We start from the raw sequence: 144,179 nt of genomic DNA, 5'->3' as shown, positions 1-144,179 counted from the left end.
CTCCCTACCCCTCCCCCAGGACTAACAAACAGTAACTAACACAGCCTCCCCCCCTCCCCAGGACTAACAAACTCTACCCCTACTACAGCCTCCCCCTCCCCAGGACTAACAAACACTAACTAACACAGCCTCCCCCTCCCCAGGACTAACAAACAATGTCTTGGCCCCCTCCCCCAGGACCTGACACCAACTAACACAGCCTCCCCCCTCCCCCAGGACTAACAAGCACTAACTTCTTTACAGCCTCCCCCTCCCACTGGGACTAACAAACTCTACCTAACACTTAGCCTCCTCTGGGACTAACAAACCTGACCTCCTCCCCAGGACCAACAAACACTACCTAACACAGCCTCCCCCCTCACCAGGACCAACAAACACTACCCTAACACAGCCTCCCCCCCCCCTCCCCAGGACCAACAAACACTACCCTAACACAGCCTCCCCCTCCCCAGGACCAACAAACACTACCCTAACACAGCCTCCCCCCCTCCCCCAGGACCAACAAACACTACCTAACACAGCCTCCCCCTACCCCTCCCCCAGGACCAACAAACACTACCTAACACAGCCTCCCCCCCCTCATTCCCCAAGACCAACAAACAAACACAAACATCACTAAACACGGATCATCTTACCTGAGATTAAATAAGCATCGCTAACCCGGGCCAACAACTAATCTAATTTACAACAGAAAAAAAAAACACACAGGTTAGCCTTCCCTCCTTCACTTCCTTCCTCTATTCCTTCCCACCCTCCTTCTATCTCTCTACTTCCCCCCCCTCCCCTGTCCTCCTTCCTCTGCTTTCCACACTCTCCCTTCCTCCACTCTCCTTCCTTCATTCCATCCCTCCCTCCGCTCTCCTTCCTACACTCCCCCCCCTCCACTCTCTGCCTCCCACCTCCCTGTGTGAAAAACTTAGCCGGGCGGCGGTGTTTTAATCCCAGGAAACTCTACACCTCCCCCGGGGATGAGTATCTTCCAGAATAAACACATTATGAAAGACGAAGGAAGAAAAAAAATTGCGGAGGAATCGATCGCTGCCATCCTGGAAGTAGAAATGTGATGACGTCAGCCATTACACATGTTTCGGATGTTGTGGGGAGGAGAGGAGGGGGTGGGGGAGAGGAGGGGTGTGGGGATGGAGAGGGGTGGGGGATGAGGAGGTGTGGGGATGAGGAGGGGTGTGGGGAGGGGAGGGGGGGATGAGGAGGGGTGGGGATGAGGAGGGGTGGGGGAGAGGGAGGGGTGGGGGTAGAGGAGGGTGTGAGGAGGGATGAGGAGGGTTGGGGATGAGGAGGGTGGGGAGAGGAGGGGTGGGGGGAGAGGGAGGGTGGGTAGAGGAGGGTGGGGGAGAGAAGGTGGGGAGAGGGAAGAGGGGGGAGAGGAGGGTGGGGGAGAGGAGGGTGGGGAGAGGGAGGGGTGGGGGAGAGGAGGGGTGGGGGAGAGAGGTGGAGGGAGATAGTGGATGGAGTGTGTGGAGGAATGGGGGAGGGGAGGAGAGGGGGGTGTGGAGAGGGTTGTGGGGGAGGAGGGGTGGGGAGAGGTGTGGGGGAGATGTGGGGGGGGAGGGTGAGGGAAGGATTGAGACAAGGAGGTAAGGAAGGACTTGTATTTTTCATTCAATAGACCTTTTTTATAGCCCACGTATATCTACCCATGTTACCATACTCGCCCATCTATCTGTCTATCTATTTATCTATCTATTCATACCAATGGCCACTCACTTATCCATCTCTATGTACATATATATGGGACATACGAGACCAAACCACCAACACACACACACATACACACACACACACACACACACACACACACACACACACACACACACACACACACACACACACACACACACACACACACACACACACACACACACACACACACACACACACACTCGAAGAGAAAAAAAAATACAGAGAATTTTGGTGTGTTTTGCAAGTGAAGTGGCGAATATTCGCGGGAGCAAATGAGCGATCACATAACTCATTTTTAAACTTGTCCAATCCCACCGCCGCCACCACCTCCCCCTCCTGCGCCGCCGCCGCCACCGAGACTGTCTTCTTCCCCTGCCTCCCTCTCCCCACACACACACACACCCTCCCCCCCACACACACCTCCCCCCCCACACACACATCTCCCTTCACACACCCTCACACATCTCCCATACCCCCCCACACACACCCCCCACACACACCTCCACCACACACACCTCCCCACACACACACACATCTCCCCACCCACACCTCCCCCCACACACCCACACCCCCACACACCTCCTCACACACCCACACATCTCCACACACACCTCCCCCCACACACACCTCCACACCCCCCCCCACACACACCTCCCCCCCACACACACACACCCCCCACACACACCCCCCACACACACCCCCACACACCCCCACCACACACACCCCACACACACACACCTCCCCACACACACCCACACCTCACACACACACACACCCTCCCCACACACACCTCCCCACACACTCCTCACACACACACCCTCCACACACCCCCACACACACACCCTCACACACACACACACACACCCACCCTCACACACACACCCTCCCCCACACACACCACCCCACACACCTCCCCCACACACACCTCCCCCCACACACACACCTCCCCCACACACACACCTCCCCCACACACCACACACACACACACCCCACACACACACACCTCCCCCACACACACCTCCCCCACACACCTCCCCCACACACACCTCCCTCACACACACCTCACCACACACACACACACACACACCTCCCCCACACACACACACCCCCCCCCACACACACCTCCCCACACACACACACCTCCCCCACACACACCTCACACACACCTCACACACACACTCCCCACACACACACCACCCCCCCCACACATCTCCCCACACACACCCCACACACACACCTCCCACACACACACCCCCCCCCACACACACCTCCCCCCACACACACCTCCCCACACACACACCCCCCCACACACACCTCCCCCACACACACCCCCCCACACACCTCCCCACACACACCTCACACACACCTCCCCCACACACACACACACACACCTCCCACACACACACCTCACACACACCTCCCCCACACACACCCCCCCCCACACACACACCCACACACACCCCACACACACACACACACACACACACACACACCTCCCCCACACACACACCTCACACACACACACACACCTCACACACACACACACACCTCCCCACACACACCTCCCCTCACACACACACACCTCACACACCTCACACACACCTCCCCCCACACACCTCACACACCTCACACACACCTCCACACACACACACCTCCCCCACACACACACACCTCCCCAGACACACCTCACACCTCACACACACCTCCTCCACACACCTCACCTCACACACACACACACCTCCACACACACCTCTCACACACACCACCTCACACACACCTCACACACACCTCCACACACCTTCCCACACACCTCCCCACACACACCTTCCTCCACTCCTCCTCACATGCCCCCACCCCACGCCCAGGCAGTAATGATGGTGGGGAACGGAGGGAGAGAATGAGGAGAAGGAGGGGAGTTGATGAGGAGAGGAAGAAAAGGAGGGAGGGAGGCAGGTAAGAAGGGAAAGTGATGTGAGGAGAGAGGAGAGATGAGGAGTGCTGGAGAGATAAGGGAGAGGGAGGAGAGAGATGAGAGGTGATGTGTGTACATGTGTGTGGGAGAGAGGTGTGGGTGTGGGGGAGAATGAGATGTGTGGGGAGGGGAGGAGGATGTTATGAGATGTGTGGGGAGATTATGTGTGGGGGAGATTGTGAGATGTGTGGGGAGATTATTAGGTGTGTGGGGGAGGTTATGAGAGGAGTGTGTGGGGAGATTATGAGGTGTGGGGGAGATTATGAGATGTGTGTGGGTGTGGGGAGGTTATGAGATGTGGTGTGGGGGAGGTGTGAGATGTGATTATGTGTGGGAGTTATGTGTTTGGTGGGTGATATGGGAGATTATGAGATGTGTGATTAGGAGTATGAGATGTGTGTGAGGTGGGGAGGTTATGAGATGTGTGGGGGAGATTATAAAATGTAGTGGGGAGGGGTCGTGTGGGGCGCTACTCCACCCTACACACACCCCACAGGAGAAGCATGGGGAGAGGGGTGGGGGGGGGCCACGTTGTGTGGTTCCCCCCCCCCACAACAGGGCCTTGGGGAGAGAGGGTGTCTACCATTATTAACGGGCTGGACAAATTAAGCTGATCAAGCCGAGAGAGAGAGCGAGAGCTGTGCTTATTTAACTCTCTCTCTCTCTCTCTCTCTTTCATTTCTTATTTTTCTTTCTCCTTCATTTTATCGCCTTTATTTCATCTACCTTTCACTATCCTCATCTAATGCACTTACAATCACTTTCACAACAAACCAAGAAGAAGAAGAACAACAACAACAACAACAACAATCACAACAAAAATAACAGCAAGAGTAAAAAAATAGAAGAAGAAGAAGAGAAAAAATGAAGTAGAAGAGGAAGTAGAAGAATACAAAAACGAAGATCATGCTTGTAAGGAGACGACAATAAGCGCCCTCCGAGTAGAAATGTCACCACTGTTTATCTAAGACAACTCCACATTCCTCTTCCTCCTCCTCCTGGTTGAAGGCACGTCCAGCGTATGTCTAGCGCAGGGCGAAAAACTTGACCAACTACTGATGAGTCACGAGAGAGAGAGAGAGAGAGAGAGAGAGAGAGAGAGAGAGACGCTAAAAACAAAAACAAATCAACAGTAATAATAATAAATAATAAAACTATTAATAATAAAATACCAATACTAATAATAACCATAACAACAACTCTACAACAGTATGACTCACGCACACAACTGGGATAAACATAACAGAACAATACAAGCATCACTATATAACGTAGCCGTAACCTCCTCAGCCGCCCCAGAGCCGAACTCTCGACGACTCTGAGCCGCCCTACATACCCAACACACTATTATTTTTTTAGGTAAGCCCGAGACATGACAGTGCCTAATTACCTTTTTTTACCTGTCTTAACGAGTTACATTCACGCTATGACCAACTTACAACATACTGTAACAAAATGGATATTCTATGTATTCGCCAGACGTCAAGTACTTCATGATGTTTACACAGACCACCCGTTCAGGGAGCTCGTCCACCCGGGAACCTTAAAAATAGAATTAGACTCCGAAACAGCGACCTAATTCTGAGACGTTCATATCCAGGTTCTTATCCAGGTATGAACTCTCTTGTGCTGTAAGGGTGTTATAAAGGTGGACGTGTCTTGTCCTATGCACACTCCACTGTAACGGACTTTTGGTGTGTTTACAGATGATGAATGAGAGAGAGAGAGAGAGAGAGAGGGAGAGAGAGAGAGAGAGTTGTGCTTCGTCAGTCACATTGACTTAAGCACCGATTCATTCACCACACACACTGTTGTCCCCACTGTCCTTCACATTACTCCCGACCTTCCACAACAATTTACTTCTATTCTTTCAATTTTCATTTCTGGTTCGCAATAATGATATATTTGCCTATCGACTTGTGTCTAAATTTATTCATGTCTCAAAATGTGTGTGTGGTGCGCATGCGTGAGTGTGTGCGTGTCAGGCAAATATATTACTTAATTCCACCCACATCAAAACTTACGTGCCCACATTTCTTCTCGACGTCATTTTTTGTCGCGTCCCTCTCCGTGCGAAGCACTTCTTGCCCGTTTCCGCCTAAGTACAACTCACAAGGCGGTGGTTGCCTGGCCAGAGCCGCTCTATCGGCCATCATTATTTTGTAAACATAAAGTTATCCGGCTGACCCCAATAATCTTTTTCGGCTTATCACTTACCCTTATGCACTGTAACGGACTCTACTTAACCCCACTCCCCCTTACTTCCTCCTCATCCCTTATCTCCCACGTCATCACCTCCTTCAGCTTGTGGGGAGGAAGGGGGTGTTGATCATCCTATCTTTCTGGGTTAATCTGTCCTCAGTTTAGAGGCTGGAGCGTAATGCTTGCCTTCACGACGTCTTGTTATTGTTTTGCAAGGGATGTTAACACCCTCTCGCCCGGCCCAGTTTACCACAGCGATGGTTTGTCTGGCCAATTGTGAGCAGTTTGTTTACGTGGGTCGAATAACACATCACGTGGCTGTGTCAACTCAAGGCCCTCGTAATATACACACACTCGATATACAAAACACACAGCGGACAACGACCTGCCACATTCCTCATTGGATCCCTACTGACTCCTACACGAGTACATACTGTACCTATGAGCATCCTTAATGGTGGTACATAAAACGAGAGAGAGAGAGAGAGAGAGAGAGAGAGAGAGATGTCTACATATAAATTTAATGACAAGAAGCGACATAAACAAAAAATCCTCTTAAGACATATTTAAGACTTCATCAAAAGTAAACGAAATTATTAACCAGTCTGCGGGTATTAAATTATTGAACATTTTTGGGTGTATAATCCGTGAGCCTGTTATGATACTCCCAACTTATTTTTATTCTTGTTTTACCTTTTGTGAACACACCAGGGGAACAAACCTCATCACAGGGGCGGAGGGGGCGGGGAGGGGGTGTTTGAGTGAGGTATTTTTTTTAGCCACTTTTATCCTTATCTTCTACAGTCTTCTGCGTAATGTCAACAAAGATCCCGATTCAAGTCCAAAGAATACACAACGATGTTTACTAAAATATGGTAAGATCTTAATAATGGTTCAGGCAGCTTACCTTATACTGTAGTCTTCAGTTGTTCGATGCACTCAGTAAATATTGTCAATTGTCTCCTTCATATTTCAGCAATGATGGTGATGGTTGCGCAAATGTGTACGTATAATAGTTTCGTTCCTAATGTAAAATTTTTAATAATTTCTATGTGAGATTTTGTCACTACACAGCACACACATGCACACACACAAGCGGTCTTCCATTCTTTCCTACTTTCTCTCATCCTGGGTGAATGCACCATCAAGGCTGTAAGACCAAGCATGCAAAAATAATATTAAACTGTAAGTGAAGATCTATCAAACAATGTAAGTGCAAAACGGCCCAAAACCACCTTCATAAACTGTGAACAACACGCCATCAAGCGATATTTATACACTGTGAACGAAGAAAATTCAAACTCTGTGTAGGAGAAAAACACAATGGTCTATAGCAAGTAGTGTGTACTAAACAATAACCGTAAACCGCAAGCACGACCCATCAAACAACGGGGAGGAAAAATAACCCTCTGTATAGATGAGTGGTAGCGCGTTCACCTCACAGGGTAGCAGTCACGGGTTCGATTTCCGGCGGGAGTGGAGGACTGGGTTCATTCCTTGTACACTCTAGGATAAATGAGTAGCTATCGGGTGTGATGCCGATAGTGGAACAACTCTTAAGTGGACTAGTATCCTGCCTAGGTGGTGGAGTAACCCACTAGCTGCCGAATGCTGTAGGAGGCAGGGGATCACTATACCTGCCAGACCACACCAGTACCATAGTAGGAAAATGTCTACAGGAATAAAAATAAAATAAAAATAATGATAATAAATAAATACGAACCATATTACATTCAAGAGGAGTGACTTCATCTCAGAATGAGTAACAGCAGCGAATGGAGGAGACGATAATGTCACAAGGGAATGGATATGAATGACTAGTTTTCATCAAGCATTACGCACACACACATACACACAAGGCCAAACGTTTACTTTTACTTTCAAAACTTCTGTGCAACACATTAACAAGACTTTCTTCTCAATTTACATAAGGTTTCAACACTTATGACATCGACAAAAAATAGTACAAAACCCCTACTACCAGAGTGAAGGAGCATTGTTGTGGTCATCAGTGGTAATGGTGGTAATCAGGCCGTCAACACTGTGTATGCTTAGTAAGAGGTCGTGAGGCAGTGTGGCCGTGGTAAAACCATACACTACCACCACTACCACACCATACGAGTACACTACCACCACACCATACACGACTACCACTACCACACCATACGAGTACACCACCATCACACCATACACGACTACCACCACTACCACACTATACACTACCACCGCTACCACACCATACACTACCACCACTACCACTACTACTACCAGCACACCACACACTACTATCACACCATACAGTACATTACCCCAACACCACACACATCACCATACACTACCACAAGCTATATAAAATCATAATCCGAGATCGATTCCCAGTAAATGGCTCGGGATTCGGGGATTCGGTTTCGGATACGGGATGCGAGGTCCAGTTTCGAGGTTCAGACCTCCCACACCGTCACTCTCCTCCCTGTCTATCTTTATTTATGACTTATACTGATGGCACCATATTGCCACAGCCACGACTCATGTTTACCAGAATTCTCCCCCATTTTTTGTTTTCTTCTGAGACTCACGATACAGACACATGCAGGACGTAGCTATGTATCACGTCCGAACACTTTAAAAGCTCATGATATGTGATGTATCCGTGACCACATATGACCGCTGAAGGAGAGAGAGAGCCCCTCCTCTACCAAATGCTTAGGATGTAGAGCCAACACGCCCCCCGCCGTCCATGTAGCGGTACTGGGTATTAAGTGTGGTAATGGCTTCATGGCCGACACTCATTATGACAAAAGTTCACGGTCATGTGTCTTTATTAAAACTCTCCTTTCATTTTTTTTTATGGACTGTTGCATACCCATATGACTCTTAACCCCCCCACCCTCACGTCTTATGCCCAGGGTACTTCCTTGTACTTCTTGGGTATCGGTTCAGTGTCTTTAAGTCCCTCATCCACTTTTTTTTTAATGGACAGCTGTATACCCAAGTGGACTTTTAATCCCCGTCTTATGCCCAGGGTAACCTCCTTATCCCTCCCTCCTTGGGTACTCGGGATTTCGTCAATCATAACTCAAGTTTCAATCCAGTTGCGATAGTTTGAAACACGACCACTGGCAGTTCCATGGAGTCTACTCCCCCCTCTCTAAGTCTCGTCTCCCTCTCGTGGGTAGTCTATTCATCTCCCTGTCTCCCTCTCGTGGCTAGTCTACCCCTATCTCCCTCTCGTGGCTAGTCTATCCCTCTCCCTATCTCCCTCTCGTGGCTAGTCTACGCCTATCTCCGCCTATCTCCGTCTCGTGGCTAGTCTATACCCTCTCCCTATCTCCCTCTCGTGGCAAGTCTCTCCTATCTCCCTTAGATGTAAACACTCATCATCCTTTACACTCATCCCCAAAGAAACCAACGGCGCCATATACTAAGTCTGACACCGGACATACGAACAGACACGCTATTGAGACTTAGTATACGTGTGTGTGTGTGTGTGTGTCTGTGTGTTTATATCTATGACTGACTAAATTACTAAATAAACACCCGTATGAGAGAGAGAGAGAGAGAGAGAGAGAGAGAGAGAGAGAGAGAAGAGCAGGAAGTCAGTGGAGTGGGCCCACAAAAAGTTCTCTCAACATCCGAATTAAAACTTCCCTCCATCCATCCATCCATTTTCCTTTTCTTACCCTCGCATTCCCCCCCTTCCTCCTCTCGTCTCCTCCATTTCCTCTTCCTCACCTCCTCAAGTTCCGTCTCTTAATTAATGATAATTTTTTTTTATTTTTTTTTTTCAACTTTATTTCCATTATGCTTATTATTCTTTCCCATGTACATTTTCCTCTTCTTTCATGTTTATTCATTCCCTTCCATCTCCTTCCCATCAACACCCACTCCTCCCCTCTCCTTCCCATCACCAGACTCCCGCCTGTCCTCCCCATCATCACCCACCCCTTCCCTCTCCTCCCCTCCCCCAGCATCACACCCTCTAAGCCTATCTTTTGTCACCCCATTTTGGTTGTATCACCCTACGTCTCCCCATACCACCTTTATCTCCCCCATCACTTCCTCACTCCCATCTTTCTACTTAACACCCCCCCCATCTCTCACCTCTCTCGCTCCACCACATCTTCCTATTTTACCCCATTTCTTCATCTCTATATTCCTTCTCCATCAATATGTCCCCATCTCTCTCTTTCCCCATTTTTATTTTATTTCTATCTATCTCTTTCCCTCCCTCTTCCCCACTTTCATTTCCTCTCATATTTTTCTCCTTCACTTCATTTTACTCTCTCGCTCTCTCTCTCTCTTCTCCAATCTTTATCTCTCCCAATCTTTCTCTCTCCCTCTCCTCCAACTATATCTCCATCATCTTCGTCTCTCGCTGCACGCTTGTGGTGGGACGGTGAGGTTGGCACATTATACGGGGTGTTATCCGGGGCTGAGAGTCTTATCCGAGGGTTGAGAGTATTATCCGGGGGTTGAGAGTATTATCCGGGGCTGAGAGTATTATCCGGGGCTGAGAGTATTATCCGGGGATTGAGAGTATTATCCGGGGGTTGAGAGTATTATCCGGGGGCTGAGAGTATTATCCGGGGGTTGAGAGTATTATCCGGGGGCTGAGAGTATTATCTGGATGACAGCTGCTGTGACTGGTCCAATGGTCCACGTTGCTTGTCTGCTTCATTAAGACCAGCCAGATGTTAAAGGAATGTATGAAAGAACTCCGTATGCCTTTACCGAGCTTGTTTAATAAAGTCATTTAAATCAGGAGATTTACAAGAATCTTGGTTAATAACTATTGTAATACTGATTGTCCAAAAAGGAGTTTGATCATTATCCTCAAACTACCGCCCAATCAGTTTAACATCAACTGTGGGAAAATTATTGGAAGCAATAGTTACAAATTCAAATCGAAATCATTTTGAGAAAGACAAGTTGATTAACGACCCCCAGCCTGGCTTTACCAGAGGGCGTTCGTGTCTGACAAATTTATCATCATTCTTTTCAAGGGTTTTCGAATCTGTTGACGATGGACACGACTATGATGCAGTTTAACTTGAATTTAACAAAGTTTTTGACAGAATATCTCACTATAGTTTAATACAGAAAGTAGAGGCACGTGGTACTGGAGGGAAATTTTAAATTGGACTTGAGTATGATTACAGGACAGGAAACAGAGTCAACATTAATGGTACAAAATCTGATTTGAGGTAACGTCACTTGTGGAGTACCCCAAGGCTCAGGGAACGGAAACAGGGAGCCAGCTATCAGCTGAACAAGTAGTTATTGAGAAATCCGATTGTGAGAAAGATTTAGAGGTAATGATAAGTAGGGACAGCAATGCTTGTATGGATGAAATAAGACAAACGAAGTACTGTATTAGGGCTCATAACTTGGAGCGTTAGAAACAGGAGCAGTGATATTATCTTACTGTACAATTATATCTCATGTAAGTGAAACCTCACTTGGATTATGCGGTCCAGTTGTGATTACCGTACAATACTGTAGAATGGATATTGACACCCGAGAAACCTTTCAGAAAGGATGACAAAATTAATCCAGTATACTGTAGAGACATTAAAAAGCTGAATTTGCAATCTCTTGGGAGACGTAGAAGGAGGGGCGATATGATCGAAGAGTATAAATGGAAGATGTCGTTAAATAATGGTGATATAAGTAAGGTATTTATCTATCAAATCACTGGAAAGAAATGTAGAGGAGAGGAACAAGTTACCAAACACCATCATTAACTCGAACTCGTTGGGAAGTTTCAAATAAAGGTTGAACAGATATTGTGAGTGATGACGGCTGGGTGTAAACAGCGCTGTCTGCCCATTATGGATCAATAGGCCTCCTGTAGTTTCCTTCACTCTTATTCACTCATCTATACACTACTGAGAAAAGTTACAAATTTTAAGAATTGTTCAAGTTCAGCGTTGAATAATATACGCCGGGTGTGTCTTGGCCGTCATAACAGCAGGGAAGATCTGGCTGCTTATGTTGTAATGAACAATATTTTCAGTTTACTGTGAGACGTTGAACCTTGCTAGTGCAGTAAACAAGTTGATGGAGGTGATTAAGTTACTGGTTATTCTCAGAGATATTCAAACTGGTTAGGAACGTTTAAATGTTAAGCAGATGCCTACAGTGCGCCTGGGAGGTGACCGACCCACCGACCGGTTAGTGGTGATGATGATAAGAAAATAAGGAAGAGTATTTCGAACCTGTCTGTGGTGGTTAGTGGTGGTGGTGGTAGTGGCGATTGTGGTGGTGATGGTGGTTGCTGATGGTGGTTGGTGGCGATTGGAGGTGGTGGTGGCGAGTGACTGAGATAAGCATACGGTCACGCTTAAGGTGTACACAAGCCTGCTGGTGACACACACACACACGCACACAAGCGCTCTGGTCGACAATAAAAACATAAGGAAAAAGAGTCCGATAAAAGCCACGTTGGCAGATAGTTATAATATGACTATAGCAGAGGGGAAGGAGAGGGGCAATGGGGAAGGAGAGGGGCAATGGGAAAGGAGAGGGGCAGGAAAGAGGGGGGAGAGTAGGGAAAGGAACAGGGGACGGAGAGAGGACAGTGGGAAAGAGGAGAAGTAAAGGGGATGGAATGGGAAGGGAAGAGAAGATGGAGAGCGGGGGAAGAGGATGCAGAGGAAGGAAACAGGAGGAGGACGATGCAGAAGAAGGAAGCAAGAAGATGCAGAGGAAGGAAGCAGCAGCGAGGTTGCAGAGGAGGGAAGCAGAAAGAGGAGGAAGAGGAGGAGAAGACAGCTTCCTCCCTGATGATAAGACACAGCCAAGTCAATCTCGAGAAAATTGATACAAGTACTAAAAATGAGCACCAATTTATTTCCCATTAACCTAAATGACCTCTGCTCTCTGCCTCGCCCCCCCCCCCACCACCACCACCCACGGTTATATGGTGGTGAGGGTGAGGGGCGATGGTAATGGTGGAGGTGGTGGTTTGTGTGGGTGGTGGAGGGGTGATGGCAGTGGTGAGGGATGCCAAAAGGTAGGTGTTGGTGGCAGTGGTGAGGGGTGAGGTAGTTGAGACAGTTGTGAGATATGTGGGAGTGACAGTGGCAGTTAGTGGGTGATTAATGATAGTAGTGTGTGTGTGTGTGTGTGTGTGTGTGTGTGTGTGTGTGTGTGGGGTGGTGATTGGTGGTGGTGAGAGACAGGTGGTGGAAAGATAGGTACAGTAGCAGCAGGGTTGGTGATAGTAGTGGTGATGGTGAGACTGGTTGATCAAGGATGATGGGTGGTAAGTAGTGGTGGCGGGGTTGTAATTGTAGTAGTTGTAGTGGTGATGGTGGCAAGGGTAGTATTGGCGGTGGCAAGGGTAGTATTGACGGTGGCAGGGGTGGTGGTATAAGTGGTGGTGGTGGTGGTAGGAGTGGTAGGGGTAGTAGTGGTGGTGGTGGTGGTAAGGGTATTAGTATTGGTGGTGGCAAGGGTTCTAGTAGGAGTGGCAGTGGTACTAGTAGTAGTGGCCGGGGTGGCAGTGGCAAGGGTGGTAGTGGCAGATGTAGTAGTAACAGGGGTGGTAGTAGTAGTAGTAACGGGTAGTAGTAGTAGTGGCAGGGGTGGTAATGGTAGTGGTGGTAATGGCAGGGGTAGTAGTAACAGGGGTAGTAGCAGTTGTGGCAGGGGTGTGGTAGGGGTGGTACTGGCAGGGGTGAACTATAAGGTGTCACAATGAGATAAATTTTATGACCGTGCGGGGGTGGTGTTGTTGACTGGGGAGGTGGTGTCCGGTGTCCCGCTGGACCCAGTGCTTGGTCCTGTCCCCTTCCGCATCCTGATCAACGACAGACACAGCAGCAGGGACCTGCCTGAGGCCGAGGGAGGAGTCATACGCTGATGACACACGTGTACGCAGGGCCATCCACGGCGAACAGTACCTCAACATCCTACAGGAGGACCTGGAGGCCGTCTATAGCTGAACCAAGAGAGTGAACATGACGTTTAACAGAGACGGGGAAGACCACAGGCCATCGACCTGAGGGTGAAAGATCCGGGACCCCATGGATCTGGGGGTGAAACTAAAGAGCGATCTTATCAACATACACATCGAGGTCAACTTGGAAACAATGGGTAATGCGAACCTTTCTCTCCAGGTCACACGGGTAATGCGAACCTTTCTCTCACCTGGTGCAGCCTCACCTGACTACTGTTCCCCCACGAGATCGTCCAGCAGAACTCTACTGCAGAGACAGTGTACTGGGGGATCTGGGAGAAGGCCCAGGTCCGGTTAAACGCTGCAACACAGAATTCACCCAAAGAGAGAGGGACTCGGTGTTGTGAAGTTTGTCTGCTGTAAGTGCAGCCTTGTCACGCACAGTGCTGAGTGGTCAACATACTCATAGGGCATCAGCAACAGCGACAAGGTGGGGGACCGCTAAGAGACAAATGGCCACGGTCCCTGGTGTTGCTCTCAAACTCCAAAATGCAATATACAGGGCGAACAGATCTTGTTCACTTCCAATCGGCGTAACAACACCCACCGAGGACACCTCCCACAATATTAGTAGCAGCAGGTGAAGGAAGGGGGTTAAGCGACCACCCCCGTGACGTCATGGTCCTCAGCCGGCGTGGCCAACACTGTTCTTGACAGATTACGACGGATTAGGACAGATTACCGTCGGCTATTATCCCCGGCGCGAGACCCGTCAACCCCGCCCGACGGATCACTCCAAATTGCGATTTTGTAGCGGCGACACCAAACCTGGCTTACGTCAAGGAAACTCTAGCCAAAGTCTCCTAAAGCCACGTTATATTTTCCCAATAACGGAGATGAGAGAACACATTTAGCCTAAGTTCAGTCTCGGTGCAACTTGGAGACCATTTTGATAACCATCCTCGTAACAACTTCAGCAAGCCAGCAATATGCTTTTCCCACAAGTCAGAAGGAATATTTAACTTTAGAATTTCTTAGAATCACGACCATGATGCTCCCCATAAGGGGGTAAACACAGCGTTGCTAATGGTGGGAGGGACAGGTGTGTTGTGGGTAAAGTATTTTGGTTATTCATGAGTGTCAATCACGACGCTGGCGGCACTGCCTTCTTGTCCAGCAGCGAAAACGAAAACTCCACGCGTTTGGTCGCTCATTGGTCGCTGGCCTGTTGTTCCTCGCTGTAGAAAGTACAGTATGGTAAGTTGTGAGTTAAGTGAGGGTGGAGATTAGTGCTAGAGAGAAGTGGTGGAGGGTAGAGGTAGGAGAGTAATATAGTTGAAGATCAACACACGCGTCACAGCCAAAAAGTTCCACAAGAAAGTTCCACCGTGTATGAAACAATCCACGCCGTACAAAATATTGAGATACACAGTATATTAACGTAGAGATGAAACGGTTACGCAGCTTAAACATAAAATCAGTGCTAGTTCCCAAAGACGTAAGTTACATAATGATTATAACATCCCCTATAATAATTACATGATGGCAATATCCAGTATAATGGAACAATAGCAGGCTGCAGGAGACACCATAAAACAAAGGCGGTATTACGCCGTATACGTGATGACTGACCGACGTGGCTTCCTTCCACTCCAGGGTACTGAAGTGGGATAACACACCTAGCACGAACACCAGAAGTCCAGTTCAATTCAGTATCTAAAGTCATTTTTTATCAGCATTAGCATGAATACTCGTATATATTAACAGCCACATTCACTACTCATAATAAGTTCAGACTTCAGGCAGTGAATGAAAAGTTCAATACTCGTCCGTAACCAAACACTAAGGAGTTTTGAAAGGCATACTGGCCTTGAATATCTACACATAAATAATCTTAAGGATCCCCAGTTGGTATTGCCGGGGCCAGCAACACATCACAGAGGGTGGAGTATTATAACAGGTGCCGTGCTTGTCTGACCTCGTATGCCCGCCTTCAGCATCACGCAGCGCATGTCAACAAACCAATGACAACCTATAGCCCAGTGCGGCGCTCTCGTAAATAACACGTTGGTTCTTGATTTCCACACTTCTCGCCTACTTTTACTTGCACTGGTTATTGATTTTCACACATTTAGTTTGACTTATGCATTTGTGGAACCATGTACTGTATATTACAAGTTCATAAGAAGAAGTTCAAAGTAAGTATGATGACTTAACCCTATTTCATCGTACACAAGGGGCAAAATCATCGTACTCCAGGGAATAATTCATTGTACTGAAGGGGTTAATTCACTGTACTCAAGGGATTAGGTCATCGTACTCTTGTGATTACCTTAATGCAAAAACAAAAATAATTCATTGCCCTCAATGGGTTAAAATATTTTACTCAATGGGAAGAAGAAAATTGAAGAAAGAAGAAAGAAAGAAAGAAGAAAAAGAAGAAGAAGAAAGAAACAAAAGAAGAAGAAGAAGCAAAAGACGAAGAAGATGAAGAAGAAAAAGCAAAAGACGAAGAGGATGAAGAAGAAAGAAGCAAAAGACGAACAAGAAGAAGTGACAAGAAGGGAGAAACAGAAGAGAAACAGAAGAAAAAGAAACACTTTCACCTTGACTCCCGGAGAATAGCCTAAAGATCACACTGATACACAAAAAGAGGAATTGTCGCCCCACAACAAGGTCAACCACTTGGGTCATCCTGAAGGAGAGCTACAACGAAAGGTCAGAGGTCACGGTGTGGCTATAAAGGAAATCAAGTCATACCCTACATTCCCTCCCTTGTACATAGTTAGTAGTCAGGATGATGGAGTAGAAAGTGTACAAAGACTCGACTATATACAGCTAAAAGCGAAGTTAAATTGACAACATATAATTAATTTCAGAGATACTTAATTAAAATTTTCGACTTCAAGGCGAGAATCGGACAAATGCTTCTGCTTGCTGTAATCCCAGTGTAATTTCGACGCCATATTGGTCATCCTCTCGGTGACGTAGATTAAAATTAATCCAACCGAAAGTGTCTTGACTCCTTCAGTTATATATGCCTGACACTGTCCATGTATACATACGAAATTATCTCCACATGTCCTGAAGTATACCAAACATTACTCATGTATACATACGAAACTATATCTCATTAAAACAAAATAAAAACTCCACCAACAGATATCAAACAGAACAGCACTTAGCCCAAATAAACACGGACGGGAGAGACAGCCACTGACGGACTGACAAACACAAATAAATGCCTGTCACACTCCCCTGTCATACTCCTACTCCTCTGTCACACTCCCCTGTCATACTCCTACTCCTCTCCGTCCAGTTTCTCTGACTAGTGACACTCAAGGTGTTTATACAGTATCCAACCATCGTGGTGAAAAACAGCTCAGTCTGCCATCTTGTGTTTCAATCTGAGGCTGTTGCTGGGGTTTTAAGAGTTTATTCTCTCTCTCTCTCTCTCTCTCTCTCTCTCTCTCTCTCTCTCTCCTCTATGAGTGTGTGTGTGTGTGTGTGTGTGTGTGTGTGTGTGTGTGTGTGTGTGTGTGTGTGTGTGTGTGTGTGTGTGTGTGTGTGTGTGTGTGTGTGTGTGCTGGCCAGACATCATGATAGTTACACTAACACTCTAAAAGTCAACTTACCAAGCAAACAATGCAGGCAAGGGTGTACACACACACACACACACACACACACACACACGGGACTTGACAGGGTAAATAAACACCCCAGACACGCATATGTTTCACCGAACATTAAGCCACTTTCCAAACATACACAAGCACACACACTCCCACAAATATACACAAACACGTACAGACATACACATGCTTAAACAAACCCAAATATACAAGAACCACCCACGCACACATACATACATAATAGCATTCCAAAAAACACCACAAACAAACACACGCACAAACACAATAATACACACAATACAAAAAACTGAAACATAAACAAACACACTCATAAATACAAGAAACACGTACAAGCATACACAAACACTTAAAACAAAAACACACAAACACACACACACACATAGACAAACTGACACACAAAGTCAGCGTGCACGTGCGTACATAAACGAGTCAAACTCTTCAAGTGCACACAGAGACACCGATCATGTCCACAGAGACGGCGACGAGGAGGGAGATGGAGTGAAGGAGGCAGATGATGCAGACGGGAAGAGAGAGAGAGAGAGAGAGAGAGAGAGTATTTCATGTGTAAGTAGTGTATTGATCCACCATTTGTCCAGCATTGATAGAGAGACAGCTTTTGATCCCCCCCTAGCACCCCCCCCCCCTTATTAGTCAGTGCCCTTTCCTTTCTCCCATTTCCCCTCTCACTCCACATCCCTATCCCCTCCCCTCTCCCCCAACATCTCTCTCTCCTTTCCCTCTCACCTCACAATCGTATCCTCCCTCCCTTCATCCCCACCTGCCCCCCACTCTCCTATCCTCCCTCTTGTAGTCGGGTTTCTCGGGTCAGGTCAGGTCAGATCAGACAGGGTTTTTCCCCTTCTTAGTTGTATGTATATCTATCTATCTATCTAATGCATTTCTTGTTACCCCTTAAGATACGATAAGGAATACATTGTCGCCTCGTATTACAAAGAGTTAGTGTGTGTGTGTGTGTGTGTGTGTCTGTGTGTGTGTGTCTTAAGAAAAATGTAAGGAAAGCAAAGAGAGACTATGAAATCAAAATAGCAAGTGAATCCAAGGCGAATCCCAAGGGATTTTTCCAGGTACATAGAACAAAAGTCAAGGACAAGTTGGGCCTTTAAAGTCAGGGAGGGGAGAAGTGATAAATGGCAGTGGAGAAATAAGCAAAGCATTGAACAACTACTTCTTATCAGTTTTCACAGAAGAAATTCGCGAGGAAATTCCAGAGGTGGAACTGATATTTAGAGGAAAGGAAGAAGAGAAATTAAAGAATATCACTATCAGAAAAGAGGATGTTCTTAAGAGGATAAATAAACTAAAGAAGACAAAATCCCCAGGGCCGGACGAAATTTTCCCTCGAGTCTTGAAAGAGTGTAGGGAACAGATTAGAGGACCCCTCGTGAATTTATTTACAAAATCATTAGACACCGGAGTTGTGCCAGACTTGTGGAACAGGCAAATGTAGTACCCATATTCAAAAAGGGAGACAGAGCATCAGCGTCAAATTACCGGCCGATTAGTTTGACGTCAGTAGTGGGAAAATTTCTTGAATCATTTATAGCAGATAGCATCCGATCGCATCTAGAGAAAAGCAAATTAATCTACGACTCTCAACATGGGTTTACAAAGGGAAAATCTTGTCTAACAAATCTGCTGACGTTTTTTAGGAAAGTCTTCGAGAAGTAGATAATGACGAAAATTACGATGTTATTTACTTAGACTTTGGCAAAGCATTTAACATGGTATCGAGGGGAAAGTTGTAAATTGGATAAAATCGTGGCTCACCGATAGAACGCAGAGGGTCAGCGTAGATGGCGTTAAATCTGAGTGGGGCTGTGTAACCAATGGGGTTCCCAGGGGTCAGTACTAGGCCCACTCTTGTTCATAATCTACATAAACGATCTAGATACTGGGATCAGCAGTGACATAAGCAAGTTTGTGGATGACACCAAAATAGGGCGGCAGATTAATTCAGGGCAGGATGCAAATGCATTACAGGAGGATCTAAATAAACTGCAGGGGTGGTCTGAAAAATGGCAAATGAAATTCAACACCAGCAAGTGCAGCGTACTTAATATTGGAAGAACAAATACTGATAATGTATACAGCCTTAACAACATCAACCTAGAGAAGTCGACTTGTGAAAGAGACCTAGGGGTACTTGTAAGCCCGGACCTACGGCCTAGAAAACAGTGCGTTAATGTTCGAAATAAGGCAAACAGAGTATTGGGTTTTATATCTAGAAGTGTAAGTAATAAGAGTGCAGAGGTCTTATTGCAACTATATCTTGCGCTAGTCAGGCCGCACTTCGATTATGTGGTTCAGTTCTGGTGCCCTTATTATAGAATGGATATCAATTCACTAGAGTCGGTGCAGCGAAAAATGACGAAAATGATTCCGGGACTTAGAAACCTTCCATATCAGGATAGGTTAAAGAAACTTAACTTGCATTACCTAGAAAGACGAAGAGTGCAGGGAGATATGATAGAAGAATTTAAGTGGGTGAAAGGAATCAAAAAGGGGATATAGATAAAGTTCTTATAATATCCGAGCAGGATAGGACTCGGAGCAACGGATTTAAGTTGGATAAGTTTAGGTTTAGGAGGGAGATAGGAAGGAACTGGTTCACAAATAGGGTGGTGGACGAGTGGAACAAGCTTAGCAACTTTGTAGTAAGTGCTGGAACTCTGGAAAGTTTCAAAAGGCGGCTAGATAGATTCATGGATGATAGAGAGTGGTAGTAACTCTCGACAGGAGCTGCCATGCATAGGCCAACCGGCCTATTGCAAACTCCCTCTTTTCTTATGTTCTTATGTGTGTGTGTGTGTGTGTGTGTACTTGGGTTCATACAAAGGAGTGTTAGTTACAAGACTAGGGAGGCCATCCTAAAACTATATCTTGCGCTTGTGAAACCTCACTTGGATTACGAAGTTCAGTTCTGGTCACTGTACTACAGAATGGATATAGAATCCCGAGAAAGAATTCAGAGGAGAATGACAAGACTAATCCCGGGCATTAGGAACCTTGAGTACAGAGACAGGTTAAAGCATCTGCACTCCCTCGAGAAACGTAGAGTGAGGGGCGATATGATAGAGGTGTATAAATGGAAGTCAGTGCTAAACAAACGTGATATAACAAAGGTACTCAAACTATCCAACCAGGAGCGAACTCGTAACAATGGTTTTAAATTAGAAAAATTTAGATTTAGGCTAGAAATAGGTAAACTCTGGTTTAAAAATAGAGTAGTGGATGAGTGGAACAAGTTACCAAACATCATCATTAACTCGAATGCACTGAATAGCTTCAAACATAGGTCGGATGGATATATGAGCGATAGGGGTTGGGTGCAAATGGGACTGCCCAGCAAGGGCCAATAGACCAGCTGTAGTTTCCTCCATTCTTATATTCTTATGTTTGTATATCGTATAGTGTTGTGTTGGTCTGTCGCCCAGGATACCCCTATGACGTTAAGGTCCCTCCTGTTGCCTCTAAAACACTGGGGCTCCGGCCAGTCTAACCTCTCGAGTAGGTCCTGTCACTTTCATATGGATTCCACCAGTCATCCTTCAGTAACAGCCGGGGGGGGGGGAGTGGTTATGGCTCCCACACGTGCCAGCGATGATTTTTTTTTATTTTGCCGCTTACAGCTGCTACTTTATTGTGCACCCAACACTCATCCTGTGAGCGGTAGCGCAAAAGGATTACAGAGTAGAGTTCACAACGGGTCATAATAATTAACCCCCGTTGTCAGGATATTATGGCACTGAATGTTACACAGTATTTCAATTACATTATTTGTTTAGTTCTATACATAAAGGGTAACTTATTCACAAATGCGTGAGTACAGGTGTGTGAAGCAGTATGTCTGGCCTTACACGATGGAGGGGTTGGTGGTGTGGGGAAAGGAGGATGGGATGGTTGGCTGGTGGTGTTGGGAGGGGAGGATGGGATGGTTGGTTGATGGTGTGGGGAGAGTAGGATGGAATGGTTGGTTGATGGTGTGGGGAGAGGAGGATGGGATTGTTGGTTGAGGGTGTGGGGAGAGGAGGATGGGATGGTTGGTTGAGGGTGTGGGGAGAGTAGGATGGGATGGTTGGTTGGTGAGGGAGGGGGGGGATGGGGCGATGAAAGACTGGGGGCGCGGGGATGCTTGGTGTTGAGAGAAGGGGAGAAGGATAGGGAGATAATGAAGGGGTGGAGTACTGGAAGGGAGGAAGAAGAAGGGAGGGAGAGAATAATAATGCTGATGATGAGGAATGAATGAGGAGAAAAAAAGGACAACTGCAACAGAAGAGGGAGGGTAGGAAAGAATGTGGGTAAGGCGAGGGGAGGACTTTATGGATTGAAGAGAGGTCGGAGGACGAGGAGGGAGAGAAGAGGGGGAGGTAATGACAGGCAGAGGGTGCAGGTTGTGTATGACTTACAAGTGGGGAGGGCAAAGTGGGTAGCCGAGAGAGAGAGAGGTCCTCCGGCTTCCATTACCACCCGATCTCACCCCCTGCGTCCTCCTCCCCCTCCTCTTCTCCTTCTTTCTCCCCTTCATCATACCCCTGCTTCTTCCTCCTCATCCCCTCCATCCTACCCTCACTTCTTCCTCTTCCTTCACCTCCTCTCCTTCTTTCTCCTCCTTCATCCTACCCCTGCTTTTTCCTCCTCCTCCCCTTCATCCTACCCTGCTTCCTCCTCTCCTTCTTTCTCCTCCTTCATCCTACCCCTGCTTCCTCCTCCTCCTTCTCTCTTTCATCCTACCTATCTCCCTCCTCCTAGTTGACGTGTATGTTTGTGAGGTGTATAAGGGGGGGAGGGTGATCCTAGCAATAACATATTCCAGTGATAACTTTCTTGATAACAGCTGTCCCTCGAGTACCACACGTACCAACAGGGGTCGCACACACACACACACACACACACACACACACATATATCACAGTACTGCCTGAACCTAGTGTGTCAAGGTTAAACGACAGCAATGGTCATTATTCACTTAAAACCATGATGGTGAGTGTGTGTGTGTGTGTGTGTGTTAAGTATGGAGACATTGAGGAGTGGGTTGTTGAATATAATCTTTCAGTTCCAAAATGTGTCATGGTGTTGTAGAGGATAGCAGGTCAGGTTGTGAGGATAGCAGGTAAGGTTGTGAGGCTAACAGGTTAGGTTTTGAGGATAGCAGGTCAGGTTGTGATGATAACAGGTCAGGTTGTGAGGATAACAGGTCAGGTTGTGTGGATAACAGGTCAGGTTGTGAGCATAAAAGGTCAGGTTGTGAGGATAACAGGTCAGGTTGTGAGGATAAAAGGTCAGGTTGTGATGATAACAGGTCAAGTTGTGATGATAACAGGTCAGGTTGTGATAACAGGTGAGGTTGTGAGGATAACAGGTCAGGTTGTGAGGATAACAGGTCAGGTTGTGAGGATAACAGGTCAGGTTGTGAGGATAACAGGTCAGGTTGTGAGGATAACAGGTCAGGTTGTGAGGATAACAGGTCAGGTTGTGATGATAACAGGTCAGGTTGTGAGGATAACAGATCAGGTTGTAGTGGTGTGGAGGGTACCGTGTGGTCGTCACAGTGTCCCTCCGCTTGTGTACTGTAAACACTAACACTGACAGGGGTAAAGGCAGTGTATTCCCATTGACCACTTCTCTGTTTTAGCCCCATGTTGATTCTATTTTCTAATTGAAATTGTCACTTTTAAATCAGTCATAAATTGATCGTCAATCCTACCACGTTTTCCTTGGTGGGAGTTTGCCGGTAAATCCAGGTGGAGAAGGGGGAGCGGGAGGGGTAGGAGGAGGAACCGACAAGTGACTGCCTGTTCACCCATGGAGCGCCTGAAAGTACCCTACCTACTCACAGGAGAGTCAGCAGATACCAAGTTTAAGTGTGTGTGTGTGTGTTTGTTTGTTAATGAGTGTGTGAAAGGGTGGGGAGATATAGAAGGTGGGGAGAAAGGAGGAGGGGAGACGGGAGAGGAAGAATGGGGAGGATATATATGCGAAAATAGGGAGACGAACGTTAATGAGAGAGAGAGAGAGAGAGAGAGAGAAATTTAGTGCTTTGCGGGAGTTAGATCCGCTGGTGGTTTGGGCAAGAGTCAGGTCCGCTGGTGGTGTGGGCAAGAGTCAGGTTCGTTGGTGGTGTGGGCAAGAATCAGGTCCGTTGTGGGGAAGTATAACGCTGATGAGTAGAGTGAGCCAAGTCACTTTGTGCCGCCCCCTCCCTGCTTGCCTGCCTACATTAGTGGCCTCACTCAAGTGTCCCACCTCTCTCTCTCCCTCTCTCTCTCAATTTATCTATTTACCCGTTCATCTATCAATTTATCCATCCATTTATTTATCCATTCCCTTATTTATCCATCCATCCCTCTATCTATCAATATATTTACCTCAAGCCTGCCTACAATAGCGGCAAAACTCGACAACTCTTCCTCACTGTTTTCCCAAATAAAAACAGCAAAAGATCCACTGAAAATCATAGCAGGGAAACGTGACTAAATCGAAAAGATACAATAAAAAATAAATAAATAAAAAACACAATAAAATTAAATAAATCGAAAATATACAATAAAATATGAAGAAAAAATTAATACCTTCTAAATTTCTTAAAACCTCCGAGTACACAAGATGTTGCGACCATTTAAAAATCCTCGCGAGCAAACCCTCCCCCCCCACCACCCCCAAAAAATAAGAACCGACAAAATCCGATCAAATCCGACAAAACCAAATATATGTAAGGATATTATGAACTGAATCCAAAGCAAAAACATTTAAACCGTTTTAAAGGTCTGTGAGATCCCCTGAAGACCCCCCCCCCATAACAGAATCCATTACATCTCTCTCTCTCTCAAACATCTTACGTTCCCAAATAAGCCGGGAAAAGAAGAGCCAAGAAACACCGACGTGAACCGAGGTAACCCCAGAAACCCCCCGAACCAATCCGAAGAGTCCCGAGGCAACCCGAACGGCTCCCAGACGACTCAAATAGGCCGAAGGCAACCCGAACGGCGGCAATCGGAGGACCCAAAAGCAACCCGAGAAGATCCGAACACCGACGCCGCCTATCCGTCTCCTTACCTTACTCTGGTACCCCGCTGCTAACTTGCCCGAGTGAGGGAAGTTGTGCTCACCTGCAGGAAGAAGAGAAAAGACACATTAGCCTCCCACCTGCTCCAGTTACATCACCTGCATGTTTAATGTGGTGACGAATACCTGTGTGTGTGTGTGTTTGTGTGTGTGTGTGGATTCAGCGTGTATATACCAAGACACAAGACACTACAGTTATACAAACAATGGCAAACAGTAAGTCGATTTAACCAAGTACAGCCCAAGAAAGGCATTAAAAGTTCAAAGTGCCTTAATGAAAGACGTATCCCCACCATACAGCTGATTGGACTCCTAGCAGCGCATAGGTGAGAGAGAAACAAAAACTTCCACGTAGGGAAAAAATATATATAACCCTAGTTAGTCTGCAAGTCATGTAGGGCAGATATAGAGTTTTAGTTTAACAAATTTATTGGCAGAGCTTGTAGTACAGATATAGAGCTCACTGACGCAGATACATGAAAGAGAATGTCGAGTTATTTATCTTCTCTCTATTTCTCTCTCTCTCTCTCTCTCTCTCTCTCTCTCTCTCTCTCTCTCTCTCTCTCGCTCTCTCTTTCTCTCTCCTCCTCCTCCTTGACTAACTTAAGAGCCACAAATAGTTCTTCTCGAGGGAGACCTTCTTGTGTGGAGTTGTGGAGAGTCTAGGAGAATTTCTTTCTTTCTTTCTTTCTTTCTTTCTCTCTCTCTCTCTTATTTTGTATTTCTTTCTTTCTTTCATTTTATCTGTCTCTCTCTGTCACACACACACACACACACACTCACACACGACCATGGCATTAGTCTCTTACGTCTTCAATGCAGGGAGGTAAAAACTGGAGAGGTGAGGAAGATCTAACCTAACTCGTCATCATCCCCTCCCTCCTTCTCTCTCTCCCTGCCTCCTCTGCTCTCTCTCTCTCTCTCTCTCTCTCTCTCTCTCTCTCTCTCTCTCTCTCTCTCTCTCTCTTTCTCTCTCTCTTCCTCTCTCCCTTCTTTCTGTTCTCTTCCTTCCTTCCCTCTCTCTCCCTGTTTTCTTCCTTCCTTCTCCCTCCCTCCTTCTCTCGCCTTGCCTTCCTCTCTCCCCCTTCCTGGTCTCTTACTTTCCTCCCTCCCTCTCCCTCCCTGTTCTCTTCCTTTACTCCCTCTCCCTTCCCTTACCATCCGCTTCCTCGCCCTCCATCTCCTTTCCCCCTCCCTTCCCTTTCCTCTCATCTTATATCTCCTTCGTGAAAAGAAATTGAAAAAGGAGAAAAGGGGAATGGAAAGAAGACAAGGAAAGAAGGAAAGGCATGGAAAAGAAAGGGTTAGGTTAGGTTAGGTTAGGTTGGGTCGTAGGAAAGTAGAGATGAGAGATAAAGGGTAGAGAATGGGAAGGGGAAATGGGTAAGGCACGCAAAGGAAGGGGAAGAAGGGGGAGGGGAAGAAGAAGGGAAGAGGGAGGAGAAGGAAGGAGGAAGGATGGAGGAAGGAAGGGAAGAAAGAGGAAGAGGAAGGGGGAGAAGAAGGGGGAAGGAGGGAAGGTGGGGGGGTCAGGACGTCATTCATTAACGTGAAGGACTTGTAGGTCACACACGCACACACACACACACACACGCACGCACGCACACACACACACACACACACACACACACACACACACACACTTAACTTAGGCATGTAACATATTAGCTGCGTTTCCTTAATGTTAATTCAGAGTGGCACTGTGACACTGGAGATGGCACCGAGGTAATGGAGATGGCATTGAGGCACAGAATATGACACTGACTAAAATGGGTGAGTCAAGGACGATGGCACTGAAATGAGAAAGATGGCACTAACACAAGATTGCACTGGTACAAGATGGCACTAACACAAGATTGCACTGGCACAAGATGGCACTGGCACAAGATGGCACTGGCTCAAGATGGCACTGGCTCAAGATGGCACTGGTACAAGTTTAAGTGTTTCTTTCTCTAACCTAAATCTCTCACACCTTGAGGACCCAACAACAACAGAGAGACAGGATGAGGTTCTCCCCCACAAGAGACACATTATCGACTTTCTTGTTTCCTCTGGTCGCCTGGGATGCTACTCTTGGGTGGGTGGAGGAGACTGGTGCGGAGTTGTATGGGTGGATAGATTGATGAATGGGTGGGAGAGGGTGTGTAGTAGATGGGTTGTGATGGGTGGGTGGGTGATGTTGGTTGAGGGTAAACGGGTGGTATGGGTTCGGGGGAAGTGTTATTTTTTTATATAATTTTGCACCTTACAACGGCTAGTTTATGTGCACCCCATACTGATCCTGTGAGCGGTAGCCCAAAAGGGTTAACAGACTAGAGTTCACAAAGGGTGTGTATAACTAACCCCAGTGGTCAGGATATTATGACACTGAATGGTACACAGTATTTCAAAAATATTCTTTGTTTGGTTCTATACATGGGGACTGATGCAGCTACTAAGTGCAAGTCAATGGAAGCGGATGGTGTGGGTGGGTGGTGGTGTGGGTGTGAAGTGGTGTGGGTGGGTGGATGGATGGTGTGGTGGGTGGTGTGGGTAGGTGGTGTGGGTGGGTGGATGGTGGGGGTGGGTGGGTAAGTAGGTTGTATGTGTGGTATGGGTAGGAAGATGGGTATAGTGTAGGTGGATGGTATGGATGACTAAGTGTTTGTGGGTGGGTAGGTGGGTGGTGTAGGTGGGTAGATAAGTGTTGTGGGTGGGAAGGTTGGGTTGCATGGGTGTGGAGGTGGGTGGTTAGGGTGGGAAAAGGAGGGTTTAGGGGGTGTAGGTGAGGAAGGGAGGGTGTTTTAGGGAAGGGAGGGTGTACAGGTAGGTGAGGAAGGGATGGTGTTTTTAGGAAAGGGAGGGTGTATAATGACTTGCTTGAACGATCATCAAGAGATTCCTTTGTAGGATTCTTCCTGTTCTACTCAACCTCTGACCCCCCTCTGCTTTCCCCCTTTTCGTCCTGCCCCTTTCCTTTCCTTCCCCCGTTTTCTTCTTTATATCTTTCTCCTTCCTACTATCCCTACTCCTTTTCCAAGCCCCTCTCACCGCTTCCTTAATTTCGTTCTCCTTCCTTTTCCACGTCTCTCTCACCGTTTCCTCCACCTCCCTCTCATCTTCCTCCTTAAAGTCCCTCTCTCACCCCACCCCCCTTCTCCCTCACTCGATCTCTCACTCTCCCTTCACCAGTAGCCTCCCTCTCAGATCATAAAAAGAATCTTAAACTTTTTCTCGTAAATCCAAGAGGATAAATCTGATTACGATTACGTCTTGGTGTACAGTGACGTCACTTTAACTGCCGAGTTTGTGCCGCTAAGTGAGTCTGTTTGATGCCTCCCTACAACACTAGCTAAGGGGTGAGGGGAATACCTTAAGTTTACGAGGAGGTGAGACTCAAACCGCTTCATCCTCCAATAGTCAGTCAGTCATCCGCTAATTGGTTGAATAGGTCAGCCTTAATAGACCAAAGTCTGACCATTAGAATAGAGGCGTAGTCCTAATGGGGTCTTTTTTAGGTCGTCCTTAACTCCGATGGGGCCTTGAACTTCAAATGGATTAATGGTTAATGGTTGGGGCAAGTCAAGGCTGGAGGTCAGGACCGGGACAACTATGAAGTGCAATCTGTCACTGGTCTTCTGCGCAGTCATCTCCCATAATGTAATTTACGCTGCTACAATTAGTGAATTTCGAGATGAAATTTTAACAGAAGTAATCAAATTTTCCCTGAATTACCAACCTACACTAATTCCAACGGACGGCAAATAAACTTAATGAAAAATTTCCAGAAACTTTGTCGAAAAAAAGTCCCTCGACGCCATCCACCAATCAGGGAGCGTGTAGACATCATCCACCAATCAGCGGAGGTGTAGACACCATCAACCAATCAGTGAATGTGTAGAAATCATCACCCAACCAGCAAACGTGTTAGGCACTGCCAATAACATACAATTATGGCATATTCAGATTCATCAATTAAATTCTCCCTCAGCCCTCCGCCCCCCCCCCCCTTTCCGGCAATAATTAATTACGAGAATTCAGTTAAAAATATAAAATATACGACCTCGCTGAATCGTCACTGGCAGTAATCCAAGACTTGTCGAGCTTTAGCACGACCCGCCGGCCACACCGGCCACACCAAGAGGGTGGGAAAATACATGTTAGAGAGGAAACTGATATAACCTAGCCCTTTTCTGTTTAAGGCGCTACCAGGGCCGGATTATGCTTAATAGGGGCCTGAGGCACAGATCAACTTGAGGCCCCCTACCCTCAAGGTATATATAAATAACAGGAATAAAATATACCCAAATTTATCGATGATTTCATCAATATTAAGCTTCTGCAAAATAACAAATTTAATGTTCATAGGAGACAAAAATTGAGACGTTGCTAGGACATCGTTGAACGAAGTTCATGTTTTATGCGCTTCAACGTCGAGAATGTTTGGATTTGGGGCCCCTTAGAGTTGGGGGGCCTGAGGCCAGTGCCTCAAGTGCCTCATGGTTAATTCGGCACTGCGCTAATCAATTGTCTATTTATCATTAATCAGTCTAATTTGGGTTGACGCTACCCTACATAACGTCAGTCGGTAATGTAAGGTTTATTAGGTTTACTTTGTATAATCTACTTGGTGTTGTGGCGAACCATTTTAAAAATCATAACAGTACTTAAGGCGTTTATTGTAAGGCGTTTTAAGATGCAAGGAATAGCTAACACGTTAGCTTTCTCGGACTGTCATTAAAAAATACGACAGTACTGCGTTTTGGGAATAACTGTTGTACAACACAGTCTTCAGAAAACAATAAAATTAGGAGAATGTTATTTGGACACAATACAGAAAGAAATAAAGTAGAAAATATATAGAAAATTATAGAAAGAAAGACAATAAAGGAAAAAAGTCAATCAGTCAACAATAAATAAGAGGAACACAAAAAATCGGGCCAGTTGTAAAGGTAATTTCTCCTCGAATTAATCTTCTCTCGCGGCTAGGTGTTCACACACTTGTGCAAGAAATACGACGAATTTCAGGTTGGTTTAAGTTTTCATTTTTGCACTTACAGAACTGTAATCAACTTGTTCACCCTTATTTAAAGTATGTTATGAGTAATGATATTAAAGTTTCAATCATATTTGATTAATTATCAACATTGTTACACCAAAGGAAAGAGCCAAAACAGGTTTCAACTAGGCGAAATCCTTTTCAATTCTTTCCCGCCATATACTTTGTTTCAGGTCCTTTCCAACATACTACAGTATATGTATAGAATTACTTATATTATTGTATCACAGTTTTTTTATTGCCCTACATGCCCCCAACTCTTCAATATTAATCAAAATATTCCCCATAAGCGGCCATGATCGGCATATTTTCAGTGGGAGAAATCGCTTATTGGTTGTTAGCTATTTGGGCTACTTGAGCGATGCACGAGGCTGACGCCTGATCGAGGCGTTAGCTTTTCCCTCTGAAAGTGTCATGCTCACAAATCAAAAGCATCGTCTGCACATACAGAATAGCTAAAGCGTTAGTTATTCTGTGCATCAAAAACGCCTTACAATAATCCACTTAAGTCTACAGCAAATATGGGGCGTCAACTTTTCAATGCTGAAATCTATAAAAACAAACAAACAGAATTTCCGTAATATATGGACGCTTGAGTGACCACATATAATGAAATACAATAACAGTTACGATATACTCACAAAAAAATAGTTTCACTTTAATACAATCGACTATCAAGATCAGGTTTCACAAATGTTATGTTACCGTCTCGCTCAACAATAATGCCTCTGTCGTACACTTTCCAAGGTATATTTTAGATTTCTACAATACTTGCATATAGCCTAACCTAACCTAACCTAGCCTAGCCTAACCTAATCTAAAATTATTAACCAACGATTTTTTCCAGAACGAAGTCAGGCATTTTAAATAACGATACAATACAGTACTTCAGGGTGGCGTAGTGAGGAGTTCTGTAATTGTCAACCCAGTTCTGTATTACTCCCGAAAGCAAGATTACAGACACTACTCTAAAAATAGAATACAGACAAGAGAACCGAGACCTTAACTAAGTAATAAGCGTAACAGTGACCGGCGTCATAATAAGTGTTATGATATAACCCGGGTTTAATGGCAGCTCTGAGCTTACATTTAACTAGATAATTCCTAACACATTCCTCCACCGTGTTTACCACTTGCAGTGATTACACAAGAAGAAGCTGAGGATGATCTTAAGAGTTCATTGAGGTTTATGAGGGTAAAAATGGGAAAACTTTCAAATTTTACAGCAGTTATGTGGCGGTTATGTGGCAATCGAGTGAATTACATTAAATGGTCTATTATCATCACCAGAAAAACTAAAATTAAAAAAAATAACATTAACTTGTAAAATCCTTCTGAAAATAAAACAGATCAAATATACATAGACACAAGTATTTGGTAATCGTTGCGAAGGATATTTTAAAAACTGAACTTAAAATGCAACACCGTGGAAGAGGTTAGTGTTACCGAATAGACGTCTTCACATTTCCCCCACTCCGTCTGCCGCAATAAATATATATATTTTTTTTGACATTTGGGAGATTATAACGTGATGGAGTTGACATTTTAGCAAGTATGATGCACATTCCCTATTATCGGGGGAGAGAGAAAGGTCATAGTTGTATATTTCAGAGTTACATATGAGAACTAAGATTATATATTCGGAGACTCTATGTATTGTTGCTATGTATTGTTGTATAGGTTACCAGGTCGCTTAAAATTCCTGGCCCACGTCTTATATAACACATGATATACCGTATGTAAAGTATATAAACTGTGTATAAAGTATTGGAGATAAATTAATGGCAGAAAGATGGAAAAAACGCCAGATAAATCCCGCATAAAAAACATGAACTAAGAGGTATTTACTCTAAACGGTTCTTCAATAACATAGAGATATTGGTCAATAAATTACAATCACTAACATAAGGACATGTAGCTTGACACGTCCAATGCACAGTTTAAATTTCCAGTATGGAGGTCAAAGGTTAAAGTACACGTAGGTCATAAGAGGTTCAAAATACACGTAGGTCAGAGGTCAAAGTATCTTATAAACATATGAGTGATTTGAGAGCCGAAAAAAAAATGTGATGCCGTTTGAGTTCTTGGATATGAGAAGGGGGGGGGGGGGACATGGTAGGATATATCATTTAAAACCTTTTCAAGCGATGGAGAGACAAGGTGCGTGTCCTTTAGAAACCCCGGGTATGGGTGAGGAGTTCAATCCCATATTTTTTTCCTGATTTTGGACAAGGGAACATGTCTTTAAGATCTCCCGTGTCCTTCTGGTATGGGGGTATTAAGCTATGTCCCGTGTCCTTCAATATAAGGCTGTACAAGTGACACTTCATGTTCTTCAGGATACACACGAGTAACGATGCCTCAGTGTCCTTCAGGATATGGGAGTTGAGCGTTAACACATGTCCTTCAGGATACGGGAGTATAGCGTTACTGTACATACACATGTCCTTGAGAGCAGAGGATGACTGAGAGAGGACAGGAAAACCCCTGATCTTTGAGACAAAAAACTAGATTAATGCACGTAACTGGAGTGGAGTCATGCGCCAGTCAGCCTCTTTGGTTACGGCCATTGTGCGTGGCGGCGGATTAACGGGGCTCGTGGTGTGAGTGAGTGAGAGGACCAAGGAGAAGACAACCTGCCTCACACACACAGTGAAAACACACACACACACACACACACACACACACAAACTTAAAATGGGACGTTAAGTGGTGCCCCAGCCAAAACATACACTTAAAACACAAGTAATTTGGGAAACAAATACACCAAGAACAATAGTTGTTAGAACACAATACGACTGTCAAGCATAGAGAAGTGTGGTAATCATTACGTCACTTAATAAAACAAATACCGTAACTGGATGATTATACGAAAGACAAGTTGCAGTAAAAAAAATAAAAACAGTCAAAGATACACAAGCCAGAATAAATATGTCTGAGTAACTGACAATGTAAAGTGGAACCACACGGGACACAAGGCAGTGGTTACATGATATATATGTATATATTTGTTTACCTCTGAGTGGCGGCCATCATGCCCCGTGGTTTGTTGCTGTCCCAGAATAGTGCTGCTGGCAATTCTTCTTCATTACGATACGTCACGCGTGGCGATGGTGGGTGGGTGGGTGGGTGAGTTTGGTAAATGACTGAGTGGATTTGGGTTTGGTGGGTGGGTGGCTTAAGTAGGTGGTTGGGTTTAGTAGGTAGGCAGATGGGTTTGGTAGATGGGTGGGCGAGTGTGAGGGTATGTTCGGCAGACAGGTAGGTATGTAGGTGGGTGGGTGGGTTGGGCATATAGGTACAGACGAGTGGGTGGGTGGGTGGATGGGTGTAAAGTTACCTGGCTACATACTCCACCCAGGGAAGACACACACACACTTTGGTCAGAGAGGACAAGTGGGCAGGAACAAGCGACTATTTCTCCCTGCCTCTCCACCAGGTAACTTGAGTCCCGGTATCTTACTTCACATCAGGTAAGGCGTCAAGTGGTGGTCATACTAGACTTCAATAGTTAGCCTTGTTTTTACCTACCACAGTGTGCATAAAAAAAAAGTAAGTTACGCTAATCTAACCTAACCTAACCTAACCATAACCAATACTCGACTTTAACCACAACCAACCTAGCACCGATGATACATGGATATAATAAGGAATGAGAGCGTCGATACAAAATGCCCCGTGGAGTATAAAATGAGTTAACGAGGCGGAAGTCAACAAACAGTGTCAGTTGTCGGCCAATTAAGCTGGTTCAGAGGGCCGGATCATTTCTGTTTTCGTTGTTCTATGTCCCGAGTTACAGGGCTGAGTGAGCTTCTAGGGGCTATTATTTTGTTTAGTTTTTCTTTGTTTTTTGTTTTAATGTTTCATGTCTAAATACGAGATTATATGATCCTTTTCTACTGTATTTCATAGGTAAGTCCAAATAAATTACGAGATTACAGGTAGTCTTATGAAATTACGATAGTTCACAGGTAAGTCCAACTAAATTATGATAGTTTACAGGTAGTCTTATGAAATTACGATAGTTCACAGGTAAGTCCATCTAAATTACGATAGTTTACAGGTAGTCTTATGAAATTACGATAGTTCACAGGTAAGTCCAACTAAAATACGATAGTTCACAGGTAAGTCCAACTAAAATACGATAGTTCACAGGTAAGTCCAACTAAATTATGATAGTTTACAGGTATTCTTATGAAATCACGAAATTCAGACTTAAAATACGAAACTATATCATCAATATCTTGGAAAACAGTGCACAGGTTGTCTGATGTTTCTGAAGAAGTTTAGAGTCGAAAAACATTATACATAACAGATGATTCCTATACCCACATACTCGCGGATTATAAAAACAACAACAACATTGACGAAAACAACAACAATAACGAAAGCAACAAACAACAATAATGACGAAAGCAACAAACAACAATAATGACGAAAGCAACAAACAACAATAATGACGAAAGCAACAACAACAACAACAACAATGATGAAAGCAACAACAACAATATTGGCGAAAGCAACAACAACGATGAAAACAACAATAATGACGAAAGCAACAAACAACAATAATGACGAAAGCAACAACAACAACAACAACAATGATGAAAGCAACAACAACAATAATGACGAAAGCAACAACAATGACGAAAACAACAATAATGACGAAAGCAACAACAACAAAAACAGCAGCAATTACGTAAGCAACAACACCAACAACAACATTACCACCAACAGCCGTCTAGCTTCAAGTTGCATTTCGGTTCAAGGTCTTTTAGTACTAAATTTACCTCTCTCGGGTTCATAATTAATTAACAAAAAAAAAGAGCTGTCCTTCGCATCCCGGAGCATCTTGAGTATTGTTACCCCACATACTGCCAACAAGACGACTGGCCGCGTTTTTATTTGTGTTGACGTCACTTTACACCCGGGCGCAATACTCTGATGGCGAGCTCGGTTTCCCTTCACTGTCGCCGGGAGCAAACCATTGGTAAGTGGAGCATTAGGGGGTGTGGGGAGGGGTGACGGAGGAGGGGGATAAGGGGGGAGGGGGAGTTACTGGGTCCTGTTCAAGCTGAGTCTTGTTTAGAGAGTTTTCGTTCATTTACATATGTCTTTCTCTCTCTCTTCTTTATTTTTCTTCTTTAGTTCTTTCTCCATTCTGCTGCCATCACTACTACAAATCATCATAGGACCACCACCACCACTACTACTACTAGCACCATTACTATCACTAACATCATTACCAACAGACTACCACTACCACCACGACTGACCACCACTGACCACCATCACCACTACCACCACTGACCACCACCACCACTACTACTAACACCATTACTATCACTAACATCATTACCAACAGACTACCACTACCACCACTACTGACCACCACTGACCACCATCACCAATGCCACCACCACTGACCACCACCACCACGGTACACCATCTGCCACTGTCTCTAACACTGACAAGTAATCTCATCCTGGACCTGTCTCTCACCTCGCCCCCTCACCCAAACTATATATCTCCATCTCTCCATCCCATCTCTCCATCGTTCCCATCATCTCCCACATCTCCACCTCATCTCATCATCTCCATCTCTCCCCACCCTCTCCATCTCTCCATCCCATCTCCCATCATCTCCATCTCTCCATCCCATCTCCCACATCTCTACCTCATCTCCTACCATCTCCATCCCTCCACCATCTCCATCTCTGGGACTCTCCATCACCATAAAAACAGGGTGTGGGTGTCACCGGCAATATATGTCCCATGGGGTAGGGAGAGGGAGGAGTGGGGAGGGAAGAGGGAGTGGGGAGGGAGAGGGAGTGGGGAGGGAGAGGGGAGGTAGGAAGGTACCGCATATTAATTATTGTAAATGTCAAATATCAATCAGCTTAAGTGAACGTCGATATATTAATCCCGGAGACGTCCACACGCCGGGGATTTGTGCGTACATGGACATAAGGCTGGATGGCGTACATGAATGTGGGAGGAGAAATTAGGTGTGTGTGTGTGTGTGTGTGTGTGTGTGTGTGTGTGTGTGTGTGTGTGTGTGTGTGTATGTGTGTAGTGTGTGTGTGTGTGTGTGTGTGTGTGTGTGTGTGTGTGTGTGTATGTGTAGTGTGTGTGTGTGTGTGTGTGTGTGTGTGTGTGTGTGTTTGTGTGTGTGTGTGTGTGTGTGTGTAATAATAATAATAATAATAATAATAATAATAATAATAATAATAATAATAATAATAATAATAATAATAATTAACGGTTTATTGAAAGAGCATGGCAGCCAGAAGGCTGAAAATTTACAATTACATAATTGGGGAATGGGTCTCTTGATTTACAAATGATATACAGGTAACATAACTGATACAAATATGATATATAATAATTACGTGTTGATAATTTTTACAGTGGTTGGGACTGGGCTGTTCTTATAGCAATCAGTTAGTGCTTGTATGGGCTGGATGCGGTTAGGAATGATGACAAAACTAAATTAGACAGGGAGTTAAAACCTAAACTCGGTAAAGGGAGGACTCAGAACACGAGTAACTTAAATGTCTACTACGCGAACAGTAGAAGTATGAGAAACAAAATGGATGATATTAGGGCCTTGGTATGTACCGAAAAAATCGATATAATAGCATTCACTGAAACAGGGATCAACCTAGACTCACGTGAGTTACCGGTCGAATACCAAATTGCGGGATACAAATTGTTCCATACCGATAGGCAGACCAGGAAAGGAGGCAGAGTAGCAATCTATGTCAGGGATAATCTGAAGTGGGAAATAAATAAGGAAATAAAAACTGAGCAGAATACAGAAACAATTTGGATAGAATTAATTGACGGTAGGGAAAAATTAATCATAGGAGTAATATATAGACCTCCCAACCTTGATAGGGTTAATGAGCGACTTATCTGGGATGAAATGCGCAGGGCTTCCATACACAACAAAGTCTGTATAGTAGGCGATTTTAACCTTGGCCAAATAGATTGGACTGACCTTACGGGTAACTCAGTATCAGAGGATTTCCTCGAAACGATCCAGGACTGTTTCCTAAGTCAACATATAACCGAACCCACCCGGGGTAATAATATACTCGATTTAGTTCTGTCGAACAGAGAAAACCTCATTAGCAATGTCGAGGCAGGGAATTAACTTGCAAACAGCGATCACAAAGAAATTCGATTCCAGTTAGATTTTCAGGTCAGACGTAAGGAAAATTCCATAAAAGTCCCATATTTCAGAAGGGCAAACTTTGATAGTTTAAAGACGCAGCTGAGCGAGGGGGTGTCGCGCTTGGGCATGAACCTGGCAGATGACACAGACCTGATAACGAGATCTGAGATTGTCGAGTTCCACGACAATTTAAATAATGAGTTACTTAATGCACAAAGGCAGAACATACCAAACAAAAAACTCAGATCAGACAACAACGACCCTAAATGGATAAATAATTATTTAAAGAACATTATTGGCCAAAGGAAGGCTATAGGTAGAAGGATAATCCATGGCGAAATTTACCTCCGGGAGTATTATAAGAAAAGCAAAGAGGAATAATGAACTGAAGATAGCAAGGGAGGCGAAGACAAACCCCAAAGGATTCTACCAAATGTATCAAACTAAAACACGAGATAAGATTGGACCAATACGTTCAGATACAGGCGAGCTAACTGATAACGACGGAGAAATGAGCAATAATCTGAATAAATATTTTTCAAAGGTTTTCACCACCGAAAATTTAAACATGATACCCGAGGCACCGACTCTATTCAGAGATAGTGAAGAAAACAAATTAAGCGAGATAGTAGTGACTAGTAAAGATGTTAATAAGCAAATAGACAAACTGAAGCCGAATAATTCACCTGGTCCCGATGAGATATTTGCCAGAGTATTAAAGGAATGTAAGGAAGAGTTTAGTATGCCCTTAGCAAAGTTGTTTAACATGTCATTAAAAACAGGTGTAGTACCAGAATCCTGGAGGATAGCGAATGTGATACCGATTTTCAAGAAGGGAGATAGATCATTATCCTCTAACTACCGCCCAATCAGTCTAACATCAATAGTAGGCAAATTACTAGAATCAATCATTTCAAACTCTATTCGAAACCACCTGGAGAAGCACAAGTTGATCAATGATTCCCAACATGGCTTCACAAGCGGGCGTTCATGTCTAACTAATCTATTAACATTCTTTTCATCAGTTTTCGAATCTGTGGACGAGGGGCACAATTATGATGTGGTATATCTCGACTTTAGCAAAGCCTTCGACAGAGTTCCCCACGAAAGACTAATTAGAAAGGTAGAAGCGCATGGCATCAAAGGTAATATCCTTAAATGGATTAGGGCGTGGTTACGGGACAGGAAACAGCAAGTGAGCATAAACGGCACAAAATCGCATTGGAGCAACGTCACTAGTGGAGTTCCCCAAGGCTCAGTCCTTGGACCATTATTATTTATTATATACATAAACGACATAGATATCGGCATAGACAGCAACATAAGTAAATTTGCTGATGACACTAAAATAGGACGTGTAATTAAATCTGACGAGGACTCTGCAAAACTACAGGAAGATCTAAACAAATTTTTTGAATGGTAGGAAAAATGGCAGATGAAATTCAATGTGGACAAATGTAAAGTACTCAATATAGGAGCTGTAAACAGGAAAACCAGTTATCAGATGAACAACGCTGCCAATGTGGAATCCGACTGTGAGAGAGATTTAGGAGTAATGATAAGTAGGAATCTTAAGCCAAGTAAACAATGTGTTTTTGCTCGTAACAAGGCTAATAAAGTACTTGGGTTCATACAAAGGAGTGTTAGTTACAAGAGTAGCGAGGTCATCTTAAAATTATATCTAGCGCTTGTGAGACCTCACCTGGATTACGCAGTTCAGTTCTGGTCACAGTATTACAGAATGTATATGGAATCCTTGGAAAGAATGCAGAGGAGAATGACAAGACTAATCCCGGGCATTAGGAACCTTGAGTACAGAGACAGGTTAAAGCATCTTAATTTGCACTCCCTCGAGAGACGTAGAGTGAGGGGCGACATGATAGAGGTATATAAATGGAAGTCAGGGTTAAACAAAGGGGACATTACAAAGGTACTCAAATTATCCAACCAGGAGAGAACTCGTAACAATGGTTTTAAATTGGACAAATTTAGATTTCGGCGTAAAATAGGTAAACACTGGTGGATGAATGGAACAAGTTACCAAATATCATCATTAACTCGAATACGCTGGATAGCTTCAAATACAGGTTGGATGCTTATATGAGCAATAGGGGTTGGGTATAAACGGGACTGCCCAGTATGAGTCAATAGGCCCGCTGCAGTTTCCTCCATTCTTATGTTCTTATGTTCTTATGTGTGGCCACGTGGCCAGGACAATAGCTTAGGGCAATGCAGGTGTGCTCCATCCTTCAGGTTAGGTCAAGTGAAGCCGTGAGGTCAAGTCAGGTTAGGTCAGGTTGTGCTTTTCCTGGGAATACACTATAGGAACACTGTTTGGTATTCAATAGTTCACTGATCACTTTAATGTTTTGCTGAATAGATCCCGGTGTAGTAAGGCTGGGAGGGCGTTGGGATATAGCAGGGGAAGGTGGGGGCAAACAGATTTGGCCTGGCTGCTCAAATTGGGAGCGCCTTCAGGGCACGTCTTGTCTCGCTGGTGGTTGACAAGTGTGTGTGTGTGGTACAGGTGAGGTAAGATATACAGTAGAGGACCGGTTATGACGCCTCCCTGGGTACCAAAAGACTCGGTATTCAGAGTGTGGTACAAGCAATGGCCCTAACTAGCCGTCCAGCCAATAAGGGACACACTTTCACTTTTCATGAATGTGTTTGTGGTCTGTTTGTCTGTTTGTGTGTGTGTGCTTGTGTGTGTGCTTTGTTATTTTTGTAGTGTGTGTGTGTTAGCGTTTGTGTGTATACATGTGTGTATTGATGTACGTGGAGGTCTCTGGTCTGTATGAAAGTATCTGCGTGTGTGTGGGGGTTTTAATCCACGTAGAGAAGGTTTTAATACTACTACTACCACTACCACCACTACTACCACCACCACCACCACTACCACCACCACCACCACCACCACTACTACCACCACCACTACCACTACCACCACCACTACTACTAAATATACAACAAATAATAACAACACCCTCCGCCATGTTGGTCCTAGACAGACAGGTTTAAGCTTCGTCCGGTCGCTCGTTTTTTTGGGGGGTGGCGGCGGGGGGAGGGGGTATTATTAATCCAAGGTCCTGTACATAGCCCTTGTATTAATCTTACCTGAGACGAGAGAAGCTTGACTGACACACTGACAGCTTGTAGCATACCTCGTCCCTCACCCCTCCCCTCCCTCACCCCCTTCCTTTCCTCCCTCACCCTCCTCGTCCCTCACCTCCACTCCCCCCTCTCCTTTTATGATGAAATAGGTACTTGATAATAAATGGGATGAGTTGGGGGGGGGATGAGAGGCTGGGAAATAGGGAGTTAGGAAGGGGGAAAGAAATGGGAGGCTGGGAAATAGGAAGGTGCGTAGGGAGACGAAATAGGTTTGTCCGGTGTGTCTGTTTGTCAGTCAGGCGTGTCTGAATTTACCGGTAATGTAACTCTGGATTTAACCTCGTCAAACTTAGTATATGGGGTGATGGTCCTCTCCCCAGGGTGGTTTTAAGGGGGTGGGGGTGATGGTCCTCTCCCCAGGGTGATTCTAAGGGGGTGGGGGTGACAAAAAGAAAAGTTTCAGTAGGAGAGGCTAAAACATGGAGCTAAAAATAGGTTACGTTGACCACCTTCAGGTTAGGTTAGGGTAGGGTAGGGTAGGGTAGGTTAGGTTTGATTAGGTTAGGTTAGTGTTAATGTTAAGAGGGATGGAAGGACCTCGAGAACTGCCAGTCATCCTGCCCTACACCGCCACACAACACTGAGGTCGGGGATGGTGTCGATAACAAGGGGATAACAAACAAAGGTGACCAACAATACCTTGGCCATATGACGGACATGAACTGTAGTATATATAAGAAAAACCTCATTAATGTCTTGTTAATTTCTTATTTACGTGAGAGTCTTACGTGTGAATGAGCATAACGGTCACCTACTGTCCTAAGTATAACCAGTTCGTGTCCAGGGCACCCCCAGTCAACTCAGCTGTGAATGGGTACCTAACTTTCCAGATGGGGGAAGTGAAGGCGGTCGAGTGCAGTACCGGACAAACTAAAGGCTGGAATCTTAGTGTGCTGTGTCCCCATTATCCAATTTTACCTCTCACAGTAATTGGAAGTAAATTAAAACACTTAAGACATATTTTCTACGCTACATCACATCAATACAGATTATGTCAAGACAACGGCGACTGAGAACGAGTCATTAACAGCATCTGATAAAACTCCCTCAACCGCTAAAAACACACTCAGTTAAATCAGTAAATGTAAGGACTCTACTGGTTAACAAAAGCCCCCCCCCCCAAAAAAAAAAATTCCCAGTATCCACAAATTGGTCAGAAACAGCCAAAAGCGGACACACTTTGCACCTGACCTTTGAACTTAGCAAACTAACTATATCATTACTCCTAACAAGCGTAACCACTACTCTACTCGTGACGTCAATAGTAGTAATATCATCTTATATTTACTACAGTTGTTATTATTTACTTATATACTTTAAAATACGGGGTGTATTAAGTAGTATTTACAGCATTACTATATATACGAAATAATAACTTACAAAAATATAACTCGCCTAATTTATGATCATCTATGCTCTGTCTGTCTGTCTGTCTCTCTCTCTCTCTCTCTCTCTCTCTCTCTCTCTCTCTCTCTCTCTCTCTGATATATATTAATCGTCTCTAATAATCTAATAATCTTCCCTACACCAATAACACAATCATATAAACCTCTCCTCACCTACCCCCCCTCCCCGCTTATTACAATCTCCTGTGACCTATGACCTATATCCTGTGACCTATGGCCTATCTCCTGTGACCTATGACCTCTTCCTGTGACCTATGGCCTATCTCCTGTGACCTATGACCTATCTCCTGTGACCTATGACCTATCTCCTGTGACTTATGACCTATCTCCTGTGAACTATGGCCTATTTCCTGTGACCTATGGCCTATCTCCTGTGATCTATGACCTTTCTCCTGTGACCCATGACCTGTGTCCTGTGACCTATGACCTCTTCCTATGACCTATAACTTGTCACCTTTTCTCCTATGAGCCTAAATAATTTTATGCAATCACCTGAAGATTAGACACCCCAACTTACTTCACCTGATGATTATACACCATAATGCTAACGCTAACCTAACCTAACCTAAACCCAACTAACCTAACCTAACCTAACCTAAACTGAACTAACCTAAACTAAACTAACCTAACCGAAACTAACCTAAACTAAACTAACCTAACCTAACCTACCTTTAACTAGGTAGCGTTAGAGTTTTTCTTAATCATCTGATGGAATAAACTAGGGTGTCTAATCTTCAGGTGTTCCATTTCTCCCACTATTAATATATATATAACTTTTATAAGACAATGTAAAGGTCACTCCAGTCTCCTCAGCCGGATATTTCCTCATTTCCTTATTATATATTTTTCCATCGTGGTGTAACCCGACAGTCCGTTTTCTATGTTTAGGTTACAGAAGAGACATAGTTGAGGAGTAGGGTCTTGGTTGATGAGGAGACGTGGTTGAGAGGAGGGACGTGGTTGAGAGGGGGGGCGTGGTTGAAGGGGAGGGCGTGGTTGAAGGTGGTTGAAGGGGGCGTGGTTGAGAGGGTGGTTGAAGGGGCGTGGTTGAAGGGGGACGTGGTTGAGAGGGGGAGAGGGGACGTGGTTGAGAGGGGGACGTGGTTGAGGGAGGAGGGGACGTGGTTGAGAGGGCGTGGTTGAGGGGGACGTGGTTGAGAGGGAGGGCGTGGTTGAGAGGGGACGTGGTTGAGGGGACGTGGTTGAGAGGGGCGTGGTTGAAGGGGGGCGTGGTTGAAGGGGGTGGTTGAAGGGGGCGTGGTTGAGGGGAGACGTGGTTGAGGGGAGACGTGGTTGAGGAGACGTGGTTTAAGGGGGCGTGGTTGAGGGGGAGACGTGGTTTAAGGGGGCGTGGTTGAGGGGGCAGAAGACTGTGGGACATGGTTGAGATGGTTCAGGTATTTAAAAAACTGAACCCTGACCTTTGACAACGACGGTTGAGAAGAGAAGAGGAAGAAGAAGAAGAAGAAGAAAAAGAAGAACCCACACAGATAATTCTACACATATTATGAGGTGACTTCTAGGGAGGGTCAAAGTCGACGGAACACTGACCTCTGAACCTACATGTGTACCATAAAGTGTGTGTGTGTGTGTATGTAGGTAAATGTGTGTGTGTGTGTGTGTATGTATGTAGAGGTATATGTATGTATGTGTGTAGCTATATATATGTATGTATATGAATATGCGTAGGCATATGTATGTATATGTGTAGGTATATGTATGTATGTGTGTAGGTACATGTATGTATATGAATATGCGTCGGTATATGTATATTTGTATGTATGTATGTGTAGGTATGTGTATTCAGGTTAGGTTAGGTGGGTGTATATATGGCCAGGCCGGAGGATAATTTATCACAGATGGGGGTGGGAGGCAGGGGGGCAGGTGGTGAGGGTGGGGGGCAGGGGGCTGGGGGTGAGGGCAGGGGGTGAGGGGCGGCGGGGGGGATCTTTTTTTTAGGTTGGATTACTTTTAATAAAACACGAGGGCTTGGTGTCACCATAGAGGGTGAATGGTGGTGGAAGGACACAAGGGGGCTGGTCACATTCTCCACTCTCTTTCTACTCCTCTCACTCGTTCCACTCGTTCACTCTACGCTTATTCTATTTTCACTCGTTCACTCTCTTATTCACCCATTCTACTTCTCTAATTCGTTTACTTCTACTTTCATTCTACTCCTCTCACTCGCTCATTCTACTCCTCTCACTCGCTCATTCTACTCCTCTCACTCGCTCATTCTACTCCTCTCACTCGCTCATTCTACTCCTGTCACTCGCTCATTCTACTCCTGTCACTCGCTCATTCTACTCCTCCCGCTCGCTCATTCTACTCCTGTCACTCGCTCATTCTACTCCTCTCACTCGCTCATTCTACTCCTGTCACTCGTTCACTCTACTCTCACTTTACTCCCCCACTCTCTCTCTTTCTCGTTTTTTTCTTCCCTTACCAATATTTTCTTTATCTCTGTCTCTCACCATCCTTCTCCCTTCCTTCACTATCCATCCTCTTTATCCCCCACCATCGTCCCTCCCTATCCCTCCCTCCCTCCCTCCCTCCTTTTCCATCTCCCTGTGACTATCGTTCCCTAGTTGACATTCAGTAGCTCAATTTAATGTGGGAATATCGACCTTTCATGTGACCAAGAGAATGACCAGCCGAAGATTTCACGACTCTCTCTCTCTCTCTCTCTCTCTCTCTCTCTCTCTCTTCCCTCTCTCCCTCCTCTCTCTTCCTTCCTTCTCTCTGTTATTTCTCTCCCTCCCTCTCTTCCTTCATTCTCTCTTTCCATCTCCCTTCCTTCTCTCCCCCCTTCCACCCATTCCTTTTCTCTCCCCTTTCCCTCTACCCCTCAGTGTTTACATCTGAGGATTGTAAAAACACCCTCTAGTGGAATGATGTTACCAAGACTGGTCAGCCTTTGCTAATTAACAGGTGTGTGGTCTCAGTGTGTACAGGTGAGGTAGTATAATTTGGAGACGTTTCCCTCCCTCCTTCCCTCCTCCTATCCCTACTCTATCTCTGTCTCTCCCTTCCTCCCTCCTCCTATCCCTACCCTATCTCTATCTTTCCCTTTCCCCTCCTCCTATCCCTACCCTATCTCTATCTCTCCCTTCCTCCCTCTATCCTTCCCTCCTCCTATCCCTACCCTATCTCTATCTTTCCCTCCCTCCTATTCCCCCCCCTCCTCCTATCCCTACCCTATCTCTATCTTTCCCTCCATCCTATTCCCTTCCTCCCTCCCCATCACACACATATGGTGACACTGCTTTTGGGTCCCTCTGAATTCTATTGTGTTCTTTCTCTCGTTTGTTCGTTTTCCCTTCGTCCATGTTTTTATTATTTAATTTTCTTCCCTCCCGTTTTCATTCCTTCCTTCACAAATTTATTCACTTCCTACCTTTTTTTCCTGTCTTTAATTTCCTTCCTTCCTTCATGTATTCATTCCTCTCCTCCTTCCCTCTTTTCCTCCAGTTTCTCAACAATTATTTATGCTATCTTTTCAAGAGGCGTTTCATTCTCCTTTGAGTCAATTTCATGGTTACAGGAAGCTATTCAATTTTCTTTCCCTTCATCATCTCTTCCTTCTATTGCCGCCTTCTTCTCCGAGTCTTCCTTTACTCCTCACTGTCACACCCTTCCTCATCATCAACCACTCATCATACACCTCCTTCGTCTCTTTGAATAAACTTCGTCTATATTCTTCCTCCCTTCCCATCACCAACTTCTCCATTTCACTCTCCCCCATCACCTTCATGGCCGGGACCTTTCCTCTCCCCCTCCCCCGCCCCTCAGGAGCCTTGGGCCCCGTAACCACAAACCTGTGCCAAGTGGCAGGTCGTTCTGACGAGCAAATAATCTAATTTTGGGTCATCATTAACCAGCCGTCACTCCAGGGTACCGGGGCTGCGTCAGGCGCCTGCTGGGTGACAGAGCACGGCGGCCTCCACTCCAGGGCTAACTCGCCTAAACCTGAAAATATCTCCTCACTGAAAGAGTGGACTGTCATCCCTAACAGTCCTCGAATTGGTGTTTAAGAGCCAATATAAATGGATTGCCTCGAAGGGAAATCGGCTTGGGGAGGGGGGAGAGGGAGGCGACAGGGAGGAGGGAGAAGAGGGAGAGGGGGAGGGAGATTGGGGAGGGGGTGGTTTTAATGCTTGGTTTACATATCGTTTGCGGCCGGGTCGGTAAACCGCACACGCGCACGCACTAACACACACACACACACACTGATCAATTGTTTCTCCACCGGACTCAGTATTAGGAACAGATGAAGGGTTTGATACGTCACGGGCCCTGAGCACGACCTGGTGGGCCGTGTGGACAATCTCTCAGCTCCCCCAACGCTCTAAGTCCTCCTCCTACAGACAGTTCCTCGTTATCTTCTACACTCACATCCCTCCTTCAGGCAGTTTTTCTTACCATTTAACGCTCCAGCTCCTCTTTCAGGTAGCTCTCCAGCACTCCAACACCCTGCCACCTCCTTCAAGATGTCCCTATAATGTCCAGGAGTCCTCTACCATTCTCCAGCTACCTACATCATTCATCCTCCTCCTAGACCTACCGGCGACCATCACTCCTCGTCCTCCCCCTCAGGTAGTTAGTCTGGCCTCCTCCCACAAACCCTCCTTCGCTCACCTTCACTATGTCCAAATTGTCACCTCCCCAACCTGTCCTCCTGCGCCTCCAGGTAAACATATAGCAAGACACGGCACATACTGAAGGTCCCGTGTTTGTGTGTGTGTGTGTGTGCGTGTGTGTGTGTGTGTGTGTGTGTGTGTGTGTGTGTGTGTGTGTGTGTGTGTGTGTGTGTGTGTGTGTGTGTGTGTGTGTATGTGTGTACAGAATAAATAACAAAAACACCAAGACGAAGAAAACATAGCCATCAGAGGTTGACCGTCCTGTACCAAGTATAAAACTGTCAAGATGCTGTGACACACGTTATATATAATACAGGTATATGTAAACGTTTAAGGTTTAACACACAACCAGCAGACACTTCAACTATGTATGAGTGGTGAGAGATGTATTAGTAACAGTGGGAGTGAGTTACATAGGGCGAGGCGGACACTGAACACCTTGCTCCCAGCCTAGCGTGGTCGGTACTACACTCGATCACCTTATTTCTGCCAAATGGGTAGTTAAGTTGGGTCGACTGAGGGTGCCCCGGCCGTGAACCAGCTCCTCTTTGGACAGGACGCGAGCACAGTATTGACTCAGCCCCCGCAGCCCATATTATTGATAGTAAAAGGTAAATATATGTCCGTGTCGAGGGAGGGGGGATGGTTAGTCGACTGATTGGGGTATGGGGAGTGAGGGGGTTTGGGTAGAGCGGGAAGGGGGGTGGCTATTGAAGGGGAGGAGGTGTGGGTTGTGGGGAGCAGGTGTGGGCTGTGGGGAGGAGTGTGGGCTGTGAGAGAGGAGGAAGAGTATGTCCTAACCACCTACACCTGACCGCTCCAGCGTAGAAACGAGTGGTGCAGCGAGCGTGGGGAGGAGCAGCAGGCGCGGGGAGGAGCAGCAGGCGCGGGGAGGAGCAGCAGGCGCGGGAAGGAACAGCAGGCGCGGGATCCTACAAATTCGTCACAAAATGTACTTATTGGTTCGTCGTTGTCAGCTGGGAGTCGCGACTGAGACGTCATGATGTAAATGACATGCTAATGTGGCAGTGTTCTGTGGGGAAGTGAGAGAGGGGACGATTGGAGGGTGAGGGAGTTGTGGAGGGGGAAGTGATGGGGAGAGGGAAGGATAGAGGAAGGGTGGGGATAAGGGAGGGAGGGCGATAAGATGGGGTGGAGGAGGGGAAAGGCGGGGGAGGAGGGCTGAAGGGGAAAGGGGGGCGTGAGGATGTTTTGCGAGGACTGGGCGGGAGTGGGTGTGGGGGGGTGGGAGAGGGTGTAGTCGAATCTGGGGACGAGTGGGTGTAGGTGTAGTCATATGGGAGGGAGGAAGAGGGAAGGAGAGGGGGGGAGAAAGGATAACGAAGGAGGAGGAGGAAGAGAGAGGAAAAGGGAGACGGGGCGAGAGGAAGAGAGAGGAGGAGTGTGAGAAAAGGAGAGGATGGAGAAGGGAAGAAAGGATGACGAAGGAGGAGGAAGGAAAGAGAGGCAGAGGGAGGGGAAGGAAGAGAAGGAGAGGATGGAGAGGGGGAGAAAGGATAACGAAGAAGGAGGAGGGAAAGAGAGGAAGTGGGAGGAGGAGGGAGAGGGAGGAGAAGCGTTGATGTAGGAAGGGACAGTCAGAAAATAGTAGAGATGTCAGTGCAGTGAATGATAAACAGATGGAGTGTAAGGGGGTATAAGGGCGGGAGGGTATAAGGGAGGATATAAGGAAGGGAAGGTAAGGGATGAAATAAAGGAGGCAGTGAAAGGGAGGGAATTAGGGAGGGTATAAGGGAGAGAGGACATAAGGAACGGAGGGTAAGGGAGGGTATAAGGGAGGGAGGGTATAAGGAAGGGAGGGTAAGGGAAGAAATTAAAGAGGCAGTGTAAGGGAGGGTATAAGGGAAATAAGAGGGACCAGATAGGGGGGTAGAGCGTATCAAGGAGTGTAAAGGAGTGTCATGGTATAAGGAATATGAAGGGGATCAGGGGGATAAGGAGTATAAGGGGGAGTAAAATGGAATACCAGGGGATAAGGAGTATAAGGGAATATGAGGGGAAGTATCAGGGAGTAAAAAAAAATTATGTATAAGGCGGAGTATCAGGGGAGTATAAGGCGGAATATCAGGACTCAACACGCTTCATGGCGCCGGCGACGCTCAGCAGAGATGGATCAATCACAGAGAAGACAAAAAATATATAAATGAATTCGAAGAGGAGACGGAGGAGGAGGTGAGAGGGAAGATGAGGAAGAGGTGGGGAGAAGGAAGAGGAGGAAGAGGTGGGGAGAAGGAAGAGGAGGTGGTGATGGGGAGGACGACAAGGTGTGGTCGGGAGGAAGTAAGGAGGAGGAGGTGTGGTTAGGAGGAAGTGGGGAGGAGGAAGAGGAGGTGTGGGTGGGGAGGGTCTGGTGTAATAGTCCCCAAGGGTTCCATCCTGGGAGAGGGCAGAGAAGAGGAAGAGTGGAGGAAGAGTGAGAGAAGAAGGAAGAAAAGAGGGAGAGACAGGAAAGAAAGAGGAAGACAGAAGAATTAAAGATAAGAGAGAGAGAGAGAGAGAGAGAGAGAGAGAGAGAGAGAGAGAGAGAGAGAGAGAGAGAGAGAGAGAGAGAGAGAGAGAGAGAGGTATCAATCCATTAGATAATATTAGCCTTAATATCCTGTCAGCCCTAAGTCGTGGGAGGAAATTTGAAGTGAGACACCCTGGAGTTTAGTGTGTGTGTGTGTGTGTGTGTGTGTGTGTGTGTGTGTGTGTGTGTGTGTGTGGTAGAGACGACATAGGAGAAGACACTTAAGTGAAACATCTGGACAAGGACAAGAGGACATCATTATATAGGATGACATAAGGCAAAGTGAATCTAGTTTACTTACGAGTCATTGTTGAACTGAGTGTGTTATATAAGTGTGTTACTGTAGTGTGTTTTGTGAGTTGAGTTTATACTGAACGGAGGAGGAGGAGGAGGAGGCGGTGGTCCTGGGGGTGTTTCTGAGGGTTATTGGTAGTCCTCTTAAGTTGAGTAGGAGGTCAAGGTGTTGGAGGAAGAGAAGGAGGTGTAACTACTGTAAATAACTGGTGTGTGTGTGTGTGTGTGTGTGTGTGTGTGTGTGTGTGTGTGTGTCGTTGTTTCTATCTTTTATAGTAAACTCTATCTTCCCTTTGATTCAATCTCTCCTCCCCATTCCTTCCTCACCACTATTCCACCTCCCCCTCCTGTTCCCCTACTCCCCGGTAGTATTAGTAGAGGACGAGACACCACGAAGGGTTAGTGACGGTGCTAGTCAGTAATCCTCCCTAGTGTAGAGTGACCACTGAAACACACTCTCCCCTGGTCCTCCCTCTCCCCTGGTCCTCCCTCTCCCTTGATCCTCCCTCTCCCCTGGTCCTCCCTCTCCCCTGGTCCTCCCTCTCCCTTGATCCTCCCTCTCCCCTGATCCTCCCTCTCCCTTGATCCTCCCTCTCCTCTCTTCCTCCCGTCCCCTCTCTTCCTCCCGTCCCCTCTCTTCCTCCCCCACCTCCTCCCGTTACACAAAACAATTATATTCTGATTTTTTTTTCTTCGATAAGTCGTCTGTTGTAGAAACGTCGCCTCCTTAGAACCAGGTCCTAAACTCTCTCTCTCACTTCACATATCTGAATAAAAATACAACAACAACAACAACAACTGCATCCTTACTGCATAGCCTTGTCTTCCCCCGAGAATACTGATACCACACGTTCACAGTGGGAAAGGGGGAGAGGGTTGGGAGGGTGGGAAGGGAAGAGGGTGGGGAGGGATGTTGGGATGGGAGGGAGTGGATCAGGGGGGGCGGATGGAAAAGAAGGAGGATGGTGAAGGAGGGGAAAGAGGGTGGGAAGGAGGATGGAAAAGAGAGAAGAGGGGGTAGGAAAGAAGGGAGAGGTGATGGGAAAGAAGGGAGAGGGGATGGGAAAGAAGGGAGAGTGGACAGGTGAATTTGTGGGCAGACGAGAGGCCTGCATGTAATCCCTCTTCCCTCTGTTCTTTAATTTCCGTCTTTATATTTCTTTCTCCTCGTTTACTTATTTATCTTTACGTTTATACATGTCTCCCTGCTGCACACTTCCCTACATTTTCTTCTTCTGCCTTCTCCTTCCTCCACCTTTCTTCTGTCTCCTCCTTCCTCCACCTTTCTTTTGTCTCCTCCTTCCTCCACCTTTCATCTGCCTTCTCCTCCCTCCACCTCTCATCCACACACTATCATCCACATGCTGTCATCCACATGCTGTCATCCACATGCTGTCATCCACATGCTGTCATCCACATGCTGTCATCCAAACGCTGCCTGAAGGGAGGTAAAGGAAAGAAAAAGTACCAGAATAAGTGAAAATAGAAAAGAAGACTGGAAGAGGAGGCAGGAGGGAGGGAGGGCGAAGGAGAGAGGAGGAAGAGAGGGGAAAGGAGAGAGACGGAAGAGAGGGCGAAGGAGAGAGGAAGGAGGGAGGGTGAAGGAGAGAGGAGGAAGAGAGGGCGAAGGAGAGGGAGGGAGGGTGAAGGAGAGAGGAGGAAGAGGGGGTGGAGGAGAGAAGAGGAAGAGGGGGCGGAGGAGAGTGGAGGAAGGGGGCGAAGGAGAGAGGAGGAAGAGGGGGGAAGGAGAGGGAGGGAGGGTGAAGGAGAGAAGAGGAAGAGGGGCGAAGGAGAGAGGAGGAAGAGGGGCCGGAGGAGAGAGGAGAAAGAGGGGGCGAAGGAGACAGGAGGAAGAGGGGGGCGAAGGAGAGAGGAGGAAGAGGGGCCGGAGAGAGAGGAGGAAGAGGGGGCGAAGGAGGATGTGAAAGGGGAAAGTACAGAGAAGATATTTAGAGGAAGTGGAAGGAAGGTATAGTAAAGGAGAGAGGAGGAAGAGAGGGAGAACGAAGGAAGGAGAATAGGGAGGTTAAGCAGAGATACAATGAATTAAGAGGAAGGAAGGGTGAAGAAAGGAAGAAGGAAAGGTGTAGAAGGGAGATAAGATGAGGTAGGATTAAGGAAGGGAGGAGGATGAGGAAGAGGAGTTGGGGAGGGTGAAGGAGAGGACAAGGAGGAGGAAGAATGAAAATCTGGATGAAGTAGAAGGGAGGAGGAAGAAGGGTAGAGGAGGAGAAAGGGCGAAGGAGGAGAGAACACAAAGGAGTAGGAGGAGAGGAAAGAAAAAAGGAGGAGGAGAAGGAGGAAGGGGCAAGGAAGGAAAATAAACGCCGTCGTGGCAAAGGCGTCTTAGGTCTGGACTTGGATTACCAGACACACAATAAGCGCCAAACTTCTATTCTTGGAAACTTTCTCGGTGCCCCTTAGTGAGGATTCTTCTGTTAGTTGGCACCCCTTAGTGAGGATTCTTCTGTTAGCTGGCACCCCTTAGTGAGGATTCTTCTGTTAGCTGGCACCCCTTAGTGAGGATTCTTCTGTTAGCTGGCACCCCTTAGTGAGGATTCTTCTGTTAGCTGGCACCCCTTAGGGAGGATTGTTCTGTTAGCTGGTGCCTCTTAATGAGCATTCTTACCTCTGCAGGTGCCCCTTAGTGAGGATTCTTTTGTTAGCTGGCGCCCCTTAGTGAGCATTCTTACCTCTGCGGGCGCCCCTTAGTGAGCATTCTTACCTCTGCGGGTGCCCTTTAGTGGGCATTATTCTATCAACAGGCGCCCCTTAGTAAGCATACACATACAGAGGCGGTCAGTGGTCTTTAATTCCTGTGTTGTCTTATTCCAATGGTTCTAAAATCTCTCCTCCTCGTTGTGATAAACCTTTAAAGCATACACTTGGACACTATATTATTGAATGTGACACTGCCAAAGACTTCAGGCCACCTGACTTATTGTATCTTGAACTTTGTAATTACTTCATTGAATCGGAGGTGCTTGAGGACATTCTTGCTGTTTATCCCAAATTTGCTAGCCCACACTAATTAGTCTTCAATTAGAATATGACGTCCAATGTATGTGAATCACTGACCTATATATACTGCTAATAAATATGATGCATTTTTTGTGTACGAACCTCTGTCCTGCATGGCAGTGAACAGTGACATTACCCACATGAATCTGACCTCTATACATATATAGCTGTTAATGAATATGATTTATTTCTTTGTGTATGAACCTCTGTCCTGCATGGCAGTGAACAGTGACATTACCCACATGAATCTGACCTCTATACATATATAGCTGTTAATGAATATGATGTATTTCTTTGTGTATGAACCTCTGTCCTGCATGGCAGTGAACAGTGACATTACCCACATGAATCTGACCTCTATACATATATAGCTGTTAATGAATATGATGTATTTCTTTGTGTATAAACCTCTGTCCTGCGTGGCAGTGAGAAGTGATACCACCCTCAGTGTCAAGACCTGACTGAATTACTCAGAATAGGCAAACTGTACTACAAGCTTTGTCAATAAATTTGTTAAACTAAAAAATACTCCTCCTCCTCCTCCTCCTCCTCACCTCCCACCTCTTCTTCCACCTCCTCCTCCCCCTCCTCCCCCTCCTCCCCTCTCTTCTTTCTGCTCCTCTTTCTCTATCTCGTTCCAATGGGCCTCGTCTTAAATCCGACACATATTCAGACACGAGAACACAACTGGAAATAATTTTCAGGGTCACAAAAAAACCCCGGCTGGAACCCAATCCTTACGATGGTCGGGTTCGGTTGGGAGCCTATCAGGGTGGGTTAGGATAAGTTGGGGTCTATTGGGAGTTTGGGACTGGGGTTTATTTAGACGAGCCCAATCCTAACGTTGGTTGGGTACTGTTGGTGCCTACTAGGGTTAGGTGAAGTTGGGGTCTGGTGCACCTGGGCCACATACATACACACACAAACCTGTTGCAGGCATCACACACACACACACACAAACACACACAAACCTGTTGCAGGCGTCACACACACACACACACACAAAAACACACACAAACCTGTTGCACACACACACACACACACACACACACACACACACACACACACACACACACACACACACACACACACACACACCAGCAAGGGCGAAGAACGCATGCCACTCACCCTTGAGTTCTTCTCAGAAGAATGAGTGGCTTCAACCACGTAGTAACAGGTCGACGACTTTACGTGTCAACACCACATCTCTTCTCTTGTTTCTCTCTTCTGCCTAATTCATTCATTCTCGTACTGTACCCAGAACCAGAGAAAATAATGTTGATGTTAAAGCAAGACCCGAGGACGGCACACAAGCAGCTGGTCGACTCTTAAGGCCGCCAGCTCCGACTTGTAAGAGGAACAAGACGGGGTTGGATTTTCTAAGACCCGCACGTTAATACCTACTGTACATACAGTATGATTATTAAGTCTCACGCTAATTTTGACGCCATTTGGGAAGCTCTCTCTATTGTGAGCCACTTTCATGCGCTCTCCCATCAAGAATTATGATGAAATATTTATAAGTACCAGCTTCCAGAATCTGTGGCTTGTCCTCTTAGCCGGCAGCAAGAAAATCAAATCGTGCGGCCACCAGTCATGTTACTTGGGGGGAAAAACAACAACTTGTCCTTTTGGGTGGCAGCAAGACAAGTGAATCGTCCCGCCGCCGCCAGCAATATCTCCCCCAAAGAAACAACTAAGTCCTCTTGGTCGGCAACGGGACAAGTGAATCGCACGGCCGCCACCCACGCCTCTCAAGAGCAAAACAAAACCACTCAGTTGGCTTCTGATGACGCCAACACAAGAACAGCATTCAGAAACACACACACACACACACACACACACACACACACACACACACACACACACACGACCCCTGACGCCTGGCTGGTTTTTACTCTCGTGATTATCGCGTATAAACAATGTTGGGTGTCAAGACGGCCAGGATGACGTCACAGACCACTAAGATGGTTAAAATCACGTAACAGCAGACCACCAATATGTCGGTGTCTATCCCCTTCTGGAAATGGGTCTTTGGTCATTTCTAAAACACCAATCACAGTATCAAGGTCTTCTACACCAGACCCATTAGAGACGCAGCTGTGCCTATACTGTACCGAGGCTCAACAACCACAACAAAAACAACAACAACAACCATACAACAGCAACAACAACAACCATACACCAACTACAACAACAAAACAACAACAACTATAGAATTCAATATCAGCGTTGAGCCCCACGAATAAAATAATATAATATAAGTGACGTTTGCATCCCTAAAATTTAAAGCTACGTCAAAAATACTCAGAACTGATCCTAAGAGGTGAAGAATCTGCATTTCAGGTCCTTTTAAGTTATGTAAGAAACTGTATTTCAGGTCCTTTTAAGTTATGTAAGAATCTGTATTTCAGGTCCTTTTAAGTTATGAAAGAAACTGTATTTCAGGTCCTTTTAAGTTATGTAAGAATCTGTATTTCAGGTCCTTTTAAGTTATGTAAGAATCTGTATTTCAGGTCCTTTTAAGTTATGAAAGAAACTGTATTTCAGGTCCTTTTAAGTTATGTAAGAATCTGTATTTCAGGTCCTTTTAAGTTATGAAAGAAACTGTATTTCAGGTCCTTTTAAGTTATGTAAGAATCTGTATTTCAGGTCCTTTTAAGTTATGTAAGAATCTGTATTTCAGGTCCTTTTAAGTTCTGTAAATATGACCCCTGAACGATTGTCCATTTACTCTTGGTCCCTAAGCCGGCTTTAAGGTCACATGGCCAATTTAAGATCCCTAAAAATATTAGACTAAAGTGATCAATAAAACTATTTATATCCTTAAATATATACTGTACAGTATATATCTCGCCTAGGTTTCTACTACTCGACCCTAAAACTATTCAAATTGGGTTTTCAGTCTCTTCAAAATCGAACGGTTATATAACCTAGAAATATCATAAAAACTAAATTATCAAATAAAACTTTAAAAAAAAATAGCAACAAAGCTTAAGTCCACAATACATATTACTGAAATTGGAAAATCAAATTAGCTTCCTTAAAAATCAGGCTAAAGTGACCTCCCTAAAATCAGAACACATGCTTAAAAATCAGGTAAAATCGGCCAGGGAAGACTTTAGACGTAAGAGAGAGAGAGAGAGAGAGAGAGAGAGAGAGAGAGAGAGAGAAATAAATTAGCCCCACCGGGAATACTGAAACCAATTGCCTTGAAGCGTTGGCAACAAGGCGGCGTCTTCATCTACCATTTCGCACTTCTCTCCTCTTTCTCACCTCTCCTCTCCCTCCATCTCTCTCCTCTTCCTCCATCTCCCTCTTCCTCCATCTCTCCCCACTTTCACCATCTCTCCCTTCCTCACCTCTCCCTCCATCTCTCTCCTCTTCCTCCATCTCCCTCTTCCTCCATCTCTCCCTTCTTCCCCCATCTCTCTCCCCCCTCTTCCCCATCTCTCCCCACTTTCACCATCTCTCCCTTCCTCACCTCTCCCTACATCTCTCTCCTCTTCCTTCAAGGCCAAGGGCAAGACACCCCAGGAGAAACAGGATACGAAGGAAAGCAGCAGAGACGAACGAGGAGGAGGAGGAGGAGGAGGAGGAATTGGATGAACGAGACAGCATGTTTGTTGCTGTGGGAGAGATGGGAGGGGGGGGTGAAAGAGGAGGAGTCAGAGGGGTGAAAGAAGTCACACACACACACATACACACACACACACACACACACACACACACACACACACACACACACACACACACACACACAACCCCCCTCCCACACACGGGCCAGTTTATACCCAGCTCAGGAACGAAAGACACATCAACACATCGGCCAGATCAAAACATTAACACAATACGACCCTGAACTACGTATATCCTATCCTCCTCAATATTGGCAATAAAACAAATTTTATTCTCGCATTGCAAACAAAGCTCATCATAGCCGCCCACTGTAAACAAAAGCGATTAAATTCCTCCCGCCCAATAGCGTTATGAAGTGACCTCCAGCTTGATCTTATCCGGCAAAATACTACTCAGAAGGTTAATAAATTCCCTGTGAGCAACGTCAACAAACACCTCAGAGTGTATTGTAAGAGAAAGTGGTAAAATAATACTCATTCAGAAAGTGTTACCAACTTTTCCTTGATCTTATCCAGCAAAAATATTTACTAAAAAAACAAGCTTCCTCATCCCAATGTAAATAAACGTATCAAGAATCCACTGTAAAAAAAAAAAAAAAATATTCGTAAATTAATCTTCATTCTAAAAATATTAATATTAACCCGGAGTTAGATTTTATCCGGCAAAAATATTTACATAAATATATTTCCTCATGCCATTGTAAACAAGTTCTTGGTTCACATATCCCAAGTGTAACAAGAGAGAGAGAGAGAGAGAGAGAGAGAGAGAGGCATAATTGCTACCTCGCTACCCTTCTCGTTGTATAAAAGCCAGTTCAGAGAATGGTAGGCTGTATTTAGTGAGAAAATCCTGTTTTTAATATTTGCATGACTAAGTGGATACAGTTTTGGGGTTCAGAGATGTTACTAAACTGTTTCTGGAGTCATTGTCCTCGTGTGTGTGTGTGTGTGTGTGTGTGTGTGTGTGTGAGAGAGAGAGAGAGAGAGAGAGAGAGAGAGAGAGACCTAAAGCTAGTCAGTCTCCATTTCTATATAAACAAGTGATAGCCATCTCGGCCTCACCACACTCACATCCGCAACATATTACTGTGAAGGAGAAAAAAATGGAGGTCAAACAAACAAACAGTGATAAACACACACACACACACACACACACACACACACACACACACACACGTGGCCCCAGCATCTGTGGGACCGACTCTTGGTTATTAAGTAATTACGCCTATAAGGACATTAATGTTAACTGTGTTGTAGGAGGAGTGAGTGCGTGTGGTCTTTGCTTGTATAACTCCTTTTTTGGGTGAAGAGCATCACGTATCTTAGTCGTGTGGAGAGTAACTTGAAAACCAAAGGCACCTAACCTAACCTAACCTAAACTAACCTAACCAAACCTAACCTGACCTGACCTAACCTAGACTAACCTTACCTAATTTGACTTAACTTGTCCAACCCTGTCCTAAGCCGATGTGAAATGACCTGACCTAACTTAACTTATCCTTATCTGAGCTAACTTGACCTATCTTACACTCTCAACATGGGTTTACAGAGGGAAAATCTTGTCTTACAAATCTGCTGACTTTTTTTAGGAAAGTCTTCGAGGTAGTACATAATGATGAAAATTACGATGTTATTTACTTAGACTTTAGCAGAGACTTCTGAGAAAAGTTAAGGCTCATGGTATCGAGGGGAAAGTCTAAAATTGGATAAAATCATGGCTCACCGATAGAACGCAGAGGGTCAGCGTAGTTGGTGTTAAATCTGAGTGGGGTTGTGTAACAAGTGGGGTTCCCCAGGGGTCAGTACTAGGCCCACTCTTGTTCATAATCTACATAAACGATCTAGATACTGGGATCAGCAGTGACATAAGCAAGTTTGCGGATGACCCCAAAATAGGGCGGCAGATTAATTCAGGGCAGGATGCAAATGCACTACAGGAGGATCTAAATAAACTGTAGGGGTGGTCTGAAAAATGGCAAATGAAATTCAACACCAGCAAGTGCAGCGTACTTAATGTTGGAAGAACAAATACTGTCAATGTATACAGCCTTAAAACATCAACCTAAAGAAGTCGACTTGTGAAAGAGACTTGGGGGTACTTGTAAGCCCGGACCTACGGCCTAGGAAACAGTGCGTTAATGTTCGAAATAAGGCAAACAGAGTATTGGGTTTTATATCTAGGGGTGTAAGTAATAAGAGTGCAGAGGTCTTACTGCAACTATACCTTGCGCTAGTCAGGCCGCACCTAGATTATGCGGTTCAGTTCTGGTGCCCTTATTATAGAATGGATATCAATTCACTGGAGTCGGTGCAGCGAAGAATGACGAATATGATTGAGGGACTTAGAAACCTTCCATATCAGGATAGGTTAAAGAAACTAAACTTGCATTCCCTAGAAAGACGAAGAGTGCGAGAAGATATGATAGAAGTATTTAAGTGGGTGAAAGGAATCAACAAAGGGGATATAGATAAAGTTCTCATAACACCGAGCAGGATAGGACTCGGAGCAACGGATTTAAGTTGGATAAGTTTAGGTTTAGTAGGGAGATAGGAAGGAACTGGTTCACAAATAGGGTGGTGGACGAGTGGAACAAGCTTAGCAACTTTCTAGTAAGTGCTGGAACGCTGGAAAGTTTCAAAAGGAGGCTGGATAGATTCGTGGATGATAGAGAGTGGTAGTAACTCTCGACAGGAGCTGCCATGCACAGGCCAACCGGCCTATTGCAGGTTCCTTATTTTCTTATGTTCTTATGTAACCTAACGTATATCTGTCCTGCCCTGAGCTGACCTAACCTAACCTAATCATAAGTTAATGCACCTGAGCGTTACACTGGACAACACAATACTTCCACTGACGCTTCTAGCTAAAGAAATGAAACTGGGAAGCAATCAACACTCTTACTAACATCACCAAATTCCCACAGGAATAATTCAATGATTTTAGGAGAGAGAAACAAGTGAATGAGACATTACAACGAAACAAGTGAACGAGACATTACAAGGAAACGAGTGAACGAGACATTACAACGAAACGAGTGAACGAGACATTACAACGAAACGAGTGAACGAGACATTACAGCGATACAGGCAAATGATATTCGGATACAGCAATAAAGCACAAGATTCTTACACCTGCCGCCGCCCCCCCAGACACCTGTGATGGGGTAGGGAAGGAGGGAGTTGGGAGGGACGGGGAAGGTGGGCGGGGAAAGGGGACGGGGAATGGGAGGGGGAACGGGGAAAGGAAGGAAGGGAAGGGGAGGGGGAGGGAGAAGCACCTGGGCGTCAATTAGTTCACTCACCTCTGAAAGCAATGAAACAGGTGGGAGGAGCGCTGAGAAAGGTCACCTATACTATAGTCTTGAAGGATCAAACCCACACCTGAATATGGGACATTACGGACACCCTTTATAAAACATAGGAACGGAACAGGACATAATGGACACCCTGTATAAGACATAGGGACGGAACAGAACATTATGGACACCCCGTATAAAACATAGGGACGGAACAGGACATAATACTGTCAATGTATACAGCCTTAACAACATCAACCTAGAGAAAACGACTTGTGAAAGAGACTTGGGGGTACTTGTAAGCCCGGACCTACGGCCTAGAAAACAGTGCGTTAATGTTCGAAATAAGGCAAAAAGAGTATTGGGTTTTATATCTAGAAGTGTAAGTAATAAGAGTGCAGAGGTCTTATTGCAACTATATCTTGCGATAGTCAGGCCGCACCTCGATTATGCGGTTCAGTTCTGGTGCCCTTATTATAGAATGGATATCAATTCACTGGAGTCGGTGCAGCGAAGAATGACGAATATGATTCCGGGACTTAGAAACCTTCCATATCAGGATAGGTTAAAGAAACTAAACTTGTATTCCCTAGAAAGGCGAAGAGTGCGGGGAGATATGATAGAAGTATTTAAGTGGGTGAAAGGAATCAATAAAGGAGATATAGATAAAGTTCGTATAATATCCGAGCAGGATAGGACTCGGAGCAACGGATTTAAGTTGGATAAGTTTAGGTTTAGGAGGGAGATAGGAAGGAACTGGTTCACAAATAGGGTGGTGGACGAGTGGAACAAGCTTAGCAACTTTGTAGTAAGTGCTGGAACGCTGGAAAGTTTCAAAAAGAGGCTGGATAGATTCATGGATGATAGAGAGTGGTAGTAACTCTCGAAAGGAGCTGCCATGCACTGGCCAACCGGCCTATTGCAGACTCCTTATTTTCTTAAGTTCTAATGTTCTTATAATGGACACCCTGTATAAAACATAGGGACGGAACAGGACATTATGGACCCCCTGTATAAAATATAGGAACGGAACAGGACATTATGGACACCCTGTATAAGACATACGAACGGAACAGGACATAATGGACACCCTGTATAAAACATAGGAACGGAACAGGACATTGTGGACACCCTGTATAAGACATAGGGACGGAACAGGACAATGTGGACACCCTGTACCTCCCTCAAACATTAACGGACCTGAGACCTATAAGTTAGCATGCATGGAAGGTGTGGGAGCAAGACAGTTCCAGTTAGTGTGTGTGTGTGTGTGTGTGTGTGTGTGTGTATCCTACCTGTCTCACCCCCCTCCCCTCACCTGACTGACCTTTAGAATCATTATAATTGACTCAGTTCACAAAAGACTTAAAACCGATGACAAGATAATGTTCAGGTAGAGTCTCATACAATAATGACGCCATTATGGACACTTAACAACAACACAACAAACATTCCTCGGCCTCTCGTCTAAACACTATGAAACAAAATGAAACAGTAACTCAGAATCAATATCAAATACAACAGTGTCCAAGAACTGGTCACTCGCTCCATTAAACCACACTTGAAAAAAACCTCCCTCATGTGCCAAAAACATGATCAGTCAGGTCAGAATTAGCAGGTACTGGGCTGACTAACCAAGGGTGATTATTATTACCACCTGTTCAGTAATATTTCAGGTATTTCACTTTCACTGCTAAATCTGACACAACATACAGTGAAACTTCCTTCTAGCGGAGAGAGAGAGAGAGAGAGAGAGAGAGAGAGAGAGAGAGAGAGAGAGAGAGAGAGATTGCCTCCGCTCACCAGGACACTCTTACGTAAATAGGAAACTATCAGTGTGTGTGTGTGTGTCCAATATCCAAGGTGGGGACAAATAAATGGTCAGGTTCACACAGGGTAGTCTTCGGGGTCACCTTCTCTCCCCTCCCTGTCTTCCCTCCTCTAACCCACCCCTTCCTCCCTCTTCTAACCCACCCCTTCCTCCCCTCTCTTCCCTCCTCTAACCTACCCCTTCTTCCCCCTCTCTTCCCTCCTCTAACCCACCCCCTCCTCCCCATCTTCCCTCCTCTAACCCACCCCTTCCTCCCCCCTCCTCTAACCCCTCCCCTCCTCCAGCCTCACCAGGTGAATCAGAAAAAAACAAAAAGTGAATTACTGCGTCTTGAGCAATACTGTACGTGTCGGGTCTCTCACCGCCTAGCCTGGGGTCTTTACCGGGAACAAACCGGAGATGCCGGGGACGAGATGTGTCTAGGATGGTCCCAGGAGAGGTGAGGCATCAGTACACGAAGTCTGGTATAATTAATAGTTACTGGGGGATATTTCAGGGCATACCAGACATAGACCCACGTACACACTCTTAGTGTTGATGAGGAGGAGGGCAACAAAAACTCAAAAATTAATATTCACAACAGTAAACAATGTATACCGGACTGCTACTACTACTAATACTACTACCACTACTACTGATACTAATAATAATAAGAAGAATAAAGTATAAGTGACCACTTCAGCTCCGCCATTTTAATTTTGTACATTTGCCGACTGGAACTTACTTTACCTTTTATCGAGTGTAAATCCGGCGAGGAGGGGGAGAGGGGTTGGGAAGGAGGGTGAGGGTAGGAGGAGATGGGTGGGGGAGAGGGAAAAGGAGGAGAGGGGGGAATAGGACGCGGAAAGACAGAGGCAGAGGAGGTTGGGGAGGGGGGAGAGGGGGTTGGGGAGAAGGGGGGAAGAACAGAGAAAAAATGGACTTGGACTCTCTTTACGAAGCATAACCACACCCACCTAAACTATCCCTAAGTTGAGTTTGGTTTGGTTAGGTTAAGTTTGGTTTAGAGGTCTCGTATGATGTACTCAACGACTGAGACACTAGTATGCATTCTACTCTTGTAAACAAACACCGCAGTGGTGATCCCGTTAGAGACAAACAGAACCATGACCGAACTCTTGTTTATAAACACTGATTAACTTCACCCCCCCTCCACCCACCCACCACACACACACACACACACACACACACACATACACACTCATTCATTACTAGTTATTTCTTATACAACAGTCCAGATCCGGACCTTGAAGTGTGACCATGAGTGTGGATATATGTTGAAATCCAAGAGACAAACAACAACAGACAGAGAGACAGACACGCAACGATTACCAGAGTGTGTCCGAACAAGGGTCTACCCTAATCCATCCCAATGGCGCCGACTACCATGCTTCCTTCTGCCTCCCAGGAGCTCTTAGGCGAGACCCTGAGGCGGGAGGGTATATACCTACTGTCACGTCCTATCACCCGAGACACACACACACACTGGCCTTCATATATTCCTTACATAACACAATGATCCTTCCGTATAGTAGAGCGACCTCCTTTTCAGCACCCAACTAACTGTCTGCCACCCGTCACAAAACAACATTCCGTCCACCTATCTCTTTCACTCGTCCTGTACATCTCTCTTACAATTCTTCCATTATGATCTTGGTTATTGTTTTTGTTACTCTTGGATATCTTAACTTTATAATCTGGTATCTATTCATATATATATATATATATATATATATATATATATATATATATATATATATATATATATATATATATATATATATATATATATATATATATATATATATATATATATCATTTTCTTAATTTGATAGAAGAGACAACTGTGTATAATAATAATAATAATAATAATTAACGGTTTATTGAAAGAGCTTGGCAGCCAGAAGGCTGAAAATTTACAGTTACATATTTGGGGAATGGGTTACGAATTGTGTGTGTGTGTGTGTGTGTGTGTGTGTGTGTGTGTGTGTGTGTGTGTGTGTGCTCGTGTGTGTGTGTGTGTGTGTGTGTGTGTGTGTGTGTGTGTCTAAACAGGTGTAGTACCAGAATCCTGGAGGATAGCGAATGTAATACCGATTTTCAAGAAGGGGGATAGATCACTATCCTCTAACTACCGCCCAATCAGTCTAACATCAATAGTAGGCAAATTACTGGAAGCAATCATTTCAAACTCTATTCGAAATCACCTGGAGAAGCACGGATTGATCAATGATTCCCAGCATGGCTTCACAAGCGGACGTTCTTGCCTAACTAATCTATTAACATTCTTTTCATCAGTTTTCGAATCGGTGGACGAGGGGCACAATTATGATGTGGTATATCTCGACTTTAGCAAAGCCTTCGACAGAGTCCCCCACGAAAGACTAATTAGAAAGGTAGAAGCTCATGGCATCAAAGGTAACATCCTTAAATGGATTAGGGCGTGGTTACAGGACAGGAAACAGCAAGTGAGCATTAACGGCACTAAGTCCCATTGGAGCAACGTCACAAGTGGAATTCCCCAAGGTTCAGTACTTGGACCATTATTATTTATTATATACATAAACGACATAGATATCGGCATAGACAGCAACATAAGTAAATTTGCTGATGACACTAAAATAGGACGTGTTATTAAATCTGACGAGGTTCAGCAAAACTACAGGAAGATCTAAACAAATTTTTCGAATGGTCTGAAAAATGGCAGATGAAATTCAACGTGGACAAATGTAAAGTACTCAGTATAGGAGATGTAAACAGGGAAACCAGATACCAGATGAACAACGATGCCATAGAGAAATCCGACTGCGAGAGAGATTTAGGAGTAATGATAAGTAGGAACCTTAAGCCAAGTAAACAATGTGTTTTTGCTCGTAACAAGGCTAATAAAGTATTTGGGTTCATACAAAGGAGTGTTAGTTACAAGACTAGCGAGGTCATCCTAAAACTGTATCTTGCTCTTGTGAGACCACACCTGGATTACGCAGTTCAGTTCTGGTCACCGTATTACAGAATGGATATAGAATCCTTGGAAAGAATTCAGAGGAGAATGACAAGACTAATCCCGGGCATTAGGAACCTTGAGTATAGAGACAGGTTAAAGCATCTTAATTTGCACTCCCTCGAGAGACGTAGAGCGAGGGTCGACCTGATAGAGGTGTATAAGTGGATGTCAGGGCTAAACAAAGGGGACATTACAAAGGTACTCAAACTATCCAACCAGGAGCGAACTCGTAACAATGGTTTTAAATTGGACAAATTTAGATTTAGGCGTGAAATAGGTAAACACTGGTTTGGAAACAGAGTAGTGGACGAATGGAACAAGTTACCAAATATCATCATTAACTCGAATACGCTGAATAGCTTCAAACATAGGTTGGATGCTTATATGAGCTATAGGGGTTGGGTGTAAACGGGACTGCCCAGTATGGGCCAATAGGCCCGCTGCAGTTTCCTCCATTCTTATGTTTTTATGTTCTTATGTAAAGTATTCTCTCACACTTCTCACAAGGACGACAGGAGTGAGGGTGATGAGAATCTACAATGAAGGGGAGAGGAGAAGTTGGGGAGGATGGGTAGGGAAGGAGATGGGGAGGCAGGAAGGTTGACCTGGTGTGGTGGGTAACGCTAAGGAGGAGGAAGGAAGGAAGGAAGACGGAGGTGATGGGGTGACGAGGGGTACAGGTAGAGCTGCCTTATCTCTCACAGTCACCATCAGATCACCGCTGAGTCTTCAACTGATAAAACCACTCATCACCATCTCTCTCTCTCTCTCTCTCTCTCTCTCTCTCTCTCTCTCTCTCTCATCCATCTTTATCTCTTAAATCCTCTTCCTCAATTATCAACACTTTAAAAAAAAAAGTTCTCCCAGTTTCTCTTCTTCTCTAATAACAAACACTGATATCTGTGAACAACTCCTCTTAACTGGGAGCGTTCAGGCGGCCAACAAGAGAAGCTTTATTCGTCTCAATGGTAAATGGTCATTAATCTCTCTTAACAAGTACCTCTAACTCTTCATAAATTAGGGAAGAAATACCTCCCCCACCCCCAAGGTCTTGAATACTTGCCCCTCCCTCGCCTGTGTGGTCTTCCTGTGGTCTTGTAGTAGTGTACTCTCTTTGTTGAGGAGGTCGGGCTGGTGGCTCTCTCTCTCTCTCTCTCTCTCATGCTTATCAACCACATATGTCTGCCTCTTTCATCTTCTTCTTCTTATCAGTCACAGGTGTTTCTCAACTCCACCCCAGGTAACACTTAAACACGGTAGTGATTATCCTGTATATGCTGTTAAACATTATTATTATCATCATCATTATCATTATCATTATTATTATTATTATTATTATTATTATTATTATTAATATTATTATTATATTATTATTATTATTATTATTATTATTATTATTATTATTATTATTATTATTATTATTATTATTACCCAACCATTAATTACCGAGCAGGATATTATTGTCGGTCCTGCCTGTCTGTCTGTCTGTCTGTCTGTCTGCCTGTCTGAAATAACTCGAACCATTTATAGGTGAAAAACTCCTTCCATACCTTCACCTGAGTCACCTGAAATTTAGTGCCCCCCATGGTGTCACCTTCCAGTCACCTCTAACTCTCTCAGGGGAACTTACCTGTCCCAGAAAAACACATACCAACACTTGCATCACCAGACACAAAACCCACCCAATACATTTATTTCGTCTTGTGCACTCCTACGATACCTGTTACCATGGCATTATATAACTGTTAGCTATCATTTTATATACCCGTTATCATTACTTTACATATCTGCTATCATCATCTATTATTATCTTTTATATACCTGTTATCATTATACCCGTTATCGCTTTATATTACCTGTTATCATTACTGTATACCTGTTATCACCCAGTTATGTTTCCTACGGTTATCCTGAAGCAAGAAGGTGTGGGGAGCCTAGTTGCCTAATTTTCCTTCGTGTTGTAATGATCTGTTATCATTAGTGACTTTCATATCTTAATAACAGTTGTAGTTTGCGATTTCCTTTATATATCTTTCGGGTTTGTGGACAGTTGTTGCGGGTTTATGCTATTTAACTCCCATGCTTTCGTACATATATCCTTTTTTTCCCCTATGCGCGGAACTGCTAATGCCCATAACAATAATACTTCTGAAAGGTGACGACATCTTTCACGGATGACAACACGACGAGGCAAACGTTTACTCCACACAAGGCCACTTAACAAATTTCTACTTCACTCTCAAGATGTAATTAAATAAGATAAAAAATGTAAATATATAAACAAATAAATCTACCCTGTAATGAGTGCTATGTCGGATAAAATTAATAGATTTGAATAAAAACCACAAGACACAACGAACACAAACAACTCACCCACACGATCGCCGTCAACCCTCGACCTTATTTCCCCAACCAATCACATACCTGTAAAAGAGAGAATATATACATTAACAAACACAAACAAACAATAAATATACTAAAAACAAATAAATAAATATAATAAACATAAAATAAAAGCCAAATTTAAACATAATCTAGAATCACTGCCAATTGTAAAACTAATTTGCTCACGTTTTCCTCCACATAAATATTTGGTAAAGTTACGGAGAATTTTTTTATTATGTTTTTATGTGCACAACCTTCGTATATTTTAAGCCTTTTTGATTTTCTGTCTCGGGCTTAAACACGAAAAGAAAGAAAGAAAGAAAGAAAGAAAGTTACGAACGCACCTAAAAACTGAGTTAAACTATTTGGGAGGAGGAGGGGGAAGAGGAGGGGGGCTGTTAAATTACTCACTCACGATCCATACTCCCACACACACTGCTACTGTACTGCTGTCGATGCTGTATTGGGCTCTTCTTCCATTTACTCTTCTTCTTCTTCTCTTTCCTTAAGTATTCTGTTAACTGCGCTGGTCTTGGTAGTCCTGTCGTTGCTACTTACTGCTTCTACTGCTACTTACTACCGTTACTATTATTACTGTTGCTACTTACTAATGCTATGATTACTATTGAACCTACTACTTCCTACCAATATACTATTACTGCTACTTACTACTGTTGCTACTTACTCTACCTATCTACCACTATTATCTACCACAACTACGGCTGCTGCTGCCACTACTACTACTACTACTACCACTACTACTGTTACTACGACCACTATAAGTGGGCAACATGGAACTTCAACGTATTTTGTTGAGAGAGAGAGAGAGAGAGAGAGAGAGAGAGAGAGAGAGAGAGAGAGAGAGAGAGAGAGAACAGCATCTACCTAGTGTTCTCAATTACACAAGTGGTCAACCCTCAATCATCCACCCCGTGTATCCTGCCTAACCCATCCTTATGACGTCAGTGGGGTGTACTCTTTTTTTTAATTCACAGCTTAATGACGTCATAACCCGTATTTCTTTCTAAATGACGTACTAACCCATATTTTCTTCCCCCTTGAGGCCACAACCCGTATTGTCTTCCCCAATAACGTACTAACCCATATATTCTTCAACAATGACGTTATCGTCCGTGTTATCTCGCTTGCTATTACTCAACCAGTACTCCTGAGTTTACTCAAGCCGTTGTTAATTGAATCGTCGGTGTAACATAACCCGGGCCCCAGTGACGGTCTTAAATCTCGTAAATTCTCGGAGATTCACACGTTACATCACACCTCTAACTGGATGGTCTGTTTTCGACTAAATATCTTAAGTTAAGGTAGATTTTAATATAAGATCTTTTGAGAATCATGTCTCAAGGGTAGCAATTCTAAAAATAAACAAATAAATAAATAAATAAGTAAATACATAAATAAGAAAATAAATACATCAATCAATCAATAAATAAAATCGTGCTGTAAGTTTTTCCCGCCTAAAGAGTGATATGAGAATTCAACTTAAGTGAGTGACGTAAAATTTAAGGTGGATTCTCACATGTCTGTACGCTTGGTTTTTTAATGTAATATATGATAGCGTATGTAACTGGTTAATTTATGAAAAAATGGCGTCGAAATTATACCAAGACTATTGAAACTAGATGTGTCCTTATCCCAGTTACGGTTAAAAATATATGTAATCCTACGAACCTTTGGTAATCTTGAGTCAGACGAAGTGAAATCATGAGACCAGGTCGGTGGTGGTAATGTTTAGGTCTGGCCAGGAAGGTGATTAGCATTAATGGCTGATACTGAGGTGATAATACTGACAGACGGAGATAATTATGATCACCTACAAGTACCTGCCAATCGAGTCATGTCATTAGTTTTACCGTTAATGAGTTTGTGTAGGTAAGAACTACTCTCGTTTGTTAACAGGTTAAGTTCAGATATTTTTTCAGGTGTGGTTCGTATTAATCCAGAAATCTTTACAAACATGACTTAGCCGAGGTGTGGTACGTTCTGTATGTATCAGTAACTAAAGATGTTTCCTTGACCTATTCCATTCAAATAAGGCGTCTCTGAAACCGAATTTTTTACATCTCCAGGTGAACCCAGGCGTGAATTTCCCGCCAAAAGTAGCAGCTGTGGTTCAACTCGTGCGGGAAATGACAATCATGGCCAGCACGTCACTAATACGCGCTTCCCCTGACCCGCCACCTGCCAGCCTTGCCACACCACACCTACCAGCCCTGCCACACCACACCTACCAGCCCTGCCACACTCAAGATATTTCCTGGAACTATAGGAAGGTGTCAGAAGAAGTCACGGATAACTTAGGCGCTAGATATTTGTGACAGAATCTTCCTCAATCTTACCTAAAAAGTGTAAGTGGTCCCTCAGGCCATGCAATACTAAGCCTTGGTACGAGAGGAGGCAGTATGGCCCGGCACTGCACTCATCACCTTCACTTCTCCAACTAAAGGGACGTACCATGAGGGTGTCAAGGGCGTGAAGCTAAATATACAGACTACAGTATAATGTGATCCCCTAAACTGTGCTAACAATGAATTACGATTAAAAGAAATGAAAGGTGATGGGATTTTATAATGTGTATCAGTGTGGCGGTGGTATTTTGTTCAGTCGCAATCTACCGGGTGAGATTTTATACAATGGGATACTGCTGAGGCATTTTATCTGATTGGGATTTAATCAGTAGAAAATTGCATAAGGGGATTTTGTCTAATAGGATTTTATCTTAAGTAATTTCAACAAGTGGAAGACAAACTACAAATTCACCAACACACTAACACACAGACTATAACCCTCGCCAACTGCACGCCGCTCAAACAGAAAGATCATTCACTAATTAACTAATGACCGACCACAAGAGAACACTGTATTTCCTCGCTCATAAATCTCATTAAGAAGTTGTACTCACGAGGCAACATTCCGCACCAAGAGACTGTGAATGCATCCATCGCCCAGCCATGATATAACACAAGGGGTATAACCTCGAGCCGCCCCCCCCCCCTCATCTTTCTGTTTGTTTACCGTGGCGCCTCACTCAGAAGGACCTACGTGACCCCCTCCCTTGTCTTGCTATCGTACTCTGACCCTTGACAGTTGTTGTACTTCAGGGCGATATTTTCGTACCTTCCCAGATTGATTTCTTTATCTTCACTCGTTTAAAAGACAAGTTGAGTAAACGTATCAGGGATAGAGAGGGAGATGAAGGAGGATTAAAAATGAGAGATATAAAAAAGTGAGAAGAAACGGGAAAGGTGATCGAGGAGAGGGTAAAAAAAGGGACTGAAGAAGGATTGGCTATATATACATCCATCACGTCTCTTACTAAAACCACAATATCCTGTACAAGAACAAAACTTAAATCAACACCACACAGGACACACTAGATCACGTCTCTTTACATTCCCGTTACACGAGCGCAAAATCAAGGTATCTATGACGTGTTGGTAACGAATTTCTTCCTCCATCACAAAAATCTTCCACCTTTACAGAACCAAACTTTTCACCCGAGTGTATCAAGGAGCCAGCAAGCAGTAAATCACCGACCAGCCATAGGATCCGGGAACTGGGGGTCGGGTAGAAGTGGTGGGAGGAGAGGGATGGCGGGAGGGAGGGAGGAAAGGAGGGAGAGATACGGAGGGAGGAAAGGGGGGAGAGAGACAGAGGGTGGGGGGAGACAGAGGGGGGTGTCACTCTTCCCCCCTCCCCTCCACACACACAAGAAATATAAGGGTGGCAATAATACCTCGTGATGAAGGCGTCCCTGGGGAACCATTCACGCCAGGGAGGTGTTCGCTCTGACCCTCAAACCCCCTGTCATCCACACCTCGGCTACCCGGTTGGCTTTCGGGAGCATCTTAATCTACGTCAGGAAGGTGGTGAAGGCGGAGATTTTAACAGGATGTGAAATGGGGGGTCGTGGGAGACCTTTGAGGGCGTATCTACAGGTGGAGGGACGAGTCTCTGGTTGTTGAATACGGGTGTCTGGGAGCTGGGTGCTGGGGGAAGGTTCTTAGGGGGACTTCCACAAACGTCTACAGCTTTTGGGGAAATTTCTGTAGGTTTAGGTGTGGGTGTGTGTGTGTGTGTGTGTGTGTGCAAGTTTAGGGTTGGATGTGAGTGACGGGTAGTGGTGAGTGTGACGGGTAGTGGCACGTACTAGAGACACACACACACACACACACACACACACACACACACACACACACACACACACACACAGGATAAAAGGTAGGACTAGTAGCAAGATAATGCATCACCACCAACTTGGCTTAAGGAGATCCCCAATTACTCGACCTCTCACAGCGGCGTCACGTTCACTTAGGAGACGCCACCTTCATCTAGGAGACGCCACGTTCACCTAGGAGATGCCACGTTCACCTAGGAGATGCCACGTTCATCTAGGAGACGCAACGTTCACATTGGAGACGCCACGTTCACCTCACATCAACGAAAGAAGTGTAACGGAGAGGAGAAGAATTATTACTTTAATCATTATATTACAACTGCTCTTATTACTTTAAAATTCATTCATAATTAATAAAGAGCAACGAAATTAATAAACAAAAATATGACGTTATGATTTCTTACACAAAATAAATACAATAAAGAGCTCCTTCCCAGACTGGGTGAGATATAAATATAATCCCAATAAGGTAATATAATGCACGGAGAGAGAGTGTTGAGGGAAAACGTGTTATTGTTTACCTTGACAATACCACAACACAGCCCGCGAGTGACGCCAGCCCGCCAGCCAGCCTCATATAATAACTGTCAAGAGCCTGTGGGGTGAGGACGTGTCTAGGTGTGAGTGTCTTGGTCCCAATTTCCCAAGATGTGTCCCGCGACCCAAGATGTATCCCGCGACCCAAAATGTGTCCAGCGACCCAAGATGTGTCCCGCGACCCTCTTAAAACTTCCCGGTGTGACGCTGTTATTCCAGAGATTTCAGATCAGTTGTAAATATATTTTCTACATACAATATTTGGGCAACATGGATATAAAATTACGATAGCCTTAGCCTGGAGTCTGCTGGCCTGTATGATATGTTGTCCATTTTAACAAGTAGTGACGGTCACCTGAGCATGATTATCAGTGACGCTTATAAGGTTAATTTTATTTATGAATTATTATGATCTCTTTTACTAGTCCTGGTAAAAGTATTCCCTTAATATATTAAATGGAACACATAACAGCGTATACTTGTATTACCATGAACAAATTATATAAATTATATACATTAAAAGAAGCCAATCAATTAAATGCTAAGGTTATTATAGGTTAAATTACCTAAATAAGCCCATGTCACTAGATCATTGGTATCCATTTGTTAGCCATAATTAATGCATCTGATTGATTAAACTCTTATTCACAGGTAACATTCTAGCCCCCTGCTCCCTCCTGCTGGGGATGAGTCAGTACACAAGGTCGTCCATGTACTCTTGACTTTCAGTAGTTAGGAGTACCTGTGTGATCATAAACACCCACTTAACCCACTTAAGTTTGGTCACATAACGATGCTAAACCACTACATAGATGCGACAAAATACAGGTAGTACATCGTTTCCAAATTCACCTAGTCACTAATTACAGTACAGGTCACTGAACTATTATTGTTATTTAGGTTTATGAAATTATTTATACAACTAGAATGATTTTCTGGTACTTGTTTACACGTCGATATTTTTCTTACTTGTTGAGTCGTTAAGGCGAGGTTTGCCGTCTCTAACATCACAAACAACACTAATTTCTCTCACGTGTGTTCATCATCCGGAGCCCCAGCACGACCCACGTGCTCTCAAGGCCGCCGACCCATACACACACACCGCATAAAATATCAACACGACCGTAAACTATTGGAATTAAATAGCTTTCTTTTCAAGTCGCCTGTGTTCTCTTATATTTTAGTCAACCATAAGTTAACTGGATGTAATTCGTACCTTTTCGTGTAATATTAAATAAACTACACGAAAAAAATCTAATAATGATAAATAAGTCATTAACAGTACAAATAAGCTACCATGACCTATTGTAAATTATCAGACTTGTGTGGTGTAGTGTGACAGTTTCATCGCTACTGACGGTGGACGTGACGATACATACGGTATAATAAATCTAGGGAGCCATGATGCCCTGCTCCAGAAATCTGATCCTGTTTATATGTTGTTCTAGCACTGAGTAACCTAATTCTTGAAGGTATGACGTCGCCTAGTGTATTGCGTAAAGGCTGGACTTGACGAAGATTTAGAGTTTCAAAATAGCAGAAAGTTTGTCAAAATAGTAAAGTTTATGTCAAGAGAAATTGTATATGGTAGCGGTACAAATGCAACACACGAGATAATATAATAATAAAGTCTTAAGAATTACTCGACATTAGGAGGCGCCTGGCAGTATACAGGAGGGCCATGAATCAACAACATTCACCATCATGCACAATAAACTTAACGTAAATTACAATATATATATCAAATATTACCAAGTCATTTACCCCCATTTTTTCTATATTAAAGGGAAATAAAAGTAAAAATAAATTGTTAGTTATACATTTCCGCCGTAAACGCTATAGAGTAAAATAGTGTTTTTTTTCTATCTCCCTGCAAGAGATTCAATACAGAGTTCCATGCTTGACAACTTCTAGATATTAACCGCCTGCTAAAGGGTTAACATGAACTGTTATAATTCTAAGATTATTTTGAAATATATGAATATACGTCAACAGTACAACCTTGACGTAGACCGCCTCTTATGACGACAAGCACGGACCAGCCACACCCAACGTAATCAAACTAACCGGAACAACTCGTACGTAGGTCAGATGAAATTTCTACGCAGCACACTGCGGCTCACTGCGCATACCAACTATTACCAAATCGGCCTCGTGTGTACGAAGGCCGCTTGCTTTAAACACAAGCTATGACAAACTCTGCTCTAGAAAAAAAAATAAAGTGAGAGCTGGACCAAGTGTTTATACTTCCTCACTATAACTTGCAGTTTCTGATAAAACCTTTATGGTGCTGTCACCAGACTCACCGCGTGGTGTTCCGACTGAACCAAACCTCACGGAATAATCAACAATTTCACTTTTTACAACTTAGTGAAGGTTAATTGAAAGATAATAAGGGTATCCAAAGACGAGTGAAAATTATTTTAATATTAAGTCCAGGTACTGCGAGGCAAACAGCTGTGGATTCTTAATTAACCGTGTTGTCTTATTACAGAACATAATTATCTTAAACACAGTTCACCAATTGGATAAACAGATTACAAAAAAAGTATTATTAATGCCGAAAACATATCAGCCTCTATTACTCCCTACGGTTCCTTTATATAGGACACCCTGCACAGTACCAAGACGACACTCTGCACAGTACCAAGACGACACTCTGCACAGTACCAAGACGCGTGTTGATGTTTCTGAGTAGGACAGTGACGTTGTCCCGCCTACCTGTCTGGCTGGTCAAGGTCAGGTGTACACTATGTGAGGCATAACGAGTAACGACCTACTGACCGAGGTGCTACAGATGACTCTACTGTTTACATAACCTTGACTTATTTTATCTCTCAGTCGATTTGTTTATTCGTGTGAGTAGTAGAAATTAGGAAAAATATATCGGTGATCCAACCCTGATTCGTCAATACTTGCTTCTGAATATTTGTCCCACTACATCACATAATATTATTCACCTTATGATAACCTGAGTAATAATAACATCAGGAAATTTATTATGATAGAAGGTGTGAGATACGGAGGGATTCAGTGTGTGTATGTGTGTGTGGTCAACAGGGCCGACACGCCTGGTCTCCCACACACTACCTCTACAGTACTTGGCTCAAGCAAACATTAAGATATACGTCCCTGGCACATAGTAAATATTACGGCAACGTCATCAATAGTAAATGATGACAAAATAAAAAAAATAACAATAAGTTGTTACTACTTCTACTACTACTACTACTACTACTACTAATAATAATAATAAAACACACCAGCCACTATCATTTGCCTGGTCGTGTGGCAGTGAGTGTGACTGTAGCTGGCACGAGCCGCTGACCCAAGCCTTGATACAGCACCTGTCACTTGTTAAATCATTCCTCTAATTTAGGAGTTTAATATTAATAAGCGTTCTTTTTCAGTAAGAATGTATAATGTATGCGAACAGGTCATGCTAACCCAAATATGAACGTTTATCAATAGTTGTAGATGTTGAATAACTTGGTAATTACAACATCTAAATCAACACAAAATAAAACTTCGAAAAATAACTCATTAAATGCATGGATAACTAAACGAATAAGATGCATAAAGGAATCCAGAATAAATTAATTTTACCGAAGTCAAAGTAAGGTGAAGGTATGAAAGGTATTCGATCTTGCACGTCTTAGTCGACAGGATGTTGGATAACCCACTATCAGCCATTATAGAGTGATTCACCTTCATTCTGGCGATGATAAAGATTTAAGTATCCATGAAGCTCCCCCACGATAACTAATACACGGGATAGCAATCACACCACTTCAACATTTGCTAAGATGTGATAATTCTCTCTCTCTCTCAAAACAAATATCACCTTTAAATTCTAAATCATTATGGTGCGCGTCCGTTGTATTATGCAAGTCATAAACTCCACCAATTACATTGCACTTCATTCACGGTAAATTAGCGAATAAGAATCGTGACTGTTTACCTTGCTGCACCAATGAACGGGTCCGCCTCGGTGTTGCCAACTCGTCAGTGATAGAATTCCTGTAAATAACTGCAAAGACACGCTCCTGACATTTATCATCAGTGTACTATATGACAGAGCCATTGTAAATGTCACAAAAACACAGCGGTACGCATTCTAAGGGGGAAGAGACTATATTTACCAGATACGCAATGTTTTTTTTTTTCACCCAAGACCACGTTCAGTTTTGTCGCAGTTTCCCGTCTGATCTGTTTTGTCGACTTAATTGTAAGACACTGCCTTCAGTACCACGGTGCATATACCACACATATATATTACTCTTAATATGAGATGCCTATATATCCTGGCCCACAGAGGTAAGTCTATCCTGGTCTACAGAGAGGTACAGTTACAGCAAGAGGTCACCTACCAACACAATCTATTGACTTACATAATGCTGACCAGTTTCTCCAGGTTAAGCCCGGTGGTATGGAACTGGACTCTCTCTCTCTCTCTCTCTCTCTCTCTCTCTCTCTCTCTCTTTCTCTCAGACTGAGTGCAACTGAACCTAATAATATTCTCCCCAGCACGTCCTCACGTCTCCCTGTCACGGTGGCTGACGGCACGGTACCAGCAGGAGGGAGGAGACACAGCAGGGGAGAAGAGGTAGGGCGGGAGAGAGGGGGGAGAGGAGGCAGGATAAGGGAGAGGAGAATGGGCAAGGGAGAGGAGGCAGGGCAAGGGAGAGGAGGCAGGGCGAGGGAGAGGAGGCAGGGCAAGGGAGAGGAGGCAGGGCAAGGGAGAGGAGACTGGGCAGGGGTGGAGGCAGTGCAGGGGAGTGGAGGCAAGGCAGGGGGAGAGGAGACAGGGCAGGGTTGAAAATGCAGGAGAGGGGAAAGGGGGGGGAGGAGAGAGAGAATGGGGAGTGAGGGGAGATAAGAGTGAAAGGTTGGGGGACGCAGAGGATAAGGTGTGTGACAGTACACAAGGGGAGGTTATGTCTTTCGGTTCCACAGCTAATGAGAGAGAGAGAGAGTCAAGATATCAACCAAAAGTCACTCATCCAATTCAAGAACAAAGTTCGACTCAAGAAAATTAAACTGAAACTGTCCCAGTAAGTGAAATACTTTATAAACCACCTAAAAAATAAGAAAATGAATAATATAAATGAAAATGCCAAAAATCCAACTGTAAACCGCGCGCCCGTGTGTGTGTGTATGTGCGTGTGTGTGTATGTGCGTGTGTGTGTGTTGTGTGTGTGTGTGTGTGTGTTGTGAGATAACCGAGATCTGTGTTCGGAGCTTCATAACCTTCCCATGGCAACTGAAGCACCCTCCTGAATCTGAACTAACAACAACGAACCTCCCACACATACATGCATACACAAAGAAGGAAAATACAAGCACCTCCATTATGTAGGCGAGGTACAGTATATATACATTCCGAATTATACGAGTCAGTCGAAACCCAAATGGAAACTAAGATGAAAACAACAAGATAATTTACGTCACTGAAAACACAATAACATTCTTAATTATATGTTGGTGAGAATGATTTAAGAGTTCACAATGATGGCAAAGAAACGGATGGGAATGAGTGTAGGAGGAGCTAACAGTGTATGTGGTGGTGTGGGTACAGTGTATGTGGTGGTGTGGGTACAGTGGGTGGTGGTGTGGGTACAGTGGGTAGTGGTGTGGGTACAGTGTGAGGTGGTGGTGGTACAGTGGGTAGTGGTGTGGGTACAGTGGGTGGTGGTGGGGGTACAGTTTGAGTGGTGGTGTGGGTACAGTGTGTGGTGGTGTGGCTACAGTGTGAGTGGTGGTATGGGTACAGTGGGTAGTGGGGTGGGGACAGTGGGTGGTGGTGGGGGTACAGTGGGTAGTGGTGTGGGTGCAGTGTGGTGGTGGGTGGACAGTGTGTGTGGTGTGGCTACAGTGTGGTGGTGGTGTGGGTACAGTGGGTGGTGGTGTGGGTACACAGTGGTATGGGTACAGTGGGTGGTGGTGGGCAGTGTAGTGGTGGTGTGGGGTACAGTGGGTGGTGTGTGGGTACAGTGGGTAGTGGTGTGGGTACAGTGTGAGTGGTGGGTGTGGGTACAGTGGGTGGTGGTGTGGGTACAGTGGGTAGTGGTGTGGGTACAGTGTGAGTGGTGGTGGGGGGTACAGTGTGTGGTGGTGTGGGCTACAGTGTGAGTGGTGGTATGGGTACAGTGGGTAGTGGGGTGGGGACAGTGGGTGGTGGTGGGGGTACAGTGTGTGGTGGTGTGGCTACAGTGTGAGTGGTGGTATGGGTACAGTGGGTAGTGGGGTGGGGACAGTGGGTGGTGGTGGGGGTACAGTTTGAGTGGTGGTGTGGGTACAGTGTGTGGTGGTGTGGCTACAGTGGGTGGTGGTGGTGGTACAGTGTGGTGGTGGTGGGGTACAGTGTGTGGTGGTGTGGCTGGTGTGGTGGTGGTGTGGGTACAGTGGGTGGTGGTGTGGGTGTGGGTGGTGGGGGTGCAGTGTGGTGGTGGTGTGGGTGCAGTGGGTGGTGGTGTGGGTACAGTGGGTGGTGGTATGGGTACAGTGGGTGGTGGTGGGGGTACAGTGTGAGTGGTGGTGTGGGTACAGTGGGTGGTGGTGTGGGTACAGTGGGTGGTGGTGGGGTACAGTGTGGTGGTGGTGTGGGTACAGTGTGGTGGTGGTGTGGGTACAGTGGGTGGTGGTATGGGTACAGTGGGTGGTGGTGGGGGACAGTGTGGTGGTGGTGTGGGTGCAGTGTGTGGTGGTGTGGGTACAGTGGGTGGTGGTGTGGGTACAGTGGGTGGTGGTGGGGTGCAGTGTATGTGGTGGTGTGGGTACAGTGTGGTGGTGGTGTGGGTACAGTGGGTGGTGGTGTGGGGTACAGTGGAGTGGTGTGGGTACAGTGTGGTGGTGGTGGTGGTACAGTGGGTAGTGGTGTGGGTACAGTGGGTGGTGGTGGGGTACAGTTTGGAGTGTGGTGGTGTGGGTACAGTGTGTGGGTGGTGTGGCTACAGGTGTGGTGGTGGTATGGGTACAGTGGGTAGTGGGGTGGGGACAGTGGGTGGTGGTGGGGGTACAGTTTGGTGGTGGTGTGGGTACAGTGTGTGGTGGTGTGGCTACAGTGTGGTGGTGGTGAGGCTACAGTGTGAGTGGTGGTGTGGGTACAGTGTGTGGTGGTGTGGCTACAGTGTGGTGGTGGTGAGGCTACAGTGTGGTGGTGGTGAGGCTACAGTGTGAGTGGTGGTGTGGGTACAGTGTGTGGTGGTGTGGGTACAGTGTGAGGTGGTGGTGAGGCTACAGTGTGAGTGGTGGTGTGGGTACAGTGTGTGTGGTGGTGTGGCTAGTGTGAGTGGTGGTGAGGCTACAGTGTAGTGGTGGTGTGGGTACAGTGTGTGGTGGTGTGGCTACAGTGGGTGGTGGTGGTGGTACAGCCAGCGCTGACGCTGCTGCAGGTCCAAGATTTCCTACTGGTCAGTGAGGATGAACACTCCCATCAACAGGCTCGCCTTCTCCATCACTTGAGTCACGACGACCCTTCTGTGAGACATTACAAATCAGTGCACCTTGGACGATGACGTGAAGTTGCGTGTCCTTTTGTTAGTGGAATGAGACGCTGTGTGGCCCACTGCCTTTTAAACCATCCAGGTACCGCCTCTCCACAGGTCAAGGCTCCTTCCCCGCGAGATTAAGGCCTAGTTATGGTCCAGGCGGTCACCTGCTTCAGCTGCCCCAGCCCACACAACACAGCGTCACCATCACCAACAGCTGCGTGACTAAACCCTTCCTTCTCTGGCTCCACGGACCAGTCCATCGCGACATCCATTTCATCCTCTTGGACACAATCCTCGTCAACAGAGAGACAGACGTGGTCCCAGCGCTTCCTGGTGGGTATCGAACGCCTGGCGCTGGGCTTGTGGTGGATCCACACGGCCTCCCACCTCGGTGAGCAGGTGCCACTCTGGGCGGCCGCTGCAATCTGCTCAGGTATCGTTGGCCTCTATATAGTTGGGGATGCGGACAAAATCCCCACCGAACAAAAAACCCCGAGGACAAAAACCCCGCGGACAAAAAACCCGCGGACAAAAACCCTACCGAACAAAACTTTAAATATATTTTGTTTTATTATTTACTATGAGGGAATTTTGTCCGTATCCCACCCTGCCCTACCCGACCCCACCCCCCCCCTCCTCCTGTTGTCTGCGTGACGAGTCGTTTCTAAGCAGACACACACACATTCCCTAACTCCCACGAGATCTGTGTAGTCTCCTCCCCAAAGATCGGCGGCCCAAGGGTCGTTAATGACGCCCTTGCCTGTTATCTCTGCCTCTTTATGTTACAATGACCAGACACACACACACATTAAGGTCATGTTTCTTGTTCCTACGTGAGGATTATTAACAATGTTGACGTGTAGCTGAATCCCACTTTCCTCCTCCTCCTCGGAAATACAGATACTTTAATTACCTCTGAGGCGTTGGTGAATCTTTTAATACTTGACTGATCAGGAAAATTTTATCTGTTGATCTGTTCCTCGTCCCCCAATCCTGTATACCAGCCTCGGGGGGCGTCTGTGTGCACGTGCTGGGTCCCTCTACTTTCGGCACACAGTTATGTAAATGACTGGTGGTTATTTTGGTGTCAAGTGGCTTCCTCTCCATTGGGTGCCATGACGACTGAAGAAAGTGTGTGTGTGTGTGTGTGTGTGTGTGTGTGTGTGTGTGTGTGTGTGTGTGTGTGTGTGTGTGTGTGTGTGTGATGAACTACAGCCATGAACAATAAACCATACACTAGCTCTACACATATTCACTTCCACTAGATTACAATACATATCCTAAAAAAAACATTAAAATAAAATATAAAATCTATATGCATTCATCAAAAGGCTCAGTCATGTATAAATCTGTCCTCGTCATACAATACCCGGCAGTAATTTTTATACGTAAATAAATAGATTATGTTCACTTATATCTCCTCTCCTCTCATCTTCCCTCCTCCTCTCCTCTCCTTTCCTTTCCTTCTCTCTACCATACCCTTTCCTCTCACCTTCCTTCCATTCTCTTTCCTCTCCTCTCTCTTCCATTATCTTTCCTCTCTTCCCCTCCCTCCCTCCCTCTCCTCTCCTCTTCTCTCCCTACCGTTTCCTCTACCTCCTCCCCCTCCCTCTCCTCTCCTCCCTTACCCTCCCCTTCACCCCTCGCTCTCACTCATAGGTTATAATCAGTCATGAGTGATCCACAATCATTCTACCATATGTGTCACAGTGAGTCACGTGTCATAGTAAGTCATGTATCACTCACCACAACAACAACTACAACTACTACTAATACTACCACCATCATCACCATTACTCTTGCTACTACCATCACAATTACCCCAATAGCCTACACCAACCCTGCAACAACACTGGTCTCTCTCTCTCTCTCTCTCTCTCTCTCTCTCTCTCCGTTTTCAGTCCCTACAGTGTATAACAATCTGACTTAATGAGAGGAGCTATCTTCCGTATTCTCCCTCACTTTCCCCTCACTCTCTCTCCTCTCCCCTCTCTTACTCTGACTCTCTCACTCTTAGTCTCACTCTCTCTCCCCTCACTCTCACTTACTCTCTCTCCCTTCACTCTCCTCACTCCCATGCCAACTCACACGACATAGGCAGCGTCGTGTACAATGACCCCCTCAGGCGAGAGACATGGTTCCTGGCACCCTTGGGAGAGGGAGGTGAGAGAGGAGGTGAAGAGGTTGGTTGAGATGGTTGGGTGAGAGAGAGGGGAGGCATGGTGAGGACAAGGAGGTAATTGATTTGAGAGAATTACTAAGAAGGAAGAGAGGAAAGGAAGATAGAAGGAGGAGGAAAGGAGGGAAGGTAGAAGGGGAGGAGAGGAGGTAGAGAGGAAAAGGAATGAAATTGAATAGAAAAAAATAGAGAGAGATGATGATGATGATGATGAAGTTGGAGAAGACCACAAACCAATAAATAAGAGTGGGAGGAGCAGAAGGATAATTAATGAGTGATTCCAAGGCATGTGTGTGGGTCTCTCTCTCTCTATCTCTCTCTCTCTCTCTCTCGTCCGCTGGCCGACACTTAACTACCGTCGCCCGTAACTACCATCATCCGGCCAGTTTGATGACCAGCGCCTGAGACCGTACGTAGGATCCCAAGAGTCAAAGGAGAGAGAGAGGAAGAAGTAATTAAGTAACTTGTACTAATCACCTGTAATTAGCTGATTCACAAAGCCTAATGCAATCAACAAACTCAAACACTCATTATTCGATTCACCTTTTTTTATGGTATCAGGTGAAACATTAAACCATTACACAGGTGAGCTATCAAGGTTAATTAAGGCTTAAATGAGATATAAAATCAATACTAACAGGTGATACATCAAGTGTTTATACAAGCAGGTGAGCCATTAAGGAGCTAATATACTCACCTGGTACATAAAATCGAAATAAAATTAGTTAATCCATAAAATTCTAATATTTTCACGTAATTAGTTTATACGTTTCAATATTACGTAATCAACTAATAAGGCTAAACATCATTATAATTAGGCGATTCGTTTAAACATCAAATAATTAGGCGCTTCGTTTAAACATCAAATAATTAGGCGCTTCGTTTAAACATCACATAATCAGCTGATATTTGTCAACATCACAGGGCCAATCAGCTGACTCAACAAAACATCTCCCCATATATCACTATAATTACGTGATCTATAAAGACACGAGGTCACTTGATAATAAAAACAGGTCAAAATATATGAAACCAAACGAAGAAAAATTAAAAACAAACAAACAACGACTAAAATAATATACAAGAAATCATACAAAGACAAAGAAAAATACGCGAAAATTATAAAAAACAAAATAAATTACAAAAAATACGAGAAAAAACTAATAAACAAACCATGAAAAGCGAAAACCAAAAAGACAAAAAACTAAACAGCGAAAAAAAAAACTGCAATCGAAGGCCAATGAAATCACGTAACTTTGTAAAAACATCGAAAAATACACAAAAGCACAATAAACAATTACATCCAAGGATCTTTAAGTTAGGTGAGGTGAGGTTAGGTTAGGGTTGGGTAGGTTAGGTTAGGTTAGGTGAGGTTAGGTGAGGTTAGGTGAGGTTAGGTGAGGTTAGGTGAGGTTAGGTTGATTAGGTTAGGTGAGGTGAGGTTGGAGGTGAGGTTAGGTGAGGTGAGGTTAGGTGAGGAGGTGAGGTTAGGTGAGGTTAGGTGAGGTTAGGTTAGGTTAGGTTAGGTGAGGTTAGGTTAGGTTACGTAATTGGCTAATATCTGAGTGAATCATCATCTCAAGAGTCTGACGTGTGTGTTAAGAATATGACACACTAACAATAACTCTTCCACTTCTTCCCGTGATTAACACAGGAAGGGCGAGGAATACTTGACACACACACACACACGTACACACACACACCAGTCTAAGTGTGTGTGTGTGTGTGTGTGTGTGTGTGTGTGTGTGTGTGTGTGTACTTCCATTGTATACATTTATTTTACATGTGTACTCTGTGTTATGTAGTTATGTATAATGTATATTATATAATACGTATAATGTATGCTGCGTACAGTATATAATGACATGGCCGAATTTCACATAAGTTTAAAATACATCAATTTATTTCTCGCCCGACCCTCTGCAGTATATAAACACTTCCGAATACTCAAGCTCGCTGATACATATACAACTATCACCCTAACTATCACCAGTAGGCAGTTATCAATCACCCCTTATCTTACTGAAGGAGAGTACAGCGATGCATAGTGTGAACTTTGACCTCGAGCTGTGATCTTGACTTGAGGAGGAGGCGATAAAGACGTAGAAGGTGTTGATCGTGAAGAGAGAGACTTATACCATAATACATCTAACGTTTCAATGTCTAGAATTACGGTAAGGTTAGCCATCACCACTTGTGTCTACGGTGTCAGGTGAGGTTAGAAGTTAAGTGTTAGGTTAGGTTAGGTTAAGTAAGAGGGTGTTAGGTAAGACGCCTCCCTCCAGCAACGTGAGCCAACAGCCAAGACACGATCAAGTGATTCTGATAAAGTCAGGTGGATGAGACAAGTTAATGTGGGAAGTCAGACGAGTGAGGGATGGTGTGGGTGTTGGCCGGGCCGGTACACCCCCACCACCGCCGCCGCCGCCGTTGTAAGTCTGAGATACAGTTGACTTTTAATAACACTAATTTCATTACTCGGACAAGATGGGAATATCCCTCTTATGTCGCCTAGATGTAAAGTTCATAATTGTGCCCACAGCGTCTATCTTTTGCTCGATCCGGGAGGAGAATAACCCTTCGTCCTCTAGTGTATAAAGGTAATTATGGGGAGGAGAACGAGGGGTCGCAGCGGGGTGATAGCGGCGACAAAAGAGAAGCATTGCAGCCAAAATTCTCCTACTCTCTCCCGCTCCCCCGTCCTAACTGGGTAATGTAAAACGTCCCTAATTCCTTTTTAAGTAATGTCTCGTGATGCCACGCCGGAAGTTGCCACAGCGAATCGTAAACAAAGCGAAACACGTGACAGGTGCACGGAGGTCAGTTTGGGTCATTACGAGGCGAGGGGGGGGGATCAAGATTGGTCATGGTGTGATCGGTAGAGGTCGTCGTCTCATTATTCCGTGTGTTGGGGCTGTGTCGTGTTACAAGAACATAAGAAAATAAGGAGTCTGCAATAGGCCGGTTGGCCTGTGCATGGCAGCTCCTGTCGAGAGTTACTACCACTCTCTATCATCCATGAATCTATCTAGCCTCCTTTTGAAACTTTCCAGAGTTCCGGCACTTACTACAAGTTGCTAAGCTTGTTCCACTCGTCCACCACTATTGTGGTGGTTTCTTCCTATCTCCCTCTAAACCTAAACTTATCCAACTTGAATCCGTTTCTAGGTCCTATCCTGCTCGGATATTATAAGAACTTTATCTATATCCCTTTATTGATTCCTTTCACCCACTTAAATACTTCTATCATATCTCCTCCTCTTCGTCTTTCTAGGGAATGCAAGTTAAGTTTCTTAACCTATCCTGATATGGAAGGTTTCTAAGTCCCGGAATCATTTTTGTCATTCTTCGCTGCACCGACTCTAGTGAATTTATATCCATTCTATAATAGGGGCACGAGAACTGAACCACGCATAATCGAGGTGCGGCCTGACTGGCATAAGATATAGTTGCAATAAGACCTCTGCACTCTTGTTACTTACACTTCTAGATATAAAACCCAATACTCTGTTTGCCTTATTTCGAACATTAACGCACTGTTTTCCAGGCCGTAGGTCCGGGCTTGCAAGTACCCCTAGGTCTCTTTCATAAGTCGACTTCTCTAGGTTGATGTTGTTAAGGCTGTATACATTATAAGTATTTGTTCTTCCAATATTAAGTACGCTGAATTTGCTGGTGTTGAATTTCATTTGCCATTTTTCAGACCACCCCTGCAGTTTATTTAGATCCTCCTGTAATGCATTTGCATCCTGCCCTGAATTAATTTGCCGTCCTATTTTGGTGTCATCCGCAAACTTGTTTATGTCACTGCTGATCCTAGTATCTAGATCGTTTATGTAGATTATGAACAAGAGTGGGCCTAGTACTGACCCTGGGGAACCCACTGGTTACACGGCCCCACCAGATTTAACACCATCACGCTGACCCCTCGTTCTATCGGTGAGCCATGATTTTATCAATTTAAAACTTTCCGTCGATACCATGAACCTTAATTTTTCTCAGAAGCCTCTGATGCGGTACTCTGTCAAATGTTTTGCTAAAGTCTAAGTAAATAACATCGTAATTTTCGTCATTATCTACCTCGAAGACTTTCCTAAAACACGGCAGATTTGTAGACAAGATTTTCCTTTGTAAACCCATGTTGAGAGTCGTAGATTAATTTGCTTTTCTCTAGATGCGATCGGATGCTATCTGCTATAATTGATTCAAGAAATTTCCCCACTACTGACGTCAAACTGATCGGCCGGTAATTTGACGCTGATGCTCTGTCTCCCTTTTTGAATATGGGTACTAATCTGTTCCCTACACTCTTTCAAGACTCGAGGGAAAATTTCATCCGGCCCTGGGATTTTTGATAAGAAGTAGCAGTTCAATGCTTTGCTTATTTCTTCACTGCCATTTATCACTTCTCCCTCCTGACTTTAAAGGCCCAACTTTGTCCTTGACCTTTGTCCTATATACCTGGAAAAATCCCTTGGGATTCGCCTTGGATTCTCTTGCTATTTTGATTTCATAGTCTCTCTTTGCTTTCCTTACATTTTTCTTAACATTCCTAGATAGTTCATTATACCTATTTCTGAGCTGCTCCTCCCTCCCTTTAATTTCTTATATATTCCTTTCTTTATTCCTATGTCATGTTTAAGTTTTCTGGTCATCCACCTTGGCTCATTCTTATTTGACCTAATTTTTCTGTATGGTATATTTTTTCTTGTGCTTTATGTAGTATACTAGTGATGATCAATTGTTGTGTCATCTATGACCTCACCCTTTCCTACTGGGGACTGACGTGACTGTTCCCAGGTGACCTCACCTAGGTACCTTCTTAACCCCTGATAATCCGCCAACCGAAAGTTTGGGACTCTGACCATATTGTCATTGTTTTTCGTTTCCCAATTTAGGGTGAACCTGATTTCTCTGTGATCAGTGTTACCTAGTTCTTCCCCTACTGTGATATCTCTGATAATATTTTCTTTTATTTGTTTATACTAGGTCTAATATATTGTCACATCTAGTAGGTTCTGTAATTAGTTGTTTCCAAAATTGTCTACTGCGTCTAGAAGTCTTCAGATTCATAGTCACCTACAATGTTGTCCCAGTCAATATTTCTGAAGTTGAAATCCCCATAATGCATAGGTTGTTATATTTTGCTGCCCTACTCATTTCCTGCCATATGGGCTGAGCTGCTTCTTTGCCAAGACTTGGGGGCCTGTAAATCACTCCCATAATTAGTTTTTCTCTTCCTTCCGTGATTTCTACCCACACAGACTCGGTTCCTATTTCACCCTTTATTGAATTATTGATACAACATTTTAATGTATCCTTGACGAAGAGTGCCGTCGTCGCCAGCGTCTTAAAATAACGACAAAGGTGACATCGTCTCTTCAGAGTACCGTATACCAGGTGAACTTGTCGTTTTAGGTCATTTGTATAATTATTATACAAGCTAGACGGCCGTCGTTTTAGGTCGTCAGGGTCTTGTGTACTCAGAAACAGTTGTAGGCTGATGGCTAGCGTCTTACCGTCAACTACCTTGTGGTCTATCCATGTGGTCATCATCTTCACTGTTTGGTGGACATATTGTATTCTTCGGGTCACCAACATCAGGGTATAGTATTCCAGTTTTGGGGGGCATGTCACCATCAGGACACAGGGTGGGGCGGGGTCGAGTGACAATCAAAGCACAAGTGTGGGAAGTATGGACGCACCATTACACAGGTAGACAGACTATACATATATCCCCAGGTATCTTTAGACTTTAATGTATCCCACTGCCAGACCTGACCTCGAGGTGGGTCAGCCAGCCACAAGTCATGTACGCCACGGCTCCACCACGGCCCTGTCATGTCGCTATTTATACCTGACACAAGAATACAATATGGCTGCCAATTAATTCATACGAAAATTATCACGATAAATTATTCACCTTCCCGATTATTATCATCTTCAAGTCATATAAATCCGTGGAGCATGTCAGGTGTTACCGCGTGTGTTGTGGCGCCCAGCTGGTCAACCTCACGGTATTCAGGAGTCAAGAATATCTGATAATCAAATATTACACAGAACACGGCCACTCAGGAGGACTATACTGAACACGGCCACTCAAGAGGAAAACACACACACACACTCACACTCGACATGTTGACTCTCCGGCTTCTTTCAGGGCAAATAAGCGGAAAATATCCCAAAAGTAAATAGGACAGATAAGAAGGAGATGGAAAACGGAAATGGAGAGAGAGAGAGAGCCGATGCTAATGAATGTTGGCATCTTTTTTTCTCTCTCTCTCTCTCTCTCTCAGACACACACATTAACTCTTTCTCTGACAGGAATTATGTGCACTCACCATCTCCCTCCCACGCCAAGAGTCACAGAAAGCGTTCATGAGACGTCTTGAGTAGAATATATGACCTTCACCTTATACAGGGCGGAATCTGGTCAGGTCGGTATCTCGTCTTACCTGGAAAGAGAAATCAAGGTTACAAACTGTACTGTGTTGATATGTAGTTTTAGTGTCAATATAATTAATGCCGCAGGGAGGGAGAGAACAAGTTTACATGACTAGTTACCTGTAGACTCCCTCCACCTTTTAGTGGTGGTGGTGGTAGGTGCATGGATTGTGTGTGTGTGTGTGTGTGTGTGTGTGTGTGTGTGTGTGTGTGTGTGTGTGTGTGTGTGTGTGTGTGTGTGTGTGTGTGTGTATGTGTGTGTGTGTGTGTGTGTGTGTGTGTGTTGCGCATTTGCGTGCATGCACTAGTTACAATCACGTGATCAACCACCATTAAATGTTAGTGGTAGTTACAGGACTGCTTGCATGTAGCGAAGCTGTCAGGTCCTTCCCACCCCCCACCAAACCACCCAACCCATTCACATACACACACACACAAAAAACATTGACACCCATAGACCCGACAGACAACGTCCTTGATGAGGCAATAAAACCGAGGGAGAGAATCCCTCCCCATACACCCTGCCATTGTTCCCTTAAGATCAACACATCCAGCAAAACATGGCAGCCACGTAGTCGAGGTCTCCGCTCCGGTTTCTTCAATAAATCTTTCCCTCTTCTCTCTATCCCTCGGTCGGCATCCACCTCTCTTTCTGTCGGCATCCACCTCTCTTTCTGTCGGCATACACCTCTCTCTCTGTCGGCGCCCACTTCCTGTTTATAGTATTACAGAGAATGATAAACGAGAAGTAGAGAAGAGACAGATAGCAATAAGTGTCTGCTTCTGTTTACCTTCGAGGGATCCAGTTTTAATCACAGGTGAGGGTCATGAGCTGTTCTATACTCAGGTGTCTCTCTCTCTCTCTCGTTTGACCTCCGTCCACCTGAAATACCGCTAAAACTGCCCATTGCCAACACACACACACACACACACACAAAAAGAATAAAACACTAAAAAAAAGTCTTACCCTCCCGAGTTGTATTAAATGTCAATGCCATTTTTGTTGTTGTTGTTGTCGTCAGTTGTACTCAATTCTCGACCGTAATACCCAAGAATCTTAAATACTCCCTCGTCATCGAACCCCAAGAGCGAAAAAGCTGACCAAAATCTGACAAAAAATCTGACTAAAAATCTGACTGGCAGGAGTCGGTGTTGTTCTGTCCTCATTCATTGTTATCTACCTTATAACTCTTTGAAGGATGGTAGGATTTTCTTCACAACTTACAACTAACAATAACTAACGCTAATACGTCCTCGTGTGAGTCTAAACCCTGGGAGGAAGGTCGTGAGTGGGATAGAGAGATGGAGGAAAGAGTGGAGTAAAGGTGATGGAAACAGTGGAGCGGGTGACATTTACTTTACGTGCAACTCGAGAATAGTAAATAATGGAGCTCTTATGAATGTTATTGTTAGCGGCGAGATTACTGGTTAACTGGACAATATTAGTGTGTGTGTGAGTGAGAGAGAAAGAGAGAGAGAGAGTGTGTGTTAATGTGTGTGTGTGTGTTAATGGACGTGTTTTAATGTGAGTGCGTGTGCCCAATATGACACTATGATGGCGTCCAATATGGCACTAAGATGGCGACCAATATGACACTAAGACTCTACCATAACTAAATATACATTTTCTTACATAAATTTAGGAAAAATATCACACCTTAGGAATTAATTAACTCAGGGGATACGGATAACAGCATAAGATAACGGGATACGAACCGAAAGGACAACTACAGTCGGGCGAGGTGTTGACTCTTGCTGGTGGGTGGTGGGTAGGGGGGTATGGAGGATAGGGGATAAGGGGGTAAGGGGATAAGGAGGGGTAGGGAGGGGTAAGGGGGATAAAGAGGGGTAGGGATAAGGAGGGTAAAGGGGGTAAAGGGGGGTAGGAGGGAAGAGTAGAACCTATTATCTTTAAAACCTTGACTCCGATCTTTGACAATCGACCTTTTGGGATCTAAAATACATAACAGATTCAGATAAATACCACTATCATGAATATATGTATACCAAGAATACATAGTATAGCTCAAATACATGTATACATATCTTGACCAACCTATTCATGGGATGTCGTTGGCTTCAGTATATTATGGGTCTAAGAATATACTGTAGTCCCGAGTGGGTATATTCATGAATGTAAACAATGACCTTGGTAAGAATATCCACAGTAAGAATATCGAGTCATTATACTAGTTTTTAGTAAGATGCCTCAATAATGAATACAACCTATGAAGTATACTGGCCATAGGGAATATTACCTATAAGTATAACCTATAGTGAGTATTATTTTATAGGGATAGTCTACATTCACATCCTAATCTCATCCATAATCTCACTTCCTTAATCCCTAATCTCGCTTCCTATTTTCGATACAAGAACTCCTCATCGCTAATATTAGACTTTTAATTCGCTATCTAATCTCACTCCCTCGTCTCTATAACAAATGTACTTGATAATCTCACTCCCCGTAAAATACTAATCTCATCTTTTAATTTCACTCCTAAACTCCCTCGCTAATCTCATTCCGCCATGTCCTTAAATATCAGCTGTCTTTTTTCGCCCAATCTCACACCCAAGACCACAACTATTCTCGAGCCTAATCTCACTTCTCTCACCTTCAATTTAGCCCAGATCTCAGTTCAGGCGTGACAGTGATTGTGGTGTGAGTGATTGGGGAGGTGAGGGGGACGGTGAGGGGCGGTGAGGGCGGTGAGGGGGCGGTGAGGGGGACGGTGAGAAGGGGTGAGGGAGGGATGGGGTGGCGGAAGTGCTGGGGTGGGAGACAGAGGGGGAGGTGGGAGAGAGACGAAAGAGGGAGAGAGGTGGGAGACAGTAAGAGCAGGGAGGTAATGGGGTAAAAGTTCAGGGTGTTGGGTGGGTTAGGAGAAGGAGGGAGGGAGAGAGAGGGAGGATATCTGCCAAAAGGGTGAAGCGTTATCCCCAAGAGAATCATCCAACGACACTATAAACTGGCACTGATGAAAACACACACACACACACTCACGGGGTGTGTATTAGACTCACACCTGTCCTGGAATGCCTGTATCACCTGTCACTGTGTGTGTGTGTGTGTGTGTGTGTGTGTGTGTGTGTGTCTGTATTCTGTTGTTCTCCGTACACATCTGACAGATCTCCATCTCTGTCTGTGAGGTTGTCTGTTACTAAAGAACGACTCGATTGTCTATCTGTCTATCTGAGAAGAATCGTTGAGGAGTATCTGATGCCAACACCAAGCAGTCAGTTGATAAAAACAAACTGGCCACCCGCAGTCAGCTGATTATGTCAAAACAAACCCTCCCTCTCGCCCATGGTCCACCCAGGGCTTAAATCCTGAGCAAACAAATTAGATACTTAGACAATACACACACACACATACACTCTAACACACATACACACACACACACTCGCATTACAACACACACACACACACACACACACACACACACATTCTCTCTTCTTTCTCCTCTTCACCACCTTCATAGTTCAGGTTTGATACAACTTTTTTTAATCTACGACTCTCAGGATTGATTATGTTGGGAGAGGAGGAGGAGGAGGCAGGAGGGGAAGAAAGGGGACAGGAGGGGTAAGGAAGGGGGCAGGAGGGGGTAAGGGGGCAGGGAGGGAATAGAAAGGGGGGGCAGGAGGGTAAGAAAGGGGGGGCAGGAGGGGTAAGGAAGAGGGCAGGAGGGGTATGAAGGGGGGAGGGAGGGGTAAGAAAGGGGACAGGAAGGGTAAGAAGGGGGGGGCAGGAGGGGTAGGAATGGGGGGGGAGGGCAGAAGGGGCAGGAGGGGTAAGGAAGGGGGGCAGGAGGGGAAGGGAAGAGGGCAGGAGGGGTAAGGAAGGGGGGAGGAGGGGTAAGGAAGGGGGGCAGGAGGGGTAAGGAAGGGGCAGGAGGGGTAAGGAAGGGGGGGGCAGGAGGGTGGGAAAGAGGAGGCAGGAGGTTTGAGGAAGAGGATGCTGGAGGTGAGGGAAAAGGAAGCGGGCAGGAGGGAAGGAAGAGGACAGTGAAGAGGAATGAGGAGATAGGGAGAAAGAGAAGACAGAGAGAGAAAGGGGGGTAAAAGGGTGATGACGACGAAACGAATGGGGAGAATTAAGAAGGAGAGAGGGAAAGGAAGAAGGGGAAGGTGGAAGGTGGAGATGGGAGAGGGACAAAGGGTTAGGGGGCAGAGAAGGGCCAAGAAGGTGAGAGGAGGGGGCCAGGGATGAAGGAAGGTGGGGTGGGGAGGAACGAAAGACAGGAAGTAGGGGCGTGGGAGGGGATGAGATTGGAGACGAGAGGGGCAGGAAGGTAATGGGTGGAGGTAAGGGAAAGGGGAAGGGAGGAGGGGCAGGAAGGGGGGGAGAGGGCAGGATAAGAAGAGAAGGGAGGTGGGGAAGGGGAAAGGGGGGAGAGGAGAGGGAAAGGAGGGAGAGGATAGGGAAAGGAGGGAGACAGGTGGAGAGGGAAGGGAGAGGAAGAGGGTAGGGAGAGGGGTTAGTGTATTGTGTCAGCATCAGAATCAAACATAATTTCCTCAACCAGCATAAGAGATCCTTCACGCCTCCTCCACACTGAAGGGCCTTACGTGATCCAGGAGGAGGGGGAGGAGGGGGGAGGAGGAGGAGGAAGTTGGAAAGCAGTGTAGAGAGAGAGAGAGAGAGAGAGAGAGAGGCAGAAGGCAAATGATAGGCAGTATGAGAGACGGGGGGCAACACACACACACACACACACATACACACACACACACACACACACACACATATCAAATAAAACCAAGTACAAAATAAGGAAAAAATATATATACAAGAGAAGAATTTTCCTGATGATGAAACGATACAGATTCAACACTAGGAAAGAAAGTACAGGTAAGACTAATTAATTTAAAACACAGGTATACAGGTAGAGTCATGGCCAGGTGGTGAAATATTAAAATAAGTATAAGTACATTATTAGACTTGGTTAAGTATGTCCGTATCTGTACAGTAAAGGAGACCTACTTATAATATATTCGTATAGCGAGGGATTAAGAGCCACCTGCTGAAACACCACACCTGCTAATGCAACACAACACACCTGCTAAACAACACACCTGCTAAAAACAACACACCTGCTAAAAACAACACACTCCAGCTCATTACAATTAAATCAACACAGAGGTCAACACCAGAGCTCAACACAACGAACCAATGAGTAAGAATGTATATATCTTAAGCGTAAAATAACTCCAGCTTAGTCCCAACACACCAAGCTTATGTACTGTATATCAACAGGTGGCGTTCAATAAGACTTAATTAATTACAGGTGAGTTTATACGTGAAATATTAAATAGCTTAAAATGCTCTTTGAGATTTGAATAAACTTTTTTTTAAGATGGTAATTACAATGAAGGAAGAAAATAGTAAGATGAAGGAAGAAAAATAGTAAGATGAAGGAAGAAAATAGTAAGATGAAGGAAGAAAAATAGTAAGATGAAGGAAGAAAAATATTAAGATGAAGGAAGAAAAATAGTAAGATGAAGGAAGAAAAATATTAAGATGAAGGAAGAAAATAGTAAGATGAAGGAAGAAAATACTAAGGTGAAGGAAGGAATATAGTAAGATGAAGGAAGAAAAAAAAAGATGAAGGAAGAAAATAGTAAGATGAAGGAAGAAAAATAGTAAGATGAAGGAAGAAAATAGTAAGATGAAGGAAGAAAAATATTAAGATGAAGGAAGAAAAATAGTAAGATGAAGGAAGAAAAAATATTAAGATGAAGGAAGAAAATAGTAAGATGAAGGAAGAAAATACTAAGGTGAAGGAAGGAATATAGTAAGATGAAGGAAGAAAAAAAAAGATGAAGGAAGAAAAATAGTAAGATGAAGGAAGAAAATACTAAGATGAAGGAAGGAAAATAGTAAGACGAAGGAAGAAATAGTAAGATGAAGGAAGAAATAGTAAGATGAAGGAAGAAATACTAAGATGAAGGAAGAAAATAGTAAGATGAAGGAAGAAAATACTAAGATGAAGGAAGAAAATAGTAAGATGAAGGAAGGAAAATAGTAAGATGAAGGAAGAAAATAGTAAGATGAAGGAAGGAAAATAGTAAGATGAAGGAAGAAAATAGTAAGATGAAGGAAGAAAAATAGTAAGATGAAGGAAGAAAAATAGTAAGATGAAGGAAGAAAATAGCAAGAAGAAGGAAGAAAAATAGTAAGATGAAGGAAGGAAAATTGTAAGATGAAAGAAGAAAAATAGTAAGATGAAGGAAGGAAAATAGTAAGATGAAGGAAGAAAATAGTAAGATGAAGGAAGAAAAATAGCAAGAAGAAGGAAGAAAATAGCAAGAAGAAGGAAGACAAATAGTAAGATAAAGGTAGGAAATAGTAAGATGAAGGAAGAAAATAGTAAGATGAAGGAAGACAAATAGTAAGATACAGGAAGAAAATAGTAAGATGAAGGAAGACAAATAGTAAGATACAGGAAGAAAATAGTAAGATGAAGGAAGACAAATAGTAAGATAAAGGAAGAAAATAGTAAGATGAAGGAAGAAAATAGTAAGATGAAGGGACAAAAAACACCTGACACCTGACACGGTAACTGTAGCTTACATAAAGGGTGATCTGTCATGACACGGCAGTAGAGTGGTGGTGATAAGTGGCACCATATGGCACCCCTCCCACATTCTGGTACCCTCCATCCTCTGGCACCCTCCCACTCTCTGGCACCCCCTCACCCACTGGCACCCCCTCACCCCAGGCACCCTCCCACTCTCTGGCACGCTCACCCACTGGCACCCTCACCCACTGGCACCCTCCTCACCCCTCTGGCACCCCTACCCCTCTGGCACCCCCTTTCCCTCTGGCACCTTTCCCTCTGGCACCCCACCCCTCAGGCACCCCCACCCTCTGCACCCCTCACCCCAGGCACCCTCCTACCTCTGGCACCCTACCCTCTGGCACCCCTCATCTCTGGCACCCCTACCCTCTGGCACCTCACCCCCAGGCACCCTCCTACCCTCTGGCATTTCACCTCTGGCACCCCCTTACCCTCTGGCACCCCCTACCCTCTGGCACCCCTCACCCCCCAGGCACCCTCCTACCCTGGCACCTCCTTACTCCTCTGGCACCCCCTTACCTCTGGCACCTCCCATCATAATTCCCTCATCTCTGGCACCCCTCAGACTTTACTCTGTAATCCATTTGCGCTACTACCACAGGATGAGTATGGAGTGTACAATAAATTGGTTGCTGTAAGTGGCAAAAGTAAAAAAAGCACCCCTTCCTCTGGCACTCTCCCCTATCCTCTGGCACCCACTAACTCCCCTGGCACCCCCGACCCACTGGCACTTTCACCACGGCTCTGTTACCCACCACCACATGTACGGTAACATAACGCCACTCAACTATGCTAACTTTGCCCACTTCTATATCTAAAACGAATTCTCACACACACACACACACACACACACAAACACACACACACACACACAAACACACACACACACACACACACACACACACACACACTTTCATTGTTCGACCTTTCGCTATTTCTACACTTCCAAAAAAATCGCCTTTACACGACCGTCCTGCCAACGTAACTCAACCCAGCCTTGTCAGATTAACAACCCTTCACAAATACCCATATTAGTCGCCCACTACACTAACTACATTCATTATCTTACAAATATTTACAAATTAGAGCAACTTCCACTTATATTATTACGCAATATTAAAAGAGAAAGATGAAATAAATTAAGTTCAATAAAATACATCCTATGGTTTTAATACTGAATCTAACAAGTACTCTATATATAAATAAGATGCCAGACATGTATATGTTTTAAGATTAGTTGTGGATATTTATGTGTTAATGTCAGATGTAGGTTAAAGCGACACAATTACCTAAACCTTCATTAAATACTCCAAACCCATTTTTTATTAACGTGTCCCTCAATAAATCTTGCGAGTGAGGATCTTAGTAGGTGTGAATAAAGAGATAAAATGACCTGAAACAACTGAAAATATTCCGCGCACGTCAATGTAAACAAACTCTCATAATTATGTGGAGCAACTATGTCCTCACTGATCGGTCAAACGGGAAGGTCGGGGAGCTGGGAGGTGACACGATTTCTGTCTCAGGATAAACAAGAATATACTGAGAGAATAGAGCTTCCTTCATCCTAGGGAAACATAAGTAGGGTGTGAAAGGTGGCCGGCCGCAACTTGGGTAAACGTCACATTGGCACTTGCGACACCCATCTTGGCACTGTGTCTATGTGTGCCACCAGCAATACACCAAATAAACATACAGGACATCAACCGGTCTGAAGTACACCTTATACTGCCCATGTCCTTCTGGGAGTATGATGGGGAATATGTAATGTCACCACGGACAACGGCGGACGGCTGAGAAGGATCTATCTGGACTTGATTTGTTACCTGCATTTACACCTGTACATTTATCTATACCTGTGTCCGTATTTACACCTGTACCTGTATCGATTTTACCTGTAACTGCATCTATTAAACCTGTATCTGATCTACACTTGTACCTGTAACCTCCCATCGCCGACACACACAACAACAATGGCAGATAAATTGTCTAAGTATTGCCCATAAGTGACAAGGCCGATATTCTTAACACCGAGACGCTAAAGTAAATAACTCCTGATAAACACACAACCAATTCTTCCACAAATAAATAACAAATATTATTAACTCTTGCATCAAACGGCTCACATTTTCCGGATAACTGATGACGTCATTGGAGTTATGGAAGGAAACAGGTGATCAGAATACAAGTCCCTTAATTAAATACTAAATTAGTTTTCCTTTTCGTGTTTTAATGAGATTTTTACACGTACATAAAAAATTAGGCCAAGTGATGATAATCTTTTATTCAGCGGAGATTTTTGTTTTATTGGGGGGGGGGGTTGGATTTTGTTCAGGTATTTACGAATTCTATAAAAGGCCTCAAGAAAAACACCAACACGAGGTAAGAGTGATGTTGACCTTTAGGAAAAAAAAATCCCAATAATCAGCGAAACTGATGAAAGTAACGAGGAATGTGGCGAGTGAGACACACACACACACACACACACACACACACACACACACACACACTTCAAACCGAAAACAAATTCAACCCAACTTAACCTAACCTAACCTATCATCGTTAACCTTGATGTAGTTACCATAAAAAACTGGTTATTTAAAATTCTTCTCAGCCAAAATTAAAAAAATTCCCTCATACTTGCCAAATGCATAATATCAGTGAGATCAGAAAAGGCGGAAACTCCCCTTGTACTGTATACCATAAATACTCCAGAAGTGACGTCTATTGGGAGAGGTCAGAGAAAAATAGAGAGAGAGAGAGAGAGAGAGAGAGAGAGAGAGAGAGAGAGAGAGAGAGAGAGCGCAGCCTGGTACGGAAAGGGGGGGTGGTGAGTGGGAGGTACGTTACATGTTGGGCATTGGAGGGAAGGAGAATGAGGGAGGAGAGAATGAAGAGGAAGGGAGGGAGGGAAGGAGGGTGGGAGGGAGAGGAAGAGAGTAGTGGCGGGAGAGAATGGAAAAAATGAATGAAGAAATAAAAGATGAACGAACAAGAAGAATGAAAGGACGAAAAGAGTGAATAAATGAAAGAAAAACAACAAGTGAAATGTGGAAGCGTGAAGAACAAAAACAACAAAACAACAACAAAAACAACAGCAGAGCAACAACGGGAGAGGAACGACTGTCTCCTTTCTAGCCAGATTCCCCCAGTGTTGACATAATGACTTGTTGCATCATTGTTGAGGCACAAATTTTCCTAGATAGCTCTGACTGTAGGGGATGACGTCACAACTTTCAATAACACTTGTTGCAGTTTGAAAGGTACAGGTGTGACTCCGTGTGTGTGTGTGTGTGTGTGTGCGTGTGTGGGTGTTACACATGAAATACATACATCCATATATACGACTCCTCAGGTGTTTTTCTTAAGAGGTATTTCCACAATTTTGTAGGTTAAGGTACGCCACACACACACACACTAAGGGGGGTATTTCCTAAAGATTCATTCAATAAGTGGTGATGGCAGACGTAATATAGCAATGAAAACGGAAGTGATGTGGACGCAGGGGAGACTGATGTAATCTTAACCCAGTATAACATGTCTCCTCAACACTCACCCAGTTCATGCCCCTTCCTTCCTTTTTCCTCACTCCCTTCCTTCCCTCTCTTCCTTCCTTCCTCCCTCCCTCCCTACGCGCCCACCAACACCTTACTTACCTGTACACTTCAACACCAAGCGTCGCCACACAATGTTGACAAGCCGTCGGATGGGGGGGGGTAGGAAAGACGAGGAGGAGGAGTAGAAAAGGGAGAGAAATGGAAGGGGTAAAGTGAAGAATACGAATGGAGGTCCGGGAAGGGGATTATAAAGCGATTATATATATATATATATATATATATATATATATATATATATATATATATATATATGCAAGTAAATCACTGTAGGTGCGCGTGATCTAGGTATATGCTGATAACCACAAGGAAAGAAGAAAACACGAAGTTCCTGTGTAATCTCATATATATGTATATATATATATATATATATATATATATATATATATATATATATATATATATATATATATATATATATATATATATATATATATATATATATATATATATATATATATATATATATACATATATATGTACAGAGAGAGAGAGAGTACTACTACAAAAACAACAAATAATAATAATAATTATGTATAATAATAATAATAATAATAATAATAATAATAATAATAATTAATAAATAATAAATAATAATAATAAATAATAATAATAATAATAATAATAATAATAATAATAATAATAATAATAATAATAATAATAAAAATAATAATAAATAATAAAATAATAATAATAATAATAATAATAATAATAATAATAATAATAATAATAATAAAAATAATCATTAGTGCCAACGTCTTCTGAGCTTGGGTGACCCTGAGTCGACCTTTTCAATCACCACCGAGATACTGACTGACAGGCATCACTTGACACCCACTGACACTCTCCAAAATGTGTCTGTCTGTCTTTCTGTCTGTCATAAACATTATCAAATTCAAGTGGTATAAAATCATTCCTTGAACGTTCAGGATGGCAGTTTGTGACATCTTTAAATCTAGCAACTGACTTCGCTAAATCTGAAATCTGACTTCCCTTAAATGTTCCACTTGGCGTCCCTAAATAGACCACCTGACTCACCTGGCACCCTAAATGTAGTCCGGTGTGGCACTGTCAGAGGCACTAATGGGAGTCAAGGGTGTGTAGAAGCTGTAGTCTAGCGGGAGTGCCAAGACAGTGCCTCTATCTGTCGTGTCAACCAAGATGGCATCACGAAACAGTTGAGGGAGAGAGTTACATGGGTACTCAGGGAGGAGAAGGAGGGAGGGAGGAGAGAGTGGGGTAAGGTAGAGAGGGAGGGAAAGAGGGAGGAGGGAGAGGGAGAGAGTGGGGTGAGTTGAGGGAGGAAGGCAGGGGAGGGAATAGGGTGAGGTGAGGGAAGGAGAGAGAGGAAGGGGAGATTAGGTATTGAAGGAGAGAGAGAGAGAGAGAGAGAGAGAGAGAGAGAGAGAGAGAGAGAGAGAGAGAGAGAGAGAGAGAGAGAGAGAGAGAGAGAGAGAGAGAGAACAACCATGAACACATCCACCATTCACACCCAACCGGCTCCACACACCACCCACCCACACACCACATCCACCCACACACACACCACCCACTCCACACACCACACATCCACCCACACACCCACCACAACTACATCCACCCACACACACAACACCCACCCACACACACCACCCACTCCACACACACCACATCCACCCACACATCACCCACTCCACACACACCACCACCCACACACCACCCACACACACACCACATCCACCCACACACACCACCCACTCCACACACACCACCCACCCACACACCCACATCCACCCACACACACCACCCACTCCACACACCACATCCACTCCACACACACCACCCACTCCACACACACCACATCCACTCCACACACACCACCCACTCCACACACACCACATCCACTCCACACACACCACCCACTCCACACACCACCCACTCCACACACCACCCACGTTAGCTCACCGTATCAAAAGGCTTATATAATATTATGAAAATTTTTGTCCGCATATATGATTTTTTTTTATTCAATCTATCGTTCTTATTCTGGGTAACTCTCCAAGGTCATTGTTGGCCACCGTCACCAGTTTTATCATGGGGAGGGAGTGGGGGGAGATGGGGAGGGGGGAGATGGTGGGGGAGAGGTGGTGAAGGTGGGGGAGAGGTGGTGAAGGTAGGTGGAGGAGAGAAGGTGGGGATGTGGAGGTGGTGAGAAAGAGGGGACGTGGGTAAAGAGAGGAGGATAGTGGGGAAAGACGGGGAAGGAATAAATGAGGAGCAGTGGGGAGGATAGCAAATGGGAGAAGGTGGATGGGACGGATGGAGTGGAAGAGAAAGAGACAACCGGAGTGGGGAATATACTATAGGAAGAAGGGGAAAGAAGAGAAAAAAAGGTAAGCGAGGAAAAGGGACGGAAAAGGAAAGAGCAGTGAGAGAAAAAGGAGTGAGGAGAAAAGGAAACACAAAGACTGGAAAGACCTCCCCTCCCCCCAGTCACTTCCTGGAACCTACCTGACGTCGATCTCTGGGGGGCTACCAAAGGCTCCCCTCCCACCTCTCCATACACCTTCCGCAACTGAACCTGTGGCCAAAACTTCCTTCCCAGGGGACCCCAAATGACGACCTCATCAATCGCCCCTGAGCCCCCCTGTTGCTGTCTGTATCTCCCGCACGCCATGCCATCATGCACCACCCCCCTCCCACACACACAACACAAGATCAAGTACTCTCCTGAAGACTCTTGAACAACCAGCCGACGACACGATCAACTGGGACGCTTGATGTTTGTGTCCCACGTCACTGAAATACTGAATTACATCCCCTCAATAATGGGTCAAGTCCTGTCTGAAGATCTGAAAACTTGTACTTATTCTCTTTTGGTTCTTAGGGCAGCTGGTTGCAACACGGGGAAAAACCTCCGATACCTTATATTGACACTCTGGCATTCCTTCAGACCTCCACCCTCCCTCCCTCCCTCCCTCGTTGTCTTAAGTCACCCCGATGCCCTCCTTTCCTGGCCTGACTGACCCGTTAAGGCTTTGTTTTCTTGAGCGTGATAGATGGATTGTTTTTCTTTTTCTTTAAGTATTTCTCATTCTATTCGTTGTCGGGCGTACGATCAACACCCCAAACTCCCTCTACTCCCCCTCTCCTTCCCCTTCCTCCTCTTCTCCCCTTCCCCTACCCCTTTCTCTCCCCAACTACCCATCCTCTCCCCCCTCCCTCAGCATTTAACTTTGCTATGATATAATTATTGGTTTTCCTGAGTTTATTTTTCACTTAATTTTCTCTGGCTATATTTTGCCTGTTAAGTTGTGTTATCTTTCCAGTGGTGAGAAATACCGCCTCTGTTGTATCTCTCACCTCTTCTATCTCTCACCTCCTGTTGTATCTCTCACCTCTGTTGTTCCAGTCAGCCCAGTGTAAGTGGTGTTAAGTGTCCCCAGGTAACAGTGATTGGTAACTGTGTGTATGTGAGCGGCAATGACCTTTCCCGCCGGGTAGCTGCTACTGTACTTTCACTGGAGGTAGGAATTTCAAATAGCTCTCTAAGTTCAACCTAAACTAACTGGATCTAACTTAAATTAAATCTAACCTTACTTAACCTAGCTTGATCTAACTTAAATGTAACTTAATCTAACTTATATTAAACTTAACTTAAGAATCTAACCAAATCTAACCTATGTATTTTGATCTAATTTCACCGAACCCATTGTAACTGAACCTAATCTGACTTAACATAGTATAACCTAACCTAACCTAAGCTAACCTAACTTAACCTAACCGAATCTAACTTTACCAAACCTACCTTAACAGAAGCATAACTTAACCTAAACCCAACCTATCTCAACCCTAACCTAACCCTAACAGTACAAGAACTTGACCCAGTAACCTTAACATACACGGAAGTACTCCACCTCACAGAGTACAAGAACCTCACTGAGTACTATCCCCCGGGTCATACAAAAGGTTTAACTGCTCGTCCCATCGTGTTAATAGCCCAGGTAGTGTGTGTGTTAAGCTCACTCAAGGTCACCTGTCTTTATCGTTCCCACGCTCTTAATTGCTTTCTCAACTATTTGGACTTGAATACCTGCTTCCCTTACAGTACTGCCACCCGCCTGCTTGTCATACTTCTGATTTTATGATCTACCTGCTAATGTTTTGATCGACCTGCTTCCTGTCTACCTACTTTTATGATCTACCTGATAATGTTGTGATCCACCTGCTTCCTGTCTACTTACTTTTATGATCTACCTGCTTCCCGTCTAACTGCTGCTGTTACCTACCTGTTTTTGTGGTCTACCTGCTCCTATCTCTACTCTCCTTTCTCCCTGCTGAATTAAATACCTGCTTCCCTTACACCTTCCCTCCTGCTTCTATCTCTGCTCTCCTCTTCTTTCTCTCTCCTCCTTGCTCGAATGGAAGGGTAGGCAAGGTATGGAGAGATGGGGGAGTGAGGGAGAATGAGTATGGGAGGGAGAGGTGAATGACTATGGTGAGGGAGAAGGACGGAGTGAGTGAGGGAGAGGGAGTGAGTGGGTAGGTGGAGATATCAACGACAAAAAACTCTCCCCACCACACCTCGTCGGCTGCCCCAGGTAAGAGGTTCGCCCAATTAACCTTAGACTAGGGGAGAAAGTGTAGAGGCGAGGCGAGCTGTGGTTGGGTACGGCCCTCTTTGTACGGCTGGCGAAACGTCCATTGGCGGAGATTTGGCGTGCATCAGTGGGGATTTGGCGTCAGTCAGTGCTGGCGCCCCTACGGCTGACCTGACGTCCGTAGGGTTGACCTAGCGTCGCGTCCGTAAGATAGCAGGTTGATGTCTTTGAACCCACTGACACAAGAGCGCCAACTTGACCTACTTGTAGGAGCACGTGACACTAACGAGACACTCACACCTGTGCCAAAACCACCCCTACCTAACCCACCTACCCGTGTACCTGACCCACCCATCCCTGGTACCCGACCCGCCCGACTCACGCCCACCCGACACACCCATCCAATCCATCCACCCTAGTACCCACTCTGCTTACCCCATGTGCCCGACCCGCCCGAATCACTTTTAAACTTTCACGACCGGGTGTTACGTAGGTTCGGGTCGCGGGTGTGGGTGATCGCTGGGGTGTGGAAGGTCACGCCCGAACAGGTTTGAAGGGCGTGGTTAAATGCGTTTTTTGTGTGGGTGTGAACGGAGCCGAAACACTTTCCTTCTCGCGCGTGTGTTGCGTAACTGAATACGTCACCACTTATGACGTCATCATCTGGAGGGCCCAATCATTTCGAAGTTCTGGCCTCAATCTCGATGTAAGGATAAAAGTGGGAGATAACTAGCCTTGATAATGGGGTAGTGGCGCAGGTGGTGACAGTAGTGGCAAGGGTAGTGGCCACGCACGGATAACCACTTAAACACACACGAACACACAAGCGCATTCCAGGTTTTCTTACGTATATTTTTGCCATTCAGGAAGAGGAGGAGGAGGAGGAAGTGGAAAGATTGAGGAGGTGGAGAAGGAAAGGAGGGGTAATATGGGGAGGTAGATATTAAGATAGGAGGAGTAGAAGGAAGAGGAGTATTATTGTTGTTGTTGTCATTGTTGTTGTTACTACTGTTGTTGCTGCTATTATAACATCCATTGGTATTGTGGTTAATGCTAATATTATTATTGTCCTTAATGCTAAAACAAATGCCGTTATTACCATTGTTGTTATTGACGTTATTTCTTTACTTAACTTATTGTTCTTGTTCATCCTGTAATTATTATTATTTGTTATTCTCACTTGTTTTTGATGTTATTGAACCTTGTTATGTGTTAACTGGTGTTCTTCATGACGCGGAGGGTTAGGAAAGTGACGGTGGATGGGAAAATGACGGTGGATTGGGAAGTGACGGTGGGTTGGGAAGTGACGGTGGGTTGGTAAAGTGACGGTGGGTTGGGAAAGTGACGGTGGATTGAGAAAGTAGCGATGGGTTGGGAAAGTGACGGTGGATTTGGATGTGACGGTGGGTTGGGGAAGTGACGGTGGGCTGGGGAAGTGACGGTGGGTTGGGAAGCGACGGTGGTTGGTAAAGTGACGGTGGATTGGGAAGTATTGGTGATTGGGAAGTGACGGTGGATTGGGCGACGGTGGCTGAAGTGACGGTGGGTTGGTAAAGTGACGGGGTTGGGAAAGGACGGTGATTGAGAAAGTAGCGATGTGGTTGGGAAAGTGACGGTGGATTTGGATGTGACGGTGGGGTTGGGGAAGTGACGGTACAGAAAAACACGGTGGTTGGGAAAAGTGACAGGATGAAACACATTGATCAGAAGGTGATTACTGAGTGTTCTGATCTACCGTCACTTTCGCAGTTCTTGTTACTTCCCAGCTATTGTCAAAACGATCCACTGTCTCCTTCCGATATACTGTAATATCCTATTTACTCTCACCAAGCCTATGACAGTAGATGGAAAAGTGACAGTAAGTGGAGATTAACAGTAGACAGGGAAGTGGCAGTAGATATATGAATGAAAGTAGGAAAGAAAGTACCAGGAGATAAAAATTAACAGTAGATGATAAAACACGGTTGACAGGAAAGTGACAGGAGACGGGAAAGTGACGGGGGTGAGAGGAAGGGGATTACGAGGAGGGGACAATGCACTTTAAGGTCCGAGGGAGGAGGAGGAGGAGGAGGAGGAGAGAGGAGAGGAGGATGATAGTGTAGCTGGGCTCACACGCACTGGAGGAAAGTAACTCGACCCCGCTTTAGGGAGAAAACACACACACACACACACACACACACACACACACACACACACACACACACACACACACACACACACACACGCACGCACACACACACGCACACACACACGAACACACATATAGATCGACGTGTTAATAATCCACTAATTACTGTCTATTTGTACTAACTTACAACAAACAAATAACATAAGAAGGGAGGAAACTGCAGCGGGCCTATTGGCCCATACTGGGCGGTCCCGCTTACACCCAACCCCTATTGCTCATATAAGCATCCAACCTATGTTTGAAGCTATTCAGCGTATTCGAGTTAATGATGATATTTGGTAACTTGTTCCATTCATCCACTACTCTGTTTCCAAACCAGTGTTTACCTATTTCAAGCCTAAATCTAAATTTGTCTAATTTAAAACCATTGTTACGAGTTCGCTCCTGGTTGGATAGTTTGAGTACCTTTGTAATGTCCCCTTTGTTTAGCCCTGACTTCCACTTATACACCTCTATCAGGTCGCCCCTCACTCTACGTCTCTCGAGGGAGTGCAAATTAAGATGCTTTAACCTGTCTCTATACTCAAGGTTCCTAATGCCCGGGATTAGTCTTGTCATTCTCCTCTGAATTCTTTCCAATGATTCTATATCCATTCTGTAATACGGTGACCAGAACTGAACTGCGTAATCCAGGTGTGGTCTCACAAGAGCAAGATACAGTTTTAGGATGACCTCGCTAGTCTTGTAACTAACACTCCTTTGTATGAACCCAAGTACTTTATTAGCCTTGTTACGAGCAAAAACACATTGTTTACTTGGCTTAAGGTTCCTACTTATCATTACTCCTAAATCTCTCTCGCAGTCGGATTTCTCTATGGCATCGTTGTTCATCTGGTATCTGGTTTCCCTGTTTACATCTCCTATACTGAGTACTTTACATTTGTCCACGTTGAATTTCATCTGCCATTTTTCAGACCATTCGAAAAATTTGTTTAGATCTTCCTGTAGTTTTGCAGAGTCCTCGTCAGATTTAATAACACGTCCTATTTTAGTGTCATCAGCAAATTTACTTATGTTGCTGTCTATGCCGATATCTATGTCGTTTATGTATATAATAAATAATAATGGTCCAAGTACTGAGCCTTGGGGAACTCCACTTGTGACGTTGCTCCAATGGGACTTAGTGCTGTTAATGCTCACTCGCTGTTTCCTGTCCTGTAACCACGCCCTAATCCATTTAAGGATGTTACCTTTGATGCCATGTGCTTCTACCTTTCTAATTAGTCTTTCGTGGGGGACTCTGTCAAAGGCTTTGCTAAAGTCGAGATATACCACATCATAATTGTGCCCCTCGTCCACCGATTCGAAAACTGATGAAAAGAATGTTAATAGATTAGTTAGACAAGAACGTCCGCTTGTGAAGCCATGCTGGGAATCATTGATCAACTTGTGCTTCTCCAGGTGATTTCGAATAGAGTTTGAAATGATTGCTTCCAGTAATTTGCCTACTATTGATGTTAGACTGATTGGGCGGTAGTTAGAGGATAGTGATCTATCCCCCTTCTTGAAAATCGGTATTACATTCGCTATCCTCCAGGATTCTGGTACTACACCTGTTTTTAAGGACATGTTAACAACTTTGCTAAGGGCATACTAAGCTCTTCCTTACATTCCTTTAATACTCTGGCAAATATCTCATCGGGACCAGGTGACATATTAGGCTATAGTTTGTCTATTTGCTAACTAACATCGTTACTAGTCACTACTATCTCGCTTAATTTGTTTTCTTCACTATCTCTGAATAGAGTCGGTGCCTCGGGTATCATGTTTAAATTTTCGGTGGTGAAAACTGTTGAATAATATTTATTCAGATTATTGCTCATTTCTCCGTCGTTATCAGTTAGCTCGCCGGTATCTGAAAGTATTGGTCGAATCTTTTCTCGTGTTTTAGTTTGATACATTAGGTAGAATCCTTTGGGGTTTGTCTTCGCCTCCCTTGCTATCCTTACCTCATTATTCCTCTTGGCTTTCCTTATCTCGGTCTTAACCCTGCTCGCCAATATCTTATAATAATCGTGGAGGTAAATTTCGCCACGCTTTATCCTTCTACCTATAGCCTTCCTTTGGCCAATGATGTTCTTTAAATATTTAGTTATCCATTCAGGGTCATTGTTGTCTGATCTGCGTTTTTTGTATGGTATGTTCTGCCTTTGTGAATTAAGTAACTCATTATTTAAATTGTCGTGGAACTCGGCAATCTCAGATCTCGTCATCAGGTCGGAGTCATCTGTCAGATTCACGGCCAAGAGTGACAGCCCCTCTCTCAGCTGCCTCTTTAAACTGTCAAAGTTTGCCCTTCTGAAATCTGGCACTTTAGTGGAATTTTCCTTACGTCTGCCCTGAAAATCTAACTGGAATTTAATTTCTTTGTGATCACTGTTTGCAAGTTCGTTCCCTACCTCGACATTGCTAATGAGGTTTTCTCGGTTATATGTTGACTTAGGAAACAGTCCTGGATCGTCTCGAGAAAATCCTGTGATTCTGAGTTACCCGTAAGGTCAGTCCAATCTATTTGGCCAAGGTTAAAGTCGCCTACTATACAGACTTTGTTGTGTATGGAAGCCCTGCGCATTTCATCCCAGATAAGTCGCTCATTGACTCTCTCACGATTGGGAGGTCTATATATTACTCCTGTGATTAATTTTTCCCTACCGTCGCTTAATTCTATCCAAATTGTTTCTGTATTCCGCTCAGTTTTTATTTCCTTATTTATTTCACACTTCAGATTATCCCTAATATAGATTGCTACTCCGCCTCCTTTCCTGGTCTGCCTATCGGTATGGAACAATTTGTAACCCGCAATTTGGTATTCGACGGGCAACTCACGGTACATACCAAGGCCCTAATATCATCCATTTTGTTTCTCATACTTCTACTGTTCGCGTAGTAGACATTTAAGTTAGTCGTGTTCTGAGTCCTCCCTTTACCGCGTTTAGTTTTAAACTCCCTGTTTAATTTAGTTTTGTCATCATTCCTAACACTATTTCCCTGTAATCTTTTACTTTGTTTACCCGCTCCCACTGTAGTTTCCCCCACCCCCGTGCCCATATGTTCCCCTAGCAGTTTAAAGACTTCGATATCCTTTGAACTGCCCCCTCTAGAGACCCAGCCAGGGTTGCCACCCCATCCCGAGACAGGTGCACCCCATCCCTAGCATAAAGGTCCCTTCTGCCGTAGAAGCTGTCCCAGTTGTCAATGAATAGGACCGATATTGACTTGGAATACCGTCAAGACGGTCTTGACACCAACGGCCCTTGACAACCATTCACTGCCAACTCTCCTTCTAGGCAGGACACCGCATATGATAGGGATCCCTCCCTTAGACCTAATACGATCTATAGCTGCCTTGAACTTATCAAGAAGCTCCTCGCTCCTGCACTGAGGCAGATAATGGGTTTGTTCCCATTGCCAGACAAGATATTGTCCATCCTGTCAATTATATCCCCCACCCCAACTCCTGGCAAACACACCCTCATCCTATTTTTGTTTTTACCACAAAAGGCCCTGTCCAAGTACCTTACCTGTGAGTCACCAACAATTTAATCAACCTCAAACACATGAACAAGTGGTAAATTACAACATTAAAATACACTTAAATCAACTCCCTCCCCCTCCCCCACACCCCACTTAAGTATCAACTAATCCTCATTAAAGTACACTTAATCCTCCTCAGGTTCAGGTTTATCCAGATTAAGGAGAAGACAAACAATTAGCGGCAGTGGTCGTCGTCAACCTTCAACCATGAATATTCCGGGTCAGCTGCGACACTCACCTCCACCTAGGTAAAAGTGAGGTGTTTCTTCGCTAATTAATGTATGCAGGTGCAGGTTCTCTCCAAGCCTACCTCCTCTCTCTCTCTCTCTCTCTCTCTCTTGGTATAGTTTTTGTAATATTTCGTCGTGATCTATTTAGTTTGTCTTAGATATTTGGGTTTATGTATCACTTAGAACACACACACACACACACACACACACACATCCGAGAAATGATCACAGACTGCCTTAAAGGAATCATTATTAATTTATAGTCATTTATAGCATCCCTGAGCCCTTAACAAAAACCTCATTAATATAAAGTGTGAACCCCAGAAGATATACAATCAAGACAAACATGGTCATAGAAACTATCCCTCACACCCGAGTTACATTATCAGTCACGTCAGGGAAGGCGTATAAGGAACCATCTTGCCAGTATGTGTGACGTGAAGTTCCGAGGACAACTGACAGATAAAGATGATTTAATAGTCTTTATAATCACAGACAGACCGACAGACAGACAGACATCGCAGTGACAACCCTAAGTTATTATCAGGATATATTATCATTTGCGATAAAATACAAAAGAAACAACAAAACTAGATGATTAAGAAGAACATTTGGTAACTTGTGTGTGTGTGTGTGTGTGTGTGTGTGTGTGTGTGTGTGTGTGTGTGTGTGTGTGTGTGTGTGTGTGAGTGTGAGTATGTGTGTGTGTGTGTGTGTGTGTGTGTGTGTGTGTGTGTGTGTGTGGTATATGTGTGTGTGTGTGTGTGTGTGTGTGTGTGTTTGTGTGTGTGTGTGTGTGTGTATTCACCTATAAAGTTATTCCTTTAGTTTATATATACTATTATAAACACGTGTGTGTGTGTGTGTGTATTCACCTATAAAGTTATTCCTTCAGTTTATATATACTATTATAAACAAGTGTGTGTGTGTGTGTGTGTGTGTGTGTGTGTGTAATAATAATAATAATAATAATTAACGGTTTATTGAAAGAGCTTTGCTTGAAGGCTGAAAATATACAGTTACATATTTGGGGAATGGGTTTCGAATTACAAATAATATACAAGTAACATAAGTGACACAAATAAGATATATAATAACTAGATGGGGAAAAACTCAAACTACAGTTCATTTCAACATAGTGACAGTGTAAGGAGCAGTGTTTACTGGGAGTGAATACACTGGTTTATTACAAGTTATTGATAATTTTTACAATGGTTGGGACTGGGCTGTTCTTATAGCGATCAGTTCGTGCACGTATGGGCTGGATGCGGTTGTGGTGTCGAACAGCAATTCTCGGACAGGGGATCTCAGGTGGTAGTAGGAGCCGGTGTCGGGGATGGTGTAGAAGCTTCTTACCAAATTTGCAGATGAGGTCGTGGTGATGGTCAGTGAGAGTCGAAAGGGTCAGTGTGTTGAGCGCTTCTTGATATGTGGAGTAGGAAGGGGAGAGAATAATCTTGCATGCCCTCTTTTGCACTTTTTCTAGGTGTTTACGTTGTGTGGCATTTAGGGAGGAAGACCAGGTGGGGGAGGCATAGGTGAGCTTGGGAAGTATGAATGTTGTGTAAACACTGAGGAGCTCGTGTGCAGGAACTCCGAGGGACTTGAGTCGGCGGAGGAGGTGGAGACGGAAACTGGAGGATTTGACAACTTCACTGACGTGTGGTTTCCAATTTAGTTTGTTGTCTATGGTGACGCCGAGGAGCTTCGTGGAATCTACAACCTGGAGTGTGTTCGGACCTAGAGTAATGGAAGGAGGTGGGACAATGTCGGAGGAGAGGTTGATGTGCTAACCATGGTCTTGGTATGGTTGATGGTGACATGGTTGTTGGTGGCCCAGTTTTGGAGACTGTTCAATAAATCCTGAAGGGCGGTATAGTTGGGAGCAGAATTGTTGACGCTGATCCCAATGGTGGAGTCGTCGACATATTTCCAGCGAGCAGGGGTTTCTCTTAGGGCATCATTGATGAGCATAAGGAAGCAGAGTGGTCCCATCTTGGTGCCTTGGGGGACGCCACAGGTGAGTGACTGAAAGGTGGAGACAGCCCCTCGGAAGCGTACAGCTTGGCGTCGGTCACTGAGGAAGTCTGTAAGCCATGGTATAAGACTTCTCCGAAGCCCGAGGTCAATAGCTTTGTTGATGATTATATTGTGGTCGACTAGGTCGAACGCTTTAGTGAAATCAATGAAGGCGACAGCTACAGACGTTTATCGTTTCTCGAGATGGCGGTATATGTAATCGAGAAAGCTGACAAGACAGTGAGGTGGAGGAAGTTTTCATGTTGCCAAATTGCTGAGGGTCTACGACTCCTGCAATATCAGCATAAGCCCAGTCGAACACAAAACTTTCACAGATTAGGCTGGGTATTGGGGTGATTGCAATAGGTCGTAGCTGATTTAAGGATTGTGGGCTGGTTGACTTGGGCACTGGTGATACATAAGAGGTCTTCCAGTCAGCTGGGCATCTGGCTTGACTGAGAGAAGCATTGATGATGGAGCATAGGGGTTTAGCAAGCTCCGGGGAGAACTCCTTGAAAAGTTTCATTGGTAAGTCAGTGTGTGTGTGTGTATGTGTGTGTGTATTCACCTATAAAGTTATTCCTTCAGTTTATATATACTATTATAAACACGTGTGTGTGTGTGTGTGTGTGTGTGTGTGTGTGTGTGTGTAAATAACATTTTTTACACCAATATTCGCCAAACCTTTCTGTATTTTTTCGCCAAATTTCACGTTATTTTTTTCGTCCACGATTCACTTGCCAATAGTCTCCTAACTTTCCAATCGCGCCGTTGTAGACTCGCCATCTCCCGGTCCTCGTTTCCTCATAAAATCTCTTGCATATCCCTTTATATAACTAATAAGTAACAAATTTACCAAATAACTGATATAAAATAACGTCCTTCAAACACTGTATAAATTTCTCGCCAAAGGTATATAGCTTCCCATTAAAAAATCACATCATATCTTTCCTGCCAAAAATCACATTATTATTCCAGCCAAAACCCACATAATTATCTTTCCTGCCAAAACCCACATAATTATTCTTTCCCGCCAAAAACCACATATCCTTCCCGCCAAAACTAACAAAAAACGAGTCATGGGCAAAAAGGTGTCGACGTCATTTCCCCGTCAAAGACAAACATCTGACGGGCCAGGAAAATGGTTGACTGTCACTCTCTCTTCCCGCGAACCATTCTGCTCGATTCTTTTGGCAAACAACAGTGTTCCCGCGGCGACGAGAGACGGATAACTGTGTCAATAACACCATCTCTAGACGTGTGTTAAAAAAAAAATAATACGTAAAATAAGTTGAAGAGACCGTCTTGTACCCACGTGAAGTTTACCATCAACACCAAGCCTTCTCATGACTCCTCTCGTCCTACGCACTTCTCAAAATTCACCAAGCATTAACATACCTACACTCACCCTCTTCTAGCCTCAAGTATTTTAAGTATAGCACTGTTGTTTGTGATAGATAGATGTAAAGCCTTTTTCAATTCGCCAATATAGGGAAGATCCAAGGTGAGGTGAAGGTGTTTGGCAGCTTATGGACTTGGTTTATGGGAAAATATTCGGGTAATTGTAAAGTTTAGTGTTTTTTTTTTATTCTTTGGTGGGGGGGGGTAATATATGTATTTTAAACACAATTGAATCATTCCTGAGTGCATTTTGACTCAGGTATCCTATTTGCTATTTTGAAGAGGAAAAAAATTAAGGTACGGTAATAGTTCACAAGTGTGTCGCCGTCTCCTGTGACCCTCGCCGAGAATTTCCTAACAAAATATTTCTCCCCAGTATATTTTGGTTGTTGTTCCGGTGGAGTTTAGGTACAATTAAGTGTGTTTGTTAAGTTAGGTTAGGTTAGGTTAGGTTAGGATGCATTACATATTTGTAGAGAAAATTTTAGAATAGAAGAAGAAGAAGAAGAAGAAGAAGAAGAAGAAGAAGAAGAAGAAGAAGAGTTCGTCCTCTATGTAACTCGAGACAATGATCTTTCACCAAATAATCTTCAACTTAAGATAAAGACGAAATAAGATATGATAAACATTTCCCCAAAGTCTTCTTATTTCTAGCTTGAGTTACCACGTGCACTACCACCACAACTACCACCACAATTACCACACCACCACTATTGCAATCACCACAAATATCACAGCAACACTACCACAATTACCACCACTACCCCTTCACAATTACCACACCACTACTACTGCAACCACCATAACTACACCACTACCCCACAACCACCACAGCTACCACACTAACTCTACCGCAACCACCACAGCTACCACACTAACTCTACCGCAACCACCACAACTACCACACTAACTCTACCCCAACCACCACAACTACCCACTACCCCACAACCACCACAGCTACCACACTAACTCTACCGTAACCACCACAACTACCACATCACTACTACTGCAACCACCACAACTATCACAACACTACCACAACTATTACACCACCACAACACAACTACCACAACTCTACCACAGTTCTGTAAAAATTTATATTATATTACAGTATTAATTCAGGGTTATTATTGACTTATAAACAGAGGGGGTATTGTCTTCCTCCTCTTTCGTCTTCTTCCTCCTCATCGTCATTTGCATCTTCTCCCTCCTCCCCTTCCTTTGTTTCTTCGTTTCTTCATCTTCGTCTCTTTTTTCTTCACTTTCCTTTCTTCTTTTTTCTTTAATATTCTTCTTCTTCTTTACATTTTCTTGTATTTTCCCGCTCCTCTTTTTTTCCCTTTACTCTATTCCCACTCTTCGCCATCTACTTCTTTCTCTCTTTTTTCACTTCCATCTCACTTCACAGTCTCATTTTAACTATGAACCCCTAAACTGAACCTAATACAACAATTCAGATGGTTCAGAGATTTGTTCCTGAACTCACGTGAACACTTTTAAGGTCCAGTTCAGAGGTTCACTGTTAACGTAAGACTGAATCTGACCCCAGAGAAAAATATTTATAAACATCTTCATAACACACAGACATAAGCAACAAGCACTGAACCCCCCAGATAAAACCCTTAGAATAAATCAACATTGAACCCCCAGATAAAATCCGTTAGAATAAATCAACATTGAACCTCCCAGATAAAACCCCTTAGAATAAATCAACATTGAACCCCAGATAAAATCCCTTAGAATAAATCAACATTGAACCTCCCAGATAAAACCCTTAGAAGAAATAAACACTGAACCCCCAGATAAAACCCCTTAGAATAAACCATTAACATTGAACCCCCCAGATAAAACCCCTTAGAATAAATCAACATTGAACCCCCAGATAAAACCCCTTACAAGCATTATCATCATCAGCCAAACGACGGAAAGAGAACCTGTGACACACTTATCTATTAGAGGCGGCGGCAGCCATTATCACACGGGCCATAAACATCTAAGATCCATTACTCATTTAACACTTTATCTGAGACGAAAACCCATATCTGTTCTTAAACAGGCACGGGGGTGAGGGGGGGCGGGATCTTACTCAACAGGCAAGGGGGTGAGGGGGCGGGCTTTTACTCAACAGGCACGGGGGTGAAGGGGGGGGGGGCTCTACTCAACAGGCACGGGGGGACGGGCTCACTCAACAAGCACGGGGGTGAGGGGGGGGGCTCTACTCAACAGGCACAGGGGGGGTGGGGCGGCTCATCAACAGGCACGGGGGGTGAGGGGGAGGGAGAGGGGCTCTACTCAACAGGCACGGGGGGGGGGGGGTGAGGGGGGCGGGCTCTTACTCACAGGCACGGGGGGTGAGGGGGGGGGGGGAGAGGGGCTCTACTCAACAGGCACGGGGAGGGGGGGGGTGAGGGTCGGGGCCTTACTCAACAGGCACGGGGGGTGGGGGAGGGGAGGGCTCTAATTAACAGGCACGGGAGGGGTGAGGGGTCAGGCTCATCAACAGGCACGGGGGTGAGGGGGAGGGGGGAGGGGCTCTACTCAACAGGCACGGAGGGGGGGGAGGGAGCCTACTCAACAGGCACGGGGGGTGGGAGGGGAGAGGGGCTTACTCAACAGGCACGGGGTGAGGGGGCCTACTCACAGGCACGGGGGGTGAGGGAGGAGAGGGGCTTGCTCAACAGGCACGGGGGTGAGGGGGGCCTACTCAACAGGCACGGAGGGGTGAGGGAGGGTGAGGGGGGAGGGAAGAGGTGAGAGAGGGGGGAGGGTCAGAAGAGGGGAGAGGAGCAGCTAAAGATCAGTATATGGTAATATTCCTCACACCTGCCGAGGAATATTGTGGGAATTTGTTGTGTTAATGATCTTATTCAACAGGTGAGGTATACAGCACAGGTAGCACTACAACAACAACAACAAACACAACACCTAGAGTCTTTAAACGTGTAGTCTAGGTTTATACATATATTGAGTTGTTGTTGTTGTGGTTGTTATAGTGGATTAATGCGCTTCTTCAACAACAACAACAACAACAATGATAAAAAATACATACACAGCATACATTGATGAGAAGAAATACATACACAATAGTTACTATACAAATGGCTCACATACTATACACAACACCTAACAGATGTATGTTTTATTCAGGTTATTATTTACACATCAACACAGTCATACATCAGTAGACACCACAACGACTCATACATGAAGAGTGGATGACGTAAACATGACGTAAACATGAGTGTATTGTTATATGAAACGTAATTTATTGTTCCGTCTGATAAATTTTAGATAACAAACATGATTATATATGGCGATTATCCTCACTGAAATTTACGATTATATATATAAATAGAGACCAAAAAAATGCATTTAATGCCAACTTTATGATAACTAAGTCCTCTTAAGTGTACAGGGTGTAAAGTGCTGCTTTACACTGTATTTCTTTTGCACTACACTGTCTCTCCCAATGGCTCTGAAAACAATGGAGGAATTGGTGCTTGTGAGGAGAGTGACAGTCCTTAATAGGTTAGGTTAGGTTAGGTTACGTGAGGAATATTTTACGGTTCAAACCTTTCATTATCATATAAACTTTCACTTTCAGCCAAGGGAGGAACTAGTGGGGGGGAGAGGAGGTAGGAGGGAGGGAAGGAAAGGGAGGAGGGGAAAGGGAAGGAGGGAGGTAGTGGAAAGGGATGGAGAAAGGAGGAGGGGGGAAAGGAGGAGGGGGAAGGAGGAGGGGGAGGGAGGACTAAAATTTCCCCCTGTCTCTTCTCACTGCGGTCCTCACTTCCGGTAATGGTTGAAAGTTATATTTAAAAAAATTTATTATCATTTACATTGTTTAAATTATCTTCATATTATCTCCTTTACTTTTGTGAGGCAACAGGAAAAATGCAGTTTAGAGGAGGGGAGAGGAAGGGGGAGGAGGAGGAAGGAGGAGGGGAGGGAAGGAGGGAGGAGAGGAAGAAGAGGGGGTAAGGAAGGAGAAGAAAGAGAGAAGAAGGAAGCATAAGAAGAGGAAGAGGAAGAAAAAGAGGGGAAAGAGGAAAATGAGGCGTTTTCTACGGTATGAGAGCACATAACTACCACAACACGTCATTCACATAAGGATGAGTTAGTGGTATTATGTTCTCTAAGACACAACGAACACACTTGAGCTCCTAAAACAAACCAACATGACTTCATAAAACACACAATACTAAAACAATGGGTTTAGTTATGTTGTTCTTGTTTTAACACATTACGAAAGTAAATGTGTCAGTGGGTAGTTAAGTTACCTGAGTGTCGATACCCTGTGATGTGGTCTGGTGGTGTGGTCTAATGACTTCTGGTGTGATGTGGTCTGGTGGTGTGGTGTGGTCTGGTGGTGTGGTCTAATGACTTCTGGTGTGATGTGGTCTGGTGAATTGAATGTTTGTTTGTTTTTTTTTGCCGCGGACTGCAGCTAGTTTAATATGCACCCTATAATCATCCTGTGAGCAAGAGCGTAAAGAGATTGCAGAGTAGAGGCCACAAAAGTGTTTATCACACCCCAGTGATAAGGATATTATGGTATTAAGTGTTACAGAGTATTTCCAGTACATTGTCGGATCATAGAAAATTTTCGTGGATCACCTGAAGAATCATCGCCCCAGCTTATTTCACCAAACGATTAAACCACCTTGAAACTATTTTGGGAGGATGAGGTTAGGTTAGGTTAGGTTAGGATATGTTAGGTTAGATTTAGGTTAGGAGAGAATAGGTTTAGGTTAGGTTAAGTTAGGTTAGGGTGGTTTAATCGTTAGGTGAAATAAGCTGGGGCGATGATTCTTCAGGTGATCCATTTTCGTAGGTACTAGTTGCGAAGTGTGGATACAGCCTTAGTGTATCAGCTATCTTGTCACCAGAGATAAAGCGCTGTACCATTTCATACACAGTGTGCTTGGATCTGTCCCTAAAAGGTTCTATTTTGTCACGGTCTAAGACGTAGTGTTGGAGTGTGTGGCCATATGTCTGGCCACACACTTTACATTTAGTTTTGTTCACATCTGCCTGAGGGGCATACTGCCAGAGGTACTTAGATCCTAACCTTATTCTAGCGGTTACGACATCTTGTAGACTGGTGTGGGTTTAGCAGGGTGTGGTGTGGTGTGGTCTAGTGAGGTCTGGTGTGGTTTGATGTGGTCTAGTGAGGTCTGGTGTGGCTGGTATGGTCTAGTGAGGTCTGATATGGTCTGGTGTGGTCGAGTGAGGTATGGTGTGGTATGGTGTGGTCTAGTGAGGTCTGATATGGTCTAGTGTGGTCTAGTGAGGTCTGGTATGGTATGGTCTGGTATGATGTGGTCTAGTGAGGTATGGTCTGGTGAGGTCTGATATGGTCTGGTGTGGTCGAGTGAGGTCTTGTGTGGTCTGGCGTGGTCTAGTGTGGTCTGGTGGGTCTTGTGTGGTCTGGTATGGGCTAGTGTGGTCTGGTATGGTGTGGTGTGGTGTGGTGTGGTGTGGTGTGGTGTGGTCTTACTCCTCCCCATCATTATCTCATTTACCATTTATCTGATTACACGTTGTTCTCTCGGCTGCCTGAACTGTCACTGTAAGTCATGAGTGTTTACCTTAATGGTCACGCTCAGGTGCCCAATTTAGTGACGGAAAGAGAGAACAACAACAACAACAACACAGAAGAAAGAAAGAAAGGAGGAGACGAAGAGGGAGAAGGACGACGACGACAACAAGAAAGAAGAAAAGATGAAGAAGGAAGGAGAAAAAATAGAGAAATGAGGAGGGGGGGCGAAGAACAATAGACAAGAAAGAAGAAGAAGAGACAAGGAAGAAGAAAGAAGAAGAAGAAGAAGCTGATTACACCAAGGAGAATTTATAATCAAAAGTTTGTATTCTAGCAAGGCACACGGCAGGTCACCACATATACATACATGCATACGTACATACCTACAGTGGTCTGAGGAGCCCTGGACGTGTGAAGGTCTCTGTTTTGGCCCTAAGGTCTGGCTATGACGTTACTTGTTATATAATAAATGTAGAGAGAGAGAGAGAGAGAGAGACCCTCACTCTAAATGACACACACACACATACACACACTAATTAAACTTCTCTGGCATTCAAAGTAAAAATACCTGTACTTATTAAATACTACAGCCTTAACTCAGCTCCAGTACAGCCACATTATTCACTATATACCAAACATACTGTGTTCAATAACGTAAAATAGTGACGTACTGTATACCTACTAATGAATGACTTTTATCAGTGTCAGTTCATATCGCTCAGGTGTGATTCGCTGGTGTTAGTTGTTTTTATTATTTACCGGATTATTGGTGATCACTTGTTAACGTATGAGAGGATGTAACTATTGGTAGGTAATTCTCCTCTCCCCCGCCGCCCTCCCCGCCTTAGGCAGAGTTACCCCCACCTCCCTACCCCCTTCCCATACCGCGATCTACCCCTCCTTCCAACCTCTCCCCATATTGTGAGTTACCCCTCCTCCTTCCTCCTCCCATCGCCCCTCCCATACAGTGAGTTCCCCTTCCCTCACCATAGGTGAGTACCCCCCCCTTCCCATACACGCCCCTCCCATACCACGTCACGGCGAAAGATTTACGTCACAGCAGAGTCCAGAAGGCCATAACTCTCGCTAATAACGAGAGAATATACCGAACTGGTTATAGATCTTCTCGTGATGTAACAATACGCCAAATTGGGTTAAAATTTGCAGTTATTTGTAAGAGTTATCGTGTTGACAGCTCCTAGGCGCATGGACGGACGGAGAAGACAGACAAGATATGGACGTAGGAGACGGAGGGAGGAGAAGACATAATGGAGGGAGGAGAAGATGGAGGGAGGAGACGGGTGGAGGAAAAGACGGAGGGAGGAGACGGAGGGAGGAAAAAACGGAGGAGGGAAGGAAAGAAGGAGGGAGGAGAAGACGGAAGAAGAATAACGGAGGGAGGAGAAGACGGAGGGAGGAGAAGACGGAGGGAGGAGGAGAAGAAGGCAGGGAGGAGGAGAAGAAGGAGGGAGGAGCCACATGAAAGGAAAACACATTCCCTACGCCTCCTCTCCCAGTCCCCGACCAATCACGCAGTCAAGGTGGTAACTTCATGTCCGAGGTTCGGTAAGGGTAGAGCCTCACACCTCGTCTACTGCGTGTGTAAGGTGAGGACAGGAGCTATAGTGGTGTGACGTGTGCTGTATATCTAGTCGTTATTATTATTACTATTATTATATTATTATTATTATTTTATTATTATTATTATTATTATTATTATTATTATTATTATTATTATTATTATTATTATTATTATGTATATTTCTCCCGCACTTACCTTAACACTTCCCATCCACAATCTTTACCCAACTCAAGAGGTGACTGAACTCCCTTGCACCAAACGGCCCTTTATGAAATGAACTCAAGAGTACAGACAAAGAGACAGACAAACAGACAAAAAGGAAGAACGAGACTATTGTAATTCCTCCCTCCGAGTCTCACCTTACTTAAACGAAAGATCAGATGAGTAATGGAGAAAAAAATAATTAAGAGGTGAACTCAGGTGTGTTTACGTGGAGAGTTGAGGTTACCTGTTGAGAGGCGGGTCAGGTGGGCAGGGTAAATAAACAGTGTATCGCTGAGGTATACCTGTTGAGATGGTGGTGTGGGGGACGAGAGGGGCGTAACACAATAATGACTGTCTTTGGGGGAGGGATGGTGAGGTAATGGGAGGGAGGAAAGGGGGTGGAAGGGAGGAGAAGGGGGTGGAAGGGGGAGAGAGGAAGTGGAAGGGAGGGGGAGGAGAGGAAGTGTAAGAGGGGGCAAACGTGTTGGGAGGAGAGGGTGTTGAGTGGATGGGGAATATCGTTGTCGTATTGGAGAGAGTCGTTGGAACACACACACACACACACACACACACACACACACACACACACACACACACTGTATAAACGTATATTGACGAATGTAAAGGATTGAAAACAGATTTACAGATTTACACTTGTAGAGAGTCGTACTTACAACATTAGTGAGGTCCTTGTATCTAGGAGCTGCCCCTTACCTGTAATTAAACAAACACGTGTTACAGGTGATGATCATGGCAATATTTAGTTTTATGGCAGTAAAAATATCAGACATATTCTCAGACAACTTTATATATATATATATATATATATATATATATATATATATATATATATATATATATATATATATATAGAAGAGAAGAGAGAGAGAGAGAGAGAGAGAGAGGCTCTATCTCCTCTCCTCCTCCTCCTTCAATAATAGTACTATTACTACAACTATTAATTTTATTACTACTAACTATTATTATTACTACTAACCACTATTAATATTACTGTTATACTATTACTACCAGCTACTACTACAACTATTACTACAAACTACTACTACCACTGCTAGACACTATTACTACTGCCACCACCACTTCTGTACCACCATCAACAATTCTCACAAAACTACATCCCCTAACAAAAACACTACAAAACTACAAAAAATACACCGGATATATTTCTTGCAACTACATCCCTTCATTAAAGTATTCGATCCAACATTAATAATATACACAGGGACCCGAACACCCCGAACGCCCCCTCCTCCCACGTCCGGGTACCTGACGCCTGTGTATATTCCAACAGTCGCTTGAATACCTCACACCACAACAAGACCATGGACATGAATGACTCACCACGTACCAGTCTTCCTCTTCACGTATAGAAGACGCTTGTATCACAGTCACCAAAGATTCATGGCGCTTTAATCGATTCTAAACGGAGATTCAGACGTTTGAATAGATTTTAAACTGAATCGGCCGTTTAGATAGATTTTTAAACTAATTCAGACGTTTACATAAGAACATAAGAACATAAGAATGGAGGAAACTGCAGCGGGCCTATTGGCCCAGACTGGGCAGTCCCGTTTACACCCAACCCCTATTGCTCATATAAGCATCCAACCTATGTTTGAAGCTATTCAGCGTATTCGAGTTAATGATGATATTCGGTAACTTGTTCCATTCATCTCTGTTCCAAACCAGTGTTTACCTATTTCCGGCCTAAATCTAAATTTGTCTAATTTAAAACCATTGTTACGAGTTCGCTCCTGGTTGGATAGTTTGAGTATCTTTGTAATGTCCCCTTTGTTTGCCCTGCCTTCCACTTATACACCTCTATCAGGTCGCCCTCCTCTATGTCTCTCGAGGAGTGCAAATTAAGATGCTTTAACCTGTCTCTCTATACTCAAGGTTCCTAATGCCGGGATTAGTCTTGTCATTCTCCTCTGAATTCTTTCCAAGGATTTTATATCCATTCTGTAATACGGTGACCAGAACTGAACTGTAATCAGGTGTGGTCTCACAAGAGCAAGATACAGTTTAGGATGACCTCGCTAGTCTTGTAACTAACACTCCTTTGTATGAACAGTACTTTATTAGCCTTGGTAAGAGCAAAACCACATTGTTTACTTGGCTTAAGGTTCCTACTTATCATTACTCTAAATCTCTCTCGCAGTCGGATTTCTCTATGGCATCGTTGTTCATCTGGTATCTGGTTTCCCTGTTTACATCTCCTACACTGGTACTACATTTGTCAACGTTGAATTTCATCTGCCATTTTTCAGACCATTCGAAAAATTTGTTTAGATCTTCCTGTAGTTTTGTCTGGTCCTCGTCAGATTTAATAACACGTCCTATTTTAGTGTCATCAGCAAATTTACTTATGTTGCTGTCTATGCCGATATCTATGTCGTTTATGTATATAATAAATAATAATGGTCCAAGTACTGAGCCTTGGGGAACTCCACTTGTGACGTTGCTCCAATGGGACTTAGTGCCGTTAATGCTCACTCATGCTCACTCGCTGTTTCCTGTCCTGTAACCACGCCCTAATCCATTTAAGGATGTTACCTTTTATGCCATGAGCTTCTACCTTTCTAACTAGTCTTTCGTGGGGGACTCTGTCGAAGGCTTTGCTAAAGTCGAGATATACCACATCATAATTGTGCCCCTCGTCCACCGATTCGAAAACTGATGTAAGAATGTTAATAGATTAGTTAGACAAGAACGTCCGCTTGTGAAGCCATGCTGGGAATCATTGATCAATCGGTGCTTCTCCATGTGATTTCGAATAGAGTTTGAAATGATTGCTTCCAGTAATTTGCCTACTATTGATGTTAGACTGATTGGGCGGTAGTTTAGATAGATTTTAAACGATGATTCAGACGTTTGGACAGATTTTAAACGATGATTCAGACGTTAAGACAGATTCCAAGCCAAGATTCAGATGTTAGACAGATTCTCAAAGATTCATACATTTAAGATTAATACGACCAACTGATTCTTAAAAGAGTCGTTCATAGTACACGATAAAAAGAGATTCTCTATACACAGTTAACAGATTCACAGTGATTCACACGATTATGATTCACAAACACACATACAGAACACACACACAAAATAATCTTACAATATATTCCTGTTACATATTTTTCCCTCTAACTCTCAAAACGTGAAAGTAAACGGACCCAGTTAAGGTGAATTCCCTGGTAGCAATTTTCTTCATAATTTTCCATCACGTTCTTTGTGTTGCGATTTGAGCGAACCATCCGTACGTGTTCATTTATGGAGGAAATTGTTAGGTTAGGTTAAGTTAGGTTTGAGCTGCATGGATTAGCTAGTCCCAATCACACTGACCTTTCTCTATACCTATCTTAGCACTGTCTTGCCCCATCCCGTCGTCCACAAGAAAATAAATATCCTCAAAAACAAAACAATGTTTACAGACAGCTGACCAAGTGGAGGTAAAGCAACACACTGAAACACGCACTGAAAGCTTACTGTAGTCACGTGATATTTTAAGCTGTGTGCAAGATGCCTGGAACGATAACACAGTCCTCTTGCCAATAACAAGATAAGGACGACTGAAACGATATATAATACTTTCTTGCCCCGACAGTCACCACCACCACCACCATAAGGCCCCCAAAAAAAAATAAATAAATAAATAAATAAAAATGAAACTAAATAAATAAAATCGAGGACGACCACAATGATAGCATGACCTTCCCCTCGACGATCACCGTAACAGTGTGAGGCGGCCGCTACCTCCCCCCTCCCACCAACTCTCAGGTTTGTTAATAAGGTTTTATGTTCACACCAGAAGCCACTTGACACCCCAGCGCTTGACACTCGACACTCGACTTTCCAGCATTTGACACTCCAGCACTTGACACATGAGATCTCAGCACCAGACTCTTGATATTCCAGTACTTGACACCTGACACTCAAACACTTAAAAATCCAACACTTGACACACACATTTTACATCAGCTCTCATCACCTGACACTAGTACTTGACGCTACAACTTGACACTGGCGTTTAACTCATAAACACTTAATAATTGACTCTTAACCACTCAACCACTTAATCCTGACACGAAACTCATGACACCTGACACTAGAGCCCTTATACTTTCACACATGACACCTGACACTGGATCCCTTCACACCTGACACTAGATCCCTTCACACCTGACACTAGATCCTTTCACCTGACACTAGATCCCTTCACACCTGACACTGGTTCCCATCACACCTGACACCGGATCTCATCACACATGACACCCGACACTAGATCCCTTATACCTCCACACATGACACCTGACACTATGAACTGGCTACAAGTTGGGTATATCTTTTGTTCCTCGGCTGGAGTGCCACTTGATAATGACCTGAATCATCAACCTGGATCCGGGAGTCTTAAAAAGGGCTCGTATGTTCAATAATATTCTCCCTTAAATAACAGGAACCGATTCACTCCTTGTTGACCTCACAGTATCGTCAGTATTATCCACTGGTGTTTTAGGTATTTTCTGTCGACTTTTTGATGTTATACTTTGTCATGTCTGTCTCTCTCTCTCTCTCTCTCTCTCTCTCTCTCTCTCTCTCTCTCTCTCTCTCTCTCTCTCTCTCTGTCTGTCCGCCTCTCTCTCCTTCTTACTCTCATTCTGCCTGTCTCTTTCTCTTGTTTACTGTCTCGAAAAATAAAGGCTATATTATCGACACTATATAAAGGGTTACCAGAGAGAGAATCATCCAACTCAGACTAAGGCAACATTCTCAAAGGACCATTAACTTAAATTACTTCCCCTTTAACAGGTAATATAAGAACATAACTGAGTCACTCAATACGTGGCATCACATGGAAAGATTCCCAAAGACTCGGGAGTTTAATCGTCACCGTGAACTGGAAACGACAGAATGATATCAATTAGTTCTCATAGTTGACGGAAGAGGGCGACGAAATTATACTGAGGCTCTACCATAATTGGGCGTATTCTCTTCTTCATTTCTCACGGGGTAGGGGAAACAGGGGTATGGGAGAGGGGAGGGGGAGAGGGGAGAAGGGAAGGAGGCGGGGTAGAGGGGGAGGAGGAGGGAAAAGAGAAGGAAGGGGAGAGAACCTACGAATTTTTTAGAATAAACTCCTCCTCTTGAATCCGGATACCCTCATTGTGGCACGAATTTTAGTGGTGACCATCTACAGTCTCGGCCCTCATCACTGGCCTCTCACAGCGACGCCTTCCTCATTTTTGGTGACGGGTTTTATTGAATTTCTCTCATTTCTTTGGTTTAATGGCGGTTTATGATCCGTCTCTCCCGTTAACGCCCATCTGAATGAACCAATCTTGTGTCTGACTAATGCTGAGTACGCGCCACGAGTCTCCCGGGAGATGCTCACATGTAAAGTTTGAGAGGATGTGATGTTAACGTGTGGGGCCAGGGGGGGTGTTTTTCTTAGTTTCCTAGACGGTTTGTTGTCTGCGGCACAAACTGATGTAGTAGAGGATGGCTTTTAAGACCGTGGCTGGCCGTTCAAGCAACTAAAACTAAGACTCAGAGAATGGTACTTAAAGACCCTGGCAGTTGGCTTCAAGTCCTTAAAACTAAGTTGAAGTTTCAAAAACAAGGACCAAGCGAATGGTACTCAAAGCCCCGGAGAGATGAAACACTTGAAGACTTCGTGGACCCAGCAATCGATTCCTAGTATCTGATCCAAGTGCCTCGACACCACTAGAAATACAGTACTGTATATATTGTATATGTTACGTTTATTTTTTTTTGCAAAATAACTTACAAACAGACAACCTAAACTAACCTAACCTTATGGTTAGGTTAAGTGAGAGGTTAGGTTAGGTTAGGTTAGGATGGTTCGTGTAGATTGATGCACAGTTAAGTGGTCCTGTTCTTTGTTTTTTTAACTTTGGTTAGCCTGTTTGTAAGTTATTTCGCAAAATTACCGGCTACATGCCTGTAATTTCGCAAAATAATCGATTTTGCAAAAAAAAAAAAAAACGTAACATTTACACCACAGCTTAACACAGCGCTGCCAAACGAGTCTCCAGGCAACCTCGAAAACGTAAACACAGAAATACGTAAAATTTCAAGTTCAAGGAGAAGAAAAAAAAGCCTTCGAAAGGGAAGGAGAGTTGTTAACAGAGCTTCAAACACAAAGACAGAATGCTGTAGTTTCATGCACAGACAGAAAGACAAACTAAAATGAATGTTAACAGTGCTCTGAGACTGTAAGTTAACTTGAACGCTTTCATAGCACAACAATACAGTCTTATTAAAGCTGGTGCCTGGCTTCTGCTAACTGGGTGTTCCTGTAGTTTTAAATGGCAGTTTGTTTATATATTGTTGTAGCTTTTAAGATGGTGGAAGGGGAGCAGTGCTGGAGCATAGCTGTGGCACTCACTCGCCCACCACAACACACACAAACACTACACACCCAACACAAACACCACGCCACCAACTCACACAAACACTACACACCCAATACAAACAAACACACACACACACACAGAACCACCACATCACACACACCACGCCACTAAGCACATACAAACACCACACCCCCATACACAGACACACCACACCCTCCACACACACCCCCTCCCCAACACCACACCACTTTACAGACACACCACACCCCCACACACCACACCCCCTCCCCAACACACCAAACACCACACCCCCTCCCCAACACACAGCACCACCCCTACACACAAACACTACCTCCACACACAAACACACCACACCCCCCACACACAAACAACCCCCAACACACACCACACCCCCACACACCACAACCCCACACACACAAACACACCCACACACACAAACCCCACACCACACCCCCACACACACAAACCACACCACCCCCCACACACACACACACACACCACCCCACACACAACACACCCACACACACCCATACAACACCCTACACACAAACACCCCCCCCCACACACACACAAAAACACACCGCACCCCCACACATACAATACCTACACAAACATCACACACAACACCAACACAGCTGTCACAAGTTAGGTTTACGTTAGGTTAAATTTATTTCGGTAAGCTGAGAAAGTTTTTAGTTAGTCAATGTTTTGGTTAAGTTTTTCCCTCTTAACAGACGAGCTTTTGTATCCAGCTCCTATTGACTTCCGTTGATTCGCCCTACTGTGCTGTCCGCCTTGCCTGACCTTGCTGCTGGAGGTTTTTTGAAGGATGTTTTTTTTTAATATGAGGATGTTTACGTGTTTTTATTTGTGCATGATAATTTTTTTTCAGCTTTGTGATGTGATATTTTGTGTGTGTGTGTGTGTGTGTGTGTGTGTGTGTGTGTGTGTGTCTACCCTCACTGATAACACACACACACCAGCACAGTTTCGGATTACAGCCTGTTAACAACGCCTCTCTCACTCTAGTCCTGACGATATTACTAACCGCTGTATGTTGTTTTATGCACGTGAACCTCCAGCCTCAGCGAGTCTATGTGCCGTGTAAATGCTTCTTAACCCAATCAGAGACCTTCACCTTAAATCTTTATTATTTAGTATGACTGATTAATAACCTAAGTTAACCTAACCTAACCAAGCCTAAGCCAAGGACTCTCTCTCTCGTCTAATATAGCCTACTGTAGATATCTCTATCATTGAGAGAGAGAGAGAGAGAGAGAGAGAGATGTATACCTCCCACACTCGTCCGTCTATCTGTTAATCTCTCAGTTTGACAGTCATATATACCACTTCCTCCCTCCCTCCTTCCTCTCCACCCCACATTTCCCCAGCTACCAGTGAGAGGTGCACGACCCAGTGACCACACCTGTAACCTACCTCCGTCTTGATAACCACTCATCTGCCCCCACTCACCTCACCTCACCTGTCCTTCTCACCTCATCTCACCAACCCCACTCACTTCGCCTCACCTACACCACTCATTTCACTTGCAACACCATTTCAACTGCCAAACTCACCTCAGTGTGAGGAGTACCTCAGTGTGATGAGTCTCTCAATGTGAGGACTTTCAGTGTGAGGAGTCTCTCAGTGTGAGGAGTCTCTCTCAGTGTGAGGAGTGTCTCTCAGTGTGAGGAGTGCCTCAGTGTGAGGAGCCTCTCTCTCAGTGTGAGGAGTGTCTCTCAGTGTGAGGAATGCCTCAGTGTGAGGAGCCTCTCTCTCAGTGTGAGGAGTGTCTCACTGTGAGGACTCTCTCAGTGTGATGAGTGTCTCTCAGTGTGAGGAGTGCCTCAGTGTGAGGAGCCTCTCTCTCAGTGTGAGGAGTGTCTCTCAGTGTGAGGAATGCCTCAGTGTGAGGAGCCTCTCTCTCAGTGTGAGGAGTGTCTCACTGTGAGTGTGTGAGGTGTCTCTGTGAGTGTGTACCAGTGTGAGGACTCTCTCCAGTGTGAGGAGTGTCTCTCAGTGTGAGGTGTCTCAGTGTGAGAGTGTCTCTCAGTGTGAGAGTCTCTCTCAGTGAGTGTCTCTCCAGTGTGAGAGTGTCTCCTCTCAGTGTGAGTGTCTCTCAGTGAGAGTGTCTCTCAGTGTGAGGTGTATCTCCCAGTGTGAGAGTGTCTCTCAGTGTGAGAGTGTCTCTCAGTGCGATTTGTGTCTCTCAGTGTGAGGTGTCTCTCAGTGAGTGTCTCAGTAATGATCCTCCTCTGACCTGGCCTGACCGCAGACCTTAATGATCTGAATTAAATGTGCAGATGTGCCTAATTCTGGAGGCTTGAGAGGAGGGTTGGGGAGGGAGAGAGGTGTGAGGAAGAGAGGGAGGAGGAGGCAGGAGGAGGTGTGCCGGGGAGGAGAAGGGCAGTGGGGAGGAGGGGGGGATGTATGGAGGGGCTGTGCATACAACCTTACACCACAGAAGAGCTTGACAGGAAACAGATATGGAAATCGACTCGAAACTTGGTGCTGTGTGTGTGTGTGTGTGTGTGTGTGTGTGTGTGTATCAGTTATAGGTCAAAGGTCATAATTAAGAGATTGGGTCACAATAGGTCAATGATTTCACTATAATTTTGGGAGCCATAAATTTGATTTCGTATTTTTTCTTCTGCTTCTTCCCTCTCACTTCTTCTCCTCTCTCCCTCTCATCTTTCCTCCTATCTCCCTCTCATCTCTCTTTCTGTTTCTCTTTCTTTCAACCCTCCTCCTCCTCCTCTCCTTCTCATCTTTCTTCCTTCCTTCCATCCATATATCCACCTCCCATCTTTTCACCCTCTCGCTACTCCTTCCTTCTCTCCTTCCCTTCTCGCTCTCTCCCTCTTTTCCTATCCTCGCTTCCCTCTCTTCCTCTCCATAACCCACCTTTCCTCTCCTACCTCTCTATAACTTTCCCTCCATCACCCTATCCCTCCCTCCCTCTCTATAACCCTCCTTCCCTCACACCCTAACCTTCCTTCCTTCTCACTTAATCTTCCCTCCCTCTCTATAACCTTCCCTCACCCTAACCATCCCTCCTTCACCCAAACCCTCCTTTCTTTTCCTCTCTCTAACCCTCTTTCCCTCTCCCTAACCCTCCCTCCTTCCCTCTCTTTAACCCTCCCTCCTTTCCTCTCTTTAACCCTCCCTCCTTCCCTCTCCCTCATCCACTCACAACCTCCATTATACTCTAAAGGCAGTAAAAAAAAAAAGCTTTTCCTTTTCACATTTAACATCTGCTAATAGTGCTTAATAGACCTCCACCCCATTCACTATTATCAACCTATATATATTTACCCATTTATTTGCCTATTTATTGACTTATATTTTTCACCTGTGTATTTACCTATTTTACCTGTGTATTAATTAGTTCGTTTATTAATCCTTTTCATTATTTATGTTAATTATAATTTATTTTCTATGTACATTTCTATTTATTGATTCCTATTCTAATCTTCTATGATGAATCAATCTATACAATCATGCTATTTATATGACCAATCTATTTCTTTATTTTATTCATTTATATATTTATCATTCCCTCTTATTCGTCCTTCATTAAGTTTCTCGTTTATCGCTTCCTTCACTCACGTCTTTATTACGGTCTACTCTTATTACCCATATTTTTTTCATTTCTTGTTGCCATTTAATCGTCATCATCATCATTATTTGCGTCATTTCCTGCTGGTCTGAACCAAGGGTAAGTAGTGCTTGTGAGGTGACCTGCTGTGTTGTTGTTGTTGTTGTTGTTGTTGCTGTTGGTGGTGGTGGTGGTGGTGGTGGTGTTGTTGTTGTTGTTGTTGCTGTTGGTGGTGGTGGTGTTGGTCTTGTATATCCTACAGTTGTTCTTATTGTTGTGTTGTTGTCATTTTTGATGTCGTCGTTCTATAGTTGTCGTTGTCGTTGTTGTTTTTGTTGTGAGGTGTGTGGCTCCCTGTCTCTAACACTTACAGTAGACGGACGTTATTGTCTTCTGATAATTATTTGTCATTATTGTTATTATCCTCTCACTCTCTCCCTCCCCTCTCATACAACTCTCACTCTCTTCCTCCCATCTCATACAACTCTCACTCTCATACAACTCTCACTCTCCTCCCTCTCATACAACTCTCACTCCCTCCCCTCTCATACAACTCTCACTCCCTCCCCTCTCATACAACTCTCACTCCCTCCCCTCTTATACAACTCTCACTCCCTCCGTCTCATATCAACTCTCACTCCCCCCCTTCTCCTACAACTCTCACTCCCCCTCCTCTCCTCCCATCCCTCCTCCTCTCACTCTCCCCTCTCATACAACTCTCACTCTCCTCCCTCTCATACAACTCTCACTCCCTCCCCTCTCATACAACTCTCACTCTCTTCCTCCCATCTCACTCCCTCTCTCTCTCATACAACTCTCGCTCCCCTCCTCTCTCATACAACTCTCACTCTCTCCTCCCCTCTCTTACAACTCTCGCTCCTTCCCTCTTTTACCAAGTAGTGGGATATCATCTGTTAGCATCACACTACAGTGGCAAGGCGCTGATGGAGCACACACACACACACACACACACACACACACACGTTATAACTACCACCTATAGCCTTCACCTGGCTGATGTTGGGTGGGCGCAGACTTGTAGGACACACGTACACGAGAGAGAGAGAGAGAGAGAGAGAGAGAGAGAGAGAGAGAGAGAGAGAGAGAGAGAACGCAAGTGGTCCCCCTCCCCTCTCCCCCAGAAGGGCCGACTACTGCCACAAGAGCCAGTCGCCAAACACCAGTAATGATCAGGTCCCACAGCTGAATGAGGAGGAGGAGGAGGAGGGGGAGAGAAGGAGGCAACAACGACCCCCCTCCTTTCCCTCCCACTCCCTACCTTCCTCCTCCTCCTCCTCCTCCAGGTGAATGCGGGGACGACCTCGACGACCCCCTCGTGCAGGTGGAGCACCAATTGGCGGCGACGCTCACCCCGTCTAATGAACCGCGACCTCTCCTTCCTCTAATTCACATGAAAGACGTCTTTTACGGCCGCCCTGAAAGCTGGAGCATCAAGACCTACCTGCCCGCGTGATGATTACGACCACCACCACCACCACGACTACCCACTCTCACCACGACCACCACTATAACCACTACCCCCTATTACCACCACCACGATAGCCCCCAACATCACGACCACCATTACAACCACCACCACCACAACCCCTCTATTCCCATCACCACCACGACTACGACGACCACCACCACAACCACCTCGAACTTAACCATCCCTACCACGACCACCTGTACTCTGATACTACCATGACATTTACACACACACACACACACACACACACACACACACACACACACACACACACATGATTGCAAAGATACACATATCTTCTCTACGCTTAGCACTACATCAACTTACAAAGACACAATCAGCGTCACACGCTCACAAACACAAACACGCTTCCTGAATTTAAAGCGAATTTGCATCTTTCAGGTCGGCATGTAAAAGGAAAAGTTATCCTTGTAAATTCATAACATATACAGAGCAAAATCCCTAACTCTATCTGAACTAACTTTGTCGCTAACTAGTGCTGCGTCCTAGCCTGTGTGTGTGTATGTGTGTGTGTGTGTGTGTGGAGGCGCGAGAGTGCTTGGTTATGTGCCTGAATAAATATGAATCCTCTTCGGGAAGGGATGAGTCGAGTACTTGGCTTCATCAAAACCCTGAGAACATCTCGAGACACTTTTTTCCCGAAACTGCTTTAATCCTGTGAACCAACTCGTATTATCTGTCTCTCTATCTCGACCTCCTTAAGAGACAGTCCCCACCACCGCCGCCCACAGGAGCACCTCGGTCGCTGGGTGGTCTGGATTTACTCTTAAAGATGCTGTGTGTAATCAGTAATCCCGCAATAACCGAGGATTTGCCAGTTCCCCCGGGTCGGTCGTGTCTGTGGGGGACCGGAGCTTCGAAGCGTTGGTGGTCGAGGCAGGCCATTCCCGATCTCTTGAAGCAAATCGGCTTAGGCTTCACGGCCCAGGGAAGTCGACTGGGGGACACGGCGAGGGAACTGTGTGTGTGTGTGTGTGTGTGTGTGTGTGTGTGTGTGAGAGAGAGAGGGGTGGAGGTGGTCCCCCACACACACTCCAAACTTCACTTCAGTCTTTAACTCGTTCTCAAGACTCAACTCCTTCTCAACTCTCTCACTCTCTCTTTCATCTCTTCACCCCTTTCCCTCCTCCTAATCAAGTGCTTCCTCTCTCTCTCTCTCTCTCTCTCTCTCTCTCTCTCTCTCTCTCTCTCTCTCGTTATTGAAAGCTGTATGTGCCACCCATCCTGCTACTATCTTCCACTCAATCACCCACCCACCTATCATCACCGCCCAACTGTACCACCTCAAATCCACCCACTACCACCATCAACCACCACCCATAATTACCCACGACCGACCGCCACAAATGATCCACCCACCATCACCTTCTCACCAACACCCTCCCCATCCCACCCACCCGTCACTCTCACCGCCCAATTATCACACCCTTATCACACCTCTCGCTTAACCCCCTAATCCAATGCCGCCCAGCCACCCCCTAGGAGTTCTAAAACATCCCTTAGCCACCTAGGACGCCCATCAGTCACCCTGTCCGCCCATCTGTAACGCCGAACGCCCATCCGTAACGCCGAACGTCCATCCGAACTACTCACTCGTCATGAGGGTCACGTATGAGTGCGGAGGAGTGACGGCCCCTAACTTTAACCTGTCCAACCCCGTCCACCTCTAACCTGTCTCCCTCACGCCCTCCTCTCTCACGCCCTCCTCCACCACGCCCTCCCCCTGCCCCACGCCCTCCACGCCTCCAAGTTTGTCTCTGTGCCTCTCCCTCCCCTCCTCCATGCCCCCCCACCCCCTCCTCCTCTACGCCTCCAATCACCTCATTAACCGAAGCATCAATATACTCCTCCATCTCCCCGAGCCTCTCCATTCATCCCCTTAGTAATCCATTCCCACACCAACCACTATCACCACCATCACCACTATCACCACCATCACCACTATCACCACCACCCAATCATTCACTACCATTACTACCATCCCCACCACCACTACAACCATCTCTACCACCCAATCACGCACTACTATTACTACCAGCCCTACAACCACAACTACCACCACACCATTAACTACGGCAACTACCCCCATCAACCACCCTCATCCCCTCCCCCGCTTCAAACCACCCCAACCAAACAACCAAACTACCCCTTAGCAATACATTCCCCATTACCTCATCCCCCCCCCTATTTAACCATTTAATCCCCTTACCTCCTAAAGAAAAGGGGAAATGGGATGGGAGGGAAAGTTGGGGAGAATGGGGATGGAAAGGGGGAGAAGGGGGAGGAAGAAGAGAGAGGGGAGAGAAAAAAAGAGGGAGGGGAACTGAGGGAGAGAAGTAGAGGAATGAGAAGGTAAGGAGGAGAGGGAAGGAAGATGGAAGGGAAGAAGGATAAGGAGGGGGGGGCAAGGAAAGGTGGAAGAGGAAAGGGAGTAGGAGAGGGAGGAGTTATGAGGGTGAAGCGAGAGAAGGAAAGGGAGAAGGATGAGAGGGAGAAGGAGAGATGGTAGGGAGAAAAAGAAGGATAAGAGGGTAGAAAGGAAAATGAAGAAGGGAAAGAGGAGATGGAAGGGAGAGGAGGAGCGGGAGAAGGGTAAGAAGGGGAAAAGAGTAAGAGGGAAGAGGAAGAAGGGGAGAACAGGAAGAAGGGAGAAGAGGAGAGAAGAGGAAGAAGGGGAGAAAGGTAAGAGGGAAGAGGGGAAGAGGAGAGAAGAGGAAGAAGGGGAGAAAGGTACGAGGGAAGAGGAAGAGGGGAAGAGGAAGAAGGGGAGCAAGGTAAGAGGGGAGAGGAAGAGGAAGAGGGGAGAAGAGGAAGGGAAGAAGAGGAAGAGGGGAGAAAAGTAAGAGGGGAGAAGAGGAAGAGGGAAGAAAAGGAAGAAGGAAGAGGCCAGAAAATCCCCTCTTGATCCCCTTGACATGGAGGGAACCTTTGTTGAGTTAACTATTTACATTACCTCCCCTCCCTCCTCCCCACTCCTCACCTCCCCACTTCTTCCCTCCTTCCTCCCCAAAATACTGATACATCCCCTCCCCAACCCACTCATACACTCACTCTCTTCAATCCTCCTCAACCCACTGATACATCCCCTCCCCAACCCACTCATACACTCACTCTCTTCAATCCTCCTCAACTTACCGATACACCCCATCCCCACCCCCCAAGTCTCTCCTTCCCACTTTACTTCCCCAAACCAACCCACTCCTCCCTCCTCTTCCCATCCCATCCCCAACCCTCCCTCCCATCCCCAACCCTTCCTTTCTCCCCAACTCACCCCCTCCTTAGTGACTGTGTTTGTCAATCTGTCTGCCTGATTGGTTGTCTAAGTGATCTATCTCGTTTTCTCTGTCTCTCTTTTTCTGTTTTTATGTGTGTGTGTGTGTGTGTGTGTGTGTGTGTGTGTGTGTGTGTGTGTGTGTGTGTGTGTGTGCGTGTGTGTGTTTGTGTGTGCAGGTGGAAGGGAGTAGTGGAAGAGAAGAGGAGGTGGAGGAAGGTGGGTAATGTAGGGGAAGTGGTTAGAGGTGGAACTGGTCTAGCCAACAAAGACAGCTGGTAGAGCCAACAAAGACAGCTGGTAGAGCCAACAAAGACAGCTGGTAGAGCCAACAAAGACAGCTGGTACAGACAACAAAGACAACTGGTAGAGGCAACAAAGACAGCTGGAAACGAATCAACAAAATGCCTCACAACTCCCCACATTTTCCGCCCATGACCAATTTGTGCCAATCTCCGGCTTCTGGATAATCCTACCTCGCTAAACCCACGGTTTACCCACGGTATATCTGCAGCTCACCCACGAGCTATACCCACGAGATACAGTACACCCAAGGTACACACACGGTACAACTCACTATAAACCCACAGTACATTCATTACAATGTGAATCTACAGGTACAACTCACGCTACAACCATGGTGCAGTCATGGTACAAATCGCGCTACATTGTACATTTATGATCCAGTAATGGTACACTTATGGTACACAACAGCACAGTCTCGGTACACCTATGGTACACTACAGTACAGTCTCGGTACACCTATGATGGTCATGAAATATTCGCGGTACACATTCGGTATACCCACGCTACACTCATGGTACCGATAGCGTATAAGGGGAGTTCCTATGCTGAAAAGTAGATGTATGCAGGGTAAAACCTGAGTACACACACACACACACACACACACACACACACGCACAAACAAACAAACACACACACACACACACACACACACACACATCCCCTCCAGCTGGTGCAGTCTGCCAAACTCCTGGGTGTAACTATAGACAACAAACTGGACTGGAAGGCCCATGTAAATAACACAGTCAAGGCAGCCTCGTACCGACTCTACATGCTACGACTACTGAGGTCACTTGGGACACCCACGCCAGAGCTGAGGACCATCTACAACGCCTTTATTCTCCCCAAACTGACGTATGCGTCACCAGCCTGGTCGTCTTCTCGCAACTCCACCCAATAACGACGGCTAGAGAAGGTACAGAAAAGGGCCTGCAGAATCATGCTCGGCGCAGAATACTCCGGCTACATCAATGCTCTCTCCACCCTGGAAATGCCATCCCTCAGTGACCTCCATCACCAAGCATTGGAAAGGTTTGGCAGCCAACTAATGCACCACCCTCGTCATCGCCACCTCCTGCCACCGGCAGCCCCCCACCCACCTCGCGCAGTCCGCCACTACAACAAAATTCAGCCCATAAGAGCCGGCACCGATATATATAAGAATAGCACCATCCCATCTATTGTTAAAATAATAAACAACTCCTGATTTATGTACTGTACAGCCCTGTAAATGTATTCAATGCATATTATGTCATTATGTCTAAATCAAATGTAAGTCTGTATATTTTCAGCCACCGGCTGCAACTCTATTAATAAACCGTTTATTATTATTATTATTATTTTTATTATTATTATTATTATTATTACACACACACACACACAGACAGACAAAAATTTATTCAGGGGCACGACCATCCCTGATCTCTACAGCATCTTCACCACGAAGGAAGGGGGGAAGAAGAGGAAAGGACAGGAGGGAAAAGAGGAAGGAGAGGAGGGAAGAGAATCAAGGAGAGGAGGGAAGAGAGGAGGAGGAACACCATCAAGGGACAATAATGAACACTTCTTAACATACCCTTTTCACCCTTTGAATTTTAATCAACAATGACACTAAACGATGATAATAATAATAATAATAATAATAATATAAGCCACGTAATCCAACATTCCTCAGAGATAAATGTATTACACACACCCGAGTCATAGGTACAAAATCGACGCCATAGTGGCCGCCATTGCTACTCCCTACAGTAAGGTTAACAACAGCTGAACCAGTCTTAGTGTTCGTCTTCGCAACAACGTTTCAGTAACAACAACAAAATTAAATAATAATAAATAAATATTTTTTGTATTTCCTCCAAAGTCGAGTCTTATGGGAGTCTTTTGTATTCAGATGAGTCTATGGTGCCCCAGGTGAGTGTTGTATAGGAGTTTTGTATAGCATCAGAACGTCCGGACACATAGAAACAAGCTGCTATACACGGATACGTAACATACCTCGACTGTGGGCACTGACTAGAATATCAAGTAATACTGTAGGTTCGACAATGCCCCGATGCACATTAATTGATTCGGTGGGTAAAGGAGAGTACGGCGTTACCAAGACACAAGAAGCCCCTGGACGCCTTAAGATACGTGAGTGTTTTGCTGTGGAGGACGACCAGTAGCGTCCTTAAATGGTGAGCTGGAATTGGTTTACTGTCTTCTACGCCTACCCAACCCACGCGACCAATCCCTGTCTCTCTTCTCGTTTCCCAACCCACGTGACCCACCCCTGTCTCCCCAACCCACTTCACCCAACCCTGTCTCTATCTGCCCCCCCCCTCCCTTCCTCAAACCCATCTCACCCACCTCTGCTCCCGTTTCACCGTGCCTCTAGGTAACCCCAAGGTAGGGTGTGGTGTAGGTGAGGTAAAGTAGTCCCCAGAGAGCAGGTAAGCAGGACGGTCTCACCTGTCACACAACAACGACTCCCACAAGGACATTAACTATATCACCTGTGTTTTTTAATTAACTTGTTTTCACGTTCCATTTCAGTTTGTTTTTAAACATTATATCTTGTTTTTATTCCAGATACAAAAGTATTTAATAATCTTATTGGTGTAGTGAGCGATGCCACGTTGTTTAATATTGAATAAAAGAAAAACATCGTTCCGTAATTCATAAAAAAATTGGTTTGCTTATGTCGATCAGCTGATCATTTGGAGGGAAAACTATACCCCAAGTTAATATTGACCACTGATTACGTTATTATTACGATCAACAGAACGAAAATTAACAAAATGTTTGACGGTAAACAAAGAAAATCACACGAAACTAAAAATGTAGACAAATTAAAATAAATATATATTTTTCACTCTAGAAGATCTAATCATAGACCGCGTAACGAAGGTCATAGACTGAGGAAGACGACAAAGAAGACGACGAAGACGACGACGAAGATTATGTAACGGTGCCCGACGGGACTAAAAGGTCAGGACGCCACGGAACTTGGACTTATCTGATGGTAGACGGCAGGGCTGAGGTTGGTGTTGTGTAAGTGCGTCCTGCCACGCCTAGTCGAAACTAGTTGAGCGGGTAACGTGCCTAACATTATTATTATTATTATTATATTTATTATTATTACTGTTTAGGTGAAAAGCTAGATCCGTGGAGAGAGATAATTTCTCTCTCTCTCTCTCTCTCTCTCCTTTCGTCCACCACCCACAGCTTTAACATTTTACGTCGCCAAATATCTAATTTGCGTTGCTGAAAGAACTTGTTCGAGGGAGTAATTGGCGATATAGTCTAGTTTGAGTGTGCGCATTTGGCGATATGTGCGGCCTGAGCATTTGGCGATATAGTCTAGTTTGAGTGTGCGCATTTGGCGATATGTGCGGCCTGAGCATTTGGCGATAAGTGCAGTGTGAGCATTTGGCGATATGTATGGTGTGAGAATTTGGCGATATGTGCGGTGTGAGCATTTGGCGATATGTGTGGTGTGAGCATTTGGCGGCATGTGCGGTGTGAGCATTTGGCATCTATTCATTCTGTGCGCAGTTGGTGATTTTTTTGTTACGGTTTCTCATTTACTATTTTGTATCATGTTTACGTTTTGTGTCAGTATTTTACCATTTTTTCTTGTTATGTGGTGTGTGTGTGTGTGTGTGTGTACTTGGTAGGAAAACAAATGCGCATCGCCTGATCTCGTTTATAAGGGATTAAAACGGATTATACTTATTTTACCCCAAACACTCTTATTAATGTTGTTCGATCGTCACTTGTTTTATTTGTGTGTTTATCGTTTTGTTTTTGTTTCTTGCCTTATACTTTTTTTTTTACAAATATATGAAGTAAGGAAGAGTTCGAGGGAGGGTGATTACGAAAAGGAAGAGGAGGAGGAGAGATAAAAATAGGTAAAAATAAGAAATGGATTAATTAGAAGAAAAGGAGGAAGGAAAAATAGAGTATCGAAGGAAGATGATGATTAAGAAGAAGAAGAAGAAGAAGAAGAAGAAGAAGAAGAAGAGAATACCAGTATATGTAAGGGCAAGATGAAAACGAAGAAGGAAGAAGAGCAGGCAAGGAAGAGGAGGAGGAGGGAAGAGAAATAACAGGCGTCATCATCACTCTCAGTCACCCCACCTTCAACTAGACAGCACTCAACCCTCATCTTGTCCTCCCCATCCCACTCCCCTGTCCCCACCCCAGGAGGGAGGGAGGAGAGAAGGGGGTGAGAGGGAGGAGGGAGGAGGGAGAGAGATGGGAGAAGGTGACTGGGAGGAAGGGGAGTGGGGCCGAAGGAGATGAGAGAGAAGGGTGAGAGGAAGAAGGGAGAGGAGTGAGAAGGGAGAAGAGTCAGAGGAAGAAGGAAGAAGAGCGAAGGAAGAAGGAGAAGGAGTGAGGGTGAGAAGGTAAGAAGTAGGAAGGGAGAAGAGGGGAGAAGTGAGAGGCAGGGAGAAGGGCTGAGGTCTTCACTGCCTCTCACAAACGATGTTCCTGGATACCTCACGCTGCCCGCAGGCTCTTCCCTCCATTCACGCAGTCCCGCAGCCCTACCTTCCACCCTGAAGCCTAATACCATCCCCAACCCCTAACACTTTCTAAACCTTCCCTTCAGGTCCACTCCACCCCCGCAGCCCCTTCCCCTCTTCCTGCCAGCTCACCTCCAGGTAGCTCTACTAATATTCTCTAAAACTTTACTTATTTTCAGAACCTAACTAATCCCTCCTAACTAATCGTGCCACCCGACTCCTGCCCCACCAATAACTTGTGCCGCTACCACCACCATCACCACCACTACTACTACTACTACCACTACCACCATCGCCACTATCGTCATTTCTATTATTAAATTCACCGCAACTACCACCATCATTACCACTATCACCATACAACTACCACCATCATTACCACTATCACCATACAACTACCACCATCATTACCAATAACACCATACAACTACCACCATCATTACCACTATCACCATACAACTACCACCATCATTACCATCACCATACAACTACCACACACCACTATCACCATACAACTACCACCATCATTACCTCTATCACCATACAACTACCACCATCATTACCAATAACACCATACAACTACCACCATCATTACCACTATCACCATACAACTACCACCATCATTACCACTATCACCATACAACTACCACCATCATTACCTCTATCACCATACAACTACCACCATCATTACCTCTATCACTATGCCACCATTATCACTATTATCTACAGTGAGAGACAGTGATTGGATATTCAATGTCGTCCTTACTTAATCCAGACCAAAGTTTACCAGTTTCATCTTCCCTCCACACTCACTGCCCTCTCACCCTCCACACTCACTGCCCTCTCACCCTCCACACTCACTGCCCTCTCACCCTCCACCTCACTGCCTCGCCCTTCACACTCACCGCCCCTCTCTCACCCTCCACACTCACTGCCCTCACCCTCCACACTCACTCACCCTCTCACCACACTCACTGCCCTCTCACCTCCACACTCACTGCCCTCTCACCCTCCACACTCACTGCCTCTCGCCCTTCACACTCACTGCCCTCTCACCCTCCACCTCACCGCCCCACCCTCCACACTCACTCACTCTCACACCCTCCACACTCACTGCCCTCACCTCCACACCTCACTACCCTCTCACCCTCCACACTCACTGCCCTCTCACCCTCCACACTCACTCACCCTTCACCCCACACCACTGCCCTCTCACCTCCACACTCACTCACCCTCTCACCCTCCACACTCACGCCCTCTCACCCTCCACACTCACTCACCCTCTCACCCTCCACACTCACTGCCCCTCTCACCCTCCACACTCACTCACCTCCTCTCACCCTCCCACACTCACCCTCCTCCCTCCACACTCACCTGCCCTCTCTCTCACCCTCCACACCTACCGCCCTCCTCACCTCCACACCCCACTGCCCTTCACCTCCACACTCACTGCCCTCTCACCCCTCCACACTCACTACCCTCCCCACCCTCCACACACCACCGCCCCTCACCCTCCACACCTCCACGCCCTCTCACCTCCACACTCACCGCCTTTCGCCCTTCACCTCACTACCCTCTCCACCCTCCACACTCACTGCCCTCACCCTCCACACTCACTGCCCCTCTCACCCTCCACACTCACTGCCTTCTCCCCTTCACACCTCACTACCCTTCACCTCCACACTCACTGCCCTCTCACCCTCCACACTCACTGCCCTCTCACCTCCACACTCACCGCCCTCCTCACCTCCACACTCACTGCCCTCTCACCTCCACACTCACTGCCCCTCTCACCCTCCACACTCCCTCCACCGCCCTCTCACACCCTCCACACCTACTCACCCTCTCACCCTCCACACCGCCCCTCTCACCCTCCACACCACTGCCCCTCACCTCCACACCACTGCTCCTCACCCTCCACACCACTACCCTCTCACCCTCCACACTCACTGCCCCTCTCACCTCCACACACTCACCGCCCTCTCACCTCCACACTCACCGCCCTCCCCTCCACACTCACTACCCCTCTCACCCTCCACACTCACTTCCTCTCCCTTCACCTCCACACTCACTGCCCTCACCCTCCACACTCACTTCCTGCCCTCTCACCCTCCACACTCACTACCCTCTCACCCTCCACACTCACTTACCTCTCTCACCCTCCACACTCACTCACCCTCTCACCTCCACACACCTCACTACCCTCACCCTCCACACTCACTACCCTCTCACCCTCCACACCTCACTACCCTCTCACACTTCCACACTCACTACCCTTCCTCACCTCCACACTCACTGCCCTCTCACCCCTCCACACTTCACTGCCCTTCACCTCCACACTCACTCGCCCCTTCTCACCTTCCACACTACTTCCTCCTACCTCCACACTCACTCCCTCTACCCCTCCACACTCACTGCCCTCTCACCCTCCACACTCCTGCCCCTCACCCTCCACACTCACTGCCCTCTCACCTCCACACTCACTGCCCTCTCACCCTCCACACTCACCGCCCTCACCTCCCCACCTCCACTGCCCTCTCACCCTCCACACACTCACTACCCTCTCACCTCCACACTCACTGCCCTCTCACCTCCACACCACTGCCCCCTCTCCCACCCCTCCACACTCACCGCCCTCTCACCCTCCACACTCACTGCCCTCTCACCCTCCACACTCACTGCCCCCACCTCCACACCGCCCTCTCACCCTCCACACTCCCCGCCCTCACCCTCCACACACTCACTCACCCTCACCCTCCACACTCACTACCCTCTCACCCTCCACACCACTCACCCTCACTCCACACTCACTACCCTCTCACCTCCACACTCACTCACCCTCACCCTCCACACTCACTCACCCCTCTCACCTCCACACTCTCACTACCCTCTCACCCTCCACACCCCATCCCCTCTCACCCTCCACACTCATCAGCCCTCTCACCCTCCACACTCACTGCCCTCTCACCTCCACACTCACTACCCCTTCACCCTCCACACTCACTCCTCCTCCTCACCTCCACACCTCCACTGCTCCCCACCCTCCACACCTCCACCTCGCCTCACCTCCACACCTCTACCCTCCTCACCCCTCCACACCTCACCTCCCTCTCTCACCCCTCCACACTCCTCACCACCCTCCTCACCCTCCACACTCACTCACCCTCCCACCTCCACACTCACTACCCTCTCACCTCCACACCTCACCGCCCTCTCACCCTCCACACACTCACTGCCCTCTCACCTCCAACACTCACTGCCCTCTCTCCTCTCCACACTCACTGCCCTCTCACCTCCACACTCCACTCGCCCTCTCACCTCCACACCACCACCTCTCACTCTCCACACTTCACTCTCCTCTCTCATATTTCTCCCCATTCCAAACCGGTCTTCCTTCCCTATTTTTCCCATCCCTTTACGCCTCCCTTCCCCTTTCACCTCACCCGCCAACCCGTCCTCCCTCACCTCTCACCTTATTCTACCCCTATCCGCTCTCTCACTTCCTCTCTTCCTACCCATCACCTCTTCCCTCTTCCCTCTCCTTAGATCACTATTCTCCCTCTTCTACCTCTCCCTCCTCTTTCAACCCCGCCCATCACTTAGCCCGTCGTAGTAGACAGGGGCGTGTGTCGTTCTCACCTCCACCTCCACCCGCCAGACCACGACACAATGAACCCCCCACCCCTTCGGTGTTTAAATGTCATTCTTAACTACCCAACCAAGGTGTTTAATGACCCAGGTAACACGAGGCCTCCTCAATATGGGCGTATGAGAACAGTGATGGAGTATACCTGAACCTTACTAGCTGAATGCTCTGTCTGTCTGTCTGTCTGTCTATACCCCATACTTCCTACACCCTTACTTAGGTTATATTTCCCTTACTACACTAGGGTCTATTTACGTCATTATTATCTATAAAAAAGTTAATTTTATACAATACAGATTTTACATAAGCACAAACGCGCACAACCACGCACGCAGGCATGCACGCACACACACACACACACACACACACACACACACACACACACACACACACACACACTGATGTGTCTAAGGAGAAATGTGTTTTAAGAGCTTTATATCCTGTCGAGTTAATCTGACAGCTGAAGCATCCCAGACAACTATCATCACCACTATTTCTGTCAACCACCATCAACTACCACCACCACCACTATTACTACCACCACTACATCTATCACTACCACCACCATTATTACCACCACTACATCCATCACTACCACCACCACCACCACCACCACCACCACCACCATCATCATCACTACCACCACCACCACCATCAACTTGCTTCACTCTTGTCTATTTTCTCTTCATTGTGTATTATGTTTGAGCACCTCACGTCAGATTGGCGCCTACCTTGTGCTTTATGGTGAGATAGTGAGTGCGTGGCGATATGACTGAGTGTGTGGTTACATGACAGTGTGGTGACATAACAGTGAGTGTGTGATGACATGACTGAGTGCGTGGTGACATGACAGTGAGTGTGTGGTGACATGACTGAGTGGTGACATGACTGTGAGTGTGGTGATATGACTGGAGTGTGGTGACATGAGGCAGGGACTACACACCGCTCACACCACCTCACCATGAGTATACCGTTATTGGTGTAGTGGCCTTGTGTACGTCCTGCCCAGGGCATATACCCAGCCTCGCCCACCACACCTTATACGAGTACGTGTATCTGAGGCTCTATCTCTATATATCTCAGGGCATCTGTCTATATATCTCAGGGCATCTGTCTATATATCTCAGGGCATCTGTCTATATATCTCAGGGCATCTGTCTATATATCTCAGGGCATCTGTCTATACATTTATCTAATATACCAAAGTGTATTTATCCATTTATCTATCTATTTATCTATCTATTTATCTGATATACCAAAGAGTATCTATCTATCTATCTATCTATCTATATCAGTGTGTCTATCTATCAACCAATCAAGTCCCTTCTATTCCTCACACACACACACACACACACACACACACACACACACACACACACACACACACACACACAAAGCATCACTGTGTACGCTTCACCTTTTTCGAAACCTTCCCTAGAGAACCCCCCTGAAACTCACCATGAACCCCAGAGATAATTATAAGAACACCACTGAATCGTTTAGAACACCACTGAAACCTTTTAGAACACCACTGTAACCTTTTAGAACACCACTTAAACCTTTTAGAACACCACTGAAACCTTTAGAACACCACTAAACCTTTAGAACACCACTTAAATCTTAGAACACCACTGAAACCTTTAGAACACCACTGAAACCTTTTAGAACACCACTTAAACCTTTTAGAACACCACTTAAACCTCTAGAACACCACTGAAACCTTTTAGAACACCACTGAAACCTTTAGAACACTACTGAAACCTTTTAGAACACCACTGAAACCTTTAGAACACCACTGAAACCTTTTATAGCACCACTTAAACCATTAGAACACCACTAAAACTGTAGAACACCACTGAAACCTTAGAACACCACTGAAACCTTTTAGAACACCACTTAAACCTTTAGAACACCACTGAAACCTTTGGATCACCACTGAAACCTTTGGAACACCACTGAAACCTTTAGAATTCCGTATTACGTATTTCCAAGGTCTCTCGCTAACCTCTCTCGAAGACCTCCCAGATGCCCTCCCGTCCTCCGCTCCAGAGAGACACCAAAGACAGATGTCCCTCAAGTTCTCTTTAGGTGACGCTGTTATACCCACAGCCCTAGATGCCCTAAGAGATGCCAAGAAGAGAGTCCATCCACAGAGACACGGGTGAACCTGCAACATGTGCCAAGGCTGCAACATGTGCCGGTGTTGCCCGCCCTGCCAGCCAATACCCCGGGGTACGTTGTGTAAAGAGACGTCGAGAACACCGAATATCACTAGGTAAGCACCACCTTCTCCCTCAGTTCATTCCACGTAATCTCACAAAATGTTAAGATGCTCAGGTGAACTTCATAAGCTTCAAGGTACTGGGATGACTTAATGCCTTGCTTAAAAGGACATGAGGTGATCTTCAGTGTTGGCAGGTGGTTTAGGTGGCAAGGTGAACCCCAAGCAAGTTATAGTATATCAGGACGACGTAAAACACCTTGATAGGAACCCATCTAATTATTCTCATTTCATTAGGTCGGTAAAGTCTTGTACAGTAAACAGGTGAAAACGGTCATGAGACACAACATCTGGCGGCGGTTTGTGCTCTCCTGCCACGCCACTGTCACCGGCGTTATGTAAGACTCGGTATGAGTACAAGGTCTTCAA

The 144,179-nt window shown here is 45.1% G+C and overlaps 1 long non-coding RNA gene across 1 annotated transcript; it reads right to left on the bottom strand.

Moving 5' to 3' along the window:
• Positions 1-24,505: 24,505 nt before the first annotated feature.
• Positions 24,506-118,987, bottom strand: LOC121874031. Its single transcript, XR_006090335.1, has 4 exons — positions 118,946-118,987; positions 86,697-86,810; positions 65,940-65,990; positions 24,506-24,558 (listed from the first exon to the last, which is right to left on the bottom strand). It is a non-coding gene; the product is annotated as an uncharacterized LOC121874031 (long non-coding RNA).
• Positions 118,988-144,179: the final 25,192 nt, after the last annotated feature.

Source organism: Homarus americanus, unplaced genomic scaffold, assembly GCF_018991925.1.
Source record: "Homarus americanus isolate GMGI-L3 unplaced genomic scaffold, GMGI_Hamer_2.0 scaffold31328, whole genome shotgun sequence".
Lineage (NCBI taxonomy): Eukaryota > Metazoa > Arthropoda > Malacostraca > Decapoda > Nephropidae > Homarus > Homarus americanus.
This window is presented reverse-complemented; position numbering and strand designations above follow the sequence as displayed.